Here is a 121,896-nt window from a genome sequence, read left to right on the forward strand (position 1 = left end):
TAGCTACATCGTAGCCATCGGTCATGTGCGAGCATGACTATCCTTGGATGGATGTTTCTTCCAACATGAAAAGGAAACCACCAACAACTCCCACAAAATCTGCTGGACCACTTTTTTTAGGTAAAAACGGGACAGGTGTCATGGTTTGGGTTTCTTTGTATTGGTTTTTGCTTTCTGTCTTGTTCTGGCATGGTTGAGTTCTGTTCCTGTTTTATTTTGAAAGGTTTCCTGTTTTGTCACGTTTTTGAGTTTTACTTCCTTTGTCCCTATCTGTCCTGATCATGTTCACCTGTGTCTTGTCTGCCCTGTCTGTATTTAAGTCTCGTCTCTGCCTTCCTCTTGTGCTGGTCCATTAACATCCTTAACGTATCTAACGTCTTTAATGTCTCTTCGTCCCTGACTCCCTTCTGCCTTGTTCATGGTTTGTCCACAGTGAGTTTTGTTTTGTTATCCTGCTCTGCAGCGCTTTTTGTTCAGACTAAACCCCTTGCCCTGGAACCGTGTGCCTCCCGTCTCTGCATTCTGGGTCATTCACGTTCTCCAGCCCTCCCCACCCTGACAACAGGAGCCTACTTCCAGATCAGATGAGGTTATTTTGGCTGCAATTGAAAAGGCTAACTTCCAAAATAGAGGATTTTAGAAATCAGCTGCGTGAAAACACTATAATGGTGGCAGACATCTCCCGACTGGTTGAAATGAACGCTGCTGAGATAAAGGACTGCAAGACAAAGATTGCAACAATGTAAAGAGAGATCCCACGGATAGAAAGAGAACCAGGAACTGAAGGAAAGATTTGCTGACCTGGAAAGCTAAAAATGAAGATGGAATTCTTGGTCTGAAAGAAAAAGGTAATGAGACCTGTCTGGCCGAAGATGAAGCCCGGGCAGAAGGGAGGAACGTCTACTACAGGGGACATACGGGATACACCAACGGGACTAGGGTCACTGTGGAGTGAGATATTTACAAGAAGGTGAATTATTTATTTTATGTCATTGATAGTTCAAAGTTTTTCATTTATATATGTCATTTTATTATATTTATTCTAAAGTTTGCTGGTTTATTTGATTTAATTCACGTTGTTTACATATTACAGCAAATCTAAGTTAAATATTTACCTTTACTTACAAAAAGATATTTTTTCCAAGATGTGAGAGGTCTTCATTATGGTGTTTGAACAATTTATCTCATGGCAATTTATATTGTTTTCCAGATAAACATTTCAGTGAAATTCACCATTTAATGTTAAATTCTGTGTTTTATATTTAGAAAATAGTTGGGGGTGTGGCTAATCTTTTATTTAAAACACCAGCTTCTTTAATCTTAAATTTTCTCTTTTCTTTGTTTTTTTATGTCTTTAAGCTCTGTGTAGTCATTTGTTTAACTAAATACTAGAGGTAGGGACTCTGTTAAAAGAAAATTACATTTTTTTTTTGCAAAAACAAAAAAGTTGTTGTCTTCAAGAAACTCAATCCAATGAAAACGACCAAAACCTTTGGACTAATCAGTGGAGAGACGAAATCTCCTTTTCTCATGGCACCAACCAATCAGCAGGGGTCGCTATAATACTAAATAATTTTTCTGCAAGCTTCCAGTTACAAGGAGAAACGGTTCCGGTTTACTGGTTAATTTGTGTTTTTAATAAAGATGATAAGTTTGTTATTCTGGGGAATTTATATGGATACAACTCTGCAACACAAAACAAAATCATGTTTATAGACTTCACAAACTCTGTTAGAGAACTAAACCAAAGATATCCTAACAGTAATCTTGTAATTGGAGGTGGCTTCAATTTGACGTAACATGAATATCTTGACAGATTTCCTTCAACATTTTAAAACCATCATTATAATCCTGTTAAGTAAAGGTGAGAAACAGAGACTTGCACTCCTGCAAACCTCACTGGATAACATGTACATCTCTAAAGCCAAATGTAAAAGGATTTGGCTCCAAAAGTGGAGGAAAACTTTGAAAAACTATGTGAAGCAAAAATTACTATGAAGAAGCAGAAAAAGCCATGAGAAGTTTAGCTTTAGGTAAATCTCCAGCATCTGATGGGCTTACCATTAACTTTTACAGATACTTTTGGATACACCTGAAAGAGCAGTTTTTGTTAGTTATAAAGGAAATATCTGTATTAAACATCCTTCCAACTACCATAAAGCAGGGTGTCATCATCCTGATTCCTAAACCTGGGAAAGATGCCAGACTAATTTATGTTGGAAGTCAGTACTCTGTCTCCCCCTCTGGTCACTAGAGGGAACTGTCTCCAGAGTTCTAGCCTTACTTCCAGGATGCTGCACACCTGACTCTCATTCACTCAAAATACCACAGCATACTAAAGCAGAGCTCAATGTGAAGTATTGTTTGTGCCACTCTGCCTTCATTACTGAGTGGTGTACCTGGACATGGTCTTCTGACCCTGACTCTTACTGTCTGCCCCCTGCCCCGACCCTCGCCTGGATTTTGACCATCCTGTCTCTTCTCTGATGATACTTATGAACTTATCGACTCCTGCCTGACCCTGATTTAGTTTCAGACAACAATAGACTAGATCAGGGGTCGGGAACCTTTTTGGCCAAGAGAGCCATAAATGCCACATATTTTGAAATGTAATTTCGAAAGAGCCATACAATAATGTAGTGTCCCTTCCCCACACTGAGGCACGGAGACTTAACCTCTTTTAAAGTTCTTTATTCCGATTACTGCAGACCGCAACAAACGCCGTTCAATTAATTCAGCAACTCCTGAATCTCTCCCGCCGAGACGAGAGCGCTTCTCCCAACTTTATATTCACCTGCTCCCGCTGCAGCCCCTCCCATTTCCCTTATTCGGCCCATAGCTGAACCCCATTGGTCCAAACTACCTAACAACAGGCTGAGCGACAGAACTGAGGGCCAATCAGATCTCTGCTTGACGCGTTCAATGAACTCCAGAACTTTTAACGCGGCCCAACAGCCATCCAACTCAGTCCGCGACAATTTGTTTAAAACTAAATATACAAATGAATGTGTGCATTTGATTTAATTTCAACATTTTTAAAGTACAATAAGTCTGTGGATTCTTTTTAATAACATTGTTATTCTGTTGCTAATAAATGATGAGTATTTCTCGTGGTAGTTTTGCTGATGGTCTAGTCTGGTTGATACGTGGTGAGTTTCTGCTTCATGCAGGCGTTGAGACTTTAAACGTGATCGTAGGTCTGAATGTTTTTTAGATGTGAGACAGACTGATCACATGCAGACGCGGAGCCAAACACACACTCACACGCTGCAGTGAGTGACGGGCAGCGGGTTTTACGTTTTTACAATCCCTGCGCGATTCACCTGCTGCCGGTCCCCACAACACCTCAGCCCCACCCTCTGCTTTCTTCCTCACACATCCCGTCCCCGCATCTGCGCGCTCTTTCTCAGAGACGGGAGCGCGTAGTTTTAGGCACGTCAATTCACAGGTATCCAGCTGGTACAAACTCTGTGAAATAATAGATAATAGTAACTGATAGCGCTGGCGCAGATTTCTCTCTCTAAGCACTGCTACTACTGCGCGCCTCTGGCATCGCATCGCGCCCGAGAAGGACTGGTCTAATGAAAAAAAAAAACTATAATTAAAGATTTGTCTGCGAGCCACATGTGACCATCAAAAGAGCCATATATGGCTCGCGAGCCATAGGTTCCCGACCCCTGGACTAGATGTTTAGACCTAGTAAAGCTGTGTTTATTAAATGCGTATGGTTGACTTTATTGCTTATTTATGTTCGCTAACCCTACTGTAATTAGTAGAATACATAACTAAAATGTTACAAAACAAAGAAATCCAAAAAGTAACCACATGTCAGACTTCCTTGTTGCATTGCAGAAGGACAAACTTATTCAAGTAAGAGATTACATACTGGTAAAAATTATTAAGCTGAAGATCTGGTTTCATCCCAAAGGCTCCTATCAAGTGCTACTGACCACACCAACAGCAGTAAAAATAGCTAATTGACCTAGCTGGATCCACCTGTCTCATTGTAAACTCTGTAAGTTTCCTGAAGGGTCACCCACTGCTGCAGACAAGGCTTAAGTCCGGCTACAAAGAGGGATAGAGTCCCCGACTGTCATGGCCTGGCAGCTACTCCCTCCTCCCCCCTCCTTCCTGTGTTGCACGCGACCAGCTGGATCCACTCACCTCATCTACTCCTTCCTTCATAAGCTCCTCCTGGATCATCAGCCGGTGCCAGTTCGTTGTTCCTCCTATGGTGCATAGTCTGGTCAGCTCATGTTTGTTGTCTCAGTTTCATAGAACCAAGCTCATGTTATTGTCTTCGCTCTGCTTCAGGACATTAACCTTCTGGATCCTCACCTGGTCGCAGTCCTCCCACGTTGCAGTCACGTCAACCCTGAAACCTCCAGCCAGCCGCCTCGCCTCGCCTTGCTTCAAGCTTCGCCCACGCCATCTCAAGTAACCTCCAGCCTGCGCCTCGTCTCGTCCGGATTCAAACCTCGCTCTCGCCGCGGTTCACCCTCGAGGAGATTCCCGCTCAAGATTTCCACCAGCCTGCTCTCGCTCTCTCTGCCTGTGGAAGGAAGCCCTGTCAAGCTCACGTTCAGATTAAACCACTTTATACTTACCGTTGTGTCAAGTCTCTTTCCGGGTTCCAGCATCTGGGTCATTCCTGAACTCTCGTTCGAATCATGACAGAACGAACTGGCCAAACACCTGACCCAGCTGACCCGGAGGGACTTCGTCACGCCATTGCCTTCCAAGGTAACTTGTTGAATCGCCAAGCTGACGCTTTGACGCAAATGTCCTCAGCCCAGCAGGAACTATTTCGCCGTCTCGACGGCATAACGCAATCGCTAATGGAACTGACCGGGCAAACCACTAACCTCGCCTCCGGTGCCGCTTCCACTTCTTCCGGCAACAGTGCCACTTCCGCTTCCCAGTTTTCCCCGGAAAACGTCCGTCTACAGCCGGAACCCTTTTTCGGGGATGTTTCTGCCTGTGGAGGGTTCCTACTACAGTGTGACCTGATTTTCCAACAAGCCCCCAGGTATTATCAAGCCGACCACGCTCGCATTTCTCTCATTGTAAATTCTCTCCGCAGTAAGGCGCTGCAATGGGCTCAAGCATTCCTAGCCGCTCATCCCATCACGCATCTTCCATTCGATCGCTTCCTGGGAGAATTCCGCCTCGTCTTCGACCAACCCCGAAAGCAGGAAGAAGCCACCCGGCGGTTGCTAAGTCTCAAACAAGGCAACCGTCCGGTAAGCGAACACCTCATAGACTTTCGAATTCTTGCTGTCGAGGCCGGATGGCCGGATCCCGCGCTCAAGGGAATTTTTTACCAGTCTTTGAATGAACGCATTAAAGATCACCTTTGTACCCAGCCTGAAACGGACACTTTTGAGGAGCTCGTCACGGCCGCTCTAAGGTCGGACCTCCGCCTCCGGGAACGCCAAACGGAGCAGAAAAGTAAGCCGCCGTCGACTCATGTCAATCCTGTTCGCCCCTTACCTCTGGTAGCTCCTGCTAACCCTGCTTCACCTTCGGTTAGACTCGATGAACCCATGCAAATTGGTCACTCCAAGCTCTCTTTCGAAGAGAGAAAGAAACGTCGGGATGAGGGATTATGTTTTTACTGTGGGCAGGCGGGTCATCAGGTCTCACAGTGCGCGGTTCGTTTAAACCCCCGAACCCCCCGTTAAATGACAGGCCACGGGGGGGTATGCCAGAAACTTCTCATGTTCCCAAGTTTCTGTATGTTCCTGTCAAAATCTGCAACCAAAGCAAAATATTGGAAACTAAAGCACTTATTGACTCAGGGGCCGAACACAGTTTAATGGATCTTAGTCTCGTTCAAGAACTCTCTCTCCCTGTCGAAGTTCTCGATAACGCTGTTAATGCAGCCGGGTTGGGGGGTAAACAACTGTCACGCATCACCAGACGCACCGGTCCGGTTCTCGTTATCACCTCCGGTAACCATCGGGAGTACCATCACTTTTTCATCACCCAATGTCCTCAGACACCCCTAATTTTCGGGTTTTCTTGGCTCCAAAAGCACAACCCTTGTTTAGATTGGGGATCCTCCCGCGTCACCAACTGGAGCACCTTCTGTATGGCTAATTGCCTGCAGTCTGCTGTACCCCACACCAAGTTACCAGACCCAGGGTCTAGTAAGGAAATCGATCTTTCGAACATACCTTCCTGTTACCATGACCTTCGTTCCGTTTTCTGCAAATCCAGGGCTAGTGCCTTACCTCCACATCGTCCTTACGATTGCGCCATCGAATTGCTTAATGGAGCTCCTCTCCCTAAGAGCAAATTGTACAATCTTTCTGGTCCGGAGAAGAGCTCCATGGAGGCTTATATTCAGGAGGCGCTATCCCTTGGTCACATCCGTCCTTCTTCTTCACCGGTCGCTGCTGGTTTCTTCTTTGTGGAGAAGAAGGATAAAACGTTGCGTCCTTGTATTGACTTTAGAGAATTGAACCAGATCACAGTTAAAGATAAGTACTCTCTACCGTTACTAGAGTCGGTTTTCAATTCTGTTCAGCAAGCTAAGTTTTTCACCAAGCTTGATCTCAGGAATGCTTATCACCTGGTACGCATGCGCGAAGGTGATGAGTGGAAAACAGCGTTCAACACCCCGTTGGGCCACTTTGAATACCTCGTTATGCCTTTTGGCCTCACCAACGCTCCTGCGGTGTTCCAGCGTTTGGTGAATGACGTTCTTAGGGATTTTCTGAACCGATTTGTATTCGTGTATCTCGACGATATTCTGGTCTTTTCAGCCGACGAGACTCAACACGAACACCACGTCCGGCTTGTCCTAGAACGTCTTCTCGCTAATCAGTTATTCGTCAAGGCAGAGAAGTGTGCCTTTCATGTTTCCTCTGTCCCCTTCTTGGGTTATATCATTGAGGCTGGTAATATTCGCCCCGACCCCGCCAAAATCGAGGCCGTCGTGCAGTGGGAGACACCTCAATCACGTAAAAAACTTCAACAGTTCCTAGGGTTCTCAAATTTCTACCGTCGTTTCATTCGGGACTATAGTTCTATTGCTGCTCCCCTCACACAGCTTACTTCCACCAATCGCCCCTTCGTCTGGGACTCTGCCGCTGATGCCGCTTTCAAGCGGCTCAAGACCCTGTTCGTGTCCGCACCCATTCTCATTCAACCCGATGTGTCCAGACAATTCATAGTGGAAGTCGATGCCTCGGACTCTGGAGTGGGGGCTGTGTTATCCCAGCGCGAGGACAGTTCAGGAAAGCTCAAACCATGTGCTTTCTTTTCGCGCAAATTGAGCCCCACCGAGCAAAATTACGATGTGGGCAATCGCGAATTACTGGCGATCAAGCTCGCGCTGGAAGAGTGGCGCCACTGGCTGGAGGGGGCGGAACAACAATTCATCATCTGGACCGACCACAAGAACTTGGCTTACCTACGCAGTGCTAAACGGCTTAACTCACGCCAGGCCAGATGGTGTTTATTTTTCGACCGTTTCAACTTTGTCATCTCTTACCGTCCGGGCAGCCGTAACGTCAAGCCGGATGCCTTGTCTCGCAAATACTCCACCACAGAAACCCGCACTGACTCTACCATTCTGCCAACGTCATGTTTCATAGGAAATCTCACTTGGGAGATCGAAAACAAGGTGCAGCAGGCTCAGAGTGAGATCCCCGCCGGTGTCACCAGCCCTCCGGGCACTCTCTATGTTCCAGACTCCCTCAGGTCCGACGTCCTCGCCTGGGCTCATACCTCACGTATCGCCTGCCACGGAGGGGTTTATCGCACCATTCGTCTGCTCAAGCGTCGTTTTTTTTGGCCTACCTTGGAACGCGATGTTAAAGAGTACATTGCGGCCTGCAGCACGTGTGCCCGTTCCAAGACCTCCAACAGACCTCCCTTGGGACTTCTGCAACCCCTGCCAGTCCCTAGCCGTCCCTGGTCCCACATAGCGGTGGACTTTATCACGGGACTTCCACCTTCACAGGGCCATACTGTCATACTAACCGTCATAGACAGATTCTCCAAAGCTGCCCAGTTTATTCCACTCCCTCAACTCCCCACAGCCACGGAGACCGCCGACACCCTCGTCAACCACGTCTTCCGACATCATGGGATCCCTTGTGACATCGTGTCAGATCGTGGCCCCCAGTTTACATCCCAAGTTTGGAAAGCATTCTGCTCCGCCCTGGGGGCCACGGTCAGTTTGACTTCTGGGTACCATCCTCAGGCTAACGGTCAAGCGGAGCGGGCGAACCAAGAGCTAGAGGCCGCCCTCAGATGCTTGGCAGCTCAGAACCATGCTGACTGGTCCAAGTATCTGATTTGGGCAGAATATGCCCATAATTCCCACACCTCTACAGCCACGGGACGGTCACCTTTTGAAGCCTCGCTGGGCTACTCACCCCCCTTGTTTCCTTCCCAGGAATTGGATCTGGCGGTTCCCTCTATCCAGCTCCATCTGCAGCGCTGTCAGGAGATCTGGCTGCAGACCAAGGCCGCTCTCGTCCGCACCGCTGAGAATAACCGCCAGATTGCCAACCGTCACAGGGGGGTGAGTCCCGAATACCAACCAGGTCAAAAGGTGTGGCTGTCCTCCCGTAATGTCCCTCTCCAGGCGTCCTCTCGCAAGCTGTCGCCCAAGTTCATTGGGCCTTATACGATCGACCGGGTCATCAATCCGACCTGTGTTCGACTTCGTCTGCCGGCGGCTCTGCAAATACACCCCACATTCCATGTGTCTCAGATCAAGCCTGTTTCCGAGAGCCCTTTGTGCCCGCCGGCCACTTCCCCGCCGCCCGCCCGTACCATCGATGGGGCCCCCGCCTTCACTGTCTCCAAGATCTTGGACGTTCGGCGTCGGGGTCGCGGGGTCCAGTTCTTGGTGGATTGGGAGGGGTATGGTCCAGAGGAACGCTCGTGGATCTCGCGTTCGCTCATCCTGGACCATACCCTCATCGACGACTTCTATGCTGCCCATCCTGATCGTCGCCCTGGACCGCCTGGTGGCGGTCGTTGAGGGGGGGGTACTGTCATGGCCTGGCAGCTACTCCCTCCTCCCCCCTCCTTCCTGTGTTGCACGCGACCAGCTGGATCCACTCACCTCATCTACTCCTTCCTTCATAAGCTCCTCCTGGATCATCAGCCGGTGCCAGTTCGTTGTTCCTCCTATGGTGCATAGTCTGGTCAGCTCATGTTTGTTGTCTCAGTTTCATAGAACCAAGCTCATGTTATTGTCTTCGCTCTGCTTCAGGACATTAACCTTCTGGATCCTCACCTGGTCGCAGTCCTCCCACGTTGCAGTCACGTCAACCCTGAAACCTCCAGCCAGCCGCCTCGCCTCGCCTTGCTTCAAGCTTCGCCCACGCCATCTCAAGTAACCTCCAGCCTGCGCCTCGTCTCGTCCGGATTCAAACCTCGCTCTCGCCGCGGTTCACCCTCGAGGAGATTCCCGCTCAAGATTTCCACCAGCCTGCTCTCGCTCTCTCTGCCTGTGGAAGGAAGCCCTGTCAAGCTCACGTTCAGATTAAACCACTTTATACTTACCGTTGTGTCAAGTCTCTTTCCGGGTTCCAGCATCTGGGTCATTCCTGAACTCTCGTTCGAATCATGACACCGACGTCGCAAACCAGTGAACCACATAAGGTCCCTGCAGAACTCATGAAGAGACCTGGAAGGACTTACAGACTTGAAATGAGCAGAGACAACATGGAACAAGTTTAAAAAAAAAAAAATTTCAATTACTGACCTTGCTTTTTCCGGGGAAACCTAAGCCTTTTTGTTAGCCATGACAATTGTGATTATGATTCCTATCTTATAGCATTTTAACCCTTGTGCTATCTTAGATGACTCAACCCTTACATAGACATGTTCTCCCTACCATGACAAAGGTGGAAAGATTTCATGTAATCCATGGACACCAGTAAGGTTCACAAATCATTGAAGTAAAAAGGTTCAGGGCACTGTCTAGTGGGTCTAGATGACCCAACTTCCAATGTTAAAGTGCATAGGATAGCACATGGATTAAAGCATTCAATGAGGCACTGAAGCCCCTACCAAAAAAACGTCCACACGCTTTGGAAACTATGAGTCTATTGACACAAAGTGAAAAACCTTAACATACGGCAAGTAACTGCTGGTATGAAATTAACCGTCGTAAATGGAGTAACGACACAAGTAAATAATTGGTTTCTCTTAGCAGAACAGGCTGGGAGGCTCATGAAGTCTGATTGCATTGCATGCATGGGTCCCAGGCCTTTACTCAAAATAGTTTCTTCACCCATGAGTTACATAGCATGTGCATGCTTGGAATGATGACTAAGCCACAAGTAAAAATTGAATGCTCACACTGGGATATGGTGTTACCACCAGTTAAATCACAAAAAGAAAAACCTGTGTTTAGCACAGATGTTACTCCAAACAATATTACTTGCTTTGTTTTAACATGAAACAAGTCTGAGGGGTCCCATCAATGCCAGTCAGTACTCATTAGACGACAAAGTTACCACCCCATAGATATAAAGCCGAGCTCACACCTGGTGGTACTGTGGGAGTGACATCCTTCGTAGCGCATTACCTGAAAAATGTGGCGGGCATTTGTGCCCTGATAAATCTTGCCCTTCTGGTAAATGTTGTTGCAGTTTCTGTTGACTCACTTATGCAGATTGCAGCGTTTCCCGCATGGTCCTGGATTTTGTGTCCATCAAAAGGTTAATGTTGTGAGCGCTTGCTAGCCTCTCCTAACACTGGCTTCTTCCAGCTCTGTTCTTCCACAAAAAAGCACTGACCACACGGATTAAAAATAAAACGATGAGCGAACAGGCGCTTCATAATATTTATAACCTTAATAAAAGCACGTTTGGAAGATTGTCTCGTATAGTACCGGGCTGCTGCATAAAATGTATGTGGCAGCAGTTTGTTTACAACGGCATACATTTACGCTTACGGTATTTTCAACACTACTGCGCATGCCCAAATGATTTACTCCGACCGAAAGTGTGACCGATGTAAACGTTTGTTGAATAAGGTGGCGTGAGAAAGGGAGAGAGAAGTATGGGCCTGCTAAAGCATCACCCTTAGCGCGGTAGTGGTGAGACCAATGAGTTATATCACTAGAGGAGACATCACGTGGTTCCTCATGGGAGGAGAGCACCGCCATCTTGGTGAGGTCAAGTTACTGCTGCAGTGAATGCATGTGAACACATTTTTTGCATAATGCCAGTTCATCGTGCGGGTTTCAACTGCCAAAATCAGAAAAATGAGTCCATGAAGGAGGAAGGTATATCATTTCACAGGTAAGTATTTTAATTTTTTTCTTTTAAGGCTGCAGGGGCTTCATTAATAGAACACATGTTGACATGCATGATGCTGCAGGGCTGTTATCAACATGCTGCATGATGTACATTTATTTTGCTGTCAATATAAATGTACATTTTATTTTGCTAAACCTGTATACAGCATACTAGGCTATTTATACAGATTTATACATTTCTGACTCAGTGACTGAGTCAGGTTTCCAATGGACTCAGACTTCAGGAAAAAGTGGATCTTGGCTATCAAAAGAGTTAACCCAGATGGATCACTGTGGTACCAACTAGAAATACATTCTGGCTGTTCAAAACATTTGTGGAAACAGATTTTGATAAGAGGCCAGATTGTTTTTTTAGGGTAAATCTATTGTTCACTTTTGGACTTCTTTTGATTATTATTATTATTATTATTATTATTATTATTATTATTATTATTATTGTTAATAATAATAATAATAATAAAAAATTTTTTTTATTATTTATTGACTTATTATTTATTGTTTGTATTGACTTACGATTGATTTATTAATATTATTATTATTATTATTGACTTATTGTTGGGTTTTTCTAAATAATTTAAATTGCATGTAGAAGAGGTCTAAAATTTCTATATGTTTAGAAATTAATTTTAAAAATTCTTTCTAATAATTTTTTTATTTGTAAGAAGCCCTGCAACAATGCATTTTCATTCAAGTTTGAGCTTTTAAGGCTGACTGTTTCTCTTCTTTAACAACAACAAATGATGTATGTATATATATATTATATACATAAAATATAATATATTTATATATATGTATAAATATATTTAAATCTAAAAATATATACAGTTTATAAAAGCTACTTAGACACCACTAAAATCAATGGAAATCAATGTCAAGTGGGCGTCGTCGACCTCACCAAGATGGCGTCGCGCTCCGCCACCGTCGGCCAGGCTTCTAAAGCGGGCCTGTCTCCTCTAGTGATATAACTCATTGGGTGAGACACTGCCATTTAACTGGCTGCCATAGAAAGCTATCTGTGCCCTGCATATGACACAACCTTTAACAGGTTTAGAAAGGGGGGGTTGGGCAGATGACTCGTTTGTTCCCCCCCGTTTGCGGCATAACAGTCAATATTATTTGATTTATTTGATAAAAAATAAATCAAAAATAACTCAGATTTGCTCTTACTGCCTTTTTTAAACACACTGAGTGTTTGTGTGTGTGCTTAAGCCGTCTCTTCACTAGCGCATGTGTAGGAAGGAGGAAAGCAGAGCTCTGGCATCCAGCGCACCCGCGTGAAGAACAAGGAGGGGGGTCAGGTGCTGAGCGCCAGCCAATGTGTGCCTGCTCTCAGCTCCCGCACCCCGCGTGAAGAATAAGAAGGCTGGTCAGGCGCTGACAGCAAGTGAGTCTGAGCGCCCATTCAGTTTGTGTTACCCAGTTAGGGAGAACGGTAACAAAAAAAAAAGGCTTCCTCTAAAGAACAGAGACTGGTTCTTTTATTAACCCTTGTGCTATCCTAGGCACTTTAACATTGGGAGTTGGGTCATCTAAATCCCACTAGACAGTGCTCTGAACCTTTTTTCTTCAATGATTTGTGATCTTCACTGGTGTCCATGGATTACATGAAATCTTTCCACCTTTATCCACCTTTGTCATGGAAGGGAGAAGATGTTAATGTAAGGGTGTGGTCGTCTAAGATAGCACAAGGGTTAACCCACTCTGGAAGCTCCGAGGGTCCCAACGGGGCGTTATACCATGGTCCGGGTGAATACTCGATTCTGATTGTCTGCTGGGTGTACCTTAAAAAGTAATAAACCACAGTGATAGCTGCACGGTGAAACTAGAAGTTCCGGTCACCTAGCTTAGATGTTTTGTATCACTGTACCGGCTTCTTTAAAACAACCTTTTGCTTAGTCATTTGGACAAAAAACAAGTGGTAAGAGGTGAACTTTCTCTCTGAACTGATGCTTTATTCAATCCATCGGAAAGATCAGCATATATATATATATATATATCGCCGAATCTTTACTCCAGCGGTGGTGCGGCGGCGCAACGCTGACTGTTTGTTACGTGAAAATTTCCCCCGTGACTGAGACCGCGCCCTATAACCCGGTGTGCCCTATGGTCGTGAAAATACGGTAAAGTATTTGTGTTCATTAAAATTATCTTACAGCTGAAAATCTTTGTGAAGTGTCTGACTAAAAGTTATGAGAATTTGAGCAAATATGCGATAAACAGGAGGGAGTAATGTTGGAATGATGTACATAATAAACTATATAGGGCAAAATAATCACACATGCAAAAAGTGTTTGTGTCGAAATCTTTTTTGCAGGAGGCTGAAGGTCAAATCCATGAAAAGAGAAACAACTTCCCAACAGCAGCATGAGAACTATGTGTTATCTGTGTGAGGAGAGAACCAAAGTCCACTCCAAACAGTAAGGAGATCCTTTATTACCCCATTCTACAGGGAAAGGGCTGTCACCTGCTGGGGCTTTCTGCAACTTAGAGGATTTCCAAAAGCAAACATTATCATACAATCATATTCCCAGTCATTCATTCACTCAAACAAGACATGAAGACAAATCAAATGTCATATCAGACCAAGGAGGTCCATCTTCAGGTGTCAAGACCCGATTGGGGTTCAGTTCTGTGCTGCCATGGATTCTGAAAACCACATTGGGGTGTCCTTCCATAGAACAGCAGAGATGTGGAGCTTCTTCAGAGCTTCTGTTCATCTCATGACAATGTGCGGCTCCTCTGGTGAGCTTTTTTCAGCAGGAGAACCAGACCCTGAGCGACAAACGGCCACAGCAGGAAGAGCAGCACGGTGTGAGGGGACATATCCAATGGCCACCAAGACTCCTCCTGAGAGAACGACAGGACACAGCCTATGAGCAGGTCACAGGTCGGCGTCTGCAGGCGATCCACACCAGAAAAGAAAAATTGAATCCAAAATACCGTATTTTCCGGACTATAGGTCGCCCTTTTTTTCATAGTTTGGCAAGAGGTGCGACTTATACTCGGCAGCGACTTATATTAGAAATAAATTGAAATAAACACATTGTTAACCCTCCTGTTATGTTCATTTGTGAGGAACAGAGATGATGTTCCTGGGTCAATTTGATGTATGAGGTATGTTAAGTGTTAAGAGTATGTTAAGTGACTCAGAGAATCAGCAAACTTTTTTTACAGTAAGATCTTGAAGGCTAACAACATAATATTCTATTTTCCAATAATTTCATAGATTCAGGAATGCAATAAAAATGACAACTGTTTCTACAAATACAGGATGAAAACAGAGTATTGGTTGGCCAATGATGCTTCATGAAAGGAATAAATAAGTATGAGAAAGAATTACTATGAAATTATGAGATAAACAGTCTGCTATGATTGTGTCATATGAGGTTGTGCAAGTTATTAGTTCTTGGTCTCAGATTTTGTCAAATAAATTTCCTGTCAAAATGCGACTTATAGTCCAGTGCGACTTATCTGTGTTTTTTTCTACTTTATAATGCATTTTTGGGCTGGTGCGACTTATACTTCGGAGCGACTTATAGTCCGGAAAATACGGTAACTCCAAAATGTAACCTAGAGTCAGACTTTTCTAAAAACCTCCAGAAGTGCAGTGGAATATTACAGACACCTTTTGTTAACCCTATATCACCATGCATAACAGGTTTGATACATGCATTTCTGAGACCCCTATCTCATTGGCATGATCAAAACCTCCCTTGTAAAACCCCTTTGTATATAAATAGGTCCATGTTTTCTGTAGTCCAGACCCATAGAGGACTGTAGAGAGGAGGGGCTGCAGCTGCAAAAGATGACCCAAAAACCTGTAGCACCCATATGGGTGCACGTGATCATGGCATTATGTCCTTCAGCATTCGCAGTTAGATGTTCCATATCTTCTATAAGTCTTATGTGGAGAATTTGATCAGATCTAACATCACATGTTACTGCAGGAGCATCAGAGACCCAAAAAGCAAAACTGATAAAGAGGGCTACTTTGTTTTGGTTCTTCTCTAGAGCCTCTGAAGCTGATAGTTCAAACAAATTTTTTTACAAGATGATGAAAAGCTTAGAGCATCTTCTTCATAGCAGAAACTCAACAACAGTGTCTTCAGTCAGAGGCTTCTTTAAGTCTGCTTTAGGAGATACTACGAGGAAGAATCTGACAAGAGGACTTATGACTTCCCCTCAAGGACCAATAAAGTTTGTTTGAATTGGATGAATTAACTGAGACCCATGTGGTTTCTGGCTTTTCCAAATGAGGAGACCTAAAGTGGCGGTTATTTTACATGCAGGTCCAAACTCAAGAAGAAACCCACAGAAGACAGAACTTACCTGCTGAAGAGCAGCTGTGGCACACTGAACACATGTCCTCCACTTAGCACCCTGTGCCTGCACAGAAAAAGAGCAGTCAGTCAACCAGCACCACCCCCACCCCACCTTCATAAATTACAGCCCCCACCTGTGAGGTGGCGAGCTTCTCCACTGCCTCCAGCCGCTCCATCACACTCCTCATGTCCTGCCTGAGCCTTTGCAGAGCAAGTGTGATCTGCAGCTGCAGGTGGGTGTCCTGCCTTTCTGTTCCACCCTCAAAACCATCACCTCCACCTTGCCCACCTCCACCACCACCTAAGCCTCCTCGCCTCATGGCTGCTTGAGAAACATCCCCTGCAGAGAAGACAGGATGAATTCAGAGCGCATGCTGCAAGACTGAATGATAGGCTCTGGACTTTAATCATTCTTGATACTTTATGAGACTAAGTACTACAAATCTGTGGTTTGCTCATGATTGTTCTGAACCACAGGATTCTGATCTGTGTGGACCAGAACAAGCATCACGCAGCAGCAGCTCACGTTCTCTCCAGCCGTAGTGGGAACCATCTTGGCCAGAGTTCTGACCCCTCCGAGACAGACCCGGGCCTTTCCTGTCCTCAGCTCTCTCTCCACCCTGACCGGCTCCAACACGTCTTCCCTGTGCAAGTCCATGCAAATGCTGGTTCTGAACAGGCGGAGACGTGTGGTTGTTGGCTGGGAGGAGCAGAACCTGAAAGGCAAGGCAAGTTTATTTGTATAGCACAATTTGTAAACAAAGTAATTCAAGGTGCTTCACAAAACAGAAAAATGCATTAAAATCACAATACATCATAGAAATAATCAACGTAATATTTACTTTAAAAGAAAAGAAAAATTTTGAAAATTGATTTAAAAAGAAAGGAAGGAAAGGAAAGAAAAGTGCAGATAGGACCTTTCAGTCATATACACGGCTAAACAGAAATGTTTTAAGTCTAGATTTGAACATGAACACAGAAGAGGCCTGTCTTACGACTTCAGGGAGGCTGTTCCAGATTTTAGCTGCAGAATATTGAACCGCTGATTCCCCTTGTTTAGTTCTGACTCTGGGAATCAACAGGAGGCCGGCCCCTGAGGTCCTCAGAGTACGAGATGGTTCATATGGCACTAACATGTCAGAGATGTACTTTGGTGCGCGGCCATGGAGAGACTTGTACACAAGCAGAGCTGCTTTGAAGTCTATTCTTTGAAGTACAGGGAACCAGTGCAGAGACCTGAGCACAGGGCTAATGTGATCATACTTCCTGGTTTTGGTCAGGACTCGAGCAGCAGCATTCTGGATGTACTGAAGCTGTTTTACAGCTCGTTTGGAGAGGCCGGTGAGCAGGCCGGTACAGTAGTCTAACGTACTGGAGACAAATGCATGAATAAGTATCTCGAGGTCTGGCTTTGACATTATGTTTTTGATTTTGGCAATGTTTGTCAGATGGTAAAATGCCGCTGATGTTACTGACTTGATATGGCTGTTAAAGTTCAGGTCAGAGTCCATGATTACCCCTAAATTTCTGACTTGATTTGAGGGTTTAAGAGACAGAGAATGAAGGTAGCTGCTGACACTTTTTCTTTGTTTCTGTGGGCCAAAAATAATAACTTCGGTCTTGTTTGAGTTTAGCTGGAAAAGTTGTTCTGCATCCACGCACTGATCTGTTGGAGGCAGTGGCTGAGTGAATCCACCCATATTCACCTGTTGTCAGTGACACATAGATCTGAGTATCATCTGCATAGTTGTGATAAGATATGTTATTACTGCGTATTAACTGCCCTAGTGGCAGCATGTAGAGGTTGAACAGAAGGGGTCCCAGGATCAATCCCTGGGGCACACCACAAGTCAAGGCCATGTAGTCTGAGACACAACTCCCAATTTCAACAAAGTATTTCCTGTCTTCTAGATAAGACTTGAGCCAACTTAGGGCAGATCCAGACATGTCAACCTAGTCTTGGAGTCTGTGCAAAAGGATCCCATGATCAACAGTATCAAAGGCAGTGCTCAGGTCTAGCAGGATTAAGACAGAAACTTTGCCATCATCAGTGTTCAGGCGGATGTCGTTGGTTACCTTGATAAGACCACTTTCTGTGCTATGATGGGGTCTAAAACCTGACTGGAAAACATCAAATGAATTGTTTAATAAGAGAAAGTCAGTGAGCTGTTGGTAGACAACTTTTTCAAGGACTTTTCCTAAAAATGGCAGATTAGAGATAGGTCTGTAATTATTCAGTACAGTGGGATCAAGACCGCTCTTCTTCAGGAAGGGGTTTAATGACTGCAGTTTCTAAGGCCTTGGGATATATTCCAGATTGAAGAGACATGTTAACTATTTGAGTAATTGGTGGCAACAAACTGTTCAGGACAGTACAAATTCACACATGAAGATGATCAGTCATGTGAGTTGCAGACAGCACATTGACTGTATGAGAAAAATGGACTGAGAGACCCCTTACCCTGGCATTCCAAACAGGAATTACCTGCTGGCTCAAAGAAGCCAAAATCCCATAGATTTCTATAGAGAAATAAACAGCTATCACTCAGGAATTTTATTTGTCAGAATAACTATTCTTGCTCCGATACCTTTTTTTTTTAAGTTCTTGATAATCCTATTTTTTTACACTATCTTACCAAAAGTATTAGCTCACCTGCCTTCCTTGACTCTGAAGTGGCATCCCATTCCTAACCCATAGTGTTCAATATGTTGTCAGTCTATCTTTCGCAGCTATTACAGCTTCAACTCTTCTGAGAAGGCCATCCATAAGGTTAAGAAGTATGTTCATAGGGAATTTTTAACCATTATTTCAAAAGCGCATTGGTGAGGTCACTGACTGATGTTGGTTGAGAAGGCCTGGCTCTCAGTATTTGCAAGGGATGGGAATCGTTAAGGATAATGGGCGACAGTGGCTCAGGTGGTTGAGCGGGTCGTCCAATGATCGAAGGGTTGGCGGTTCGATCCCTGCTCCCACCAGCCAAAATGTCATTGTGTCCTTGGGCAAGACACTTCACCCTCCTTGCCTTATTCATTCACTCCTTGAGAAGTGAATGAATAATGGACAGACTGTAAGCGCTTTGAGTGTCTTGAAAAGCGCAGATAAATCCAATCCATTATTATTATTATTATTATTAACGTTACTACTACTCTCATTGATACTGCTTATCGATCTGGTATTGTAACTATACTCTTATCGATACTTTTTGAGGACAAAAAATAAATTCATTCATTTTTTTTTTCTATTCCGTTTAGTCCCTTTTGGGGTAAAGAGGTTGCTGGAGCCTATCCCGGCCACTTGTGGGCGAAGGCAGGGGACGCCCTGGACAGGTCGCCAGTCTGTCGCAGGGTAGAATGTCCTCAATCACACACCCATTCACTCTCACACTCACACCTATGGACAATTTAGAGTTGCCAATTAACCTATGAAGCATGTTTTATAAATAAATAACAAATTAATAACAAAGTGTTTTATTTCCTCATTATGCAACGTTTTTTTTAACAAAACATTATACTTTATAAATTTTTCCAACTTGAGAAGTAAAATACATGAAAAAAGAAGTTAAAGAAAAATAAACAGCAATATTTTGACACATTGCTGTCATGATGCAATTATAAAACAAATTAAATAAATGTTTGAGTTCATAAAATCATCCCAGAGAAAGTCTCTGCTTCAACTCCCACAGTGAAAGCTGCGTCTTCATCTGACGCCCGTGTTTTTCCATCTCTCTGGCAGTTTGAAGCCAAAGCCCCTCCCCCGCCTCTCTACCTGCTTTTCCTCTCTACCTGTTCACCTGTTCATATCCTCTGCAGCAGCGCGTCGTTTTTTCCTGCGCCCCTCCAGTATGTTCTATACTGAGAGCGCAAAATGCGGTCATAGCAGCAGGTTGACACGATAGCCACAGATTTAATTTTTTTAGGCGCGATGCATGCTGTCTGAACAACAGCTACCCCCCCCTGCAGACAAATTGCCAGACATTCCTCTCCTGTTCAGCGAAAATAGCAAAATTAATATCATCATTAACTAATGGACAATTGACTGACTTGTTGGGTTAAATATGGCAGATTAAGTTTATATTTTGTGGGACACAAAAAAATTAGATTTCTCCAGTACCGATAGCAGAGCCGTTGAGGTCAGATCTTACCGATACTGCGGTCTTGAAAAATTTTGCCCTGGGGCTTGTTCAATGGGCTCGGTACCCATCCCTAGTACGCACTCTAATTCATCCCAAAGAATTAGGATGAATGGCGACTCAATTGACTTAATTTTAGTTGAGCCGAATAAAATGATGGGTGACATCACACTCACTAGGTCGAGTTCACATATATATTCAATGAGACAGCCGCAAGACAAACCTTGGTGCCGTACAGCTGCTCCACTGTATCCACAGAGTCACAGAAGACCTCACTCTCAGAGTCGCTGGTCAGTGTGAATCCCTCAGTCCCCTTCACGTCTGCAAGGAAACAGACCCTGCTTCACATATGGGGACATAGGAAAAGAAAATAGCAACCAGGAGCTCATCCAACACATGTAGTTCCCTCACGACCAGTGTGTTTCGCCATATTTTTTTTGTTACATCAGTTACCCTACTGATCAGTTTTTTATATCAGCGATTTACCCCCCCCTTCCTCTGTGTGCAGATGCAATCTGTTCATTTATGTTATTTCTATTATTTTCTGTATTTGCAAACACCAGATAAGTCCCGACCCTGTAAAAGGTGTTCAGTTGGACCTTAAGTCCGGCTGAGTCCTTGGACCTGCCTCAGATTCAGTTCCAGTTGTGGACCATGGGTACTGCTGCTTAGGAATGACTACAAAGCTTTTTTTCCTGACCACCCGAATCTGTTCGGCTTCATACCGTTCGCCCTCGTGGCTGTGAGCTCCACAACTTCAGCAGGGCCATTCTCGCTGGAGCCAGTCCCACTGGAAGCTTCCATCTCTGCTGGATCATCAGGACTGCCATCAGGACCTGCAAACATAGCCAAGAGTTAGAGCTGGGATGCAAATGAAACTGCAAACCTGAGGACTGCAGCCCCAAAAACTCCTCAAAAGCAAAGTCAAAGCTGCAGAAACCCAGACTCTTATGGTTCTGAGCATATACGGAGTCAAGACCTATGGAATGACTCTGGTCCTGACAGATTTCAGAGTGGCGCATGTGAGTCAGTAAGGAGGAGCCCAGCTGGGAGGCCTTCATCAACTATACCCTTCCCTGCCAAAAGTGGGGAGGTACCTCCCAGCTTGCAGCCAGAAAAGGAACACTTCCCTAGTGGACCAAAGCTTTGTGACAACCCCTCATGTGCCGAATATCCTAGGTGCCCACAACTCTTTTGGAGATGCTTAAAGAGGTACTGGGGGTGGAGTTCTCTGGGTTCTCCATAGTTTTACCGGAAAACTTTAATCCTCATCTGTTTGACATCAGTGGGGCTGGATGGAGGGTTTGGGAGGCATTGCCTTGTGTGTTGTCAGATATTCAGGACAGCAGCTCAAAGCAGCCTGTTGGTTGAATAAGAGTACAAATCCCAGGCTCGACTCATTGTTTCCTTGGGTGTGACATCTAATCCCAGCTTGCCCTCAATTGTAAAAGTAATCTGATAAAGTCATCTGCGAAATGCTGTGACTGTCAGCGACCATTTCAAACATGAGCGGCTTTAAGAGTTTATTTATTTAAAAAAAAGGTACTTTGCACAAAAGACCATTGATCAAATGGAATGTGAAAAGATGTGTTGTGCCAGGTTTTAGCTAAATTAATCAATTTCGCCTGTATGGAGTGATATTTCTACCACCATGTTGCACACAAAACCTTCTAAGTTGAACGCAAAACTTCCTACGTTTTTTGCTCAAAAATTTTTTTTTTGCTTTCAAAAACGTTTTTTGCGTTTGAAAACACATTTTTTTACGTGCGTTGTGTCAAATCTTGCTTTTGTCTTATCTTTGATTTTGCTGACTACTTTGAGCACGACTAAAGGCCCGTACACACCGGGACGAATATTCGCCAGGCGTTATTCGCCAGCGTTTTTCGCCCCGTTTTTGTGTTCACACCCAGGCGATTTTCGCTGACGATGAGCCGAGCGAACATGCAATTTCATTCCCTGACATTAGATGGCGCTTAATGTAAACAGAAATACTCCTGTACACAAGGTGGCGCTGCGCAACTTTAAGCTTCTTAAAGTCGCTTTTCACTCAGAAGAAGAGAGCAAGTATTTACGCGCTTGTCAGAATAATACAAAGAAAACATGAATATTTCAAGCACCAGTTGGAGCAACTGGTGCTTGGTTCGGGGATATTTTAGAATGTCCGTCATTATTTCTTCGCGGCAGTGTAGACGCTACTTGGCGTCTATCTTCTTCGCTGGTATGTGTGCTCAGCAAGGCAGTTTTGTGTTTGAGGGCCCCCAAGTTATGTTTTACTGTAACTTCAGAAGCTCCAGACACGTGTGCAAAAGCGCCATTCTCATTGGTCGAATAAATTTCGACGCGAGGCGTCAAAAAAAAAAAAAACGAACCCGAGGCGTTTTTTTTTTGGACGCTTTGACGCGTGCCGTTTTTTCGCGTCGGTGTGCACACTCTCATTGGTGCCCTTTGTTTAGTCACAAGGTGTTAAACGTCGGCGAAAATCGCCGGCGAAATTCGTCCCGGTGTGAATGGGCCTTTAGCGTGATATGACTGCCACTGGCATCGCCAAAAAGAAATTCGCATGCATTGTGTGTCATCTCACTTTTTTCCTATCTTTGCTAAGTTAAGTTTCGGTTTGATGTGACAAGCTGCCATCAAACAGCTGCTGATTGGTCCAGATTCTAACCAATCAGGTGTCTCTATTTCATATTGACGGTACTCGGGGGCAGACATTGACTTTGGACTTTGTGTCGGTTCTGTTCGTATGGGGTTCTGCTGTTTTCAACCACTCTGGCCCGTTTGTCTCAGAGTAAAACCCAGAATGAGCAGCAAAGCAGCTAAAATAAAACAGAGTTTAGTATTAATTCATGTCTGTGTAGAGTTTAAAACGTCTGCAGCAAAAAAACAAAAAACGTCCGAGCTCCGACTCCATCCAGCCGGAAGAAGTTAAACTTTTTAAGATTTGTATCTGAACTTTTGTTTTATTTAATCAATAAATGTTGAAATATTAAGAGAAAAAAGCCTTTTTTATGACTAACTTTTTTTTAACTTTGGACAAACGCTCACGAGTTCTAAAACACAAGACACTGTGAAAATAAACATAAAAGTTAAAAATGCTTCTTCTGTTAAATACATTGAGGTTCCTCTGGTGAGCCATCATTCTTTTGCTTATTATTGCTGTTCATCTGAACCCAGACATTTTAAACACATTGATTGGTTAGAATCTGGACAAATCAGCAGCTGTGTGATGGCAGCTTGGTTATGTCAAACTGAAACTTAACTCAGCTAAATCAAACATAGGAAAAAAGTGAGATGACACACAACGCATGCGAAAACTTTTTGGCGCTGGCAGTGGCAGTCAAATCACCCTAAGTCGCGCTCAAAGTGGTCAGCAAAATCAAAGATAGGACAAAAGCGACATTTGACAACGCTTGCAAAAAAATGTGTTTTGCAAACGCAAAAAACATTTTTGAACGCAAAAAAAAAAGTTTTTGAAAGCAAAAAAAAATTATCAAAGCAGAATAAAAAATTATTGAAAAGCAAAGATTTAATATTTTCACTTGCAACTTAGAAAGTTTTGTGTGCAACGTGGTGGCATATGAACACCCCTCTTATCTTAACATCCTCGGATGTAGCTCAGCGGTCATCGGACATGCGATTTTACGTTGTGCTTAAGAGGGTCTGCTGTCAGGGTTTGGTATGAACCTTCAGTGGACGAATGAGACTTGCACAAATTCGAACATCTTCTTCCCTTCATATTATGCAGACGGTTTTACTAACTTAGGTCCCTGTTGATATGTGTAAATACTTTTGTATTTGTACATATGTAAACATTCCTATAGCCTTAGTATCCTCTGGGTGACATCAGAGATGATAATCCAGCATTGTGCTATGGTTCATTACCGTCTCCACTTATTGACTTACTTTTGATGGAAGGAGAATGAACAGACATTTTCTATTGGTAAATTATCCTTTAAGGGTGTATTCAGATCAATGAGCTCAGAGCTGTAAATGTGATCATTTTAAAGTAAAATTATTATTATTAAATGTGATAAAGGAGAAACTTTTTTTCTAGAAGATGTTCTGTCAAGATTGCACTGACTGGATGGAACTTTTGAGATTTTATTCTGCAGTCTTAGTCATAGTAAAATGAGTCTAGAAATCCAAAAGTGTGCACTCACTGACCTCCCCTGAATGAAAACAGAGATCTTGGAGGCCTTGGCATGTCATCAATCACTTGGTAGAGAGGCTTAAAGTAGTGGAAGAATGATGCTGCGGTCTCATTCATCGGCATTGTGTCAATGACCTGAAGAGAAAAACAAATCTGCATCAAATACTGACCAAAATTTGTATTTGATGGATGTCTGTTGGGCTTTTAAAGATGTATTCAGTGGGTTTGTGACACTTGGTAGAGCTCAAGGATAGGAATGGTAAATTAAAAAAAAGTAAGTATTTTCCATTTGACTGTAAATCCATAACTTTGTCTTAAAGACCCACTCCAATGATAATTATGTTCTTGGTGTTTTTAATATGTTCTCATGTTATTTTTCTGATGATGGAGGACATATAAAGCTTGAAACAATGCTCGCCTTCAGCGCTAATATTAGGTTGGTTGTGTAAGGGGTTGTAGGCTAGCGGGAGAGCATGTAAAAAGAGAGCTTTCAGCAATGATGAGGAGAAGGGGGGGCAGGTTTGCTGTTATTGACTGTATATTAGGCCTGCACAATATACCACAAATTTATAGTTATCGCAATATCCAGCTCTGCAATATCCATATCGCAAAGGACGGCAAAAATCGCAATAAATCGTAAACCTTAAATGTGTTCAAACAATTTTATGGCAAGCTTGAGGCATTTAACGGATCAAATAAATCACTTTATGCATTTGACCAATCGGATCGACGCCTTCACGTTGTTGACCAATCAGGTGGAAGCCTATTATGTTAGATGTTTGTCACCTATGTCGACGAGGGTCATTTGGAGTATAATTTTTAAACAGTTGCAATGAAATCAGAATGATGTTTTTGTTTATATTGCTATTTGTTTATATACCCCAAATTATAACGTTATCGCAATATTAATCTCTAATATCGCATATCGCAGGTTTTCCTCATATAGTGCAGCCCTACTGTATATTGGAACTGTAACGATTGAGTGTGACGTCACCCACAGAAAATAATAATAATAATAGATATGATTTATCTTTGCTTTTCCAGACGCTCAAAGCGCTTACAATGTGTCCATTATTCATAACTTGCTTCCGGTTTCAACAAAATGAAGTCAATTCGGTTGCTATTTTTTTGCAATAAGGATGTTGCCATGTTGGAGCCAGAAGTTGTCAGTAAGCAGTGATTGGTCCAAGTTGATCTGAGTTTTCTATGGCAATGACTCTCACCAATCAGGAGTGAGCTTGTTTGAAGTCTACACCCACAGTCCACACTCAGAACGAGAGAATCACATTTTGAACGTTGGATGTGAGACCACCTACTTTTATTGAGGCATAAAAAAAATATCATTTAAAAAGTTAGGATTAACAAGAACATGTTATAAAAAGGTATCAGAGCAAAAATATAATCTGACAAATAGAATAACTGAGTAATAGGTATTTATTTCTCATTAAAGGTCTATGGGATTTAGGCTTTCTGAGACCAGCGGGTACAGTGCCTTGCGAAAGTATTCGGCCACCTTGAACTTTTCAAACTTTTGACACATTTCAGGCTTCAAGCATAAAGATATAAAACTGTAATTTTTCATAAGGAATTAACAACATGTGGGACACAATCATGAAGTGGAATGAAATTTGTTGGATATTTTAAACTTTTATTTTAACAAATAAAAAAACTGAAATATTGGGCGCGCAAAATTATTCAGCCCCTTTACTTTCAGTGCAGCAAACTCTCTCCAGATGTTGAGTGAGGATTTTGGAATGATCCAGTGTTGACCTAAATGACTAATGATGATAAATAGAATCCACCTGTATGTAATCAAGTCTCAGAGGTCCGTATAAAGCGCAGAGAGCATCATGAGGAACAAGGAACACACCAGGCAGGTCCGAGATACTGTTGTGGAGAAGTTTAAAGCCAGATTTGGATACAAAAAGATTTTCCAAGATTTACACATCTCAAGCAGCACCGTGGAAGAGATAATATTGAAATGGAAGGAATATAAGACCACTGCAAATCTACAAAGACCTGGCCGTCCGTCTAAACTTTCTGCTCAAACAAGGAGAAGACTGATCAGAGATGCAGCCAAGAGGCCCATGATAACTCTGCATGAACTGCAAAGATCTACAGCTGAGGTGGGAGAGTCTGTTCATAGGACAACAATCAGTCGTATACTGCACAAATCTGGCCTTTATGGAAGAGTGGCAAAAAGACAGCAATTTCTTAAAGATATTCATAAAAAGTGTTGTTTATAGTTTGCCACAAGCCACCTGGGAGGCACACCGAACATGTGGAAGAAGGTGCTCTGGTCAGATGAAACCAAAAGCGAACTTTTTGGCAATAATGCAAAACGTTATGTTTGGTGTAAAAGCAACACAGCTAATCACCCTGAACATACCATCCCCACTGTCAAACATAGTGGTGGCAGCATCATGGTTTGGGCCTGCTTTTACTCAGCAGGGACAGGGAGGATGGTTAAAATTGGTGGGAAGATGGAAACAAATGTACGTAAAACCACTCTGGAAGAAGACCTGATGTAGTCTGCAAAAGACCGGAGATTGGAGCGGGGATTTGTCTTCCAATAAAACAATGATCCAAAACATACAGCAAAGTCTACAATGGATTGGTTCACAAATAAACATATCCAGGTCTTAGAATGGCCAAGTCAAAGTCAAGACCTGAATCGAATAGAGAATCTGTGGAAAGAACTGAAAACTGCTGTTCACAAACACTCTCCATCTAATCTTACTGAGCTTGAGTTGTTTGCAAGGAGGAATGGGCAAAAATGTCAGTCTCTCAATGTGAAAAACTGATAGAGACATACTCCAAGAGATTTACAGCTGTAATCACAGCAAAAGGTGGCGGCACAAAGTATTAACTTAAGGGGGCTGAATAATTTTGCACGCCCAGTTTTTCTGTTTTTTTATTTGTTAAAAAAGCTTGAAATATCCAAAAGATGTAATTCCACTTCATAATTGTGTCCCACTTATTGTTAATTATTCACAAAAAAATATGTTTTATATCTTTATGATTGCAGCTTGAAATCTGTCAAAAGATTGAAAAGTTCAAAGGGGCCGAATAGTTTCGCAAGGCACTGTACTTCCTATTTGGAATGCGAAGGGAGGCGTCACTCAGTCCAGTTCTCATATACAGCACAAGACTGGGAGTTAAAAAATGACCTTGGAAAGCAACCGAAATTTCCAAAAACCATCACCACTAGAATCCTGAGACCAGATATGCTGCTCATCTCAGAAGCCTCCAAGCAGATCGTTCTCCAAGAATTGACAGTGCCCTGGGAGGACCGGTGGGATGCATGGGGTTCATAAGCCGGTTGAAGTGCACTAAGTCAGCGTACCCCAACCTTTTTTGCGGCAAAGGTTTCACTAACCAGCCTTTGAGATGTGGCAGATAAATACTGTTGCACCGCTACAATGAAGGAGACAGAGTAACATCATAAAATAAACTCTAAGCTTTTATATTGACACGCTTGACACACAGGTGTCATCATCCTCTCTCCTTTCCACACTCATGGTGCAAAACAGAAGTAAACACAACAGGAAGAAATAACTAAGAGTGAAACATCATCACTGCCAGATGAAAGGACACGTAGGCAAAAAACAAACAAACACTGTGCTCAACCCTATTTTGACCAAAGCAGGCATAAGGGATTATATCACACAATTCCCTGAGCTGGCAGCTCCGACAGCAGACCCTACGTGCTCGTGACCGCCACTACAATACAACAAAATAATATGATATGACCTGCATGAAAAAGGTGGTATCTTCTAAACATAACAATAATCACGAATTATGACATGAGTAGCGTCCTCTCTCCCCGCAAAACTCTCTGGTCGCTATGATAACATTGAAACATGCCTTCAAAATAAGATAAACCGCAAATACAAAGTGCATGAAAAATCCGAAAGTCCTTCTTCTTGTTCATGCTTTTTTCTTTCAAAATACTCAAAAGGCTTGTCTTTTAATGCGGGGTGCTTGGTCTCCAAATGGCGAAGCAGTTTTGAGGGCATCATTGCCTCATTAAAGAGCCGGTCGCAGCATATTATGCAGAGTGGGCTTGGTGTCGGAATCTCCCATTGGGATAAATCCGTATTTTAAGAAGGTCTCCTGATACTGTCTATCCAAAGGATTCAATTGGAAATTGCTCCTTCTACAACAAGCCACTAGTTGTCTTTTAAGGTACTGCAACATTTGAAACCCTTGCATCAAATTCAGGAATATTAACTGTGAGGTTGCTTGACATTACCAGCAATTCAATAGAAATTGAATTGTAATACTATGAATTACCAATGTCAATAGAGTAAATAAGGGGGGAAAAATAGGTAAGACAGAAGTTTCTTGCTGCACTAAAAGAATGGAGATTTGTTTTAGAAAAACTTTGTCCTTTGTTTTAATGGAGTTTCTCAAAGATGGCGAATGTCATAAACTTAAATGTGGTTGAAACCCTGGCATGATGAATGAGTGTTCACATCAGCACGTGTGACTCAGACCTCCTGAGCTACTTTCTTCATCTCCTCCACATACGCCGACATGGCTGCATCTCGACTCATCTCTCCCAGGCGGCTCCAGGCATCCCTAACATGAAAAAACACACATTTGCGCGCACACACACACATAGAGTTTGATCATGCCTCTCTAACAGATCATTGTAGATATCACCCTGAGTCCTCCGCTTTCACTCCGTTATGTTACATCAAGCTTACTATACAACATGTAAAGTCGACACACGGCCACTCCAAACTGAATTTCTACGGAAGAAATTAAAATTTGCAAACCATTTGTATCGACCCACTGGATCCCAGAAGGAGGGACGGGGAACATGACATGGTCCAAACACTGCTTGCTTGTACAGACTGTAGAACCGAAGCATCACCTCGTAAGAGGGCCGATAGGAACCTGAAACACACAAACAATCATTATGTGATTTATGTTGATACTGGCCTCTGGAACTCATGCAACCACTTCTTATGAAAAGTCTATATAAACACGCGTAAATGGCTTTTTTATTCATGTGTTGCTATGCACTTTTAAGTCCATTTTCAGGTTCTACGTACAAACGTTTGAACATTGAACACATGCTGAAAGTCAAACTAGTTGAACTTTGACTAATCAGGGACTTGGATTTGGTAGTGATATATAGATGGCGTCCTTTTTAATTCACAGATATATTTAAAGATTGATCATAAAGGAGAAATTAACAGTTGCTGTTTGTGCCCGACTGTAATTACACAGTGCCTTGCCAAAGTTTTCAGCCTCCTTGAACTTTTCAGCCTTTTACCACATTTCAGGCAGCAAATGTAAAGATATAAAACTGTAATTGATTCTTCTTACCACTGTTTTGGGCATCTTGAGCCCCGGTTTGGAAAAAGTACTATTGATGTTCTTTTGTTTGGAGTTGGTTAATCTGAGGAAATCAAGAGCTCTATGGTTTTAAATTATCTATCCTAAACTGTCATTGGTTTTATTTTCATTTCTATATTGGATCATAACTAAAACTGATTTATTTTCCTTTATTCAATTTCTTTTACAAAATTACATTAGCCAATACTTGACATAGAGGAATCGATCCATATATATTCTTTGTTTTATCCATTTTGTTGTTGTTTATTGACCCTTAAGTTATGTTTCTTGTTTATATCGGACTGTCAAATAACTTACCTGGTGTCCAACATCTTAATTTGGTTTATTTGGACTTCAAAGTGAAGAGTAATAGCTTTTTTTGATTCCGCAGAAGGGTGACATATATTAGTCCTTTTTCAAAAAAAATATTTGGTGTTTTGATTTAGCAAGTGACTGAGGTCTGGGCTTGTTATTAGAAGATTGTTCTGGGTTAGGACCACCCCATCACTCTGGCTGGGTGTTGTAGAAGCAGGATCTGTGCAAGTGAGTTTCAGGTGCACTGCAGAGCTACTCTTCAGCTGACTGTCAGGGATCAATTTCTGAACCCTGTCTTACTACATCCATTCACCACCTCAACGTTTTAAAGTCAGAACACACTCCTCCAAAATGAAGGCACAGGACTTAAAGAGACTGACAGGAGCGGGCAGAGACCCGCCATTCTGATAGCCAACCAAAACAAGTTTGATACTTGTACCTCTACTAGGTAGGATTTCAAACCTTCACATTAGCATAACACAGAAAGGGATATTTTTGTGGTATAAATTCATGACCTAAATATCGTCAGCACTTATGGTTTGATTAGACACCTTTCATTAACAGGATATGATGAAAAGTGAACAAGCTGTTACAAAGATGAAAATGTTTTTTGGGACAGTCCAGTTGACCACATCTGCTGGACGGAAGTTACAAAGAGCAGCTTCTACCAAGGATTATTTTAGGATAACACTAATGACCGCTCACAAAATGAATTCCGATGAAGATGGAGGTCCACTGCTCCACCGTCACCATTCAGGACCTTCCTGCATGTCTCTGAGGAGAACATTCTCGACGGCCATCACTTACCATTCTTGGGGAGGTTGTGAATGATGTCAACAGCAGTCTGAAAGCGTTTGTGATGATCCACTGCAGGTTCCGCCATGGCCAGGACCGGCATGACACCTGAGTTTCGATGAGATAGGGCCGGCGGGGCTGACGGAGCACGTAAACTGCAACAGAGAGAAGAATGACAACACAGTGGGCATCGGATGAAATTTGGCTCCACTTCAGAATCCTCCAGTTCATAAAGCTGAAGCAAACATCAACACATGATTTCAGGAACATTTCTATAGAAAGAAACTCTGGTCAAGTCCTCAGGATTGTCCTCTTTTAGTCTTGCTACAGCTTCTTTCTCTCTATCATAGCAGGAACTCCATATGTTAAAACTGAATCCCTTTGTTTCTGGTCTAGTCCCCTCTTTTTTAACATTTCTTTAACAACCAGCTACATGTCTTCTCTCTTGTACTGGTCTCAAGGGGTGTAATACCTGGCTTATGAATACCAACCTATCTTCAAATGTTTTAAGCTTTGTTTCAGTGTCGTTTGACATTTGCACTTTTAATGAGTACAGTGGTTTTAGAGCATATGAGACACACTGGTTTCCTATGAAGTGATATTTACGCCACCGCATTGCAAACAAACTTTCTAAATAGCAAATGAAAGGATTAAATATTTGCTTTCAAAAAAACTTTTTGCTTTTAAAAAACTTTTCTATTGGCTTTCAAAAAATATTTTTACATATGCAACACAAAAATGTTCCTTAAAAAAGTTTTTTTTTTACTTTTATTTTGCTTTCAAAACTATTTTTGCGTTTGCAAAAAAATGTTTTCACATGCGTTGTGTCTCATCTAGCTTTCTACCAATCTTTGATTTTGAGTTCATAAGTTTCCGTTTAGCGTGGCATATCTGCCATCAATCAACCTGCTGATTGGTCTAGATTAGGGGTCGGCAACCTGATCTGGTTTCTTCAGTCAGCAATGATCTGCTCTGTTTAGAAGAAGATTGTCTCAGTTCTCAGGTGCAGGTTGGTTGTAGAGCCGGTTCAAGATGGAATCGTTTTTTGCAGACTTTAAATTGTCTTTTCACATTTTCAATTAAAGTGAAGTGGTTCCGGATATTTGCTTCTCTTTCCATTGTCACTCATCTCTGTAAGATTTTGTGTTTTGTTGATAAAGTCACACTATCTGTCACACACCTAGGGTGTGCAAAGGTCGCATTTGACCCATCTCCTGAGTCAAATGCGTAATGGTGCGGTGAGCTGCAGACACAGCCGCGCTCGGAAAACCAACACCTAATGCTGGGTGTCAAGCAGGGAGGCATTGGGTCCCATTTTTAAAGTCTTTGGTATGACTTGGCCTGGGTTTGAACTCACGACCTTTCAGTTACAGGGCGTACACTAACTACAAGGCCACTAAGCTGCTTTATCTCTTTTAGTTTTCTTGTTTTATTCCATTCGCATTCTGCTGTCCGCTCGGCTCAAACACATTTTGACCAAATATGCGCGACTTAAAGAGAAAAAAGGTCAGAAAGAGTAAAGGACAGTTTAAAAAAAACGGTTCCCAGGAAGAAGTCGCCTCTTGCAGTTCGGTTTAAACCGCAAAGCGATTCGGTCATCATACCATCAGTTCAATTTCCATTTATTAGCTTGAAGGATAAGCCCCTTGAGATGTGTCATCTCGTTTTCAAGGGGGTCCTCAACACACAACAAAACAAGCAAATACCGACAGATGCAGTTCAGCAAACTTTACATATGTGAAAACAATGAAGAACTTAAAATATACAAGGCAACAAGCAGGCACACACACACACACATACACACACGCACACAAACACAGACATCACTTGTATCTGCTGTATCCACAATCGAGCGTTTAGGTCATACAATGATGCTTAGATTCGCCTGCGACTGCGACCATCTCCAGAGTTTATTCATAACATAAACGACATCCAGATCATTGTGAACCTGCGGAGGAAGAGGAGGGTGGTGTGTTTATCCACTGAGCAGAAGCGGGAAACGCAGAGGGGAAAAAAAGAAGCGAATTGCATTTTCTAGTCTAGTGAGAAATATGAGATATATTTATACGAGATAAGAACTGTTTTGTTCGCCCCCATTGAGCTAGCCTCGGTCTGCAAACTGCAGCCAGGGGTAGCTGGCTAGGGGATGGAAAGTTCTTCTAAAAAGACAGTACATGTTGAATGAGAAATGAATAATAGCCTCATCATACAGAATCTCTCCGGGTCGTCTGTTGACCAGCTGTTGTATTATAGTGGGCAGGTCTGAACCAGGAGCGGGTCGGAAGCAGGCGAGCTGCTCATCCCTGGAGCGGCTCCCCTGTGCTGACGACTACGATCGGCAAGCAGTAAACAGGAAAGGTTCATAAAAATAATTTTAATATACAGCAAAAAAAACTAATGGGCTGTGTATTAGTAAAAAAAAAAAAATAAGAAAAATAAGAATCTAAATGTAGACATTTTCTAAGTAAAGTTCATTGTGACGATCAACCCGTGTCACCGCCACGACTCCGTCCGGCGTGTAATTCCCAACGTTGTTCCGACCCAGGTAGGACAACGATGGAGAATTTTGAGAAAATTGAAGTTCCTGAAGAAAACTACATTTAATGGTACCTGGGCAGATTAGTTTGTTTTCACCGCATGGCAAGACATTCCAGAATAAACACGGAGCTTTTGCCCAAAAACATCCTGATCCAGATGAGAAAAAAAGTTGTTTGTTGACAAAAATCTATTCAGAGCAGAATAACTGCTAGTTAATTACAACATTTTTGCTAGTTTTGTGGCCTCTTGGGGAATAGTTCACATCGGAACCCATTAAATGACAGAGGGAACAAAAATACAAACATCTCTTCCCGAAATTTTAAAAAGGGATGAAATTATGCCATTCACTGGAAACACTGGATTTCCCAGTTTCAGCTCCCTGTGTTTTACTTTCTGTGGGAAACTGATCCAAAAGGATCTTTGAGTGGTAAAGGTTGCCAAGCCCTGGTCTAGATTCTGTTGCAATGTGGTGACATAAATATCACTTCATAGTTTCGGACTCTGAGTGGGAAGTATGAACAGAAAGGACTCTGTCCACTCAGGATTAAAGGATTGATTTTCACTATCCACTTTTCTTTTTTTAGAAAGGGAGATTTTCCCCCCACCTTTCTCCGGTTCACTCTTTTCCTCACACTCGTTTCCGCCTCACTTTCTTCAACTCCCTCGTCTTTTCCTCTTTCTCTCGTCTTAACTTCACTTTCTTCGGGTAACTCGCCTTTCCCTCAGCTTCTCGTCACCTCTCTTTATCCTTTTTTTTTTCTTTCGTATCTGTCTACCGCCTTTCAATTCCAAATACCTTTACATCTCCCAGGCCGGCGTACCATCACCGTCTGGAATGCAGATTTGATTGGCTGTGTGGTATCACATGGGTTGTGTAACTCGCATATCAGGGTCATATGTGGGTCTCCTCGATCACTAAGGCCAACTCCTTTATTGTCAAGACCAACACATTCTCCCTCCCAGCTTGTTATATATGGAGGTATTTCCCAGGCCCCCTCCGCGTTACTTTTTAACCCATCTATGACAAGTTGTGAGTGAGAATTTGTTGGTTGCAACGACAACAAGAGCTGCTCCATTTAAAATAGAGGTGCCCATTGTATTGGTTTTGCGTCAAGTTCGGATCCGGGTCCAGGTCCGCATGATCCAGCGTCTGGGTCCGGATCCGGACCGCAGTCCGCTAGTTAGTGACCCCTGCTATAGGCCCTTTAACAGGAAAGTTTAAGCTGAAATAATCAGAAAACTGTCCTGTGTAGGCACATTTAGACTGGTTTTTAGTAGACTGAATGGAGGAACCACACAGATGCAGTTTGGACCCCACAATGCTTTTTTTTTTGTGGGGGGGGGGCACTCTGGTCTCTAAACTCTGCAAAATAGGCCTGCACAATAAATCGCAAATTTATTGTGATCGCAATATCAAGCTGTGCAATAGGCATATCACAAAAGTCAACAAAAATTGCAATAAATGGTTACCTTAAATGCGCTAAAACAATCTTATGGCAGCTTGAAGTATTTACAAAATCAAATAAATCCCTTTATACAGCACTTCATGTTGTTGACAAAATGGATGGAGCCCTTTTATGTTAGATGCCCGACTCCTATGTAAACTAGGGTCATTTAGAGTACAATTTAAGTTGTACTCTTTGTGTTGACTCTTATTTAAATTAAACTGTTTCAGTGAAATGGAAATGTTTTTGGTTGTTTTACTATTTGTTCATTTATCGCAAGTTATATCGTCATCACAATGTTGACTTTTCCTCATATCGTGCAGCCCTACAGCAAAACAAACCCAGCTCAGAGGAATCAGACCTGCCTGCGTTTGACATCATTTATTTTTGGCAAGTTGAATAATTTGACAATTTAATCTCTTCTAAATAGCTAAATTGGTCCACAATGCTCTCCTCAAGCACTGAATTGTTTCAAATCAATGTATTCTTAACAGACAAGGATCAAACGAATGAGCAAAGCTCTGTGTTTCTAAAGGAAGCCGTTTCTTTTGTCGGGAAAAGCCAGCATGACTCTGTGTGAGGAAATGATGAGTGACGGTCTTCCACGGTTCTGGAGTACTTCATCCAACATGAAGCTCCTTTTGAAGGTTACAGCTTTCCCAATCCAGACAGGGACTTTGACTCTTAAGTCCTCATTTTGTTCTTCATGGGTGGGCCTGCTGTTGCTGATTGTTTTCCTACAGAACTCAAATCTTCATCACCTTGAGGATGGAGGAGTTCGTTCTTCAGAGTATTTGCTAGGCAGCAGAATGCATGTTTTTCTAAACGGGAGCAAGGAAGGAGCTAAACAGTCCAATACCATCACCCTACCCCTACTTTGTTTGACTGTTGGTTTGATTCTTTTTACCTGGAAGAATGATCCAAATGTAAGGGGGACACACCTTCCAGAAAATTCAACTTTGTCTTAGAAATCATCTGGACATTTTCTGATAAACTGAGGCAGCTGGCGGTCACGATCAGCTGTGAGTTTGGTCTTCAGAATCTGTTTTATGGTGGATTCCTGCAGGAGAAACCAGGTAAGGACTTTCTCACACAAGAACGTGCGGGTTTAGGTGTTTTCTATCTTAATTAAACACCGCTTTGTTTAATTCATGTTCACACAAAAGTGTGGGTATCATTATTATTCTCGTGGACACCGAGCCCGAAGATTACAAGGACAGCAGTGACGTCTTCACTTACGTCACTCTGTGATCAGGTGAATCGATCCGTAATGTTTTTGAGGTCACATTATGGCTCATATAGTGGGGATCCACCGATTCCGAACAACCCTCGATCTACTGTAAAGTGTACTCGGGCCTCGCTTACCTCACTGAGAGTCCGTTCTTAGTTAAACCCTTACAGCGCGCCTAGTCTGACACGCGCGCCTCCCTGTAACAGGTCAAAGGTCAGCCTCTGCAACCTCCACAAACCCGTCCATTGACCCCGAACAGAACCGAGCGGAGCTAACCTACTGTGCGTCGTGCACAGCAGCCATTTCCGTGTCAGGTCACATGACAGGTAGATAACCACGCCCACGAGAGGATTTAAAGCTGCAGTAACAGTTTTTCCCAAATACTAAATTATTTTTCACACATACAATACATCAGCTGGACTATCACTACAACTGAAAGCCAAATAAATACACAAAGCCATTTCTAGACTAAACAAATAAAATAAAATGTATCAGTCAATCAATAAATAAATAATATAAACACAGCCAGTGATTTTTAGTTTAACCAAAAGTCAAGAAAAAAGTGTCATCAAATTTTTTAAAGGTCAATATGTTTAAGACAATATTTTGATCTAAGTCATTGTTGAAGAACAAAACAAAAGGGACTAGATCTTTTAAAGTCCCCCTCCGATGAAAAGCATGTGTTGAGTTTTTGACATGTACGTGTGGCATTTTTCTTATGAAAGAGAACAAATGTAAAAGAAAAAATTAATTTCTTTTTTGCATTTCTGAGTAATTCTCCTTTTAAACTGCTGTCAATCAAACTGTCCGAAAGATCCTCAGTTTTCCTAAGTTTTATTTTAGAATTAGAATTTGCTAGAAAAAATATATATACAATTAAAAAATAGTTTATTGTTTATTCAGAGACAATATCAAAACAATCTCATAGTTCATTAATTGCTTGTGCAGAATTTATATATCTATATATATATATATAGATATATATATTGTTGCCTACATTCCCCAGCCCCGTCTTATAGTTCAACTGTTAGCAGGGATAAAACTTCTGGGGGGGGGGGGGGGGGGGGGGGGGACTAAAGTCTGGAATGGATGCTATTAGGCTCTTGTTACCATAGTGATCATGTTAAAAGACCTATAGGTCTTGTCTGATGTAAACAAATGAGACTCTCAAAACTCTCTCTCTCCACTTGGCTCCTTTAGGTGGTTCCTGACTTGATTTGTGTAGAAGTCCACTGTGAACATTTTTTCTCGTGTTGACATGACACTTTCTCTTTGGAATTTATTCTCCAGATTCCTGATCTCCCTCTGGTAGGCTGTCTTGGTGTTGGTGGTGACCAGTCAATGTCCAACAGTGTCCTCAGCGATTTGATGAAAACCCTAATTTACCTACCCTTTTGCTGCCATGTGGGAAAGGTTGTATTTGTTATTATTAACTTCAAACAACATCTCAACGTTATCAGATCTACATTGGACTAAGCCCAAGTCTGCACTACATAGAACTTTTAGTTGACTCCACAACTTTCCTGTTGCCATAAAGCACTTCAGCAGTGATGGGAACTGAAGAAGATGGAACTGCACTTGAGTGCTCTCTGCTACCGTATCTATTTATGTATTTAATATTTATTTGAACAGGGACATTGATCATGTATCATGAACATTTTTGTAAAAGTGCCAGTGTTAACTACAAAGCTAATTTTCTACCACACAGCTGAACATTTTCAACAAATTTCGTGCAATTTCAACAAACACTCTGCGCAAGAGTGATGACATCATGTTATCTTTTGTCTGCACTTGTCTGGTTGGAGCATCTCTCATCTATGTCCCCTTTTAGGAGAGCTCTGCCATTCTTGTGGGGGCTCGGCTTCTCAGCACTGTGTTATGGAGATCCAGGAGACAAATCCAGCACGGGTGGATGTGCGTGTAATTGCAGACTACCTAAAGTGTTATTTAGGTAGTTACCTAAAGTGTGAATCATTGATGTTTACTGAAAAGATGTAAGGACTCTTCCTGAGAATAATCAATAAGCACTCGATTGAATTACTTGATAACTTGATCTGCAATGTGTAGCAATGATATCTAGATCAATATGAAATTGTAATCTGCTTATAATCAACGAGCACTACAAATCTGTTACATGGTGTGTGATTCCCGTTACTGTTTACTGAAACCGTAAATGAATCTTTTCTGAAGATAATCACTTATCAATAAGCACTTGATTTTGTTACTTGAAAAGAATCTGATCAGAACCGGATTTCGAAAACTTTGCAAAACTATAAACTGAATTAACTCAGTAAGGGTGGGATTATATAAACTCACTTCTTCCCACTTCTTTTCAAGCAATAAATCAAGCTCTACATGACTTTAGTTGATCATCACATATTTAATTAATCTAGTATGCTATGTCTATAATGTTTTTTTTCTATCATGTTTTTTTAACTCGTCCTCTCCAACAGCTGAGCAAACAGATAAGAGCTGAAGGCCTCTTGTGTTGGACATATTCAACTGTCACAGGGAGTTATGAATCCTTTGACACACAAGGTGTATATGTGAATTAACCCCTTCTGTAATCTGGGCTAAACTTTATTTCAATTGATTATGTGTGTATCCTTATTTTGTTGGACCGGACAGAAAAGAAGAATAGGAAAAAAGAGAAAGGGACATTAGAGAGGTGGGGTAAGAATCATAAAGCAGCAAGTAACAATTTGAATGTAACAAACACACCTGTTGGCTCCAAATATCTTCACATATAAACACGTCAGCATATACACATTACAACTGCAGTTCACAAGCACATAGTTACGCATACAAACCAACACATGTAAAGCATTTAATTCAGTCTTGCATATTATTTGTGCAAAGGTGAGCCGACACCTGAACCCAGGTGAGTGTGAATTTTCTGCTCAGGTGGATGATTGAATGTAAAAAAAGAGGGAGCATGTCCGGTCATCCCCACATCAAGACATCCAAAGCAGCAGCGATAGCCAGGAGCCTCTGATGGTATAGCAAATAGATGAAATCTCCCTGCTCAGCTTTCACGTCAGCCACCCAGACCAGGGCCAGCAGGACCGCCACAGGGGCCCCCAATGCCAGAGAGCAGGGAGGCACAGGAGCAAAGAGAGTGCAAGCTCCAGCCCAGCCAGCCCCAGATGAACCCCCACCACCACCCAGGAGTTCTGAGCGTCCCCCCAACCCTAGGAACGAGCCAGGGCCCCCAGGGGAGACCCGCCCCACACTTCAGGACACCACCTGCCCACCCCGCAGGAGATATAGGAGAGAGCGAGGCAGGGGCTGCCCAGGATGAGGACACCCAAATGAAGTGGGGGTCCCCGAATAGTGTTGTAAATATTGCCCACCTAGGCTTACTCATCCACTGTTGAAATTTTTGGAAAGGCCCGGTGCTTGAGGGCAAGGTCCAGAACCCGCACCACAAGGACACCAACACCCCAGGCTCAGATGTGATGGGATCCCCGGGTCATGATCTTGCCAGAGAACTCAGGGTTCCATCTCCCACCAGACCCCGGGCTACCAGTAGGTTCTGGTTTCTGATCTGAAGAAACTTGTAAAAGGGATATTAAGGGTGAATTAGGCAGGCAGTTAAGAACATTTAGCACAGAAAACATTCTTCTGTTAAATATAAATACACAATGAATCAGGATTTATATAAAAACAAATTATGAAAACTTTTTTTGCTCTGAAAGATGAACTGAGGATTGGTTGAGTTCTCAATGTTATAATGACATTCTATATAATAAAAAAAACTGTAATGTCCCTTTTATTGAATTTTCACAAATCAGAAACAACTTGCATAACTAAAACAACTGCAAAAATAAACCTGCTAATGTTTTCAGATTTGTTTAGAACTAAATTTCTCGTGGGGGGTTTTAATTTGAAAAACAGGTTTTTCAGAACCCATAAGCTAATAAACTATTAAATGCCAACTTTGGCCCATTCCGACCGGTCTGTGAAAATATTATTCGACAGTAAACCTATTACAAGAACAGGCAGACGGTCGGATCCAAATGCAGCAGGTTTATTAGCTCAACTATAAGTCCACAAACCTAAATCAGGGTCAGGCAGGCAGGGGTTGATTACATGCATAAGATCATCAGAGGAGAGGCAGGGTTGTCAGGATCCAGGGCAGTCGGGGCAGAAGATCAGGCCAAAATATAACACTGAGTAAAGGAGGCACAGTAGCACAAAGAATACTTCACACTAAGCGTGGCTAAGTGCGATACTCAAACTGTGAGTGATCGAGTGTATGAGAGTCAGGTGTTTGGCATCCAGGAAGTGCATGCTGGGGTTGCTGGGAGATGAAGTGAATTCAGTGCTCTGGAGATGGTTCCCACTGGACACCAGAGTTCTGACTTCTGACAAGAGCGTGTATTGGGTTGCACTGGGTATAATACTTCAAGTAGTCTTTACCCAATCAATGCAGGTGAATGTAACCAGTCATGATAAATGCAAATTGTTACCTCACATTTTTTGGGTAATTTCTATAGGTAAAAAAGCAAAAGACTAAAAGGCTTCAAAGATCTCAGTCCTTCCAGATCAACAGCAGTTCTCAGAGGATCAGCTGTACTTCTTTCCTATGGGGCTCAGTTTAGCAGATGGGTGATGGCTCTGGGTGCTCCATTATCCACTTTTGTTTCAGCTGATGTAAAGCTGCACGTATTAAACATGCAGCATTAGTGGTTTCTGGCAGAATAAAAGTTTTTTTTAAATTATTTTCTTTATTTTATTTGCAGAAATGTAAAATATTAAACCTTGAATAGCCAGCCTAATATCTAAAGTGACCCTTGAAGCGATTAAAGATTTACTAGATGGCGGATGGAGAACAGCTTTTGAATATTTCCATGCAGGTGGTCAAAGAAAATTCATTTGCGCGTGAAACATAAATAAGTCTTGCTAAAATTATCAAAAGCAACAAAAACAAACAAACATAAAAAAAAAACTGCGGAACTCGCTCGTGTGCAATGACGTACCAACACAGCTTTTTTCTTTTATTTTTTCAATCCCTGCTCTGTGACGTCATCAGACTTAGGAATGGGCGGGCGCGCTCCTGGAGCCTCTCGCAGGATAAAGGTTGTCGCACATAGCGGTCTCCTCGTCTGCGCTCCTGTCTTCGACGATCACGCGCCATGCTGGGAGCCAGGAGGAAAGACGCCGGGAAGTCCGAGACGACGGCCATCGACCCCCTAAGAAACCTCGGTAAGGGTTCGTGTGCGCCGCGCGTGCGCAACCTCAAGCGACCGTTATGTTTTCCTGAAAGCAGAAATGCTCCGCGTCAGTGCGCATGTACTCTATCCACGCTGTTGTTTATGGATATTAGAAGTGTAAGTGACAGATGTTTGAGTCTTTTTCAGTTTGTCCTTCTATTTTCCTGTTAATTTTGAATTTCCTCTGAGGTTCTGAAGGATCAATGACTGACCATCCTGGTAATAGATCACCAATAATGCTACAATAATAATAATAATAACAACATAATGACAGCTGCTTATCTAAAATATTCCACATCTGATTCTATATTATGAAATTTTGACTCCATCTTCTGGATAATAAACTGCCGCCTGCGCTTTTACAAAAATCACATTTCATTGGCTCTCATTAGATTACTCATTCATTTCATTCTAGAAGAGGCCAGGGTCCAGAGTTCCTGGTTGATACAAAAAAACAAAGAAAGATAAAAGAATATCTTTTTAAATTAAAAAGTCAAACGTTATTGTTTTTAAAGATAATTTCTGTTTTTGTCCGCACAAAGTGATTAAAAATTTTAAGAATGAAAGAGAAAATCTAACGCTCCGACTTAACATTAATTTACAATGTTAGATTTCCTTCTCATTTTGCAGCAAAAACGGTCTCTGTACCGCAAATAACACTTAGGCAAGACTATGTTATTTTAAAGGACCTAAACTATGCTAATCTTAAGCCTTTTATAGTAAACAATATCCATCTATGATACAAAGTATCATAGAGTATCATAGAGTAAAGTATCGTTTAAAGAACCCTTTTTTTTAAATTGAATATTAGTTATTTTCTTTAGCTCTTTTCCAACTCGGAAGTAAGACAACTCGATCTTTGAGGCATCGGCTTTCGCTCTATGTCAGTGCCACCCATTTTAAGATGTCAACCTAGAGACGGCCTTGTCAGCATGTCTGCTTTTCGACTACGAAAACAAACAACATCCAAACTGGATGTGCATAAAAAATGAAAGCTTTTTGCCGATCACCGCTAGTTCCATGGAGAAAGTGTGTTTTTGTTTCAGCCTCGGGGAGGCGCAGACTCTTCCTGGAAGGGGCTGTTCTCACCGGTCTATGTCAGCTCGTGAGAACTCGCTTGTTTTCCTGGGTTGGGAGGTGCTGGTGCTCAGAGTCCAGATTTTTACACGAAGACTCAGAAATGCATAAACTGATCAAAATACCGCTTTGGGGTTTCTTTTCGTCAGGAATGAACATCATAATACGTTTAAAAGCTCAAAAAAATATTTTGCATGGTATAGGCTAGACCTGCACAATAAATCGCAAATTTATCGTTATCGCGATATCAATCTGTGCAATATCCATATCGCAAAAGACAGCGCAAAATGCAATAAATGGTTACCTAAATGGCCTAAAACAACCTTATGGCAGCTTAAAGTATTTAACTAATAAAAAAAAAATCAACTTATGCATTTGACCAATCAAATGGTCACGTTATTGACCAATCGGATGGTATGTTAGATGTTTGCCTCCCATGTAGACGAGAGTCATTTGGAGTATAATTTCTAAACTGTTGCAGTGAAATGGAAATGGTGTTTCTAGTTGTTTTGCTATTTGTTCATATTGCAAGTTACATCGTCAACGCAATATTGGTCACTAACATCGCGAGTTTACCCTTATGTCGCACAGCCCTAGTATAGGCCCTTTAAATGTTCATAGATCCCAGCAATTGTTTTAATGTTTTTGACGGTAACAACTAAAGCTGCCGTAAATTAGGTCCATCTATTTGCCTTTTTCTAATGTCCCATCATACTTTGAACATTGCTTCGAAAAAAGATTAAACCAAATATACACCAATTTCAAATTAATCTATATTTTTTTGGGTTTTCCCATCTCCGTCGTCTTTATTTACAGTAATCAACATTTTTACTTTGTCTCTTCCACCAATATCTCTTAATTCCTACAAGTTAAATGTCATCTTGTGTTTGCTGCCTTTCTGTTCTGCTTTTTTTTCTTCATAGCAAAATCATTGCACTCCCTAAATCTCAATTAAAATAGTGCTGTTTCAAATTCTTCCAACTTGTTTAGTGTTCAAGTGTTAAAGGTCAAGTGTCAATAAGTAATGTTAGCTAAAACCCGTTAGCTTGTGAATGAGGCACTCTTGGACTTAGTAAGTACGTCTGTGGTGCTGCTCAGACGAAGAGCAACCCTGATTTCTTGGATTTACATAGACTTGTCGTGGAAACGCTCACCCACATTGCTGAGGACGGTGTGGATGTAGTTTAAAAGAACACAAACATGAACTGTGAATGCATGATTGCAGGTGCTATTAAGGGTGCATGGCTTTCAAATACTGAAGTTTCTCTTGTGTTCTGCATCAGGACCTCTGTTGCAGCCTCTTATGATACTGTTCTGCTTCCTAAACTACTTTTGGCCTTTTAACTCTAAGTGTGCTGACCGCATCTCTTGTTGTGCAGGAATCCAGGAGGATGAGGATGTGAAGAAGATGCTGCAGGGCTCCAGCATGGTGAAGGTACAGACAGTGAAGCTCTGTTAGGCTGAGCACGGTCCTGATGGATGGAGATCTAATCCGTCCCTCTGTCTCGTTAAGGTTCGCTCCCCACGTTGGCAGAAGCGCAGGACTCTGCGGCTGCTGGAGGATGGAGTCACTGTGTGGTGCCAGTCACACAAATCATCCAGCCGGGCCAAAGAGCAACAATCCTGTAAGGCGTCTGTTTCTGCTGTTTACCTCATACCCGTGTGTCACCTGACAGTCAATGCTGAGACATAAGGAACCCAAAATATAAAAAAAGGTTAGAGTTTGTTGACATTTCAGGGAAGGTGTGGAGGAGCAGGACTTTATTTTGTCTTTGAAGAAGACGGAGGTGAATACAGATGCAAACTGTCACAGTAACCTGTAAATGGTCACAAAAAGATCAGAAACAAATACGTCTGAGTAGAAACTGTCCTTTGATGTATTGATAAAGTTTATTGAACATGAACATTAATCACAATAATCTTTTATGTGTAAAGATCCGGGGCTTCACAAGGACCTTAAATCTGGACTTCTTAGTTTATCTCAGAACCTGCTGGTCCCCAGCTTCAGCAAAAAGCTTGAGAGTTGAGAGTCGAAATGCAGACAGTCAAGAGCAGCATGGGAGAAGGTTAAGCAGCAGTTAGGGGAGGATGCTCTCATCTGTTTAAAGCCCCTCTCTTTCTAAAAGATGTCCATCTTCTGTGATAAGATCATAGAATTAGCTCTTTTTGTTGATTCATTTTAGTCCTGTGTGACTCTTGCTCTCAGGCGGGAGTGAGAAAGAGTCACACAGTTATGCAGGGTGGGGCATCCCTCCCTTACTATCTGTGCCTAAATTAGAGGTCTCCTTTTTTGGAGGCGGATGACTGAAAATGCTGGATTACAGGAGTTTATAATCCCCATAAATACCCATGGTGGAGCCACCATGGGTATATATATATATGCATTTTGGATCTTTTCACTTGTAATGGGTTTCAACTTTGCTGTTCTTATTTGCCACCCTTCCAAAGTCTTCTTCCCCCCTCCCACATAAAATGTTCTTGCTCTACCAATGTTTCTCACAGACAAATAAGGCCCTCATTTGTGCCCTGATTGAAGGAGAATGAGCACAGACAATTTATATCATGTTTCCTTATCTGAATATTTTTATGTCAATATTTTAAATTCAGATGCACACCAAGTTTTGTACTGAAATCCACACAAAGATTTAGAAATGAGCACCTGACAGAATTCAGCCTTCTCCATATGGGGCCCCACCCTGACCACTAAGAGTGGGCTGTAGATGCCCCACCTCTGGCTGTCCCTCATTACAAAAACTGTGATTAATGTCCTCTTTTACTGGAAACCTCAACGGATGGGAACCTCACAGCTGAAAGAAGCAGTAATTCTCCTGACAGCAGCCTCAAAGATTACAGAGGGGCTCAAACTCTGTGGTTCACCACTTCAATCTGTGGGGGGTGAGCTTCTAATCTCAGGTTCTGGCCTCGCTCCACTCTGACGTATTTTTATTTTTACACAAACAAAAGACGTACCTTATACAGTATTATTCAAAGCAAAATCTATATTCCAAAAATATCTTGTGGCTCCGCCCACTTCATTTTTCTTACATTTTCTCAAAAACCATCAATTTAGACCCCCAATAAGATGACCCTCTTAACAGTTTTAGTTGCTGTGTCTGTGGTCAGAGCTTAAGAGCTCGGTTTCCACCTTTCATGTTCCCCTTTCTTCCATTGTGATCAGCTCATAGACTGTATATGAGAACTGGACTGAGTGACTCCTCCCACCTCGCATTTCATACAGGAAGTACCCACTGGATACTAGACAGTGTTGCCAGATTGGGCGGTTTTCCGCCCAATTGGGCGGTTTTGGTTCTAAATTTGCGGGTAAAAATGGCTTCGGGCGGGTATGCATAATTTGGGCGGTTTTAGGGTCTGTTCTGCGGGTTTTTTTACACTCATGAATATATAATAGCGGACTACGTTAGGCTGGGTGGCTGTTGAAGTCTTATGTTCTGAAGCTCCGTGAACGCACCAGGCAGAGACGCTTAATGGGTTCTGTCATCTAACCTGTTGTTGGTGGTTTGCCGCCCCGCCCCTGCTCTCAGAAGTTGCGTTGTTTAAAGCTGACACTGCGGTCGCGTGTGGGCGGAGCTACGAGCTAACGTTATGGTCTGATCGCTGCATGTCTGTGTGTATCGATGCATGGTAGACACGGAGAATGTGGAGAGATCAGGTTTAATATTTTGGAGAGTTCTACTTGGTAATCATGTTTCCATGTTTGAGTTCATGAGATCGTCCCAGAAAGTCTCTGCTTCAACTCCCGCAGTGAAAGATGCGTGTGAATCTGACGCCCGTGTTTCCATCTCTCTGACAGTTTGAAGCCGACGCCCCTCCACCGCCTCTCTACCTGCTTTTCCGCTCCACCTGTTCATATCCTCTTTAGCTCAGAGTTGTTTTCCACCGCGCTCCTCCAGTGTGTCCAACACAGAGAGCGCAAAATACGGTCATAGCAGCATGTTGACACGGTCGGTAGGATGGAAGAGGTTATACATTGGTTATAGCGGGTTAAGAAAATCAATGGAAGAAGGCCGGTCCGCTGAAGAAGTATTGAATACTGTACTCCTTTTATCAATAGTCTGAACTATCTTTGATTTTGAGAAATGTTTTATTTTGAAAAATCACCGCATCGGGTACTTAATCAGTCCAGTAGGGGAAAAAAATCTACAAAAGCTGTATATTGTTGTTTCTCCCAATCATAGATAGATAGATATGATTGTGCTTTTAGACTGGACAGGTAGCTGTGAAAAAGCCAGTCGAGTAATATCCCCTTTCTACATCTGTGTTTAGTGAATGTGTAATTCACTTGACGTGATCTTATTTTTTGCCCCCCCGTCACTTAAGTTCCCCTCTAAAGCCCTCAAAACACATCATTACTGTTAGAAAATCATTTGTGTGTTGATTTCAGCCACCTTACCTGCAAAATATACAAAATCACAGTCAAAAAGAGCGCAAGTCGTGATATATTCTGCTGACTCATTCATCCAGTCCTGACTTGGCTTCTGCTGCTGGTCAGCTACTGACGTATAGAGCACCGAGCGCCCTCTGCTGGCGAAGTTAGGTATCGGCCAAAACCGTTTTTAAACACAAACTGACAGTTTAAGTAGTTCTAACAGTGATGTTACTGATTATTTCAGAGATCAAAATGAAATTAAATGGTGGGCATCTGTTTTAATGAATTTTTAAATCACACAGTGCCACATAAGCTACAGAAGTATCCACAGCTGCCCTGGAGCAGACTGACAGAGGCATGGCTGCCAGTTTACGCCTACGGCGTAGGCGTAAGCTCTGACCCTCTGACCATCACCGGGACATTCATATGCGTTCATACACCAAAAGAGCCACACTGGAGGCAAGGAGGGTGCAGTGTCTTGCCCAAGGACACAGCGATGGTTGGTTGGGGAGCAGTGGGGGGAGCGGGGATCGAACCGCCGACCCTTTGATCATTGGACGACCTGCTCATCCGCCACTGCCGCCCCACATATGTCGGAATAACCGTTCTTGGTCTGCTCCCTCTTTTTTTAACATGTTTTTGTTAGTCAATTTCTTCAAGAAATTTTTTTCTGCAGTGAATGTTATTGAAGCTATAAACTTGCCAATCAGATACCTTAAAAGTATGCAGCCTCACGGCCAATGTTAAAAATGCTTGAATCTCCTGAGTCCTCTTTCAAGTGGTAGGCATGTGGACTTCCAACTAGACTCACTCCTGATTGGCTAGAGCGGTTGCCACAAACGGACTCAGACCAACTTGGACCAACACTGCTTGCTGATGATGTCTGGCTCCAACACGGCACCGTCTGCATCTAAAAATAAATTAAAAAAATCTACTTTTTTGAACCACTACAAGCCATTTTCTATAGGTGACATTACACTTACTCGGTCCAGGAGTCATATACAGTCAATGGATCAGCCTCATTCAGTACACCTGGTTACTGCAAATTTAAAACTGGTTTTGGCTCATGAGAGGAGCGTTGTCAATTAGATTTCATTGATTCCTTTCTATAGCACCTTCTTTCACCATCCAAGGAGGCCCAAAGTGCTGTTCACTAGTGGATGATAAGGGGGTTTCCACCTTTGTCCTGCTCCCACAGAGAGTAATTCTGTCCCGTTCTGCTCACAGGCCAAAGGGCAGGCGGGCAGGCTGAGTGGCACAAACAATACTTCACACCGAGCTGAGCTCAGTGCAGAGCTGTGGTTGATTGAGTGAATAAGAGTCAGGTGTGCAGCATCCAGGAAGTGTGGTTGGAACTCTGGAGATGCTTCCCGCTGGTGACCAGAGAGGGGGAGACAGAGTACTGACTTCTGACAGAGCCCCACCTCCTTACATCGTAGGCATATCATCAGAAAACTACAAAATGGCTCCACCTTTACGTTTTTTGTCATCGTTCTAATTGGTTGCAGTGATGATAATTCTTTTGGATTGTCTCACTAAAAAGAACCGGCTCTTTTGGCTCCCAAGCAGCTTTTTCGGTTGTTTTATTGCTTTGTTTAGTTTAACAGCTATATAAAAATATGCACTATGAATAACTGATGTAAATAATGTGTTTTTGTTCGTATAAGTATATATATATATATATATATATATATATATATATATATATATATATATATATATGCTACTATTAATTTCTTCCTGATAAAATGTACAAAATAAAGGATACAAGCAAAACTAGCTTTTTACAATTAAACTTTTAACTACACATTTTTCATTTTTTTTCCTTTAAAATCTTTGGAAGCAAAGCAATACAAAACACTGGAGCAACAACCCAAAATACAAAATAAATTGTGCAAAACCAGGAAAAAAGACTTAGTCGCAATAAAGGTTAGCCTTTAGAAATACAGTTTGATGACGGTTTTCTAGGTTCTCAGGTACCTGTACGTTTGTTGTAGAATAGACTCTATAGATTAAATTATTGCTTGACGACTCTACCCCTTTCCTTTGTATTGTTAATAAAAGTGAAATGGTTCTCAATTTTGCTTCTTTTCCTGCTATAAATCATTTTTTTCAGGCTACTTTATGTGCACGCACTTAGCATGCATGTATTGACTAATCACGTGAAGCTTGAATAGAAAATAGAGAGACTGGGTGAATTGAGAAAATAAATACTGCTCCCAGGAAGGAGCTGCTCTTGTCATTCACTCGAAAAGCTGCAATGACAATCTCAGACTAAGAGCTGTTTAATTTGCGACCGAGAGTAATTGTAATCCAAAGAGCGTAGGGACTTTAGGGGGGAATGTTGTTCTTGCCAGGCCTGGCTTTCAGTCAGTTCTTATTCATCTATCAGGTTCAGGTCAGGATTATGTGCAGGCCAGTCAAGTTCATCCACACCAAACTTTGTCATCCATGTCTTTATGGACCTTGCTTTGTGCACTGGTGCACAGTCACGTTGGAAGAGGAAGGGGCCCACTCCAAATTGTTCCCACAATGTTGGTAGCATAGAATGTGTTTTGGTATACTGAAGCATTCAAAGTTCCTTTCACTGGAACTAAGGGGCCAAGTCCTGAAAAACAACCCCGCACCATAATTCCTCCTCCACCAAATTTGTGATTCATCACTACACAGAACATGTCTCCACTGCTCTAGAGTCCAGTGGCGGCGTACTTTACACCACTGCATTCGACGCTTTGCATTGCTCTTGGTGATGTGTGACTTGGATGCAGCTACTTGGCCATGGCAACCTTTTCCATGAAGCTCTCTGTGTTCTGTACTTGAGCTAATCTTGGGGTTGGCAACCTGAAGCTCCGGAGCCGCATGCAGCTCTTTCATCTCTGTGCTGCAGCTCTCTGTGGTTTTGTAAAATAACTATTATGTTCTAAGATTGTCGTGGTGCCTTTAACACTGTCAGGATGTGCGAAAGAGAAGAGAGCACCTTGAACGCGCAGAGGGGTGAATCTTCAGGTGTTAACACGGACCAGAGTCTGTTATGGGGAGAAGCCCCTGGCTGCAGACTGCAGACCGTGGCAAACCTTAACCCTTGTGCTATCTTAGATGACCCCACCCTTACATTGACGTGTTCTCCCTACCATGACAAAGGTGGATAAAAGTGGAAAGATTTCATGTAATCCATGGATACCAGTGAAGATCACAAATCATTGAAGAAAAAATGTTCAGCGCACTGTCTAGTGGGTCTAGATGACCCAACTCCCAATGTTAAAGTGCCCAGGATAGCACAAGGGTTACCATGGGTGGAGTTACATGCGTAAGGCATGTAACTCAGTGGGATATTTTTTTATCACACCAAAGGTTGGCATTCAAAAATACTCTCGGCTTTATGAAGCTGATCTGGTTTCTTCGGTCAGTGATGATCTGTTCTGTTTTGGAGAAGATTCTCTCAGGTGCAGGTTTTTTTATTTATTTTTTTAAATAAACTTTATTAACAATATATTGCACATACAAAATACCAAACACAAAACTCCACTGTGTGCAAAATACAATCTTCACGTTCGCCAGGAGAATGAACAAAAAACCATAACTCTCAGGTGCAGGTTGGTTGTGGAGTTGGTTCCGGATGGAATAGTTTTGTTGCAGTCTCTAAATTCTCTTTTCACATTATCAATTAAAATGAAGTGGTTCTGGAATTTGCTTCTTTTTCCAGTGTCACTCATCTCTGTACGTTTTTGTGTTGATGTTATCACTTCTAGTTTTCTTGTTGCACTTGACGCTCTATTCCATTCACGCAATGTTGCTTAGATTTTGCCTGCGACTGTGATTGTCTCCAGCGTTAATTTATAACATGAACAACATCCTGATCATTGACTTGATGCGTCTGCAAACTCACTCAGAAACAGGAGGGTGGTGTGTTCGTCCACTGAGCAGAAGCAGGGAACGCAGCGGATTAAAAGAGTAAAAAAGCAAGCAGTAAACAGGAAAAGCTCATTCAAATAATTTAACCCTTGTGCTATCCTATGCACGTTAACGTTGGGAGTTTGGTCATCTATTCCCACTAGACAGTGTGTTGAACCTTTTTTCTTTAATGATTTGTGATCTTCACTGGTGTCCATGGATTACATGAAATCTTTCCACCTTTATCCATCTTTGTCATGGTAGGGAGAACACGTCAATGTAAGGGTGGCGTCATCTAAGATAGCACAAGGGTTAAAAAAACAAAACAAAAAATTACCGGGTTGAGTATTAGGTTTAAAAAAAATTCTAAATGTAGACATTTTCTAAGTAAAGTTCTTTGTGACGATCGACCTGCACACCGCCACAACTCCAGCCGGCTTGTAATTCCAACAATGTACTGACCCAAGTAGGACAACGATGGAGAATTTTGAGTAAATTGAAGTTCCTGAAGAAAACTACATTTACTTGCTCTCAACGACTTTACCAGTGTGAATAATATGTAATGAGGAATTAGCAAACAACAAAGTCTAAAATGTGGCAAGACATTCCAGAATAAACATGCAGCTTTTGTCCAAAAACATCCTGATCCAGATGAGAAAAAAAGGTGTTTGTTGACAAAAATCTATTGGAGAAGCGAATGAACTGCATCCACACCACAACAGTCTGTTCGTTGTCATTGGTTTGTTCAATTTGTTGTCTCGCAACATCATTGCTGTTGATTTCTTCATTTATGTTCTGTCCCTCTCCTCCGTTCTACTCAGGTGTTTCCTGTTTCTTCTGTAAAGTCTTCCATCAGGTGTGCGAACCACAAATGAATGTTGCTGCTCATACTTGTGTAGAACCACTGCTGGCAGCCATGTTGTTCCTTTCTGCATCCTAACATTCTCATCTGCATGCAGTTCTGGAAAAATTATTTTTTTTCTGTCGAAGTAAGGCTTTTGCTTCTTCTGCGTGTTTCTGTGCTTAAACTTAAGAATCCTCGCTTGAGTGTGTCTGCAATATGAAGTTCTTTGCCAAGTTTGAAAGTCACTTTCAGGCTGTATTTCTGCAATCTCAGAAGCATTCTCTGTAATCTCATGGGAGCTTGGTGCAGAGATTTTTTAAAGATGCTCCCCATCACTTTCAGCCTAAATGGAAAAAACATTCAGCCTGAATGTCTTGAATGTCTTTTAAGTTTTTCAAATCTCCTTTCCTGTGCTTCTTCCCAATGCCAATCTATCTCTCCTTCAAGCAGATGGTGGTTGGTATGAATTTGTCCAGATACTGGACATCACTAAAAACCTCTGTAGTTCTTGTTTGGGAGGGGCAACTGCTATTACTTTTTCTTCATCTGGTTTCAGACCTTTATCTGTGAGTGTATGTTCAATGTATTTGATTTCTTTAATTCTGATTAAACATTTGTTTCTGTTCAGTCTATGATTATGTTTCTCTCTCGACTCACCCCAGACTAGCAAGTTGTCTATGATGTTAACAACATCATTCAGATCCTCAATCATTTCTGGAACACTTTGGGTGCTGATGCTAATCCCTGATTAGCGTCTAACACAGAAGTATTTGGTGTTTGGCATACTAGACACAACTCCTCCACAGTGAACTATGGATAATGTTCTTGTTTTATTGCTCTGTTCAAGTCTTATGGATCCATACATATGCATATTTTCTTGGGTGGAACCACAGTGACCATAATGTTAACCCACTCTGTTGGTTCTGTCTGTCTGTCTTGTAATAACTCCCATTTTTCCATTCTTTACTTTTCTTTCTTTTAGTAATCTTACTAATCCTTCTGGGTGCATGAACAACTGGTGAGACTGCGTGGTCTATTTGAATGTGATGCTGACCTGGCAAACAAATGACCTGACAAACTATTATAGTCTTTGAGAATGTCTTGTTCTCTTCCAACATCATATACTCTGTGAACTTAGCCTACGGTAGTTTCAAGCATGTCGCACCTCCAACTATAGTGCTGACATCTTCCTGAGAGATTTCAAACTCAGTGTTGTGCTTGTTTCCTTTACACTCACAGATCAGTTTCTTGCCTACTGCTGCTACCTTGTGACCAAAACAGGGTAGTGGTTTTGTTTTATTTGCTTTCAATTAACCTACAAGTGCAGTGGGAATTTTCACAGACTTTATATTACAATCTGCTCCTGTGTCCAGCTTCCATGTCATCTGATTTTTGTTTGTCTTTAAGTTTTTTGTCCAAATCTCACTGTTTGTATCTCCAGAATCCATCAATGCAATGACTTTTTCCTCTGTTTTTACTGCTCTCAGAAACATGTCATTTTCAGCTTCTCTGATCCAATGTACCACAGGGTGCACTGGATTATAGGGCATAGTTTCAGTTATGGGTGCTTTTTCTGTATTGAACACATACAAAAAGTGCATCGGGTTTTAGGGCGTGGGCACGTTAAAACATACTGGTAAGACATGCATGATAGTGTGTGTTTTAAAACAGGCAGTGGGAACAAAACTGAGTTGGTTGTGACTTTTTTTGTTTTTTCAGTCATCAAAAGATGCACATTGTACCTTCTCTGACTTTTTGGCAATGCCGCTGGCTGTAGAGAAGAGCTCAAAATGCTGGCTCCTGCTTCTCCAGTTCTCCACTAACTTTCCTCGCAAAATCACATTTAGTGGTGGTTGAAACTGTGCCATTTCCTCATCTTTCAAGTGTCTTTTCTTCTCACACGATGTAATATTGATAAGTCAAGACGGCCGACTTAGTTTGAACAGGCTTCAACACAGACTCGCCATCAGCCTTGTGCTCAAGCTACATGCACATCACCACTTCCTAGTGTGTATATCGCGATAACGGACAACTCACAAACCTTGTTGCTAGTGTGTCAAACAAGGTTGGGTGTTAACATAGTCACAGTCATGCATGTTTTAGCCGTGTGAGTCCGTTTTTGTATGTGTTACTAACAGGGTTGGGAGTTAGCATAGTCACAGCAACATTTGTTTTGGTGGTATCAGGGCAATTTAAGACGTGTTACTAGCAAGCTTGGGAGATAGTCACAGCAACATTTGTTCTAGTAATATCAGTCAAGTTTTTACGTGTGGCAAACAAGGTTGGGTGTTATTGTAAATACGCTAAAGCAGCTAACGTGTAATGGTATCAGTCTGCGTTTTCTTTTTTTTTGTGGTATCAGAATTACCATGAATGCAGTCGATAAAGTCTGACTCACTGACTCGCTGACTCTTTTAACTTGTGCTGTATAGTGCACCTTATATATCATATAACTTTAAACAATAAACCATTCATTGATGGTGGGCCTTATAATCCAATGCAGCTTCAGACCGGTCATTGCAGGAGCTTCAGAAAGGAAACCTCGCTGACAGAGTTCTACTTTTCTAATGATCCTTCTCTGTTCCTCAGTCTCTGTCATGGAGGTGGAGTGTGTTCGCGAAGGCTGCCAGTTGGAGGCACTGCGCCACATGACGGGCTCCGAATCCACGAAGCGGTGTTTGACAGTGGTTTTCAAGGGACCACGTAAGAGTCTAGAACTCCTCTGCCAGAGCGAGGAGGAGGCTCAGCAGTGGGCCCGTGGCATCAGGACCCTGCAGGAGCGGATGGACAATATGACCCACAAGGAGAAACTAGACCAATATCCTTTTCCTGCTTGCCTTTGTTCATTCCTCTGTGAAATGTTCAAACCTTTAGAGGAAATTTGTGTTTTCATGGTTACAAATCTGTCCTTTCTGATTAGGAGATTATTATTCTCTTTGCTTTCCTTGACCTTTTACTTGGATTCATGCTTACCTGAGCCGGGCAGACGAGAACCATGACGACAAGATGAGCTACGAGGAGGTGCAAAGACTGCTGCGCATGATCAACGTGGACCTGAGCGATCAGTACGCCCGCAGCCTTTTCCAGGTACATCAGCATTATGTGAAGCTGCTCTCCTGTAAAAGATACTTTGTCCTGACGTAGTTCTGCTCCGTCAGAAATGTGATCACTCTGCTGATGGCCGCCTGGACCATGAAGAGATTGAAGTCTTCTGCAGGGAGCTGTTACGAAGACCAGAACTGGACACCATTTTCATCCAGCACTCGGCAAACGGCTGCGTGCTCTCCACTGTGGACTTGAGGGACTTCCTAAAGAAGCAGGAGGAGGACTGCTCTGTGACTCACGCCCAGAGCCTCATCCTTACCTACGAGCTCAACGAGTGGGGTAGGATAAGTAATGTTTTGATTCAACTGCAGTTCCAACAGCATTTTGTGTTACGTTAAGTATGAAAAATACTATATGAATAAAGATTGATCTGATCTGATCTGATCTGATCTGATCTGATCTGATTTGATTTGCTTTGATTAACAGGTCCGTTCAACATCTTTGTTTTTTACTGCAGCCCAGAAGAACCATCTGATGACTCCCAATGGGTTTACCATGTACATGCTGTCCAAGCAGAACTGTGTATTCAATCCAGATCACGCCCGGGTCTACCAGGACATGACGCAGCCATTGGCTCACTACTTCATCTCTTCATCTCACAACACCTACCTCACCAAGGACCAGATGACCGGGGACAGCAGCACTGAGCCATACATACGGTAATCCTTCACCGATCAGAAAACATAATCTGACTCTATGCCTCAGGACTTCCTGTACCTGAAGGAGGAGCACCGGATCAAAATAAGCATGCACTTGAAATTTATCAAAGAAAATCAAGATGAAACAGGAAATTAAAAAAATAACAATATTTTGAATAAATTCATTCAAAGCAGGAGTGTCCAACCCCAGGCTGCAGGCCAGTACTGGTCTGTGGGATAGTTGGTACCAGGCCACAGAGAAAGAAAAACATGCCCCACGTTTTTCAATTTTATTCATAACCTGATCCTGTAGGAAGTTTCATTTTGGAAAATTGCTCGATTCTCCACGCCACATCCGACTTATTCTTGACAGATGTCAAGTTGTGTGTACCACTTTATTGAAACTCCCAGGCAATCTTGGGTTTCGGAGGAATACTTTTAGTCCCCCAATATTTCTCAAATCTCGGACCGTAGCTTTAATGAATTGTATCTGTGGTTGAGGGCTGCATCTCCTCTGAATAATGGTTTGGCTCTTTGTCCCTCAGAGCTCTGAGCCATGGCTGTCGCTGTGTAGAGCTGGACTGCTGGGATGGAGATGGAGGGGAGCCTGTCATCTACCATGGACACACCCTGACCTCCAAAGTGCCCTTTGTTGACGTCATCAAGATCATCAATGAGTACGCCTTCAAGGTAAGTGACATCTGTAAGAGGGTAAATGAATATGAGCAGCTGCTGACGCACCCCCTCCCTGCAGGCGTCCTCCTTTCCTCTGATCCTCTCTCTGGAGAACCACTGCTCTGTGGAACAACAAGCTGTCATGGCCCGACACCTGCGCTCCATTCTTGGGGAGAAACTACTGCAGCGGCCTCTCAGCACAGAGAAGTCCAAATGCCTTCCTTCCCCAGAGGTGTGTGATGCTCATAGTGACAGGGGAGGGGGCATTAACTCATTTACAAAATCCTCAGAGCAGTGAGAATGTTTACTCATTCACACACACATATCTACACGCTAGTTGCGGTTACATGTGCAAAATGTATTTGATTGGATCAAAGATCATATTACATGGGCCCTGACAATTTTTATACAATTATAACAAAGGTTTACATGTGCCACACTATCGATCAGAATAAATCATTTTGACACGGACAGAACTATCTAAAATAACGGAAACGGCAGTAGAAGAAGAAATAGTGAGTTCCGTTGTAAACAAAAAAAGCGGCGGCATAGAGCGAGATGATCTTCTAAACGTGTTCATATATAATTTTCTAAATACGGGCGGCCAGTGCTTTATTCTTGGGTGCACAGACCCGCAAGAAGCGTTAGGATTAGGCTAATATGTGCCAACAAAATTGCTTTGGATATACTTAACATCCATGAGGTCAATGCAGCAGTGTGCATGTTGGCTGTACGTAAATATGTGGGAGTAACATTTTGTCTGGGCACAATTAGAAAAAAAATTCATGTGATTGTTTGCATGGTTTCACAGGACTACACATAGCGGCATTTCCGCCAGTTCACACACCAGTCTGAAGCTGCTCAGAGACACAGTTTTCCTGGGAGACAGGGTTCTCCTGAGTCTGGCAATTGGCTCACGCAGCTGATTTGGCTGCCCAAGTCTCCTCAGAGATGTTGTATCTGCAAACGTAATCCTTGACAGACTTATGTTGGCAAAGGTCGCCTGCTTTTTGGGGTTCAAGTCTTCTGCAGCCTTCAGCATTTTTCCAAAAAGTTCACCTTCTGAAAATGGTTTGGATGTTTGCACCAACTTGTTTGCCATGAGGCAGCTGTCACTGCTGCATCACTGACGTCACGGCTGCAGTAAATGCAGACGGTTGTTTTTTCAGTCCAGCTAATAGTTGATAAATCCTCTCCTTTCTTAACTACCCCTGCAAATGGTGAAACCTTTCTTTATGGTGACTCTCATAGTTGCGCTGAATGCTATATTCTTTGAGCACTGTGACCTGTTGATGACATACCAAGCTCACAAGTTTTGCATTCAGCTTCGTAAAGAAATCAAACTTTCCATTTTACCTGGAAAGCTCAGTGCTCCAATTCAACCTTTTTTTATTTGGACAACATTTTGGTAGTTAGGTGTCACTACTGATCATTCTTATAGCAACGTAACAGCGGTGAGGCTCGCGGGGAACCAAACTGCATCTTACCCAGACGCAAAGCTTTCGCTTTTGGCAAATGCAGAAATATTCTTTTTCACCTCTTTTGCTTTTCCTTCGCTTCCCCTAGTTGCGAAATTACACACTTCTGTTTTTTTCTTTGAAAAAACATACAGTCAGGACCATAAATATTTGGACAGAGACACATCACATTCTTTCTAATTTAGTTTCTGTACATTACCACAGTGAATTTTAAATAAAACAACTCAGATGCCATTGAAGTGCAGACTTTCAGCTTTTATTCCATTGGTTGAACAAAAAGATTGCATAAATATGTGAAAAACTGAAAAACTAAAGCATTTTTCAAACACAATTCCTTCGATTCATGGGCTCGTAAGTAATTGGACAATTGACTTCCATGCTATTGCATGGGCAGGTGTGGGCAATTCCCTTGTTATGATATTATGAGTGAAGCAGATAAAAGGCCTGGAGTTGATTAGAGGACTCGTGCTTGTATTTTGAAGATTATGCTGTGAACAGACAACATGCGGTCAAAGGAGCTCTCCGTGCAGGTGAAAGGAGCCATCATTAAGCTAAGAAAACAGAAAAAAACCATGCGAGAAATTGCTACAGCATTATGAGTGGCAAAATCAACAGTGTGGTACATCCTGAGAAAGAAAGAAAGAAAGCACTGGTGAACTCAGCAACGCAAAAAGACCTGGACGTCCATGGAAGACAACAGTGGTGGATGATCGCAGAATCATTTCTATGGTGAAGAGGAACCCGTTCACAACAGCCAACCAAGTGAACAACACTCTCCAGGAGGTAGGCGTATTGAAATCCAAGTCTACCATAAAAAGAAGACTGCATGAAAGTAGACACAGAGGGTACACTGCTAGATGCAAGCCACTCATAAGCCTCAAGAATAGGAAGCATAGATTGGACTTTGCTAAAAAGGATCTAAAAAAGCCAGCGCAGTTCTGGAAAAACTATGGAGAAGGCATGTAGAAGCTCATGATCCAAAGCACACCACATCATCAGTAGAACACTGTGAGGCAGTGTGATGGCCTGGGCGCGCATCGCTGCTAGTGGCACTGGGACACTAGTGTTTATTGATGACATGACACAGGACAGAAGCAGCCGAATGAATTCTGAGGTGTTCAGAGACATACTGTCTGCGCAGATCCAGGTGAATGCAGCCAAACTGATTGGGCGGCGTTTCATAATACAGATGGACAACGACCCAAAACATACAGCCAAAGCAACTCAGGAGTTGATTAAAGCAAAGAAGTGGAATATTCTTGAATGGCCAAGTCACTCACCTGATCTTAACCCAATTGAGCATGCATTTCATTTGTTAAAGACAAAACTTCAGAGAGAAAGGCCCACAAACAACCAGCAACTGAAAGCCACTGCAGTAAAGGCCTGGCAGAGCATTCAGAAGGAGAAAACCCAGCATCTGGTGATGTCCGTGAGTACAAGACTTCAGGCTGTCATTGCCAACAAAGGGTTTTCAACCAAATATTAGTAATGACTATTTTGTTTTCAGTTATTTCATTTGTCCAATTACTTACGAGCCCATGAAATAAAGGGACTGTGTTCAAAAAATGCTTTAGTTTTTCACATTTTTATGCAATCTTTTTGTTCAACCCATGGAATAAAAGCTGAAAGTCTGCACTTCAATGGCATCTGAGTTGTGTTTTTTTTTAAATTAACTATGGTAATGTTCAGAAACAAAATTAGAAAGAATGTGTCTCTGTCCAAATATTTATGGTCCTGACTGTAACTTGCCACAGGAATGGACTAGAAATGTGCTTATTTTTTTTAAACATCCTTAAAATTTTTACTCTTTATGACTGATTAAACCATCAGGTTGTATGTTTGATACCCCTGCTTTAGATGGTAGATCTACTTCTTTGCGCAAAAGAACTCAAAGAAAACCCTTTGTGACAAATAGCCAAAAAAATTTTTTTGCTGCATTATTGTACAATATATGAATCTGATGTACAGATATAGTAAGAGTTCTTTTATGGACTGGCGGACCATCCAAGGTGTTGTCCGCCTTCGCCAAACAGTAGCTAGGACAGGGTCTAGCAACCTCGTGAATCCATACGAGAAAAAGTGAGTCCAGAAAATGGATGGATTTCCATGCCCATTTCCCAAAACACACATCCTCTCATTTTACTGTAGTTTGCACATTCATGTGTGTTTTTCAATGTTTCCTGCCATTTAGGATCTAAAGGGTAAGATCCTGGTGAAGGGGAAGAGGGAAGAGTCAGCAGAGGAGTGTTCCTCCAGTTCTTCAGACCTTAACTCTTCAGATGACGAGACCAGCGTGGCAGAAGGGAGATCCAAGAAGAAGAAAGATGGCAAAAAGGTTGGTTCTGCAGTAGTTGATTGGCCAAAGGGAAGTGACTCTTGTTCTACAGTGATTGTTTTGCGTGTGTTACTAGGCTGGTGTGTCAAAGCTGAATCCAGAGCTGTCTGAGTTGGTGGTATACACCCGCAGCGTTCACTTTAAGGGTTTTGATCAAGCTGCCAAAAGCTCGCCACTCCAAATGTCGTCCTTCTCTGAGAGAGAAGCACTCAAGCTTATTAAGGATTCTGGTAAGACACTTGTGCGCTCAAGTTTGTGATCTTTGAATGCGTCAATGTCCAGACTAACTGTTGTCCACCTGACCTTTCCAGGGGTCCTCTTTGTGCGCCACAATAGTCACAAGCTCAGCAGGATTTACCCATCTGGCCAGCGCCTCCAGTCCTCCAACTACAACCCTCAGCAGATGTGGAATGCAGGCTGTCAGATCGGTTAGCTTTAAACACTTTACATTTTAACAAGACACGCTGTTTAGTTATTTTGCAAATGATTTTGTCTAAAATGATTTGCAAAAAAAAGCAAACTCTGAGTCAGAGGACACGTCGGACAATCAACATTGAACAAAATTCCATAAGTTCCTCATCATAAGAAAACTCATCCCAGAACACTTTGTGTTTTTTTGGGGATTGTACTAAATATGTCTGTTTAAAAGTTAATCTACAATCCCGTTCCTTTTGGTTATTAACATCCCAAATGTTTCAGGCATGATTGACAGTTTTGTACAGCTTGTGAGCTTTAAGTGCTTCCACATCGTGTGGCTCCTTCCACCTTTTTTTCTCAAACCAGCCCTAATTTCTACATTACTGAGGTGAACGGCTGAGCAAATGAATTTGATCATCCTTCCTATGACTACAAATGAGTTGCTTCAACAGTGCTGATAATGGATGTGGTGATCGGCTGGAGTCAGTGTTAGCAATGGGAGCAATGAAATGATTCACAGGACGTGGCTTTCACCAGCTCATAGACAATGGTAGTTGGGTCTTTACTCCATGAGTAAATGGTAAATGGCGTATACTTATATAGCGCCTTTCTTCCTACAAGGACAAAGCACTTTACAGTCACAGACCCATTCACCCAGTCACTCAACTCAACTCAACTCAACTCAACTTTATTTATATAGCACTTTCATACAACAGTAGTTGAGACAAAGTGCTGAACACAACAGTAAAAAACATTAAAACATGTTACGGGGGGGAAAACACAGAGGGAGATAAAACTATAGAAAACAGTAAACAGTTAGAAAAACAGTGGTCTTCATATTGGGTTAAAAGCCAGAGCATAAAAATGGGTTTTTAAACGGGTTTTAAAAATGGACAGTGAAGGGGCTTCTCTAATGGCCAGTGGCAAAGTATTCCACAGCTTTGGAGCGGCTACAGCAAAAGCTCTGTCCCCTCTGAGCTTCCGTCTGGACCTCGGTACCTCTAAAAGCATCTGATCAGCTGATCTGAGGCACCGTGCCGGCGAATAGGGAGTGAGAAGCTCAGAGAGGTACAGCGGGGCAAGACCGTGTAAAGATTTAAAAACAAGCAGAAGAATCTTAAAATGAATTCTAAAATGCACAGGCAGCCAGTGAAGCGATGCTAGGATCGGTGTGATGTGGTCTCTTTTGCGTGCTCCAACCATAAGACGAGCAGCTGCATTTTGAACACGTTGGAGACGCAAGAGAGATGACTGGCTGAGTCCAAGATAAAGTCACACACACATTCACGCACTGGTGGCGGCTCCGCTGCCAAGCACAGGCGCCCGCCTACCACCAGAGGCAAGGTGGGGTTCAGTGTCTTGCCCAGGAGCACTTCGACTCATGGGCGTGCAAGGTGGGAATTGAACCTGCAATCTTACGATCATGGGTCGACCGCCCTACCGCTGCACCACGGCCGCCCACGGCTGAGTAATGCTTTGTTCAGAATGAGCACGATTTGCACGGCAAATATTTGTCCACCGCCTCTGTTTTGACTCAAATTTGTTGCTGGATGCTTGTCCAAAAAAGTGTTTATAAACCTGCCCCTCCCACAGTCTGTGATGCGGTTGACCATCTACTGCAGGAGTACATCTGAAAGATAGACGCTTTCAGCTGTATTTCAGTCTCTCTGTAACCCAGTTTGACAATATACTGACCCGCATTATTCTGAGGAGAGAAAAAATACGAATAAAATTAGAGGATGTTTTTGTAGTTGTCTCCATAAAAGTAAGAAACAAATCAGAAAGATCCCTTATGGTTTCAGTCCACCCACTGATCACATCATCAATATCCCGGGCCAAGGTTGAGTTCCTGATTTGTTGATGCACAGTTTTTGCCAAAGTTCCGTTATTTGAACCATGGAAACATCTCGCCACAAGTCAAAACTTTGACTGCGTTGGCACATCACCAGAAACAGAATTTCAGTAGACCGCTGCGCCACCCATGATGCTCAAATCGCACCTGTATATCTGTACATTGACTTAACACTGACCCTTGGTGCCACTGCCCATGCAGTGTGGTCTATATTCACCAATCGAGTGAGCACTGATGCACACTAGTTTTTGCCAAGACCTCTCGGAAATTTATTGGGCACCTGATTTTGGAATTGTAGTAGTGAGTAGTGAAGGAATTCAGACACAACCTTATTTTTCTAACTCACTTACTTAAACTGTAAAAGACTGAATTTGGGTTTTTAACATAAAGGACTTTGCATGGATTATTACAATTAACAGTTTTCAACAAAATCAAAATACGTAATGCAAAACTTGCTTAATATTCCAGTATGTTTAGTCATCTAACTTATTTTTATTTGCTAAAACATCAGATCGATACATCAAGGTAATAGCTTTACATAAAAATGATGCATAAAAAAACATGAATTGCCCCTTTTCTTATTATTATCTTATCTTATTCTTGCTCGAATGGCCCCAGGTCATGGTTGGAGTATAAATTAATGTTGCATTCCTAAAATGCCAGTTAAAAGCCCATGCAGTGTGGCAATGAAGAGGTAGAACTTGCTGATTGGAGCTCAGCTGGTTGAACCCCTTTTAGAACCAGTAGTGAACTTTGAAACTGCTCTGTTGTGTTTTCTTCAGTTGCTCTGAACTTCCAGACACCTGGCGAGCTGATGGACCTGAACCAAGGCCGTTTTCTGCAGAACGGTCTGTGTGGATATGTTCTGAAGCCTCCTTTCATGTGCACACCTGACAGCACCTTCAACCCTGAAAACGTTGGAGGAGGCCCCGGTCACAGACCTATCCTCCTCACCATTCGGGTAAGAAAGCTATGGGTGTTTCTATTATGTATACTTACATCCATCAGAACAATGGTTTATCATGGTCATGGTAGTGGCTTCATGTTGCAAGTTAACATGGCCAGTTAAAGACAAACTTTAAACATAATAATTTTTTCTTCTGCCAAACCAGGTCATTTCAGCTCAGCAGCTCCCAAAACCAGAATGCGACAAACCTAGCTCTATTGTGGACCCTCAAGTTTGGGTGGAGATTCATGGAGTTCCTATTGACAACAACAAGGAGAAAACTCATTATGTTGAGAACAATGGTAAGAGGTTGGGCTGCAACAGCAAAGGGCTAGCTATATAGAAGGATTGATTATCCTTTAGTGTTCCAGTCTGCAGGCCTTCAATGATGGAATCATATACATCTTTACATCCATATACACACTTCTATACATCTCGTCTTACAGTTGGGCAAAAAAGTATTTAGTCAGCCACCAATTGTACAACTTATCCCACTGAAAAAGAGAGAGAGGCCTGTCATTGTCATTATACCTCAACTATGAGAGAGAAAATGAGAAAAAAATTTGACAAAGTTACATTGTCTGATTTTTAAAGAATGTTTTTGTAAATTATGGTGGAAAATAAGTATTTGGTCACAGAAAAACCAACAAGCAAGATTTCTGGCTCTCACAGACCTTTAACTTCTTCTCTAAAAGGGATCCTCGGAGAAGCTGCACCATTGGTGGGTGACTAAATACTTTTTTGCCCCAATGTACATTTATGGTTTGTGGTTCTAATCTTATGTTTTTAACTTTGTGTTGTTCAGAATTGTAAAGAGTCCTTGGGAGCCCAGACAGACGCTCATAAATTAAATGTATTATTATTATATATTCCATTCAGCAGGTTCACACTTTTTTCATTATCATTGAGAACAGGCATTGTACCTGAGAACTAAAAGTCACCAAAGTTTTACCTGACAAATGACCCATGTTGTTTTCATAATTATAGATGTATTTTCATCTTGCTATGTTTTTCAAAAGAAATTGCATAAAATTTTATATGCTTTTTAAATAAGTTTTTTTCATTAGCCTTAAATGCAGTTCTCTACAAACACCAATATGGTTTTCATGGATATCATTCTACTTTGATTAAGTAGTACTTAATTGATTAAGTTAACTGTCCACTCAAAAATAATGAGTACATTTTAAGAGCAACTGATACTGATATAATCATCAGATTTTATTACCAAAACTGTAAATATATGGATTTTATAACTACACATAAATGGTTTTGCTGGTCGCTTTGTAGATGGAGACCTAAAAGCAGGAAGGGCTCGAACAACTCCAATAGGTGAACAGAATTTATTAATGAAGGCCAGAACATCACAACAATGACATACGCTCCTATGACAAGCACACAAAAGAAATGCCTTAAATACCAAACCCTAAAGTACTTAATTGTAGGCAGGTGTGACATCTCATGAAAAGCCACAGCCAACCTGGAAAGAACAAACCCAAAACATAAGACTAGAGGGCGAGCATGACATAAGTCTCCTCACAAAGTCTGGCTCCTAGACAGATGTCGAGGCTGGTTTGGGTGGTCTTGATGGAACAGGGAGATAAGTTCCCGATCTAGAATTTGGCTCTGTGAAACCTACTAAGGATCTGTAGGACTGGAACCCTTCCAGTCGATAAGGTATTGGACACTTCAACCAACTCGCCTGGATGCCAAGAGCTTTCTGACCGTGTAGGCAGGACCACCAGCCACATGGCGAGGTGCAGGAGGAGACGCCGATGTAGATTGAAAGGAAGTGGTCTTCACAGGCCAAGGTAACAAGGAAACAGCTTCCAAAAATCCCCTTTTAATGGTATGTCAGTAGCAGACAGCCATACCCTGTCTCCTACCTTGTACTTAGGAGGAGTTGGCCTCTCTTCTGGTTTTATAGCAATTGGAGTTGATAACCCTGCCTGGAGCCAGTTTAGCTCGTGCTGGTTTGCGGCACCTTCCGTCCGTGAAACCAGGGTTCGAATCCGGGCTGTTCCCTGTTCCCTTCTTTGCTTCTGTGTGCCGGTCCCAAGCCCGGATAGATTGAGAAGGTTGCTTCAGGAAGGGCATCCGGCGTAAAACATTGCCAAGTTAACCATGCGCCTCATCCTCAAAAAGAGAGGTTGTTTCGCTGTGGCAACCCCTGATGGGAAAAGCTGAAAGAGAAAGAAGGAGTTGATAACCCTGCCAAAGGCTGCTGGATCTGAAGTTTAGGCTGACAGTTCCTGGTGGGGAAAAGGGGGGGGGCTGATCATCGTAAGCAGCTTGAAAAGGAGGGTATCCTGAGGAGTTGATCAGAGAGTTATGCGAGTACTCAGCCCAAGGAAGCTGAACAGACCAAGTGTTGAAGTTCTTAGCACACATAGCTTGTAAAGTGGTCTCCAGATTTTGGTTGTAGTGCTCTACCTGTCTGTTGGTTTTTGGGTGGAATCCCAAACTTAGGCTACGTTCACACTGCAGGCTGAAACGACCCAATTCCGAATTTTTTGCCCCTAAGCGGCCCAATTCCGATCTTTTCATGACAGTCTGAATGACACAGATCCGATCTTTTCAAATGCGACCCAGGCCCCGTGGGTTTGCCGTCCTGATTCCGAATTGTAGCCGTTCTTTTCAATTGCGACCGCCGTCTGACCGGCCAGGCGACTTGATTCCGAACTGTACGTCATCGACACGCAACAAACGTCATCATTTTGCGTTAAAGTAGGCAGGAACGAGAACGTAAACATCAACCATGGTGGACGATGCTGCTGAGATCAGTCAGTGGAAGGGAAGCGAGATCCCCGATTGGATTAATATTTGGGCTGATCGCTCTTTTCAGGCCAAACTCCAGGGCTCTGATCGCAACTGGACGGTTTTTGAAAAAATTTCCAGATAAATGGCAGAGCGTGGTGTTGAACCTTTACCGCGATAACTTTTTTTTCTTTCTCCCCTTTGACCGTGCTCAAGCGCGGGGGACCCGAGGCGATCCTCCTCCTCCTCTCTGTTCTGATCCTTAGATTCTCCAGAACGGGTTAATAAAGAGTCCATAGCATTTATTTTGGGGGAAACCTTTTTTTATTACCGTCCTCCGTAACACACAACATGAATGCGCGCACACACTGCCCCCCCCCCCTATTCTCTATCGCGGCACGCGCTTGCACACACGCGGGCGAGCGGCTCCAACACATACACATTTCCATTCCACAACAGTGGGTACAGACGATCCAGACTCCATTGCCTTCTTAAAATGAGAAGATTGTAATTGTGCTGCTCCTTCGTGAAAATAAATTTAATATTACAAAAAGAGCTCCGCTTTTGACAACACTGTTGTTGACATCTGCTCCGCAAACAAGTGACGTCGTTCACCGTTGAGTATTCTTCTGGCTTCTGCGCATGCGGGTCTCGTTTGGGTCGTGTCACGGTCACACTGGAGATCACAAAAGTTCGGATTTACTTGGAAATGTGAACGGTCTAGCAAACAATTCGGATTTTTTCCAAAAATCCGAATTGAGCATTAAGCCCTGCAGTGTGAACGTAGCCTTAGACTGACCTTGATCTCAAGAAACTTGGAGAATTTTCTCCAGAATGTACTGCGGCCAATGAAATAATGTCCTGAGGAAGACCATGTGGCCAAAATAGATGTTGGGACACAATTATTGATAGTTGTTTGGCTGAATGCCATTTCTGCAAGGACACCGCATGAGCAAGTTTGGAGAATTTGTCTACTAAGGTCAGAATGACTGTCTATCAAGGTCAGAATGACAGTTTTACCTCTAGGACTGGGTAGTCCAGTGATGAAGTCCTTGGCTACATGGGACCAAGGTCTGGAGGGCACAGGTAGAGGCTGTAGGAGTCCTGCAGGTGGGGTTCTAGGAGTCTTTACACTGGCACGCCCGGGGCAAGAAGAGATGATGGCCCTTGTTTCTGATAACATGGTAGGCCACCAAAACCGTTGAGCCACAAGAAAAACAGTTCTCTTCATTCCGGGATGGCAGGGCAAACAAGTGCCCCAACTGCAGGACAAAAGTAGTGTTCTAATTCTTTAATATAGCTTGATTTATCCATATCTGTCTTATTTTAGTTTGGTTTTGACAGTTTTTGCAAAAAGACTTTGTTTAGTGCTGTCATGCTAGTCATCTTTTTGGTTGACTAATTGATCATGACCTGTAATTTGTAAATTTTAATTAATATAATTTTAATCTAAAATATCTTTAACCTAATAATTGCTATGAAAAGCCAAATTATGAGTTATTTTCATTTAAATTTGTGACATTGTGGCACAGTAAGAGATCAAAATACAGTTAAAAACAGTGGCCTTATGAAGTTTTTTTATTATAACAGACATACAACCTTTATTTTAACATCAGCAAGGGCTATTTTTATACTCAATTTGGAGAGAAAAATAAAAATAATACACATCAGGTCCAGAGTATTCTAATTTAATGCACCATAAAACAGTTGGAACACTTTTCTGAGCAATCCAAAGAATATTGACTTCAAATGTCTTATTAATACCATAATTCAAATGTTGATATACCTTTTTCCACAGTTTATCACAACAGCAAGAAAGGGGAAAAGACATGAATGATTTAATATTTTTCAATCTATAGTCTTCAATCTAATTGGTGAATTTCATAATTTTAAAGACTGCGATGAAGCAGAGGAGAAAGGAGAACACAAGGAAATGAGACACAAGGAGCTGACTGCGGAGGAATTTACCAACATGGGACTTTGTTTATGTGAAACAAACTTTTGCTTCATCATCTGGATGAAAACAAGTGCTAAGAGGTGAACTTTCCCTCTGAAATTATGCTTTTTTTTAACTTCTCAAGACCAACACTTTCATCAGAGAGAAAAGAGTGAGAGTAGAGTGAGGCACTGTAGCATTCACCATGTTTAAAACACCACGTTTTAAATAGTCAAATTTACGGGAAAAACTATTTAAACAAAGAAATAAAACAGAATTGAAGTTCTAACCTGGGCTCACACTGTATCCAGTCCGGCTCTGGTGCAGCCACGAAGCGGTCTAGCTACGGCAGATGACTCACATTGGCCACGGATGGCTGCAGTCCTGCAGCAGCCCAAGATCTGTCCTTTTTGTCATTATCTTTATATAAAGGATGTGTAGTATCATAAAGGATGGGGAAGTTCTGGACCTCTCATCTTCCATGGTGTTAAATGACCAATATGACGCTCTCCCACACAGTTTGTGACCCTAAATCGGCATGACGTTGTGTTTACAACTTGGTGAAAACGCAGCGAGTACAGTGAAAAAAACCTTTTATTTTAAAAATGTACCGGATGCACGTTTAGGTTGATTAATTTGCAAATTAGGGCTAACTATGGCCTCAGATTTAGCGGTGCTGACCCTCATCCCAGTCGCTTTACACTTGGCCGCAAACAGCCCCAATGCACGCTGGAGGTCCCAGCTCAGTAAAGCCAACAGGACAACATCATCTGCAAAGACCAGAGAGGAAATCCTGTGGTACCCAAACCAGACCCCCTCCGGCCCCTGGCTGTGTCTTTTGTCCATGAACTAAGAACAGAACCGGTGATAAATGGCAGCCCTGCCGGAGTCCAACATGCACCAGGAACAGGTCTGACGTACTCCCGGCTATGCTAACCAAGCTCTTGCTCCGGTCACACAGAGACCGGACAACCCTCAGTAAGGCTCCTGGACCCCATTCTCCCAGAGCATCCTCCACAGGGTACAACGGGGGACGCGGTCAAACTACTTCTACAAATCCACAAAACACGTATGAACTGGATGAGCAAAATCCCACGAACCCTCTAGCTGGTCCACTGTTCCACGACAAGGACGGAAACCGCACTGTTGTTCCTGGATCTCTCCTCTCCAGTACCCTGGCATAGACTTTCCCGGGGAGGCTGAGGAGTGTGATTCCCCAGTAGCTGGAACACACCCTCCTGTCCCCCTTTCTTGAAAAGGGGAACCACCCCCCCTGTCTGCCAGTCCAGTGGTACAGTTCCCAACTGCCAAGATACTCCCACAGCATCCAGAGACTTAAGGTACTCAGGACGGACTTGTCCACTCCCGGAGCCTTGCCACTGAGGAGCTCATTGACTTCCTCAGTGACTTCAGCTTGGGTGACAGACAGCCTCACCCCAAAGTCCTTATTCTCTGATTCCTCAAAAGAATGCGTGTCAGTGGGATTGAGAAGATCCTTGAAGTATTCCTTCCACTGCCTGACAATGTCCCAAGTCGAAGTCAACAGCTCCCCACCTACACTGAAAACGGTGCATGAAAAGAAGTGCTTTCCCCTTTTGAGGCGCCGGATAGATCACACTTTTCAAGTTACGTAAATACTCCAGCAGCTACACCGGAGCTGGACTGGATGCAGTGTGAGCCCAATCATTTATAATTAATTTTTTTGTAAATAACCATTATATGAGCGGGATAATGCCCTTCTAGGTGTGCATTATCTGACATGAACGGACTTCCAAGAAGCAACCATCTGACAAAATGCATCTTGTTCAAAATTGTATTTTGATGAACTTTATAATAAACTTCTGATTATGACTGTTTTTTAAATGTATTTTATAGTGTCTGAGTTCTTTATAATCTTTGTGCAAATGTATTAGGTGGAGGCTTTAAATAACCCCTGCAGGATTTTTTGCCTCTCCCTGCACTGTATTCAATTTTCTTTTCTCATTTTTTTCCACCTGTTAATCATAAAAATTAAGTTAATCTGTTATATTTCTCAGGCTTTAACCCACAGTGGAACTGCACCTTGAATTTCACCGTCCATGTTCCCGACTTGGCTCTGGTCCGCTTCATGGTGGAGGATCACGACTATACCTCAAGCAATGACTTCCTAGGACAATACACGTTACCTTTCACCAGTATGCGGTCAGGTGAGAGACACATGAACGTTACAAGTTGGGGTTGTGCTTTCATAGAGGTTGTGGTAGACTGACCTTTTGTTCTTACAGGTTACCGACATGTTCCCTTGTTTAAGCTTGATGGGTCCAGCCTTTCACCCTCTGCACTCTTCATCCATGTGAAGTTCAGCACCTGTCAGAGCAGTCCATCCAGATCCTAAGCTGATCACCAGGGAGGTTAACATCCAAGTGTCAAACCAAGAGAGTCTAACCTTGCCTCCTCTCACACAGCAGCTGACATAACCAACTAACGAGGATGCAAAATCTGGTTTATGTGCTCACAGAAGTCCTACTATGGCAAAAAACCTTTATCTATTTTTATTTTAGTAGTAGGCCTTATGTTATCTTAGTTATGCTTAGATTTATCAAAAGAAAGGAAACACTATTCAAAATTCTAAAGCTGTATTGCTGCTGGACATATCCAGTGACTTGAGTGAAAAACTAGTCACTGTTGTGGTGAAAACCTGAAGAATTTCTGTTTTCTTTGGCAAAAAAGAAGAAAGAGAAAACTGTTTAAATCTGCTGTTCTTTTGCATGACAGTTAAACATATTATCAGACTTCATCTCTTCATTTCTAACAGAAAACGCTCTTATGTACCATATGCCTTAGTCACAACTGCCCTAATGGGTGGATACGAGCCGTCTGCGGGTGAAAAATGGGCAAATCTTTATAAGACATGCAGGTGGCCCACAAATAATTTCAACATCATAGACCTTAAGGCAAAAATATTCATTATTATATAATGCACATTTTTTCTACAGGCCTACAGGTTGTAGCAAACACTTATACAACATATAAGGGGGAAGGTGCGTAGGTGAGACACAGGCACGTCATCCAAAATTTTCAATTTTTTCAACCCTACAAACCCTGCGCACCCTTTGCACACTCCATGTGTGCAGCCTGCCTGTTAAGCTGCGTTCATGTCAATAGCAATTTGCGCAGCAAATTCGCAACAGTCGGCTCTCTTTCGCTGTGTGAACACCTTTCTTTCCAGAACACCTTTCTTTCCAGAACACCTTTCTGTCCAGAGCTTGACGCCCCTGCCCCGTGTGAAAGGAGCTTCCAGCAAATATTTTTAGCCTGATAGTAACATGGAGCGGTGTCTGCGTTTTTGCTGTTTACAATAAACGGAAGACATGGATAATGTTCAAGGTTTGTGCCCGGCCGGAATTATATGACATCAAGTCTTTTATATATATCCAAATAGAGCTTGCACCACTTTGACTTTTCGGACTGTAGGAACAAGCGTTGGCATCTGGTAGCGAAAGTCCAGTGTGAACACCATACGCTAAAAGCACGGTTATTAATGGCTGTTCAGCGCGTTCTTGAACACATATCACATGTTAGTGTATATGTAGCATCAAACTTACCACACACACAATAATTGTACGTGGCATATTCATAACGTCCTTAAGGTGGCCTCGTGGGCTTTAAGTGAACTGCAGGACATTGAGCTCACTTAAAGATTGGGTGCACTTGTCCACTAACCTCCATGGGCCCGGACAACCCAAAAACCCACAGCACAACCCCCTGTATGGCTGCATGCGACTAAGGCATTGAATAGAACAAACTTTCACCACTTTTCTTCAATTTCATGTAAACAGCTCATTTAACCTTTTATTGTCTCTATGGTCTCAGAACACCAGCTGCGGTTACATGGACAAAAGTAATCGGAGTAAACGTCTGATCAGCATAAAAATGCGTCATGTAAACTCACTGTTCGGAGTACTCATTCTAATCAAAATTCCCTTCCGATCGAGATAGGTGGGTTATGCCGATTGTTGATACGATCATAGTGGATGTAAACAATTTTTTCTGATTGTGGGTCACTACTACTCTGGCTTTTACGTCATGTGTAAACAATGTGCATATGTAAACATTTGTTATAATTGGATAAAGTTTTTCTGGGCCCATGTATACAGTTCAATTCTAAGCTGATCTTTGATCTGTTCAAAGACATTTTGCACTTGTAACCGCAGCTACTGAGTTACTGCTGTTTTTGAAGTCTGGGGGTGCTGTAGCGTCCGGGACATGTTCCTGGAAAAAACTCCACTCTGATGTTGAAGCTTCAGGCACTATAGTATTTATTTAAAGTATTTACTCAGCAACAAATTAAGGCAGTCTAAAGTGAAGAAATATTTCAGGGAAACACTGTCAAACCATCTGTCTGCAGTTAGGTCAGGAAGGGCAGTGGTAAGTCCTAGATATACCACATCATCCTTGGGTGTCAAATACTTTATTGTCCCATTTGTGCCAAGGCCATATATTTTATTTTAAAAATTGTTGTCACATACTTGGGTATGAGAAGATTAAAAAATATTTCTATCCAGGGCTCTTAAGTCTTATGTGTGAACCTATACCTAAGTGTTAATGAAACACTAAGTGTTTCCTTATTCTTCCTAAAAACTTAAAGAAAGGATGAGGCTTGCTCAGACAGCATTGTCAGTTATGGAGTACCACAGAGGCTCTCTGTTTGATGCAATTCTGTTTAGTATTTACTTTCATCAATTATTATTAGTCAAGATAGCATACATTTATTTTGTTTTTTGATGATACATAGTTTTGCCTATCTATTTAACCAGAATTATCTCACAGTTTACAAGACTTAAGGGATATCTTAGTAATTTAAAGATTTTGATTACTTTTACTTGTACAGAATCCCACTGGATGACATCATTGTGGTCTTCAGAGATGTGAGACACTTTAGAGTCATTTTTTATGAAATCAAGTTTGTGGAATTTTCTTCTTTCATCTCCTACAATATTTCTAAAATCAGGACTATCCATCAATTTTCTAAACCCACTGTATTCCATCTGAGGTCATTAGGATCCTGGACACCAACTACTGAAGGCATCACTTGATAATTCTCTGGACAATTCATCAGTTCACTGCAAACATACCCATTTACACCTTAGAAATATTAGAAACATACAGCATGTTTTTGGACTGTGATATAAAGCAGAAGTACCCAAGAAAAGAACCCTGCATGCCCTGACAAAACTCATGCATGCAGAGGAGAACGTGCAAAGCCTATATAAGAAGCTTGCCAACTAAGACCTTTTGCTGTATTGGGGAATGTGATTTCAAAATTATTTTACTAAAAAAAAAGTTAAAAAGGAAGAGCCATCTCATAATTTCTTTCTTTCTTTTCCTCAACCAACTAACTTTGAGAGAATGTGGGTGGTGGCACGGCTTACAGCCCCAAAGCCCCAAGGGCCAAATGTTGTCACAATTTTTTCTTTTCCTAATCCAAGGATCTTAAGTATTTTTCTCCTTTTTTGGGTGCTCCTCGTCCTTTTTGTCAGTGAAGTCTGTTTGCATTCAAACTAAAGAAACCCACACTTTATTTCACCTGCAAGTTAAGAATACCATTATTTTCAAGAGGAACCAAGTTATCTTCAGGTCAGAACACCTGCCAAACCAAGAGGACCGTCAAAGGAAACCAGTAAATGCCCCTCAAGATGAACAATGTACTGCTGAAGGGGAATGTGTCACCATACAAAGTGACATTAATGTTTTGGTTTGTGCTAAAGCAATATATGTAATCATGATCCAAAAACAGTTCCAGCATTCATGCCTGCATTGAAGTTGTTGGTTTTTTGTTTTTTAAGTGCTCCTGGTTGTGTTCATCGTAGAACCTTAAAGTAAAACTCACTCAGAGCGTCTTACAAACACAGATGAGCGCTATGGTAGCAACAAAGAGTTGAGGGGGTTACAAAAGAGCATATCGGCTGTGGATGCTAAGAATCAAACCACAAACTCTTTAGATTATGACTTCTCTACCTCCTGATCCACATCTGTCTATGACTTTTTAATGTACTATAACAGTGTTTTAAATATTTCTGTACTAACAAATGAAGATGGGATGGTTTTCAATCAGAGCTATGTTTGTAAGCTATTTTACCAGGAGGTGTACTTATGTACTGTTGTAAAGTTTTACAGTTGTCCCAAATGAGAGAAATAAAGTCTAACAAATTCATTTCACTGTTTATTACAGCTTTGCAGTTTAAAAAATGGTTCACCACAGATTCCTGACTTTATGTTGCAGGAGGTCCGAACAGTTTTATCTATAACTGGATGTGATTGTTATGATTACTAGTAATATTAGGTCTGGGTTGTGAGAGGCTTTAAGTTAGCGGGACAGGTGGGTGACAGTAAGTGGGAGTGGGCTTTCTCCGCGACAGCAGTCCTGCCTACAACTACAACTTAAAGGTGAGTTTCTAAAGAACTATTGCTGCTCTGCAGAAACTATGTCACAGAAAACAACAGTTTTTATTTTATTTTAACTAAAAATAGCACAATCATAATTAAAGTACACTGGAAACCTTAAAAGATAATTGCAGTGGGACTTTAAATAGATTTTGAGGTTCATTTTCTACTCTTTTTTTCCTATGGTGTATTATTTTCTTACTGTGTTAATAAAACCTCTATCCATGCATCCATCGTTCACTGCTATCTTGTAACAGGCAAGAGACACAGCATGTCCAATGTCTTCTTCAGGGCTCATTTCAGCTGCTCGTGTCCAGGGTCTTATCCTTTCAGTCTTGATTCAAAGGTCATGACCATAGATGAGGGTAGGAACAGAGATTGACCAGCAAATCAAGAGCTTTGCCTTTGAGCTCGGCTACTTCTTCACAACAGATCGATTCAGTGACTGCAATACTGCACCTGTCCACCTGTCAATCCTGCTCAATCCTTCTCTCACTAGTGAATTGTTGGATGTATATTTTTTATTTTCTTTATTATCATTCTAACTGCTGTTTTTAAGACTGTTTTTTTATCTTCTGTTTGTCTTACACGATTAAATTTGTTGTCTTTAGATATTTCCGTGTGCCACCTCACCAGAAAGAAAGGAGTGTCTGGAATGTGAGCTGATTTAATCATGAATGATAGAAATTCCTGTGACTACAGCAGAAATTAAAGGATATATCGATAACTACTAACCCTGTGACATATAGGTATTTCACTCCCCATGTAACTAGAGCTGCCCAATTCTGAATAAAGGTGCGAGGAGGGGGCAGACACCCTCAGAGCTGCTTGAGCAGAGGTGTTAAAGAGGTGTCTGTTTCCAGACAACCCTGTCCATGTCCAGTCTGTTTGTGTCAAAACCAACAAATAGTCCTTGGTTAAACTTTGAATCAGGCTTTCCCCTGTCCTGTTTTTATGTACATGATGCAGACCCAAATTTTTGCATTTTTGACAGGTCTGGCTTTTTTCCTGTTAGCATTTGGAGTCTTTCCTGTTTCCTTATTAAAGCATTTACCGTAACTTACTTTTGATTAGCATACACCCGCCCATCTTAAAAAGAGAACGGCAGCCTCTCTTCGCAATGCCGTTCTGATGAGGTGAATATGGTGCTGACGTCTCATGCTTAATACCATTTTTCTCAACAAAGTTTGAAAGTCTCTGCATGTAAACTCTGTGCCGTTATCAGATCGCATGCATTTTACTTTCACAAAAGGGGGAAATATCAGCTGAAAATGTCTCTGTTGCCTGCAGTGCACCACTTTTTGCTTTCAAAAAATATACAAATTCTGTTTTCGAGGAGTCATCAGTGAATGTCTGTACATATTTGTATCCATCAATAGACTCATTTGCTAATGGTCTTGCTAAGTCTGTGTGTACCAATTGCAAGGGGGGGTGGGGGTCTCTTATCAGGATTTCTATTTTGTGTCACGATATGTCAGTGATGCCACACTGCATATCGTGACAGGTGTTACATTTATTATCAACCTCAACTTCAGTTTGCTAATAATACAACTTGTCATGCACATGAATGATAAGTTAGTACCTTCTTAATGGGTTAACACATCCCATCCTTGTTTGAAAGGGACTGTAGCTCCTGATGCTGTAGCTGACTTCACTTGTAAAATGTCTTGGGAATATGATGGAGTAAACAACGCTCGTCTCAGGGTTGTTTTGTGCTGATGACCTGTGCCATCTATCAGGAACATTTCAAAGCTTTTGAACGTGGCAATATATTAATGATGTGTGAGGTATAGCTCCAGTGTTGACCATCAGGCCCTTCTCCTCAATGCAACGTGCTGGTTGCTGCTGGCCTTTGATGTCTGGATTAGTAGCCCGGAAGGCGTAATCTGCAAGTGTAGCTCCAGATCCGTTGCAGCCTTCATCTGCGACTTTCCTTGCTCCATTCTGTTTGCCTTTATGTCTACAGGTGGTATCATTGTGTGTGCTGCTCCTGCAATGGTTGCACCGCTTTCTCCTCCTGCATGTTTTTGCTCGGTGGCCCTTTGTTCTGCACTTACAATATTTAATATCTGCATCACTGTAGTCTCTACTATGTGCGCTTGACTCGATGTGCTTTTGCCCTGTTCTTGCCATCATCTTCATCACTTTGACATTTGACTCTGCCACATTAACTTTTCTGTGTCTTCATAACTGCGCAACTCTGTTTTGAACTCAGGAAATTTCATATCATTATTATTATGAGTCACATGTATTGGAAAGGGTTTCCCATTTTAGAACCATAGCAATCAGCAGGGCATCTGCTAATGTCTAACATTGCCCAGAGCCATGGCTCTGATGACGTTATCTGTAACTGTCTGCTCCATTTCTTAACCCTTGTGCTATCCTATGACCCCACCCTTACACTGACGTGTTCTCACTACCATGACAAAGGTGGATAAAAGTGGAAAGATTTCATGTAATCCATGGACACCAGTGAAGATCACAAATCATTGAAGAAAAGAAATTCAGCACACTGTCTAGTGGGGTCTAGATGACCCAACTCCCAATGTTAGAGTGCCTAGGATAGCACAAGGGTTTAGCAATATAATAAGAGTTGTGTACATGCTGATAATGCAGGCCTTTCCTCTTCCTGCATGGTAGCCTCTCAAAATTTTCAGTGCATCTCTTTTATTAACGGACGCATCCCTCATAATTAATGACAAGCTTTTGTTGTCAACCAGTTGAATCTTCTCGGCATATACGTCAGCATTTTTCTTGATATGGCCGCTACCACGGCCTCATCCCTCGGTTCTTTCAAAACAGTCTCCTTCCACATTAAAAGTTGAAAATGTCCAAGCACTTTAGTTTCCCAAAGCTCGTACTTGCTTTCATCTCCGTCACAGATGAGTGGAGGTAACCTTCTTGTTCCTCGTTGATCCATAATGCTGGTTTGCCGTTAGGACACTGTCCGTCACAACTTTCTATCGACAATAAAACCTCAAACTTCTTCGCGTTATTGTTAATGGTACCACTGACAACTTCTAAAAAATCTATAGGAGTCCATCCACAGGTTATATTCCATGAATAAATCTGAGGCACTAAGGTTCAGCGGGGGTAGTTGAGCATAGCTTGGTCCCACTGCAGCTCATGCAGATCCTTGGCGCTGACCGTCCGACAACATCGCTGAATTTCATTTTTCTTTCTTCCTTGGCAGGAACGTAAAATCCTGGTCGTCCTTTGTTGTGAAATCCTTAAAAATGTCATCCTCGTCACCAATATGTTGTGTTGTTCAAATAAACAGTCTTAGTTCAGTTTCTTTTATTTGACACAGATCTCATTCAATCTTCCAACTACCTCTTCTCCGGTTCTTTTCTTTCCCACTCTCTGTCTGTCCAAGGATAATTCAGGAACATTGCCTATACTACAGTGGATTAGAATGACTCATATATTGTCAGTTATAAGAGATATATATATTTTGATACACGTAACCTTGAAAGCAGAATAAGTTTAGACTATTAAATGAATCACTTATATTTGTTTCCAATGTGTACAGGTTGTCTCAAACACATGTAAAAAATAATTTAAAAAAAATGTTCATTTAAGTATGTAGTTTTTATAAAAATGTGTAGATTCAACTTTTTTATTTTGGGTTGCACCGGGTATAATACTTCAAGTAGTCTTTGCCCAATAAATGCAGGTGAACATAACCAGTCATCTGAAATCTAAAGAGACTAAAAGGCTTCAAAGATTTCAGTCCTTCCAGATCAACAGCAGTTCTCAAAGGATCAGCTGTACTTCTTTCCTCTGGGGCTCAGTTTATCAGATGGGTAATCCATAATCCACTTTTGTTTCAGCTGATGTAAAGCTGTACGTATTAAACGTGCAGCATTAGTGGTTTCTGGCAAAATATTTTTTTATTTTGTTTGCAGAAATGTAAAGTATTAAACCTTGAACAGCCAGCCTAATATCTAAAGTGACCCTTGAAGCGATTAAAGATTTACTAAATGGAGGATGGAGAACAGCTTTTGATTATTGCCATGCAGGTGGTCAAACAAAAATTCATTTTCACATAAAACAAAAATAACTCTTGCTAAAAAATAAACTGCGGAACTCACTCATGTGCAATGATACTGATGAAGATCGAATGAGACCAGCAGCAAGGGAGTCTGAGATATAAGCCTCCATGGTCTCTGCTTGGGGTCTGGACAGGTTATATAAGCGACTGGTGGGTAGAGGTGCTCCGGGCAGCAGGTCTATGGCGCAATCATAGGGACGGTGTGGTGGAAGAGACAGGGCCCAATCCTTACTGAAAACCTCCGAGATCATGATACACCTCAAGAATGGCTTACAGGTCAGGTGGCTTGAGTGAGGGAGCCTGACTAGGCTTAGTGGGAACTGCAGAAAGGAGGCAAGAAGAGTATCAAGCTTGGCTGCAGTTCTTGATGGTTCCTATGTGCGGGTTGTGAGAGGACAGCCATGGGTGCCCAAGAACAATGAGACTTTCAGAGGAGGTGATTATGAGAAACTGGATCTTCTCATGGTGGTTACCTGAAATGATGAGCTTGACTGAGGTGGATCTATGAGTAATCTGAAAGAGTTCCCTGCCATCCAAAGCCTATGCCAAAACAGCCGTAGGAAGTGTTTCCAGGGAAAGGTTCACCTGAGAAGCAAAGGCGTAGTCCAGGAAGTTTGCCTCTGCTCCGGAATCCAGTAATGCCTTAACTGGGTGAGAAGGGTGATGTACCCACAAAGTTGCTGGGAGAAAAGTTTTAGTATGAGAGGAAGAGTTATCGGAAGTTGATGTGGTGTCTCCGCTGCTACTGGCGACCGTTGTCTTTTGGCTAGACTGGGCAGGAATCTATTAAATGACCAGGGCCACCACAGTAGAGGCAAACTCCAGCTGATATGCGTCTCTGGCGTTTGTCAGCAGAGAGAGATGGGTTCAGCCAAGCTGCATGGGTTCCTCAGTAGAGGTAGAAGTGTTAGAATTAGATGATGTGTGAGAGATGGAAGTACCTGGACTGGGTGGTGGTAGGCTGGATCTTCGTTCTGTAGCCCGGTCTCTTAACCGGTTGTCCAATCGGATGGTTAGGGTGATCAGCACATTCAGGGTAAGAGGTTGATCTCTGCTGGCCAGCTCATCCCTAAGCCGTTTGGTGAGGCCTTTTCTGAACATCGCCCTGAAAGCCTCATCTTTCCACCCTGAGTCAGCAGCCAGAGTCCTAAAATCCACAGCATAGTCAGCAGCACTGCGAGCACCCTGTTTGATCCTCATCAGTTGACTGAGTCCCGCCCACTCACAGGGTGGTCAAATACACGTCTTATTTCAGTCACCAAAAAAAAAAACAATAAATAAAATCAAAGAAAGATGTCCAAAACCATGGTGAACCAAAGAAGACTCCGCCCACTGCAACACTTGTCCCTCTAGTAAACTGACAATGCAGCAGATCTTCAGTGTTTGTTCTAAAACTAAGGCCTACTGCAGGAGGAAGCCCCTGCACTTACCCAGGTCCCCAGAGTAAGGTTTGGGGTCCGGGATATGGGTTTATCTAACAGCTCCTGGTGGACTCCATGGAGGAGCAGGAGTGGGTGGGGCTGGCTGGCGTATGCTGTGAGAGAAAAAGAGGAAAACTGTTGTGAAACCTGACCGACAATTTTGTTAAATTTGTGGTCCAGGGTGAGTATCATGTGCTCGTGTCTCAAAAGCTCCGGGTTGAGAGGAGAAGCAGGTTGTTGAGCAAGGTCCAGGGAAGAAGAGATGTCCGCTGGATTTAAGCTGGCCAGACTTTTCTGTTATGGCAGGTGGGTGCAAGGGGGAATCAAAATGTGGACACTTCTTTCTGGGTAACAAGTTTTATTTTGAACAGAGTGAGGATGGCAGGCTGGCTGGCTGGCTGGCTGGCTGGCAGAATCTTGGGAGGGAGAAACAGGTGGATTAGGACACATAAAAATTTCTTGGCTCTGATTGTACTTGCCAATAATGTTCCCAGAGGTGAACAATAGTCTGTCGTCGGCTGGAGGTCCATGTGAGGTTTATGTAGAGTGGCTGACAAGGAGCAGGTGCGTGACCAGGACGAGGTGCAGGTGTGGCTCAGGCACTGGATGAGAGCATCCCCACAGGATCACAACAGACTGGTCCTGATGTAAACAACGTTTACTAATCCAGTTTATCATATTTTTTTCTTTCAACCACCCCCGGATAGTTCAATACAATAACGCACAGCTAAGGTTATTTTTTTTTATCAATTCCTGGTTTTTGACGTCATCAGGCTTGAGAATGGGCGGCGACCCGCCTGGAGCCTCTCGCAGGATAAAGGTTCACGCACAGAGCGGTCCCTCGTCTGCTCTCCTGTCTTCGACGATCACGCGCCATGCTGGGAGCCAGGAAGAAAGACGCTGGGACATCCGAGACAACGGCCATCAACCCCCTGAGAAACTTAGGTAAGGGTTCGAGGGCGCCGCGCGTGCGCAACCACAAGTGACAGTTCTGTTGTCCTAAGAGCAGTAGCAGCTCCGCGTCAGTGCGCATGTTCTCTATCCACGCTCTTGTTTATGGATATTAGAAGTGTGAGTGACAGATGGTTGTATTTTTCATACATGAATATATAAAAATAAAATACAAGTAAAGCCAATAAAATAAAAGTCAAACGTTAATCAGAGAGGAAATTGACAAACTAGTTTTTGCTGTAAAAATATAATTTCGTGATGTTCATATTTCGGAATGAATTGATATTTTATGCTTATGCTTGGCTTCTTAAACTTAGGAGGCTAAGTAAATATTAGTACTTACCGTAGTATCAGGTTGACAGTTGTGTCGAGGAGCCGCTCATCCCGCTGTCAGTCAATCAGTCTCTGTCCATCTAAACACCACTTCTGCTTGTTTAGGTTAAATTATTTAAGTCTAGGTAGATTTTTAATACAATTTAGTTAAATTCTATAATAATTGCAGATATTTAAACTAATTTAGGTTCGTAGTTCATTCTCAAAAAAATTGATGAAAATACTATTTAAAATGAAAACATTTTAAAGGATTTTTTTTCTTTCTTGAACATTTATTTATTTTGAATACATCTACTTTAATTTTTACATGTTCATTCAAATGCTCTTGTTAGATTAGTACTTTCAAAACTTGTTGCAATGAACTCAAATAGTCTTCACAATGATATTCAACAATTTTATTATGAATTAATACCTATATTTTTCTGTCATATTTACTGCACCCATGAAATGTTTTTTTAGAGTGTAGCATAGCTTCTGGTCACAGGGAGCTTCCCTAGCTTTACAATTTTGCATACTGAAAGCACTTGTCAGTATCTTGTTGACATATGTTTCTTGTGAAATTTTCATGCATCCATCAGGCTGGAAAAAATCAACTCCAAGTAAATGCTTAAGTCTGCCCAAATCCTTCATCCTAAACTTAACTTAAGCATCTCTTTCACATCTCTCATGACCTTTTCAATACTTGCTGCTATTATCACATTAACAACTCAGATGATCATCCTTGTTTAATCACGGTCTGTCTCTTTGGTGTAAACACAGTGGTCTGTTGGGTTTTGTGTGAAGTCCTTTTCAGTCAGATAGTCATGTAAAACTGTATTCCAGTTCCGACCAGACTGTTTCAGGCCGTACAGAGATTTTTCTCGCTTACAAACCAAACATATCCCTTCTTCATAAACTTCTGGCTAGTCAGTGTAGATCTCATAATCTATGGGAGTGTGTAAGTGAGCTGTTTTTACATCATCTGATAAAGTAACTAGTTCTCTTGAGCTGCTTTTTGCTGTTGGTGAAAAGTTTTACAGTAATCTATTCCTTTCTCCTGGCTGTATAATAAAGAAAGAAATAAAGAGAAACAATGGGTTGACTGCTATAAAGCATTCAACCAATAAGAGTCAAACACTAATCAGAGAGGAAATTAACTAGCTAAACCAAGTAGGCTGGGCTGTTTTTGTCCTCACCAACAAAGAATCCTCGATCACACTTTGAATGAAGCTCTTCCCTGTCCTTTTTGTATGTATAACAGGCAGATCCAAAATTTTTGCATGTTTGACAGGTCTGGCTTTATTCCTGTTAGCATTTGGAAAGGAGTCTTTCCTGTTTCCTTATTAAAGCATTTGTTTCACACTACGGCTGCTGTTGAACAGCACAGTTCCACAGGCTTTTGGGTAACTGACTTTTGATTATCATATACCTGCCCATCTCAAAAAGAGAACGGCAGCCTCTCTTGGCAGTGCCGTTCTGATGAGGTGAATATAGTGCTGACGTCTCATACTTAATACCATTTTTTCTCAACAAAGTTTGAAAGTCTCTGCATGTAAACTCTGTGCCGTTATCAGATCGCATGCATTTTACTTTCACAAAAGGGGAAATATCAGTTAAAATGTCTCTGTTGTGTGCAGTGCACCACTTTTTGCTTTCAAAAAATATACAAATACTGTTTTGGAGGAGTCATCAGTGAATGGCTGTGCATATTTGTATCCATCAATAGACTCATTTGCTATTGGTTTTGCTATGTCTGTGTGTACCAATTGCAGGGGGGGTGGGGGTCTCTTATCAGGATTTCTATTTTGTGTTTGTATAAATTTCCCCTGAATACACACCTCACATTTGTGGTCAGACTTATCTGTTCTGCTCTTAATAGTTATCCCATCTACCACATTTTGCTACCTTAGCATATCCTCATTGCAGTGATGCCACACTGCATATCGTGACAGGTGTTAAATTTATCATTATCCTCAACGTCAGTTTGCAAATAATACAACTTGTCATGCACATAAATGTTATTTAACTTATGCAAAGATGGATGTGCATAATGTGCATATAAAATGAAAGTAGTTTTGCTGAGCACTGCTGGCTCCGCAGAGAAAGTGTGTGTTTGTTTCAGCCTCGGGGAGGTGCTGCCAGTACAGACTCCTCCTGGAAGGGGCTGTTCTCACCGGTCTATGTCAGCTCGTGAGAACTTGCTTGTTTTTGTGGGTTCGGAGGGGCTGGTGCTCAGAGTGAAGGTTTTTTGCGTGATTCCCAGAAATGAGTAAACTGATCAAAATAATGCTTTGGGATTTCTTTTTGTGAGGAATGAACATTATAATACACTTAAAAGCTCAAAAAAGATTTGCATGGTATAGGCCCTTTAAATGTTCATAGAGCCCAGTAATTGTTTTAATGTTTTTGACGGTAACAACTAAAGCTGCCATAAATTAGGTCCATCTATTTGCCTTTTTCCTATGTCCCATCATACTTTGAATGTTTCTTTAAAAAAGATTAAACCAAATATACACCAACTTCAAATTATTCTCAGTTTTCTTCTGTTTTGTCAACTACTATTGACAAAGTCATCAACATTTTTACTTTGTGTCATCCACCAATATCTCTTGATTCCTACAAGATAAATGTCATCTTGTGTTTGCTACCTTTCTGTCCTGCTTCTGCTTCTCTATATCAAAACCATTGCGCTCCCTAAATCTCATTTAAAATACTGCTGTGTGTAACTTTTCCCACTTTTTTAGTGTCAATAAGTAATGTTAGCTTAAACCCATCAGCTTGTGAATGAGGCACTCTTGGACTTAGTAAGTACGTCTGTGGTGCTGCTCAGACGAAGAGCAACCCTGATTTCTTGGATTCATTAAGAATCTGAAATTTTGTTGTTGTTAAAACATCTGGTTAAACATAAGATTGATTTGGGAGGAGAAATAATTCACGAGCCCTCTTATGCTATGTTCACACCAGGCATGTGACACATGTTTAAGAACGCCAAAGATTTGGTGTCATATAATTCCACACAAACGGCAAATATTAATTTCTCCTCCATGATCAATTTTCAAAGGGACGCCATCCAGACGTTAGTACCAAATCAGAGTCCATAAATGGTCAAAGTTGTCCTGGTTTAACTTGTAACACGTTTAGTACTTAGAGCCCCAAAACAGTTGCGTAGCTTTGCTTGAGTGTGTACATTTTGAATGCAGGTTTACATAGACTTGTCGTGGAAAGTGGTCACATTGCTGAGAATGGGCTGGATGTGTTGAAAAGAACACAAACATGTATTCAAAATACATGTTTGCATGCAGGTTTTATTAAGGGTGCATGGCTTTCAAATTATTGAAGTTTCTCTCGTGTTCTGCATTAGGACCTCTGACCGCATGTCTTCTTGTGCAGGAATCCAGGAGGATGAGGATGTGAAGAAGATGCTGCAGGGCTCCAGCATAGTCAAGGTACAGACAGTGAAGCTCTGTTAGGCTGAGCACGGTCCTGATGGATGGAGATCTAATCCGTCCCTCTCTCCTCAAGGTTCGCTCCCCACATCGGCAGAAGCGCAGGACTCTGCGGCTGCTGGAGGATGGAGTCACTATCTGGTGCCAGTCACACAAATCATCCAGCCGGACCAAAGAACAACAATCCTGTAAGGCGTCTGTTTCTGCTGTTTACCTTATACGCGTGTGTCACCTGACAGTCAATGCTGAGGGCAAAAGGAACACAAAATATAAAAAAGGTTTGAGTTTGTTGACAGATTTCAGGAAAGGTGTGGAGGAGCAGGACTTTATTTTGTCTTTGAAGAAGATGGAGGTGAAGAATACAGAGGCAAACTGTCACAGAAACCTGTAAATTTTCACAAAAAGATCTGAAACAAACATGTCTGAGTATAAGCTGTCCTCTGATTTATCGATAAAGTTTATTGAACATAAACATCAATTTACAATTATTTTTATGCGTAAAGATCTGGGGCTTCACAAGGACGTTAGATCTGGACTCCTTAGTTTATCTCAGAACCTGCTGGTCCTCAGCTTCAGCAAAAAGCTTGAGAGTTGATAGTCGAAATGCAGATATTCAAGAGCAGCATGGGAGAAGGTTAAGCAGCAGTTAGGGGAGGATGCTCTCCTCTTTTTGAAGCCCCTCTCTTTCTAAAAGATGTCCATCTTCTGTCCTAAGATCATAGAATTAGCTCTTTTTGTTTACAAAGATTAAGAAATCATCAATACAAGCTTCTCTAAGAATTGCAAAAAATAACAAAAGCAGCATTTTTAAAAGAAATGTTGAGCACATCAAATTAGGTATTTAACGTAATTTTTATATTAACAAATTTTGGATCTTTTCATTTCTAATGGCTTACAACTTTGCTGTTCTTATTTGCCAACCTATGGGGCAAAGAGTGGGCTGAGTGGGCTGTTGGTGCCCCATCTCTGACCATCCCTCATTACAAAAACACCCCTGGTGATTAATGTCCTCTCTTACTGGAAACCTCAGCGGATGGGAACCTCACAGCTGAAAGAAGCAGTAATTCTCCTGACAGCAGGCTCAAAGATTACAGAGGGGCTCAAACTCTGTGGTTCACCACTTCAATCTGTGGGGGGTGAGCTTCTAATCTCAGGTTCTGGCCTTGCTCCACTCTGAGGTATTTTTATATTTGTACACAAACAAAAGACGTACTTGATACAGTATTAGTCATACCAAATTTATATTCAAAAATTACCTTGACTTCATTTTTCTTACATTTTCCTCAAAAACCATCAATTTAGGCAATAAGCAAACCCTCTTCATGGTTTTAGTTGTTGTGTCTACGGTCAGAGCTTAAGAGCTCTGTTTCCACCCTTCATGTTCCCCTTCCGTCCACTGTGATCATCTCATTGACTGTATATAAGAACTGGACTGAGTGACTCCTCCCACCTCGCATTTCAAACAGGAAGTACCAACTGGATCCAAGAAGCCAAAATCCTATTGAGAAATAAACAGCTATTACTCGGTCATTACATCTGTCAGAATAACCGTTCTTGCTCTGCTCCCTTTTTTAACATCTTTTTTTCATATTTTTTTTCTGTAGTGAAAGTTTTTGAAGTCATAAACTGGCCAATCAAGTGCCTTAATGAAAGTATGTGGTCTCATGGCCAACGTTCAAAATACTTGAATCTCCCGAGTCCTCTTTCAAGTGGTAGGCATGTGGACTTCCAACTAGAGTCACTCCTGATTGGCTAGAGTGGTTGCCAGAAACTTAGAGTCAGACCAACTTGAATCAATCCCTGCTTACCGATGACGTCTGGCTCCAACACCAGCACCGTAAAGCAGAAATGATGGCCTGCTTTGCATCTGAATGAAGCTCGCTTGTTAGTTCCTCCAAATTACCCATGGGGGAAGATACTAAACTGTTAAAATGTGTTAAAAATTTGGCCACATTGGATGCACACATTTTTTTGGATGAATCCCTGCTAAAACTTGAAGCGTTAGTTTCTCTACTCTCTGGAACATGGGAAGAACTAGACTCTAGAATAATACTGGATACACTTTGAGAAAGATCTATAGAATGAGATTCGTCTTCCAAACCATGTGAAACTATATCACTAAGCAAATTAGCGACAGCTGAAGTATAAACAGTTTGTTCAACTTTGCTATGAACAATGTTGAGGTGCTTTTTAAAGCCTGTATAATTTTAAAAATTGAAGCCTACAACTTGGCTCACAACAAAACAACTTGAACGTTGGTCCTGGATAATAACCATGTTCCCCTCTTATATGTGAAATCAACTGCTGACTGCAGGGAAAAACTTTCTTGCACAAAAAACATGAGAATCTTGCTTAAAATGCCCTTAATTGCCCTGGCTTTTAAATCTGGGTCGTGAGAAGCCCCTCCTGGCTAAGGAGTTTGGCTCTCATATCTCAAACTTTTTGTGACACCTTCATTTTACCGATGTCAATATTATAAACAGTTGTCTGCAGAAAGGTGTAGGATTCAGAAGTGCACCATCGTAAGACACACTGAAAACAAAATGGGTTTTTAAAAGTTCATCAAATGCCCCAAGGGAGTGGTTTGCCTGGCAAGGGATGAGACGTTTGTCAAAGGAGATGTACAATCTGTCAATGTTCCTATTTTTCGCGACCAACGGCTAAGAGGTATAACTGATGGTTCTGCTGATTCTGAAGATGGTCTTCCAAACTGCAGCAAGACTGAGGTTTAAAAGGGACATTGGACACTCAAGTCAGAAAATAGCACTGCACAAGTGAACAAAAATTCTATGTTAAAGTAAACTTGCCTACAATTTGTATCATTCACCTCTTTACCAGTTTTACATGTGCTCAAAATTAACAAATAGTAAATTACCTTGTGAATGACACCAACTTTTTCAACTGTATCAGTGGCACTGATTTTTGGAAACTTTGGTCCCCCAGGTGGTGGTGGAAGGAGATACAGTGGGGGACAAAATTCTTGGTACCCCTCAGTGAAAGAAAGAAAGTCCACAATGCTCACTGAAAGGACTTGAAACGTTCAAAAGTAACAATAAATTAAAATGTATTGAAAATTAAATAATCAAAATCAGCCATTACTTTTGAGTTGTTGATGAACAGAACCATTAAAAAAACACACTAATGAAATAGGGCTGGACAAAAACTGATGGTACCCATAACTTAATATTTTGTTGCACAACCTTTTGAGGCAATCACTGCAATTAAACGGTTTCAGTATTTCTCAATGAGCCTTCTGCACCTGTCGACAGATTTTGGCCCACTCCTCATGAGCAAACTGCTCCAGTTGTCTCAGGTTTGACAGGTGTCTTCTCCAAATGACATGTTTCAGCTCCTTCCACAGATGTTCAATGGGATTCAGATCTGGGCTCATAGAAGGCCACTTCAGAATAGTCCAACGCTTTTCTCTGAGCCATTCTTGGGGGTTTTTGGCTGTGTGTTTTGGAATCGTTGTCCTGTTGAAAGACCCATGACCTGCCAGTGAGACCAAGCTATCTGACACTAGGCAGCACATTTCTATCCAGAATGCCTCGATAATGTAGAGATTTCATTTAACCTCGTACAACTTCAAGACACCCTGTGCCAGATGCAGCAAAGCAGCCCCAAAACACAACTGAGCCTCCTCCATGTTTCACAGTAGGGACAGTGTTCTTTTGTTTGCATGCTTCATTTTTGAGTCTACGAACATAGAGCTGATGTGCCTGACCAAAAGCTCCAGCTTTGTCTCATCTGTCCAAAGGACATTTTCCCAGAAGCTTTGTGGCTTGTCAACACGCATTTTTGCAAATTCCAGTCTCGCTTTTTTATGACTTCCTTTCAACAGTGGTGTCCTCCTTAGTCGTCTCCCTTGAAGTCCACTCTGGCTCAAACAACGACGAATGGTGCAATCTGACACTGATGTACCTTGATCTAGGAGTTCACCTTTAATGTCTTTGGAGGTTGTTCTGGGCTCTTTGGTTCAGTTCAAACTATCCGTCTCCTCAATTTGTCATCAATGTTCCTCTTCCGGCCACATCCAGGAGGGCTGGCTACCGTCCCGTGGGTCTCATACTTCTGAATAATATGTGCCACTGTCGTCACAGGAACTTCAAGCTGCTTAGAGATGGTTTTATAGCCTTTACCTTTACGATGTTTGTCTATAATTTTGTTTCTAATGTCCTGGGACAATTCTCTCCTTCGCTTTCTGTTGTCCATGTTCAGTGTGGAACACACCTTTTCACCAAACAGCAACGTGACTATTTGTCTCCCTTTAAATAGGCAGACTGACTGATTATGGGTTTGAAAGCAGCTGTTATGTCAATTAAAGGACATACCTGAGTTCAACATGACCCCCTGGGCAATTAGTTCTCAGTCTTTTATGGAGGTACCATCATTTTTGTCCAGCACTATTTCATTAGTGTTTTTTTTTTTTTTATAATTTTGTTAAACAACAACTCAAAAGTAATGGCTGATTTTGATTACTTAATTTTCAATAAATATTAATTTATTGTTACTTTTGAACGTTTCAAGTCATTTTAGTGAGCATTGTGGACTTTCTCTATTTAACTGAGGGGTACCAACAATTTTTTCCACCACTGTATAACAGCAACCAAAGCGGGGCCATCTCTTTGTCATAAAACATGGACAAAGAATAAATTAACAGCAAAGATAAAACAAAAAAAACATTATTAAAAGGGCAAAAAGCAGTTACTCTGTTGAAAAAGTTGAATATTTAAAAACTCTGTCTCGAGTTGATATGTGCCGCAATAAATAGTAAAATGACAGCAAAATTTAGTTGGCGGGGAAGTAATAGCTGAGAAACTTAAATATGCCCCTTGTAATCTGATTCAATAAACATGCATTCACGTGTTCACATGGTTACGTTACTTATGTATATTTTACAATTTATTTGATTTTTGATTTGATTTGAAATGGTTTAGTTCAAGCAATCAAATAAGAATAATACACAAAAAACATTACAATCATCAGTCATACATTCATACAATGACATATCAAACTTAGGATAATTAGAAATAAAATTAAATATTACTATCATCAGTTATACATTCAGTTATACATTCATACAATGACATATCAAACTTAGGATAATTAGAAATAAAATTAAATTAATGTTTATAACATTTGAGTGTGTGTGTGGACAGGCTCCGCCCTTTTTTTTTTTTTTTTTTTTTTTTTTCTACATTTGAACCTTACCATAATGATTAACAACCAGTAAACTTGTTGCTTTATGCTGCTTCATGGTCTTATCCCCCTTCCCCTCCTATTATCACCCCCTACCCCCCCTCTCTCTAACATCCCTCTCTTTTCTTCCCTTCTTTCCTTTTCCGTCCGGTCCAACACCAAAGATTTTCAGACATGATTGAAATTAATAAAGTTTGGCCTCAATTACAAAAGGGGTTTATTCAGACATACCTTTGGTTTGTCTGAAGATTAATAACCCCTCTTGTTAAAGTAAAATATGTCCAACACAAGAGGCCCTCAGCTCTCATCTGTCTGCCCAGCTGTTGGACAGGACAAGTTAAAAAAAAAAAAAGAAATAAAATTAAATATTGCTTGAAAGGGAGTGGAAGGAAGCGAATTTATATAGTCCCACCCCTGTTCTCCCGTAAGCATTTTACATGATTTATCATTATCTGGTTCATAACTTTTATCAGACAGAATTGAGAATCCTTAACCCTTGTGCTATCCTAGGCACTTTAACATTGGGAGTTGGGTCATCTAGACCCACTAAAAAGTGCGCTGAACCATTTTTCTTCAATGATTTGTGATCTTCACTGGTGTCCATCGATTACATGAAATCTTTCAACCTTTATCCACCTTTGTCATGGTAGGAATAACACGTCAATCTAAGGGTGGGGTCATCTAAGATAGCACAAGGGTTATGTATCAATACAGCGTCTGGCAAAGATGAATTCCTTAAATTAATATGTTAAATTTAGACATAACTATTTTAAAATTAACATGGCAAATGCAGATCAGTTATTAAAAATATATGCAGATTATATTCATTAGAAAAATCATGCTTCAAAAATCTTCATAACATAATTTGATCAAGTATCAAAAGTTAAAAATATGTAGCTTTTCTCTGAGTATGGGTCTTTAGTGTCACAATCCCAAGACCATATTCTTCTATAACAGCTTTGGTAGGGGTCATAGCTGTGGCCATAATATTGTTTTGTTTGTACTTTTGGAGTGTTTTTCTGTCACTGTTTTCTTTTGTTTTCTGCTGCAGTGGGAGGTCTGCAGTCTTTCTTTTTCTTCCCCTCCTACAGTTGTGTGCAGATTGTAGCCCAAAGTGTCCGGAGCACCTGATTGGCTGGGGATGTCCAGCTCGGGTTTAAATACTGCCGCATCATTTGTTAGACACCCCGCCCCCACCCCTCTCTCTCTCTAGCTGGCAGCAACAGAGCCCACTTTGATTGATATTGTTAGAGGTATTGGTCCTTGTATTTTGATATGGTTGTTTTCTTTTTGTAGTTTTTGAGTTTTTCCCAGTAAATAAATTCCCAGCTTAATTTCAGCCTGGGCGTTTGTGAGAGTTAAGATTGCCTTATGTCATTTGTGGAAATATGAAAAGCTTAGAAACCCCCTCCGATAAAAATCATTTTATGTGTTGTTAACATGTTCTTGTAGCATTTTTCTCATGTTGGAGGGCATACATATACTATATTGACAAAAGTATTGACTCACTTGCTTTGACTTGCATATGAACTGAAGTGAAATCCCATTCCCAACCCATAGAGTTCAATATGATGTTGATCCACGTTTTGCAGCTATTACAACTTCAACTCTTCTGGGAAGGATGTCCACAAGCTTGAGGAGTGTGTTTATAGGAATATTTGACCATTAATCCAAAAGTGCATTGGTGAGGTCATTCACCAATGCATTGTCTTATACAATAACATATAGTGGTAGGTGATGCCCTAAGAGACCTCTCTCAGTTTCAGGGATCAAATCAAAATGAAGGCAGTCCAAGAAGATGAGGAGCTTCTGTGTATTGTATGGGCCAAGACTGGGGATGTGAGTGGCCACACCATTCTCAGATATGGCAGCACACATAGTTATATTGCCCCCTCGCTGGCCTGGGACATCCTCCTTCGTTAGTCAAGTTCTAGTTTCACCTGACTGTCAATTGCTGTAATAAATGTGTCAAATGTTCCAAGGGATTCATATATCATATTCATGTATTATGTTCTTGACTAATTTTAACAATTGAACAGACTATTGTGAATCTGATGACTTACACAATGAAATGATGCTGACTCATTTTGGAGCGAACAACCACTAGACTGAGAATCAACAATCAGTTTAGATCAACAAGATCTATTCACTTGGAAATTGTGCTAAATGAAGGCTACCTGTACTTAATCACTTGCTAAGATGTACTGAGACATTGAAACATGTACTAAAACATTTGAAATTTGATGAAACCAATGACAAATGCCATTCTGATGGTTTGGAGGTTTGTCCATGTTGTTTTGAGAATGTAATTTCTGTTTCAAGGATGAGAAGGCCTGCCTTTCAGTCTGGCTCTAATTCATCCCAATTGTGTTCTATCAGGTTCAGGTCAGGAGTCTGTGCAGGCCAGTCAAATTCATCCACACCAGACTCTGCCATCCATTGGAAGAGAAAGGGGCCCGCTCCAAACTGTTCCCACAAAATTGGGAGCAGAAAACTGTTCAAAATGTTTTGGTATCTTGAAGCATTCAAAGTTCCTTTTACTGGAACTAAGGGGCCGAGTCCTGAAAAACAACCCCACGCCGTAATTCCTCCTCCACCAAATGTGTGATTTAGCACTACAGAAAATGTCTTCACTGCTCTAGAGTCCAGTGGCGGCATGCTTTTACTCTACTGCAATTGACGCTTTGCATTGCTCTTGGTGATCTGTGACTTGGATGCAGCTGCTCGACCATGGAAACCCATTCCATGAAGCTCTCTACATTCTGTAATTGGGCTTATCTGGAGGTCACATGAACTTTGAAGCTCTCCAGAAATTGACTGTGCATAAAGTCAGTGACCTCTGTGCGCTTCAGCATCTGTTGATCCCTGTTCATCAGTGTATGTGGCCTACCACTTCGTGGATGAGTTGCTGCTGTTCCCAATCTTCCATTTTGTTATGATAGAGCTGACAGTTGACTGTAGAGTATTTAGGAGCCAGGATATTTTACAACTGAATTTGTTGCACTGGTGGCATCCTTTGAAAGTTCCAAGCTGGAATTCACTGAGCTCTTGAGAGTGGCCCATTCTTTCACAAATGTTTGTAAAAACAGTCTGCATGCCCGAGTGTTTAATTTTATACACATGTAGGCAGGCCAAGTCATTAGGACACCTGATTCTGATCATTTGGATAAGTAGGCGGATAATTTTGGTGATATCATTTGTATAAAAGAAATTAAGCTTAAAATTGCATTTCTGAATATTTCTTTATTCCAATCGTGAATCAGGAGCAGACGAAAAAACAAAGTTTGAAAAGATTGTATTTGTGATTTAGAATAAAACGTATTTGTTTTCCTCCTCTGAGTTGGCATCAGGCTCAAAACTGTACAGCTGCATAGCTCCAATATTGTTCTCCATTTTTGTTTCACCGGTAATGTTAGATTGGGGTTGTGAGGGGCTTTAAGATAGCATGAAAGCAGGCATGTTTTTGATGAAGTCTTGCTGCTCTGCAAAGAACACTACCTAGAAAAAGACAGTTTTTTTTATTTTGTCTACTGGGAATGTTTTTACAATGGGTCAAAAGGTGACGGAGTGAGTCTTTAAATGACCATTTTACTTTGGTATAATTACTCAAGTTTTAACATTTAGATTTCCATCTTGATGTGTCTTAAAGTGTTCCTGTTTTTTGGTGCCATGCAGTTTTTTGGTGCCACAGGCAGTCAGTCCCAACTGTTTGTCCTACTCATGAGAGTTGGCACCGTCAGAGTTTCCCATGATTAGAATTGAATCCTGGAGATAATTTAATTCTGGTCCATGTCAGATCTACAGTTAAGGCTTCCAGATGGTCTTAGAAGATCAAAGACTGTTTTCTCCTGGAGGGGGATGAGTTTGCAGCTGCAGCATCAAAACCTCTTTACATATGCAATTATCAGGAAGTCCCTTTTGATTGAAATGGCTGAAACACACACACACACAGTAAACCTGAAAGAAAACCTTCAATGAAATAAAGATAAGATAAAAACCCAGGAGAAATAAGAACCACAAAAAATAAATTCCTTCAGGGACAAGGGCGGCGGGGTGGAATCTACTTTATAAAACTTTTTTTAAAGTCAGTCATACGGTGACATTCTATAAGCTACATTTTAATAAAAGTATAAAAAAATAATTGTTTTTTGGGTTAATTTTGTGTGAAATGCCCAAATAAAAAATGGGAACACCAAACAATGCTGTCACTAAGGTGACAGTTGGTTTAGTCGACGGACTTCATGCCTTCGTGAAAACATTTATTGTTAAATGCAAAAAAACCATCAGAAATATGGACAAAAAAAGGTAAAAGCCATCTGGTGCCTAAAGAAAGAAAAGAACAGAGAGAGGAGAAAAGAGACAAAGAAAATGGTATGTCCTCACAGCTACTAGGGAGTGCAGAATTATTAGGCAAATGAGTATTTTGACCACCTCATCTTCTTCATGCATGTTGTCTAAATCCAAGCTGTATAGGCTCAAAAAACTACTACCAATTAAGCATATTAGGTGATGTGCATCTCAGTAATGAGAAGGGGTGTGGTTTAATGACATCAACACCCTATATCAGGTGTGCATAATTATTAGGCAACTTCCTTTCCTTTGGCAAATTGGGTCAAAAGAAGGACTTGGCAGGCTCCGAAAAGTCAAAAATAGTGAGATATCTTGCGGAGGGATGCAGCACTCTTAAAATTGCCAAGCTTCTGAAGCACGATCATCGAACAATCAAGGGTTTCATTCAAAATAGTCAACAAGAAGCGTGTGGAAAAACCAAGGCGCAAAATAACTGCCTGTGAACTGAGAAAAGTCAAACGTACAGCTGCCAAGATGCCACTTGCCACCAGTTTTGCCATATTTCAGAGCTACAACATCACTGGAGTGCCCAAAAGCACAAGGTGTGTAATACTCAGAGACATGGCCAAGGTAAGAAAGGCTGAAAAAACAACCACCACTGAACAAGACACACAAGCTGAAACCTCAGGACTGGGCAAAGAAATATCTCAAGACTGATTTTTCTAAGGTTTTATGGACTGATGAAATAAGAGTGAGTCTTGATGGGCCAGATTGATGGGCCCGTGGCTGGATCGGTAAACGGAAGAGAGCTCCAGTCCGACTCAGACACCAGCAAGGTGGAGGTGGAGTACTAGTTTGGGCTGGTATCATCAAAGATGAGCTTGTGGGGCCTTTTCAGGTTGAGGATGGAGTCAAGCTCAACTCCCGGTCCTACTGCCAGTTGCTGGAAGACACCTTCTTCAAGCAGTGGTACAGGAAGAAGTCTGCATCCTTCAAGAAAAACATGATTTTCATGCAGGACAATGCTCTATCACACGCAAGTACTCCACAGCGTGGCTGACAAGAAAGGGTCTAAAAAAAGAAAAATTAATAACTTGGCTTCCTTGTTCACCTGATCTGAACCCCATAGAGAACCTGTGGTCCATCATGAAATGTGAGATTTACAAGGAGGGAAAACAGTACACCTCTCTGAACAGTGTTTGGGAGGCTGTGGTTGCTGCTGCACGCAATGTTGATGGTGAACAGATCAAAACAGTGACAGAATCCATGGATGGCAGGCTTTTGAGTGTCCTTGCAAAGAAAGGTGGCTATATTGGTCACTGATTTGTTTTTGTTTTGTTTGAATGTCAGAAATGTATATTTTATTGTGAATCTTGAGATGTTCTATTGGTTTCACTGGTGAAAATAAATAATTGGAATGGGTAAATATTTTTTTTTTTGTTAAGTTGCCTAATAATTATGCCGTTATACCTTGCCGTTGTTAGTATCAATCATTCAGTAGGGGAGCAGATTTCATATGATGACGTTATTGATGAGTTTGCATCAAGGAAGGCTAGAAAGGTTAGGTTTTAGTCAGTGTTTTCTGTTCTTATTGTATTGGTGCTGCAGTTATATTTATTTTAGCGAGTTATTTGTGTGATAAAAGATTTGTGCTTTATAATATTTATTTTATATTATTTATTCAATATTGTGTTTGTTTTAATATTTTCCTACCTAACTGTATTTTTGCCATACTTATGGTCTTTTATTTTTTTTGTTCTGATAACTGTTATAATGCAGTGCAGAATTCTGATAAACGTCTTTTTTTATCAATTTCTTAGTTTCAATTACAATAAAACATGTCAGTTGACATGGACAAAGGGACTCTATGGGGGGTGGCGCCTGGGGAGGGTCTCGGCCCGGGGAGTAATTCAGGGTAGAACCGCCACTGCCGAGCCCGACTGTGAACGCATCCCCAGGGAATGGCTCAGATGTGGAGAACAAATTTTGCAGACCTAGGTGTGTGACAGAAAGTGGGACTTCAACCTCAGCATAAGAACCAATGCAAAAATAATAATGTCCACTGCCTGCTGTTGGAGAAGGTGGAGACACTCTGCAAGGTGGCAAAAACAGAACAACATTTTTTAAAAACACATTGAACTGATGGAAATAGATTAAGACATCACATATCCAGCCTTAGTTCTGGTTGAGTGAAAAGCTTATGTGAAACTGGAATAGCTGACATCAGTTTGGTTTTCTCTTTTTTCCTATGTCATACTTTTAATAATTCATTTGTGAACACTCTTCCCCTCCACCTCTGCTTTGCCTTGCTGTGGTCTAGAGCAGCTGAACCATGCCTGAACGCCATCTTTCATCCTCCTGTGAAGCCATTATTGTCCACCATCAGTGCAGATAAAGATGACCAATGGCAGAAAGTTGGCTGCAGTGGTGAGAGAGTCTGTGCTCTTGTGTAATAGAAATCAGACCATCTCATTTTCAGTGCTGCAGGTCTTCCATCTCAGTCATTATGCCTATAATGCTTTCTGCAATAATTCATAGCAAATCATAAAAAACATGAAATATTTAACATACCCTTAGAACAGGGGTCCCCAAACTTTTTCTGACGAGGGCCACGTGATGTTTCCATTCTCTGATCGGGGGCCAGGGTCAGTTTGAAACAGAAAAAGTGTGACAGTGGCAGGGGTGCCTAAATGTAAACTGAAAGCCACACATAACCAAATATTAATAACCCAATCTGATATCAAATACTCCTCTCTGGGTTCTTCACCAAAAATAAAAATAAAATGTAATAATCAGCATAAGAGTATGAAATCACTAAAAACAAATAACCTTATTTAGGTTCTTTACATTAAAAGTCACGAAATATATTATAACAGTATCTTAGATTTTAGAAAATCAATAACAACCAAATAAATCTCTGTCGGTTGTTGACAGAAATAAAGCTTTTGTTGTCCATGCACAATCTTAGTTTAATGTGCAGAATGTCCAGAATCTCTTAAATGACTCATGTGAGCAGAGCAGTCTCTTAAGATTTTTGTGTTCTTTCCTTATAATCCAGTTTTGGAGAAACCAATGTTTGTTCTCTCTGATCAACTTCCCAGGTTAAATACCCTGCATTCTGAATTAATGTTTTCCTTACCTAACCTTTTTGTCAATTTTCCGTTCTGATTGGGGGGCGGGGTCACGTTCGAGTTCTATGACGGGAAGAGTGAGGTTGCAGTAGCAACATTTTTACTTCAGCCCACATTTCCATTAAAACAAGCTTTATTGACACGAGGAAACAATTCCAGTGATTCCGTTTTCCATGCTTGCTTCCATGGCCAGCCTAAAAAAATAATACTGCAAAAAAAAAGAAGAAAAAAAAGGTCTCTAGCTGGTGTCATTCAGGGGGCCGGGTCGAATGAGTCCGGCCCGCCCCGTCAGTTTCTTTTACATGTAAATATTGATGAGTCAGGATAACCGACTTAGTTTGAACAGGCTTTAAAGAATATTAAAGAATATTAGCTTTAATGTGTTACAGATTCACCACTAGCCTTGTGCACATTATCACTTCCTAGTGTAAATCTCGCAATAACAAGCAACTCACACACGTCACATCCCCTTTCATAACAAGTTGTGAAACAAATAAAACATTTTCAATAAACTAAGAAAATATAACATCCTAACTAAAAACAACATTTCATTATGCTCTGTAATTTATTCTCTGTGTTGAATAGGAAGTCTCACTTTCGTCATCCAGCTGGATCTGCCAAAATCTCTGATTAGCATATAACACAGAGAAGTATTTGGTGTTTGGCATACAAGACTCAACTCCTCCACAGTGAACTATGGATAATGATCTTATTTAATTGCTGTGTTTGGATTGCTTCATGTGCAGGTCCTGTTTACTGATCAGTGCAGGAGCTTCAGAAAGGAAACCTCGCTGACAGAGTTCTGCTTTTCTAATGATCCTTATCTGCTCCTCAGTCTCTATCATGGACGTAGAGTGTGTTCGTGAAGGCTGCCAGTTGGAGACAGTGCGCCACAAGATGGGCTCAGAATCCACAAAGCGGGGTTTGACTGTGGTCTTCAAGGGGCCACGCAAGAGTCTAGTCCTCCTGTGCCAGAGCGAGGAGGAGGCCCAGCAGTGGGTCCGTGGCATCAGGACCCTGCAGGAGCGGATGGATAACATGACCCACAAGGAGAAACTGGACCAATATCCTTTTCCTGCTTGCCTTTGTTCATTCTTCTGTGAATTGAACAGACCTTAAGAGGAAATTTGTGTTTTTATGGTAACAAATCTGTCCTTTCTGATGAGAAGACTCTCATTCAGGGCCAAAGTCGCCTCCACCTTCTGAGGAGACTGAGGTCCTTTGGAGTGTGCAGGCCTCTCTTAAGGACTTTTTATGACTCTGTGGTAGCCTCTGTTATCCACTACGCCGTGGCCTGTTGGGGAGCAGGCAGCACAGACCGGGACAGGAAGAGACTTAACAAGCTGGTCAGGAGGGCCAGTTCTGTCCTGGGCTGTCCACTGGACTTTGTGGAGGAATCGGGTGAAAGGATGTTGGCCAAGCTAACATCCATCATGGTCAACACCTCTCACCCACTACATCAGACAGTGGAGGCACTGAACAGCTCCTTCAGTTGCAGACTTCTACACCCCCCATGCAGGAAGGAACGGTTCCGCAAGTCATTCATCCCAACAGCTGTAAGATTGTACAATGCCAGCATTTAAATATGCATGTACAAACTAGTAATCATAAATCCATGGCCCATCTGTATATTCTGTTTTTTTACGCATAACATACGTTATGTCCTAATAGTGTACATAAATTATTACTTATTCTATTTTTGCACATTTTGTATTTGTATTTTTGCACATTTTGAACACCCTTCATTCTTTTGCACATTGCTGTCATTCTTCTCTGCTTTTTGAACTGCTGTAGCAATTGAATTTCCCCAATGTGGGATCAATAAACAATATCTCCATCTCTATTCTCTTTGCTTTCCTTGACCTTTTACTTGGATTCATGCTTACCTGAGCCGGGCAGACGAGAACCATGATGACAAGATGAGCTACGAGGAGGTGCAAAAACTGCTGCGCATGATCAACGTGGACCAGAGCGATCAGTACGCCCGCAGCCTTTTCCAGGTACATCAGCATTATGTGAAGCTGCTCTCCTGTGAAAGATACTTTGTCCTGACGTAGTTCTGCTCCGTCAGAAATGTGATCACTCTGCTGATGGCCACCTGGACCATGAAGAGATTGAAGTCTTCTGCAAGGAGCTGTTAAAAAGACCAGAACTGGACACCATTTTCATCCAGCACTCGGCCAACGGCTTTATGCTCTCCACTGATGACCTAAGGGACTTCCTGAAGGAGCAGGAGGAGGACTGCTCTGTGACTCACGCCCAGAGCCTCATCCTTACCTACGAGCTCAACAAGTGGGGTAGGATAAGTAATGTTTTGATTCAACTGCAGTTCCAACTGCATTTTGTGTTACATTAAGTATGAAAAATGATATATGAATAAAGATTGATCTGATTTGACTTGACTTGACTTGACTTGACTTGACTTGACTTGACTTGACTTAATTGGATTGGATTGGATTGGATTGGATTGGATTAACAGGTCCGCTCAACATCTTTGTTTTTTACTGCAGCCCAGAAGAACCATCTGATGACCCCCAATGGGTTTACCATGTACATGCTGTCCAAGCACAACTGTGTATTCAATCCAGATCACGCCTGGGTCTACCAGGACATGACGCAGCCATTGGCTCACTACTTCATCTCTTCATCTCACAAAACCTACCTCACCAAGGAGCAGATGACCAGAAACAGCAGCACGGAGCCATACATACGGTAATCCTTCACCAGTCTGAGAACATAATCTGTCTTTATGCTTTCGGACGTCCTGTACCTGAAGGAGGAGCGCTGGATTGCAATAAGCATGCACGTGAAATTTTATCAATGAAAATCAAGATGGAACAGGAAATGAATTTTTTTTTATATTATTTTGAATTAAATAATTCAAAGCAGGAGTATCCAACCCCAGGCTGCTGGCCAGTACCGGCCTGGGGTATAATTGGTACCGGGCCACAGAGAAATAAAAACATGCCCCACATTTTTCTATTTTATAAATAACCTGATTCTAAAGGAAATTTCATTTTGGAAAATGGCTCAATTCTCCACGCCACATCCGACTCATTCTTGACATATTTCAAGTTGCTCGGTAAAGTGTCAGAAATACATATGCTTCTTTCTTAAGGCAGCTGCACCGACCACTAAATTGAAACTCCCAGGCAATCTTGGGTTTCGGAGGTATACTTTTTGTCCCCCAATATTTCTCAAATCTCGTACCGTAGCATTAATGAATTGTATCGATGGTTGAGGGCTGCATCTCCTCTGAATGATGATTTGGCTCTTTGTCCGTCAGAGCTCTGAGCCATGGCTGTCGCTGTGTAGAGCTGGACTGCTGGGATGGAGATGGAGGGGAGCCTGTCATCTACCATGGACACATCCTGACCTCCAAAGTGCCCTTTGTTGAAGTCATCAAGATCATCAATGAGTTCGCCTTCAAGGTAAGTGACATCTGTAAGACAGGAAATGAATATGAGCAGCTGCTGATGCACCCCCTCCCTGCAGGCGTCCCCCTTTCCTCTGATCCTCTCTCTGGAGAACCACTGCTCTGTGGAACAACAAGCTGTCATGGCCCGACACCTGCGCTCCATTCTTGGGGAGAAACTACTGCAGCGGCCTCTCAGCACAGAGAAGTCCAAATGCCTTCCTTCCCCAGAGGTGTGTGATGCTCATAGAGACAGGGGAGGGGGCATTCACTCATTTACAAAATCCTCAGAGCAGTGAGAATGTTTACTCATTCACACACACATGTCTACACGCTAGTTGCGGTTACATGTGCAAAATGTCTTTTAACAAAAGTTTATATACGCCACACTTTCGATCAGAAGAAATCATTTTGATTGTCCGGAGCACCTGGCCAGTCCTGTTGGTGGTCCAAAGCCTCTGGAGCGCCACACCATCTATGCATGATGTAAAAGCCAGCACAGTAATGACCAGCAATCAGTATACATTTTTTACAGGCACTACGAACGGATCAACAATCCGCATAACCTCTCATCTCTATCCTTAAGGAATTTTGATCCTGATAAGTCTGATGGGGTCAGAGTATTCCAAACCGGGTGTTTACATGATGCATTTTTATTCTAATTAGGTGTTTATTCAAATTACTTGTGTCAATGTAAACAGCTACTGATAGTAAACAAAACTTTCCTGTTGGGTAATGGCCAGAAAACCAGGAACAATGTACTAGTCTGTCCTGCCTTGACTCTGACACATGTGTCTGCAGAGTGGGAACCAAATCAAATGAGTTTCAGATTAAAGTAAAAAAAAAAACACAGATCAGGAGATCAAGAGCAGGAAGACTTGAGGATTATTAATGTAGCCACACCTCCGCAGGTGTGTGCCACGACGGCAGAAACGATAGCGAAGACGATGGAAAGGTTCAAGCCCTTTTATTTTTATATTGCCAGACCAAAGCAGCGGCACATAAACAGCAACCCCAAGACACACCACCAAACCGGAAACGGCCAAGTGTAATATCCCACACACACCTGTTCTCCTTATATACCGCACAACGCCCCTGAACCAAATCCCCATTGGTCACATTTACGCCCCCCAAAGAAAAGATTAGTGCCCCACTGATCTGCCACCGATTTGGGCAAATGAAAAGGGTTAGAGTGTAACGCTGCAGTTGAACTAGCTATCCGGCGAGGCCCAACAAGCTCAGACACTACAGGTGTCAACTGTGGGTCATCTGCTCCCACCTCAACCCCACATGCTGAGGGAAGCACTGCAGGATGCACTGCACACATGGGGCAGAAGTGTCAAAAGAAGCAGCTGAAGCCTCACTCCCACCCATAAGAACCAGGCCCCTGAACTTCAAGACTGGACCCAGTGCTCGGCACAAGGACACCAATCACTGAGTCATCAGCCTCCCCATTGGCATCCAACTCACCATCCTCCTCCGCCACAGGGGGCACCATCACAGCCCCACTCTGGACACTGGGACCACACAGCCATAGCTCATTATGGTGTACATTGCAGGGTGGCCCAGGGAAGTCGACAGGTGCAAGAGAGTACCCAGGTGAATCCCCACCCAGATGCTCCAACACTTTATGGGGAGCAGGAAGCCACACATCCTGAATTTTATGCCTTCCAATAAACCGCCTGTTTCTCACGTACACCAGTCGGCTCTGCAGCAGGGATGCATCACTCCCTACATGACCTGCATAAGCACGACGAGCTTCTGCCGCTCGGTCCAGATTCTGACCCGCTTGGGTGATAAGCCCAAGGCAGTCACTCCTGATGTTCCACCACCCAAGCATGCTTGTCACCCTCAAAGTCTTCCCTATTCCTGACCCAACCAAATATCGAAAGGCCTAAGTGGGGCCCTCCCAAACATCAGGAAATATGGTGAGTAACCTGTGCTATGGTGTTCGGTGGTGTTATACACATATAGCAGCTCAGTAAGGTATTCAACCCATCGTCTCTTCTGATGGGGATGCAGTGTTCTCAACAGGTCATGTAGGGTCCTGTAAGCCAGCAAATGTCCTTGTGATGCAACCACCTGCAGGTGAGGGTTCTTAGAAACAATGCACCGCTCACAATTCTTGCAAAAAGCCTCCACGTCTTTGTTCATCCAAGGCCAATATGCCCGACAACGGACCAGCTTAAAGGTTCGCTCTACTCCCTGAAGTGAGTTTTTTTTTTTTCAAACATTGAAAAGCCTCCTCACATACGCAATCCCATAATCGCCGAAACCCATTTGTGGGGCGACCACCATTGCTTGCAGATAGCAAGGAGGCCAAGGCATGGAGAGGCACAGCCATCTTGGCAAAATTATTTACGAACCTCCTGTAAAAATGTGCAAAGCCTAAAAAGGACTTTCCACGCTTAACCCTTGTGCTTTCTTAGATGACCCCACCCTTGCATTGACGTGTTCTCTCTACCATGACAAAGGTGGATAAAGGTGGAAAGATTTCGTGTAATCACTGGTCACCAGTGAGGTTCACAAATCAATGAAGAAAAAAGGTTCAGCGCACTGTCTAGTGGGTCTAGATAACCCAACTCCCAATGTTAAAGTGCCTAGGATAGCACAAGGGTTACACAGCTCGGCCTCTTCCACTCTACAACTGATTTTGTCAGGATCTGTGACTACCCCGGCAGCTGAAACCAAATGTCCAAGGCAAGCCACTTCAGATTTCAAAAAGGATCACTTACAGTATGTTCTCTGACTTTAAGGTTGTACTGTTTTAGACGGGAAAACACCAGATCCAGACGCTCTAGATGTTTCTCAAAGTAGAGGTGAAGATGGTTACACAACCCAAATGGCATGCGTGTAAACTCAAATAGAACAAATGGCGTACAAAAGGCTGTTTTACAGCAATCCTTTTCAGCCATTCCCACTTGGTGGTACCCACTATCCAGATTGAGGGTAGAAAACCATTTTGCCCCATTAAGAGCATCCAAAGATTCATCAATCTGCGGAAGAGGAAAAGCATCCTTTCGTGTATTTGCATTTAGTTGCCGGTAGTCAACGCAAAGCCGAAGCCGTTTTTCTTGTGTACTATAACAAGAGGAGAAGAATGTGGGCTACTGCTCTTGCTGATGATGCCCTCTTGCAACAACTGAGTAATGTGTCCTTTGACTTCTTCATACTGACTGGGGGGAATCCATCTGCAACGCTGTTTTATGTAAAAGCATCATTCAGGACAGGGATTTCATGCTCTATAAGTTTAGTGAATCCCATGTCTAACTCTGATTGTGCAAAAACATCCTCATGTTTTTTCAAAAGCTCCCTAAGATTTTTGGTTTGTTTTAAGGTAAGTCCCTTGAGGTCAAGATTGCCCGCCTCTTATCCCACTGTCAGCTGTTCAGTCCTCACACCCAAATGCTCCTGTACCACAACCCTTCCCTCTCCTGGACTAACACGTTCAAAGCTGATGCCAGTTGATCCCAGTGGCAGAACATCCACACAGTGTAATGAGCAGACCCTGCTTTGCGGCTCAAGCTCCACATCTGAACATCCGACATCAAGCACTGGAATGGCCACATGACCATTGTCCATAGGGACTAAAGCCTTGAAAACCAGCAGTTTCCCTGGCAAACCCCCTTCTTCCGTGCTGAGTGCCTCCACAAGGGCAAAAGGATCTGAGGAGGAGTGGCCAAATTTGAAATGATGCCGGAAAAAAACACAGTACACCGGCTGGGCAGGTGAAAGGAACAGTGGAGTTAACATAAGTGCTTGCTGAAGTGGCCTGTTGAGACTGGCAAACTCTGAAAGCATTTTGCCATGCATCAGGGAATGAATGACTGCGCGATTCATAACCATGACCTTTACTCTCATAAAAACACTTGATCACGTTCATCCCTAAAATGCAGAGGGCAGTGTTTTTACGTTGCCTCATAAGGTTAGTCTCTGGATCCTTGACCACAGGGATCTCTCTACCTTTTATGGTGACACCAAATGCGTTTACATATCTTTCAAAATAGCCCAAATAAGGTATAGTTAAACCATTTGCGGCAGAGAGTGACAGCCATTCAAAATTTTTCAAAGACGGACGGAAATGTTTATTAAAAAATGACTCAGTGACTGTTGACATATTTGAACCAGTGTCCAAATGACATTTGACCCGTAAATCACCAATGAAAACATCGACAGTAGGACAAACTTCAATTAGACATTCAACCTTAAGTGCGTCAGAATTCTATGATTCCGAGCCCAGCGCACCCCCACCTGTAGTTGGGCTCATCCCCACATGGGCAGAGAGTTTTCCTGTTGCTCCCTAACAATGCCCGAGTTGCCACGACCAGAAGCGTTAGGCGGTACGAAAATGGCCTGATTACCTGAAGATCCCCATCTACACTGACGAGAAAATATGCCCCGCCCACTGACACCCTAAAACAGATGGGTTTCCCTTCCGAGTCAAACCGTGGTTGTCCGATCTCTACTGACAAATCTGACACCTTCTTAGCTAAGTTAGTAATTTGTTGCAGCTGTTGCATCATAAGGCTCATCATTTCTGCAGTTGGATCCACTACTGGCTTAGCTGTAACCGCGTTTACATTCTGGAACTCCTTTTCCCCCTCAACCTGACACACATCAGCTCTACATTAAGTGTAAGACGCAGTCACGTCCCCATCCTCCCACAGTAAAGCTTCCTTCCGCAGGTTATAAAACGAGATGGCAGGATCCTGGCTGATGATGCACTTTAATTCCCGTCTCAGAACCGAGTCCCGCACATTCTCAGCAAATTGAGAATGTGGTAAATAACACCAAGTGTACCTCACAGCGGTTAATTACATCAATGATCAGTACTCACAGATCGTTTCCCCATCACGTTGTCTTCTGTCAAAGAAAAGTTTCTGCAGGCGAGTCAACGAAGACCACTGTCCATAAATTTCATTTAATATCGCCAGCAGTCCATCAGTATTTCATTTCCTGCTTAGCCTCGCCCCCGAGATGGTCATATATATTGTAGCGACCTGGGGGTTAGCCCTGCCTTCAGACCCTAAGATTCATGGGAAGTGGGGGATCTTGGGCGAAAACATGAGTGAGAGGGTTGTGAGTTGAAGTGACGTCCATACTGTTTGGGCTGTTTGTGTGTTCAAAATAAATGGGCGTTGATGCTGAAAAGGAAGCTTTGCCTGCCTATTACTTCTTGAGACTGTCCGGGGGTCGTGCGGCGTGTGGGGCACGGACAGCTCTCCAATGAAGCCGCTTTATTAGCAGCTTGGCTTTTGCTTCACCACTAAAGTGACTTACTGGCTGGGTTGTTACAATATACATTGCTTTCTCGCTCAGCTGAAAATGACGGAAACTTAACACCGTGGTTAATCTCATCCAGCCACTTGTAAAAATCCTTATATGAACCCCCGGAAAAAGTGCGGCATTTCTTCTCCTTAGGGAAGTAAATGAAACAGTCCTTCATCAGTTGATGACAAACCACCTGCTGCTCCGTCCAGTTGGTACGCCGCCGCCGCCTAACCAGACCCAGCTCAGTCAACACGTCATTCATGTTCCGCCAGGCGTCCATGGTCGCTTAGTCCACATCTATTCATTCCTTCAAAGCCTGCAGCTCAGCTCGCAGCTCCTCCATGACGACAGCGGCAAAGGGAATCCCCAGAATCCCGTGATGACGTCAGCGGCCGAACACCTGATCGAGCCGCTGCTTTGGTTTGCAAATCAGTCTCCAGCCGCCTCCACTCCTTAACGCAATGGTCCTGCTCACAGCGCCAAATGTAGCCGTACCTCCGCAGGTGTGTGCCACGACGGCAGAAACGCCCAAGTGTTGAATCCTACAGACACACCTGTTCTCCTTATATACCGCACAACGTCCCTGAACCAAATTCCCATTGTGACCAATGGGGATTTTTTTTTTCTTTGGGTCCCTAAGAGTTACGTTTTTTTTTTTCAACTTAATGTCTGTCAAAGCCTGCTTTGCTCTGACCATGACAAACAAATTAGCGGATCTGCAGAGAAAAGTAGCTTTGCGCAGGTAAGCAAAAATTCAAAGCAGCTTTTCCCCGAAGTAAAAATATAATAAAGGCTCAGCTGATAAGCTTTTGTTCTAATTTATTTCATGGTAGAATGTGTACAAAATTGTAATACCATAAGCTTTAGAGTTACAGTAGGTTTTGCACGTTTTGGTGCACTTAAGTGCTTTAGATGGGAGATCCACACCTTTGCGCAAAAATAAGAACTCAATGAAGCCTTCTGTGAAAAATATCCAAAAAATGTATAAATTATTTGCTGCATTAATGTATAATATATGAATCTGATGTACAGATATAGTAAGAGTAATGGACTGGCGGACCATCCAAGGTGTTGTCTGCCTTCGCCAAACAGTAGCTAGGACAGGGTCTAGCAACCTCGTGACTCCATACGAGAAAAAAGTGAGTTCAGAAAATGGATGATTATATTTCAGGCTTATGTCTTCTATTTCCCAAAACATTTCCCAAAACAAACTATTTTCTCTCATTTTGCTCCAGTTTCCACATTCATATTTGTTTTTCAATGTTTCTTGCCAATTAGGATCTGAAGGGTAAGATCCTGGTTAAGGGGAAGAGGGAAGAGTCAGCAGAGGAGTGTTTATCCAGTTCTTCAGACCTTAATTCTTCAGATGACGAGACCAGCGTGGCAGAAGGGAGATCCAAGAAGAAGAAAGATGGCAAAAAGGTTGGTTCTGCAGTAGTTGATTGCCCAAAGGGAAGTGACTCTTGTTCCACAGTGATTGTTTTGCGTGTGTTACTAGGCTGGTGTGTCAAAGCTGAGTCCAGAGCTGTCTGAGTTGGTGGTATACACTCGCAGCGTTCACTTTAAGGGTTTTGATCAAGCTGCCAAAAACTCACCGTATCAAATGTCGTCCTTCTCTGAGAGAGAAGCACTCAAGCTTATTAAGGATTCTGGTAAGACACTTGTGTGCTCAAGTTTGTGATCTTTGAATGCGTCAATGTCCAGACTAACTGTTGTCCACCTGACCTTTCCAGGGGTCCTCTTTGTGCGCCACAATAGTCACAAGCTCAGCAGGATTTACCCATCTGGCCGGCGCCTCCTGGCCTCCAACTACAACCCTCAGCAGATGTGGAATGCAGGCTGTCAGATCGGTTAGCTTTGAACACTTTACATTTTAGCAAGACATGCTGTTTAGTTATTTAGCAAATGCTTTTGTCTAAAATGATTTACAAAAAAAGCAAACTCTGATTGAGAGGAAGCATCAAACAATTGACGTCATCGATTTCACAAAGTTAAAATCAAATTGATATGAGCGTTTTGCGACACATCATTTGTGAGTCCACTGTCTTCTGAAGATAAAAATGTTGATGGTTTATTAAAAAAAATAATTTAAATACATTTTTTGGCAAAAATTGTTCCGATGCAATGCATTGTGATCTATATTCACCAAGCCTGAGCATCGATGCAGACTGGTTTTTTGCAAAGACTTCTGGGAAAGTTTTAGGCACCTGATTTGGTAATTGTAGATACAGACAGCACTACAAAATGGCGAACGCACTATGTAGTGAGTAGTGAAGGAATTCAGACACAACCTTTGTCTTCTAACTGACTTACTAGAACTTTAAAACACAGAATTTGGGTTTTTAACATAAAAGACTTGCCATGTATTATTACAATTAACAGTTTTCAACAAAATCAAAATAAGTAATGCAAGAATTGCTTAATATTCCTGTATGTTTTGTCATCTACCGTGTTTTTATTTGCTAAAACATGGTAACTACAACGCCAAAAACGAGCTCTCAATTAAAATAAATAATGTCTTAACTGAAAGTGTCACAGAAATCAAATTCTTAGGGGTTGTTATTGATAACAAACTAAGTTGGAAGCCACACATAAGACACATACAAACAAAAGTCTCAAAAAGTATTTCAATCATAAAGAAATCTAAACAAATATTAGAATACAACAGCAGATATTTATTGTACTGTTCCTTAATATTTCCATATTTCACCTACTGTACAGAAATTTGGGGGAACAATCATAAGAGTTCACCACATCTTCTCTTTTTACTTCGAAAATGAGCCATCAGAATTGTACATAAAGCTGGCTATCTTGATCATACAAACAATTTATTTTATCAATCCATACTTTTAAAACTGTATGACCTTGATGATTTTTACACAGCGCAACTTCTATACAGAACCAGTGGGAAATCATTACCATTCAATATCCAAAAACAGTTCTTGGAAAATGAAGGAGGCTACAAACTGAGGGAATGTAGGAACTTCAAGTTCAAATTGATAAGAACGACAAATAAAAGTTTCTGTGTGTCTGTGTGTGGCACTAAACTTTGGAACGGGTTAAGTAAAATGTTCATATATCCAAATATTCACGGAAATGTATAAAGAAACTCTGATTTCACAATACGAAGACAAGAGGGGTAAAGGATCAACAGGTGTTTGAATAATTTCAAAAACATGTGTGAACTTGATTGTGGTGAAATAATCAATGCTCTTTTAATTACAACCAATGAGTATTACACTGTAATCTGCATTAACGTTTACTGAAAGGTTTTAATTACATTTAATAAGCTACTGCTTTTCTTTACTTGATCTGCAATGTGTACCAATAATTACTGGTGTAATGTGATAATGTCTTCCAGTGGTAATCAATGAATATTACATATCGGTTACCGTTACTGTTTACTGAAATCATGAATGACTGTTTTTTGAAGACAATCAATCATTACTAGGCACTAGATTTTGTAACTTGAAAAGACTATCTGATCAGAACCAGATAACAAAATCTATGTAAAAATATAAAATGAATTAACTTAGTAGGGGCGGATTATATAAGATAATAAGTTAATGATCACTGTTTTTAATTAAGCATATGTAATTTAAGTGTCTTTTTTGGCTGTTTTATTTTCTGTTTTTTTTATCTATGAGTTTTATCTTTAACTGTAATGAGTTTGATAAATCAGTGTAAATTCTTTATTGCTTTGACTATAATGCTTGAAATAAATCAATATATCAAATCAATGAACAGTTTTCAAAAAAATCAAAATAAGTAATGCAACAAGTGCTTAATATTCCTGTATGTTTAGTCATCTAACTTGTTTTTATTTGCTAAAACATCAGATCAATACATCAAGGTAGCAGCTTTACACAAAAATGATGCCTTAAAAAAACATAAATTGCCCCTTCCAGTGTAACTTTTATTTAAAGTGCAATAAATTGCTCAAATGACCTCAGGTCATGGTTGGAGTATAAATTCATGTTGCATTCCTAAAATGCCAGTTAAAAGCCCATGCAGTATGGCAATGAAGAGGTAGAACCTGCAGATTCAAACCCATGGAGCTCAGCTGGTTGAGCCCCTTTTAGAACCAGTTGTGAACTTTGAAACAACTCTGTTGTGTCTTCTTCAGTTGCTTTGAACTTCCAGACACCTGGTGAGCAGATGGACCTGAACCAAGGCCGTTTTCTGCAGAACGGTCTGTGTGGATATGTTCTGAAGCCTCCTTTCATGTGCAAACCTGACAGCACCTTCAACCCTGAAAACGTTGGAGGAGGCCCCGGTCACAGACCTATCCTCCTCACCATTCGGGTAAGAAAGCTATGGGTGTTTCTATTATTTATGCTTACATCCATCAGAACAGTGGTTTATCATGGTCATGATGGTGGCTTTATGTTGCAAGTTAACATGGCCAGTTAAAGACAAACTTTTAACATATTTTTTTCTTCTGCCAAACCAGGTCATTTCAGCTCAGCAGCTCCCAAAACCAGAAAGGGAGAAACCTAGCTGTATTGTGGACCCTCAAGTTTGGGTGGAGATTCATGGAGTTCCTATTGACAACAACAAGCAGAAAACTCATTATGTTAAGAAAAATGGTAAGAGGTTGGACTGCAACAGCAGATGCCATATAAAAGCATTTATTATCCTTTAGGTTTCCAGTCTGCAGGCCTGCCATGAGGCAATCATATATTTCTTTACATACAGTACAGAACAAAAGTTTGGACACACCTTTTTATTTAAAGAGTTATATTTTTTTCATGACTGTGAAAATTGTAGACTCACACTGAAAGCATCAAAACTGTAAATTAACACATGTGGAATTATAGACATAACAAAAAAGTGTGAAACAACTGAAAATATGTCATACTGTAGGTTCTTCATAGTAGCCACCTTTTGATTTGATTACTGCTTTGCACACTCTTGGCATTCTCTTGATGAGTTTCAAGAGGTAGTCAATTCAATTCAAGAGGTAGCTTTTTAAAGTACGATTTTTCCACCCCAATGCTTTACAGTAGGTATGGTTTTTTTTGGATGCAACCCAGCATTCTTTCTCCTGCAAAAAACCACAAGTAGAGTTTTTACCAAAAAGTTCCATTTTGGTTTCATCTGACCATAGGACATTCTCCCAATCCTCTTCTGGATCATCCAAATGCTCTCTAGCAAACTTCAGACAGGCCTTCACATGGCTTTAGCAGGGAAACATGTCTGGAACTGGAGGATTTGAGTTCCTGGCGGCATAGTGTCTTACTGATTGTAGCCTTTGTTACTTTGGTCCCAGCTCTTTGCAGGTCATTCACTAGGTCCCCTCGTGTGTTTCTGGGAATTTTTTCAGGTATATGACAAAACACAAACCGTGTCTGAGCAAAAAACAACTTTAAGAAATCAGTTAATTTTGTGGACATGATGAACTTTATTTAAGTATTTCCATCTTGCTACGATTTTCAAAAAATTTGCATAAAACTTTATATAAACAAGTTTTTTTTCTTTAGACTTAAATGCAGTTTTATACAAACACCAATATGGTTTTCGTAGACATCATTCTACTTTGATAAAAATAATTAGTACATTTTAAGAGCAATTAATCAACAGATTTTATTACTTTTATTACTTTGCCCAGAAAGGTGAATCTCTCCTGGTTTTGTAGCAATTGGACTTGATAACTTTACCAAATGCTGCTGGATCTGAAGTTTCTGGTGGGGAAAAAAGGGGTGGCAGATCACCATAAGCGGCTTGAAAAGGAGGGTATCCTGTAGAGTTGATCAGAGAGTTATGCGAATACTTAGTATTAGGAAGCTGATCGGACCAAGTGTTGAAGTTCTTAGCACACATAGCTTGTAAAGTGGTCTCCAGATCTTGGTTGTAACGCTCTACCTGTCCGTTGGTTTTTGGGTGGAATCCCAAACTCACACTGACCTTGATCTCAAGAAACTTGGAGAATTTTCTCCAGAATGTAGCCACAAACTGCGTCCCACGATCTGAAATAATGTCCTGAGGAAGACCATGTGGCCAAAATAGATGTTGGGACACAATTATTGATAGTTGTTTGGCTGAAATTAATTTCTGCAGGGGCACAGCTCTAGCCAGTTAAGAGAATCTGTCTATTAAGGTCACAATGACAGTTTTACCTTTAGGACTGGGTAGTCCAGTGATAAAGTCCATGGCTCCATGTTACCAAGATCTGGAGGGCACAGGTAGAGGCTGTAGGAGTCCTGCAGGTGGGGTTCTAGGAGTCTTTACACTGGCACACACGAGATGAAGGCCCTGATTTCTGAGGACATGGTAGGCCACCAAAACCGTTGAACCAAAAGAAAACAGTTCTCTTAATTCCGGTATGGCAGGGCAAACAAGATAAGTGCCCCCACTTTAGGACTGCAGGACTAAGGTAGGGAGGAAGAAATAGACAGCCAGCAGAGCATCCCGCAGGTATGGTGGAAGTATCAGGAGTTGAAACCTCGACCCTGCGCTCCAAGGCCCAATGAGTGGCTCCCAGCACAAAATGAGAAGGCATAATAGTGGAAGCTGCTGCAGAACTCTCAGACTCCTACACCAACTGGAACTGGTGAGATGGGAATCTTTAGTGTTCTTGCTGCCCAGGCCGAAAGGGAGAAGTTAAACCAATCAAAGGACAAGGTCCATCTCACTTGACACGGGTTCAGTCATTTGGTAGACTAAATATATTACAGATCCTCGTGGTCAGTCCACACAAGAAAAGGTTGCTCAGCCCCCTCCAATCAATGGCTCCACTCCTCCAGAGCAAATTTAATGGCCAACAGCTCCCTGTGTCATAGTTTCCCTATCCAGGAGTGAGCTTGAAGGAGAAATATGCGCAAGGATGAACTTTATTATCAGACGTCCTCTGTGACAACACAACTCCCACTCCTGACTCGGGCGCACCCACCTATACAATAAGTTGCTTCAAGGTGTCAGGCTGTGTCAGGAAAGGAGCCACAAAGAAACGTCTTTTCAGCCTCCTCAACCCAGACAAATGTAGCTTAGCTGAGGGGAGTCTATGAAGGGTTGCAGCCACGTTACTAAAACCTCGAATAAAAGGTCTTTAGAAATTTGCAAACCCAAAAAAGCGCTGAAGCTGTTTGCGTCCGGAAGGAACAGGCCACTTGAGTGAGAACCGCTTTAACCTTGGCATTGTCCATCTGCATAAAACCAGGGGACACCATGTCAAATCAAATCAAATCAACCTTTATTTATATAGCACTTTTTCGACAACATATGTCACTCAAAGTGCTGTGCATAAAATACAATAAAATTTAAAAACAAGATGACAAGACAAACCGTGCGACAACCCCCTCCCCCCCCCGCAAAAACACACACACATATCAATAAATAAATAAATAAATGAATAAATAAATAAAAAAGTGATAAAATGATAGAATGTAGAGACCTGGCTTTGTCCTGAGGTGGGAAAACGATAGTTTGGGGACATGTCCACACCAGCGACCCCCCAACCCAAGTTCACGGAGAACACTACCACAGAACCCCCCAGATCCGATCAAAAGAGTCAGACCCAGGAGATCCCACTGCAGCGACCCCGCTCACTGAGAAGGGTCAGTCACCGATGTGGAGGATCCCTCAGAGGAAAACACTGGAGTGTACTAAAATGTAAAAGGAATAAAATTAAAATATATATAAAACATGGACAAAAAACAAATAATTACATAAACCTTAATAGGCATATGAAATAGTAAGAGCGACTTAAAAATTAATAGAATAAATAAATAAATGTATTTACATACACATATAAAACTAGTTAAAATAAAAATAAAATAAATAATTAAAATATTTAAAAATAATAATAATAATAATAAATTAAAAAAATAATACTAATAAAAAAAAAAAAATAAACAAATTAAAAAAAAATAATAATTTAAAATCCTAAAATTCAACTAAAAGCTAAATTAAAAAGGTAGGTCTTAAGCCTTCCCTTGAAAACATGAACAGTGTCTGTGGCCCTGAGGCTCTCTGGGAGGCTGTTCCACAGGCGAGGTCCGTAAAAACTGAATGAGGCCTCGCCGTACGTTTTTGTTCTAACTTTTGGAATAACCAAAAGGCCTGTGTCAGAGGACCTCAGGGTCCGCGAGGGCTCATACTTTAAAATCATGTCAGATAAATATGAAGGTCCGAGACCATAAAAACATTTGTAAACCAATAAAAGATCTTTAAAATCAATCCTGAATTGCACAGGGAGCCAATGCAGCGATCTTAAAACTGGTGTAATGTGTTCCCGCCCCCTGGTCCTCGTCAGAACGCGTGCTGCTGAATTTTGCAGCAGTTGAAGATTTGCTATTCTTGTTCTGGGAAGACCAGAGAGCAGGGCATTACAATAATCTAATCTGCTGGTAATAAAAGCATGCATTAGCACCTCTGTACTGGCAAGAGAGAGAAATGGGCGGACTCTGGCTATATTTTTTAGATGATAAAATCCTGTTTTTGTGATATTTTTAATTTGTGGGATAAAATTCAACTCAGAGTCAAAAATGACACCCAGGTTTCTCACACACTGAGAAGTTTTGTAATTCTTTAGTTTAGATAAAACTATATCTCTCTTGTCTTCAGAACCGATCACTAAAACCTCTGTTTTGTCCTGGTTTAGCTGTAGGAAGTTCTCTGCCATCCATGACTCAATGTCTAAAATGCATTTTAAGAGTGTGGTGACCTCATCTTACGTCTTACGACGTAACTTCCCTCTTCACCTGCATTCCCACCACGGAGGCAGTGATTTCAGTGAGGAAGATATTACTACAGGATTCTCAGCTACAAGACAGAACAAATCTGACACCAGACCACATCTGCGAACTGCTGGAAGTGTGCCTCAACTCCACATATTTCCAATTCAGGGGAAACTTCTACAGGCAGAGACACGGCTGTGCCATGGGCTCTCCAATCTCACCCATTGTGGCCAATTTGTACATGGAAGAAGTTGAGAGAAGAGCCCTGGACTCCTTCCCAGGTACAACTCCAAGCCACTGGTTCAGATATGTGGACGACACTTGGGTCAAGATCAAAAGCCAGGAAGTGGAGACTTTCACAGATCATATCAACGCAGTAGACAAGAACATCAAGTTCACCAGGGAAGACACAAAGGACAACACAGCCTTTCTAGACTGTGCTGTGATCATTGGAGAGGACAGACAGCTCCAGGTTGAAGTGTACAGAAAGCCTACTCACACAGATCAGTACCTGTTATTTGACTCAAACCACCCTTTACAGCACAAACTAGGCGTCATCAGGACATTACAACACAGAGCCCAGGAGGTCCCCACAAGCTCTGACGGAAAGAAGAAGGAAGAGAAACATATCCACCAAGCCCTCCGAACCTGTGGATATCCCAAGTGGGCATTCACCAGATCCCAACATACAGGAAAACAAGACAAGAAGGAACAAGAGACAAAACGGAACAGTATTTCAATTCCATATATCTCAGGCCTGTCTGAAAAACTTAAAAGGATTTTCAAAACAACATAACATCCCAGTTCATCTCAAACCAGTCAATACCCTCAGACAGAAACTGGTTCATCCAAAGGACAAAATTCCCAGCTACAAACAGAGTAATGTTGTGTACTCTATCCACTTCAAAGAGAACTGCAATGAACAGTATATAGGAGAAACCAAACAACCGCTACACAAGCGGCTTTACCAACATCGCAGGGCCAACCCAAGTGGACCTGAGTCTGCAGTACATCTCCACCTCTTTCTCTTTCGGCTTTTCCCATCAGGGGTCGCCACAGCGAATCATCCTTTTCCACCTCACTCTATCATGGACATCTTCTACCCTAACATTAGCCAACTTCATGTCCTCTGTTAAGACATCCATGTATCTCCTCTTTGGCCGTCCTCTTGCCCTCCTGCCAGGCAGCTCCATCTCCAACATCCTTCTACCAATATATCCACTATCCCTCCTCTGAACATGTCCAAACCATCTCAGTCTGGCTTCTCTGACTTTGTCGCTAACACAGGCAACATGAGCCGTCCCTCTGATGTACTCGTTCCTTATCCTGTCTAACCTGGTCACTCCTAAGGAGAACCTCAACATCTTCATCTCCGCTACCTCCATCTCAGTCTCTTGTCTCTGTCTCACTGCTACCGTCTCTAACCCATAGAGCAGAGCTGGTCTCACCACTGTCTTGTACACCTTTCCTTTGAGTCTTGCTGGCACTCTTCTGTCACACAACACTCCTGACACTTTCCTCCAACCGCTCCAACCTGCCTGCACTCGCCTCTTCACCTCTTTTCCACACTCCCCATCACACTGAACTGTTGACCCCAAGTACTTAAACTCCTGCACCTTCTTCACCTCAGCCCCCTGTAACCTAACGCTTCTACCTTGATCCCTCTCGTTCAGACACATGTATTCTGTCTTACTACGACTGACCTTCATGCCTCTTCTTTCCAGAGCAAACCTCCACCTCTCTAGCTGTTCCTCCACCTGCTCTCTACTCTCACTGCAAATTACAATGTCATCCGCAAACATCATTGTCCAGGGAGATTCCTGTCTTACCTCATCTGTCAGCCTGTCCATCAGCATAGCAAACAAAAAAGGACTCAAAGCTGATCCTTGGTGTAGTCCCACCTCCACCTTGAACTCCTCTGTCTGACCAACAGCACATCTCACCACCGTCATACTTCTCTCATACATGTCCTGAGCTACTCTGACATACTTCTCTGCCACTCCAGACGACCTCATACAGTACCACAGCTCCTCCCTCGGCACCCTGTCATACGCCTTCTCTAAATCTACGAACACACAATGCAGCTCCTTCTGACCTTCTCTGTACTTTTCCATCAACATTCTCAAAGCAAAAATGGCATCAATGGTGCTCTTACGGGGCATGAAACCATACTGCTGCTCACAGATCTCCACCTTCTTCCTAAGCCTGGCTTCCACTACTCTTTCCCACAGCTTCATTGTGTGGCTCATCAACTTTATTCCTCTATAGTTGCTGCAGTTCTGCGTGTCACCCTTGTTCTTAAAGATCGGAACCAGAACGCTTCTCCTCCATTCCTCAGGCATCTTCTCACTCTCTAAAATCCTATTGAACAACCTTGTTAGAAATTCCACTGCTGCCTCTCCTAAGCACTTCCATACCTCCACAGGAACGTCATCAGGACCAACGGCCTTTCCGCTCTTCATCCTTTTCAGAGCCTTCCTAACCTCATCCTTTCCAATCTCTGCTACTTCCTGCTCCACAACAACCACATCTTCCTCCCTTCTTTCCCTGTCATTTTCCACGTTCATCAGCTCCTCAAAATACTCCTTCCATCTTTTCTGTACACTCTCCTGGGTTGTTAGCACCTTTCCATCTCTGTCCTTAATCACCCTTATCTGTTGCACGTCCTTCCCATCTCTGTCTCTCTGTCTGGCTAGCCTGTACAAGTCCTTCTCTCCTTCCTTTGTGTGTAACCTGTCATATAGCTCATCGTAAGCCTTCTGTTTGGCCTTTGCCACCTCTCTCTTCACTCTACGCTGCGCTTCCTTGTACTCCTGTCTACCTTCCTCAGTCCTTTCTACATCCCACTTCTTTTTAGCCAACCTCTTCCTCTGGACGCATTCCTGTACTTCCTCATTCCACCACCAAGTCTCTTTACCGTCTTTCCTCTTTCCAGATGACACACCTAGCACCTTCCTACCTGTTTCCCTGATAATTTCTGCTGTAGTTTCCCAGTCATCTGGAAGCTCATCCTGACCACCCAGACCCTGTCTCAACTTCTGCCTAAATTCCTCACACGTTTCTTCATTCTGTAGCTTCCACCACTTGGTCTTCTTTTCTGTTTTCCCTCTCTTCTTCTTCCTGACCTCCAGAGTCATCTTACACACCACCATGCGGTGCTGTCTGGCTACACTCTCTCCTACCACCACTTTGCAGTCAATAACCTCTCTCAAATGACCTCGTCTACATAGGATGTAGTCCACCTGGGTACTCCTACCTCCACTTCTGTATGTCACTCTATGTTCCTCTCTCTTCTGGAAGTAAGTGTTGACTACAGCCATTTCCATCCTCTTCGCAAAGTCCACCACCATCTGTCCCTCCAGATTCCTTTCCTTCACACCAAACCTGCCCATCACCTCCTCATCACCTCTATTGCCCTCACCAACATGCCCATTAAAGTCTGCTCCAATAACAACTCTCTCTCCTCTGGGGAAACTCTGTATGACCTCATCCAACTCACTCCAGAATCTCTCCTTCACTTCTAACTCACAGCCAACCTGTGGCGCATACCCACTGACTACATTCACCATCACCCCTTCGATTTCTAACTTTAAGCTCATCATCCTGTCTGAGACTCTTTTCACCTCTAGAACCCTGTTTACAAACTCCCCCTTCAGAATCACTCCTACCCCGTTTCTCTTCCTATCAACGCCATGATAGAACAGTTTGTATCCTCCTCCAATACTACGTGCCTTGCTGCCCTTCCACCTTGTCTCCTGCACACACAGTACATCTACCTTCCTTCTCTCCATCATGTCTGCCAGCTCTCTGCCTTTCCCTGTCATTGTGCCAACGTTAAGAGTCCCTATTCTCAAACCTATGTTCCTGCCTTTTCCCTTCTCTCTCTGGCCACGGGCCCTTCTGCCTCCCCTCTTTCTTCGACCAACAGTAGTCAAATTTCCACCGACACCCTGTAGGTTAACAGCATCGGTGGCGGTCGTTGTTAACCCGGGCCTCGACCGATCCGGTATGTCTAAAGTGTTGTGGATGATTCGCATGGTTATTTTGGCAATTTTTACGCCGGATGCCCTTCCTGACGCAACCCTCTCTATTTATCCGGGCTTGGGACCGGCACAGAGGCAATTGGCTTGCAACCCCTGTGGCTAGATTCGCAGTACATCTCCACCTGAAGGCCACAAACCACTCTTTCGAGGACAGTGAAGTCCGAATTCTAGCCAGAGAGAAAGGATGGTTTGAGCGAGGAGTGAAAGAAGCCATCTTTGTCAAGAAGGATAAACCTTCTCTTAATAAGAATGGTGGTCTCAGGTTTATTCTTCCATCCATCTACGGCAGTGTTTTGAAACCTAAACAAACCAAACCAGTTCCACCTGAGTCGTTAACCGCTGAAAGAGACGACCATTTGGAGAGGGAGTCACTGACTCCCCAACCCCCAGCTGAGGACAAAGGACTATTAACGACCCGAAACCACGTAGGCTAAGTGGACAACACCTCCAGTTTCAGGTCTGACTCCTCCCCCATGAGCGCATATATACCAGCTCTTAGACCAGCTATTTCAGAATTGACAAAGCTTCTTGGATAAGAGGTGAAACGTCTTCCAACTTTAAAACCAAGTCCAGATGACATCCCCTAAAACTACTACGATGGAACCAACCTGGATGAATGAGAGTCTTCATAGACATGTTTTCTCAGTTTTGCGTCCACTGTTAGTTATAAAAATCTAATTATACCTTATATTTCTCTCAGGCCTTAACCCACAGTGGAACTGCACCTTGAATTTCACCGTCCGTGTTCCCGACTTGGCTCTGGTCCGCTTCATGGTGGAGGATCATGACTACACGTCAAGCAATGACTTCCTAGGACAATACACATTACCGTTCACCAGTATACGGTCAGGTGAGAGATACATGAATGTTACAAGTTGGGGTTGTGCCTTCATAGAGGTTGTGGTAGACTGACCTTTTGTTCTTACAGGTTACCGACATGTTCCCTTGTTTAAGCTGGATGGGTCCAGCCTTTCACCCTCCACACTCTTCATCCATGTGAAGTTCAGCACCTGTCAGAGCACTCTGTCCAGATCCTAAGCTGCTTCACCAGGGAGGTTACCAGCCAAGTGTCAAACCAAGAGAGTCTAACCTTGCCTCCTCTCACACAGCAGCTGACAGAACCAACTAACGTGGATGCAAAATCTGGTTTTTGTACTTACAGAAGTCATACTACTACAGCAAAAACCTTTAACTATTTTTATTGTAGTAGAAGGGCTTATGTTATCTTAGTTAAGCTTACATTTATCAAAAGAAAGGGAACACTATTCAAAATTCTAAAGCTGTATTTCTCCTGGACATATCCAGTGACTTGAGTGAAAAACTACAGTAACTGTTACGGTGAAAACTTGAAGACTGGGCAAAAAAATGGGCAAATCTGTATGAAATCTTTTCTATATATCCCAATAGAGCTGTGAAAGAAAAGGTCTGATGCAATATTTGTGATATTTGCACGACTTTGACTTTCTGACAAAGCCTCTTCCAACTGTAGGAACATTCATTAGCATCGGGTAGCGACAGTCCAGTGTGAACCTCATATGCTTTTTTTCTTTTAACTTGTTCTGTCCAACAACTGAGCGAACAGATGAGAGCTGAAGGCCATTTCTGTTGGACAGGTTTAACTTTTACAAAAAGAGTTTATGTATGTTGGGATAGCCAGGGTTGTTTTTTTATTATATTTTATTTAATTGTGTAACAAAGGTAGACTGTTTTATTTTTGTGCCTATTTGTTTTGAACTTAACTAAATCCTGATCATTTTTATATATATTTAATGAAATGTTCATTTTGTTCATAATCAGGATGTACATTTATATTTATAATATTAAATACTGTATCACTTTTATTAATAGTCTGAACCATCTTTTATTTTGAGAAATCATTTATGTTGAAAATCACAGGATCGGGTGCTAAATCAGTCCAGTACGGGGGAAAAAATCACACCCACGTCACGTGCTCCCCCGACCCCTGTTGGGGGTTTTTTGGCTGGGTCTGGCGGTTTTCAGATGACTTTTGGGCTGGCAAACTAATGCTTTTGTTCTCTGCTTGCATTTTGAATTTATTTTGTGGGTTACTGCTGAAAATGCAACAGAAAATGTGTTAAAGTGCAATGTTAACTATGTATGGTGATTATGCATTTCATTCTACAGCAAACCTTGCAGATATATTAGAGGTTTGTAAAAGACACGTGTGGACAGGTTTTCTGTTTCCTGCTCAACAGGATACTGCGATCCCATGTGTTTGACCAGGGAACTGCATGCCACCGAGTTATCTTTATTTTTTGTTTGATATGTACAGGTATGGACTCTGTTTCATGTGTTGTTACATAATTGATGTTAATGCTGGTTGTGCTGAATATTATATTAAGTTACATGTTTTTTAATATTTTAAGAGCTTGCAAATATTTTGGTTGTATTTCATTTGTATATTTGTTATCGAGGAAAATAAATGCTTTACGTTTATTATTATCATTTTGTGAAAGTTAGTGCAGAGACAACTGAGAGGAGGATACTGCGACCCCACGTGTTTGACCAGGGAACTAGGTGTCACAGAGTTTTCTTTATTTTTTGTTTGATATGTACAGATCCTGCTGCTGTCATCAATAAAAAAGGGCATCAATCAGCAGATGTTTGGGAACAGACTCACCATTGTTCCAGCAGAACAAAAACCCAACGCAGATTTTTTTGGGTCAACGGATGTGCATCACAAACTAAATTCCAACCAGGCAGATACACGCCTGTTACATTTGTTACATTTCATGCTTTAAGTATTTATATACAATACAGACCAAAGACACACCTTCTCATTCAAAAAGTTTTCTGTATTTTCATGACTGAAAATTGTAATCACACTTAAGGCATCAAAACTGTGAATTAACATATGTGGAATTATATACATAACAAAAAACTGTGAAACAACAAAAAATATGTCATATTCTAGGTTCTTCAAAGTAGCCACCTTTTGATTTGATTACTACTTTGCACACTCTTGGCATTCTCTTGATGAGCTTCAAGAGGTAGTCACCTGAAATGTTTTTCACTTCACAGGTGTCCCCTGTCAGGTTTATTAAGTGTGATTTCTTGCCTTATAAATGGGCTTGGGACCATCAGTTGTGTTGTGCAGAAGCCAGGTGGACACACAGCTGATAGTCCTACTGAATAGACTGTTAGAATTTGTATTATGGAGGGTGGACTGGGCCTGCCAAGTTTCAGAACCTACTACTTTGCAGCACAACTCACTGCAGTGGTGACTTGGATTAGAGCGGAGGGAGAAACTGGATGGAAGCAGATCTAACAAAGTACTTCTAAAGGAGTCTCTCTGGCAACTATCCCATTCCTTCATCAAAAAATAATTTAAAAAATTAATTGTTTGTTAATTGTTTATCTTATTTTTGTTGTGATTATGATTCATTCATTCATTTTTTTCATTCATTTTCTTTAACCGTTTTATCCCTTTCGGGGTCACGGGGCTGCCGGAGCCTATCCCGGCCACTTGTGGGCAAAGGCAGGGGGGACACCCTGAACAAGTCGCCAGTTTGTTGCAGGGTAGAATGTCCTCACTCACACACCCATTCACTCCCGCACTCACACCTATGGTCAATTTAGAGTTGCCAATTAACCTATGAAGCATGTTTTTGGATGGTGGGAGGAAGCCGGAGACCCCGGAGAGAACCCACGCATACACGGGGAGAACATGCAAACTCCACACAGAAAGGTCCCCCACTGATGTTCTGTTTTTCACGTCCCCCAGCCGGGACTTGAACCGGGGGCCTTCTTGCTGTGAGGCAAGAGCGCTAACCACTGCGCCACCGTGCAGCCCGTGTGTGTGATGCCATCTTTATATGTAATAATACCTCTGCTCGCGTTGTTCCCATGTTTGTGATGTTCTACCAAGGAATAAAAATTCAATAAAGTACAAGTTCAAAAAAAGAATTTGTATTATGGCAAGAAAAAAGCAGCTAAGTACAGAAAAACAAGTGGCCATTGTGGGTACCGGATGTTCTCGGGTTGCCGGATGTTCTCGGGGTCCTTCGGGGTCCTTCCAATGAGTTATATCACTAGAGGAGACATCACGTGGTTCCTCATGGGACAACGTGGGGGCGTGGGGAGTTGAGGAAGGGGAATGAAATGAGCCATCTTAGAAAA

The 121,896-nt window shown here is 42.0% G+C and overlaps 3 protein-coding genes and 3 long non-coding RNA genes across 13 annotated transcripts; 5 read left to right on the forward strand and 1 right to left on the reverse strand.

Moving 5' to 3' along the window:
- Window positions 1-841: 841 nt before the first annotated feature.
- LOC144987935 (uncharacterized) lies at window positions 842-16,221 on the forward strand. The gene is made up of 3 exons (XR_013651623.1): window positions 842-970; window positions 13,611-13,713; window positions 16,096-16,221. It is a non-coding gene; the product is annotated as an uncharacterized LOC144987935 (long non-coding RNA).
- LOC144987934 (uncharacterized) lies at window positions 4,111-4,607 on the forward strand. The gene is made up of 2 exons (XR_013651622.1): window positions 4,111-4,234; window positions 4,315-4,607. It is a non-coding gene; the product is annotated as an uncharacterized LOC144987934 (long non-coding RNA).
- Window positions 13,715-40,693, reverse strand: acbd4 (acyl-CoA binding domain containing 4). Of its 6 annotated transcripts, none has more exons than XM_078937762.1 (12): window positions 40,554-40,693; window positions 38,925-39,127; window positions 30,370-30,512; window positions 28,683-28,803; window positions 28,398-28,482; window positions 23,913-24,033; window positions 20,474-20,584; window positions 19,972-20,069; window positions 16,145-16,334; window positions 15,753-15,958; window positions 15,626-15,682; window positions 13,715-14,143 (listed from the first exon to the last, which is right to left on the reverse strand). In XM_078937762.1, exons 2-12 carry the CDS (start codon window positions 38,936-38,938, stop codon window positions 14,015-14,017), a joined length of 1,275 nt encoding a protein of 424 aa, XP_078793888.1. In that variant the 5' UTR covers window positions 38,939-39,127; window positions 40,554-40,693; the 3' UTR covers window positions 13,715-14,014. The 6 variants fall into 6 exon arrangements, with proteins under 6 accessions (XP_078793888.1, XP_078793887.1, XP_078793889.1 ...); XM_078937761.1 differs by having other exon boundaries at window positions 13,715-14,191; XM_078937763.1 differs by lacking the exons at window positions 38,925-39,127; window positions 40,554-40,693 and adding an exon at window positions 35,706-35,913.
- On the forward strand, window positions 40,641-73,315 carry LOC101173208 (1-phosphatidylinositol 4,5-bisphosphate phosphodiesterase delta-3-A). Its single transcript, XM_004086845.4, has 16 exons — window positions 40,641-40,779; window positions 43,244-43,299; window positions 43,378-43,489; window positions 53,576-53,804; window positions 53,944-54,073; window positions 54,145-54,370; window positions 54,549-54,750; window positions 55,275-55,419; window positions 55,484-55,636; window positions 59,074-59,217; window positions 59,294-59,447; window positions 59,529-59,645; window positions 62,269-62,447; window positions 62,599-62,734; window positions 69,159-69,308; window positions 69,387-73,315. Exons 1-16 carry the CDS (start codon window positions 40,710-40,712, stop codon window positions 69,494-69,496), a joined length of 2,313 nt encoding a protein of 770 aa, XP_004086893.1. The 5' UTR covers window positions 40,641-40,709; the 3' UTR covers window positions 69,497-73,315.
- A 6,437-nt stretch (window positions 73,316-79,752) lies between these two features.
- On the forward strand, window positions 79,753-119,597 carry LOC101172964 (1-phosphatidylinositol 4,5-bisphosphate phosphodiesterase delta-3-A-like). Of its 3 annotated transcripts, none has more exons than XM_004086844.5 (16): window positions 79,753-79,965; window positions 83,674-83,729; window positions 83,806-83,917; window positions 97,185-97,413; window positions 98,220-98,349; window positions 98,421-98,646; window positions 98,860-99,061; window positions 99,636-99,780; window positions 99,845-99,997; window positions 106,314-106,457; window positions 106,534-106,687; window positions 106,769-106,885; window positions 109,162-109,340; window positions 109,489-109,624; window positions 118,457-118,606; window positions 118,685-119,597. In XM_004086844.5, the coding sequence occupies exons 1-16, from the start codon at window positions 79,896-79,898 to the stop codon at window positions 118,792-118,794; spliced, it is 2,313 nt and encodes a 770-aa protein (XP_004086892.1). In that variant the 5' UTR covers window positions 79,753-79,895; the 3' UTR covers window positions 118,795-119,597. The 3 variants fall into 3 exon arrangements, with proteins under 3 accessions (XP_004086892.1, XP_078793884.1, XP_078793885.1); XM_078937758.1 differs by having other exon boundaries at window positions 118,457-118,601; window positions 118,685-118,853; XM_078937759.1 differs by lacking the exons at window positions 79,753-79,965; window positions 83,674-83,729; window positions 83,806-83,917; window positions 97,185-97,413 and adding an exon at window positions 97,728-97,905 and having other exon boundaries at window positions 98,249-98,349.
- A 310-nt stretch (window positions 119,598-119,907) lies between these two features.
- Window positions 119,908-120,376, forward strand: LOC144987937 (uncharacterized). The gene is made up of 2 exons (XR_013651626.1): window positions 119,908-120,049; window positions 120,336-120,376. It is a non-coding gene; the product is annotated as an uncharacterized LOC144987937 (long non-coding RNA).
- Window positions 120,377-121,896: the final 1,520 nt, after the last annotated feature.

This window comes from Oryzias latipes, chromosome 19 (assembly GCF_053564925.1).
Source record: "Oryzias latipes strain Hd-rR chromosome 19, Olatipes_Hd-rR_3.1".
In the NCBI taxonomy this organism is placed as follows: Eukaryota; Metazoa; Chordata; class Actinopteri; order Beloniformes; family Adrianichthyidae; genus Oryzias; species Oryzias latipes.

Coding starts and splice junctions, on each gene's coding strand:
- acbd4 (XM_020702025.3), bottom strand. CDS start 35,638: ATGAGCCATAATGTGACCTCAAAAACATTACGGATCGATTCACCTGAT. Junction 30,513..35,579: donor TCACCTGATCACAGAGTGAC/GTAAGTGAAGAC, acceptor TCTCTGTTGCAG/TTTACGTGCTCCGTCAGCCC. Junction 16,335..19,971: donor AGCAGCTGTACGGCACCAAG/GTTTGTCTTGCG, acceptor CTTGCCTTTCAG/GTTCTGCTCCTCCCAGCCAA.
- LOC101173208 (XM_004086845.4), top strand. CDS start 40,710: ATGCTGGGAGCCAGGAGGAAAGACGCCGGGAAGTCCGAGACGACGGCC. Junction 54,751..55,274: donor AGCACTGAGCCATACATACG/GTAATCCTTCAC, acceptor TTTGTCCCTCAG/AGCTCTGAGCCATGGCTGTC. Junction 69,309..69,386: donor TTTCACCAGTATGCGGTCAG/GTGAGAGACACA, acceptor TTGTTCTTACAG/GTTACCGACATGTTCCCTTG.
- LOC101172964 (XM_004086844.5), top strand. CDS start 79,896: ATGCTGGGAGCCAGGAAGAAAGACGCTGGGACATCCGAGACAACGGCC. Junction 99,781..99,844: donor TCAATGAGTTCGCCTTCAAG/GTAAGTGACATC, acceptor CCCTCCCTGCAG/GCGTCCCCCTTTCCTCTGAT. Junction 106,688..106,768: donor CAAGCTTATTAAGGATTCTG/GTAAGACACTTG, acceptor TGACCTTTCCAG/GGGTCCTCTTTGTGCGCCAC.